At 45.3% G+C, this 144,179-nt stretch overlaps 1 protein-coding gene across 1 annotated transcript; it reads right to left on the bottom strand.

The window, feature by feature from the left end:
• Positions 1-56,451: 56,451 nt before the first annotated feature.
• CD28 (CD28 molecule) lies at positions 56,452-138,525 on the bottom strand. Its single transcript, XM_073541868.1, has 5 exons — positions 138,308-138,525; positions 79,460-79,561; positions 72,358-72,690; positions 64,265-64,383; positions 56,452-57,284 (listed from the first exon to the last, which is right to left on the bottom strand). Exons 1-5 carry the CDS (start codon positions 138,360-138,362, stop codon positions 57,162-57,164), a joined length of 732 nt encoding a protein of 243 aa, XP_073397969.1. The 5' UTR covers positions 138,363-138,525; the 3' UTR covers positions 56,452-57,161.
• Between the last annotated feature and the right edge of the window lie 5,654 nt (positions 138,526-144,179).

The following is a 144,179-nucleotide window of genomic DNA, read 5'->3' as shown; positions in this document are numbered from 1 at the left end:
TATTATTTTTGTTCTCTTCAATCTTTTTTTCCCCCTTTTTTGGTCACGCCGTTTTGAATAGTTAGGTGTAATGAGGCATGCTATATGCTGGTATAGCGGTATTCCGATGTTTGGCCCCTTATTGTTTTTATAATATTGTGCACGTTTGCCTTGGGCTTTGCCCTGTATAAAAATGGCCGCCGTATGATCACCTGGTTGCGCAGGCGCGCTCGCTGCTTCTGTGTGGGTTGGTGCTCCGCCCATGTCGGGTGCCGGATCACGTGGGCCCGCGTAGATCCGGACGCGTCATGGATAGGAGGCGCCACTCATCGCGGGATGTGCGAGAGACGCGCCCACACCACTTCTGGTAGGCGCATATAAATACGGGCAATTAGTGCTGTACACTCATGCCCCCTGAGGAAGGAGCAATCGGCTCCGAAACGCGCGTTGGGGTGACACCTGGACCACCTGGTCATTTGAGGACTGTGTTGAGGTAATGTTGGGGTTGGTTTTTTTGACCCCTTTAGGCCTGTTTCACACTTGCTTTTTTTTGCAGCGCGTTTTTCCCGCAAAAAAACGCATTGAAAAACGCATACAAAAGCATACAACTGCTGCGTTTTTTTCAAGCATTTTTATGAGCATGCATGAAAAAAAGCAGCGTTTTTAAGCGTTTCTATGCGTTTTTAGTGCGTTTTTACCGCGTTTGCGTTTTTTTCCAACATTAGGTGGCCACTCACACTAACCCAAACCATGACTTTACTAACCCTAACCCTGACCCTAACCCTAACCCTAACCCTGACCCTAACCCTAACCCTAACCCTAACCCTTAACCAAACCATACTTAACCCTAACCCTGACCCTAACCCTAACCCTAACCCTAACCCTGACCCTAACCCTAACCCTAACCCTGACCCTAAACCTAACCCTGACCCTAACCCTAACCCTAACCCTGACCCTAACCCTAACCCTAACCCTTAACCAAACCATACTTAACCCTAACCCTGACCCTAACCCTAACCCTAACCCTGACCCTAACCCTAACCCTGACCCTAACCCTAACCCTGACCTTAACCCTAACCCTAACCCTTAACCAAACCATACTTAACCCTAACCCTGACCCTAACCCTAACCCTAACCCTAACCCTGACCCTAACCCTAACCCTAACCCTAACCCTTAACCAAACCATACTTAACCTTAACCCTAACCCTAACCCTGACCCTAACCCTAACCCTAACCCTAACCCTAACCCTGACCCTAACCCTAACCCTTAACCAAACCATACTTAACCCTAACCCTGACCCTAACCCTTAACCAAACCATACTTAACCCTAACCCTGACCCTAACCCTTAACCAAACCATACTTAACCTTAACCCTAACCCTAACCCTGACCCTAACCCTAACCCTAACCCTAACCCTGACCCTAACCCTTAACCAAACCATACTTAACCCTAACCCTGACCCTAACCCTGACCCTAACCCTAACCCTGACCCTAACCCTTAACCAAACCATACTTAACCCTAACCCTGACCCTAACCCTAACCCTAACCCTGACCCTAACCCTAACCCTAAACCCCCTTAACTAACCCTAACTTTACCCAAACCCCTAAATTCCATTGTCTAAACTAATGGTAAAAAAAACGCATGTGCAAAAAAACGCATACATAAGCATGCCAATGCGCACATATGCTCACCATAGACTTATAATGGGTGTCTTGCTGTAAAAAAACGCATTGCGCGCGCATGCGTTTTTTGAAGGCAAATCGGACGCACAAAAAATGCAACAAGTTGCATTTTGTGCGCCCGAGCGCATACCGCAAAAAAACGCATGCGCGGTAAAACGCGTACAAACGCATGTGTATGTGCACATAAGCGCATCCCATGCAAAGTATAGGAAAAAAAACGCATGCGCTATTTAGCGCTAAATTACCGCGAAAAAAAACGCAAATGTGAAACCAGCCTTAGATGGGTAATAGTCAAGCCCTCCGTGGGAAGGATTTCTTTCCCCTTTTAGGTAGCATGTGGGCTTATGGCAATAGTTGGTAGGAGGTTTAATTGAGCACACCATATGTTATAGGCAGTGGCTCTTTCTATATATATAATCATGGACATTTATTCATATCCGGCACCTCTGTTTGAGGTGATATAGGTTTTTCTGGTGTAGCTCTGCTATATACTTTTAAATCTTGGCCTCTGTTTCCCTCCAATATACCATATGCCTCTTGAATAATAGATTTGTATATCTTTCTACCTTTCCTCTGTGACTGGTGGTGGTCCAGGGTGTCTTTAGGCACTATCTGCACTTTAGTCTGCATTTTACACATGTCCGCCTTCTTGTCCTTTTATGTCCTTTCTAATAAAGAAACATTTATATGATGATAAAGGATCTTTTGGTCGTATTTTTGTGGTTTCCACATCCATGTTCACCATGTAAGGTGGTAGAGTATGTGGGAAGGAGCACCTGAGTTTCATCAGTGTCACATTCTGGCTCTGTAGAGTGCATGGGGAATGTATTGCTGTGGGTCAATGTACCAGCAGAATCATCTAGCAGTGGCTGTGCATCAGGGCACTCCATCTAAAATTCATGTTGGACAGGGGAATTCAGAATTTCACTTGATAACACAGGCATAGCCTGTGAAAAGACCTCCATGGAGTAATCTGAAGTGTGGGCTGCCGCATCCTTCTCTTTTAGTGGGGGTGAAGGAGACAAGGAAAGGGTTGGTTCCTGACCTGAAGCCTGCACTGACGACTCAGTGCTTGCATTTTTTTTAAAACTTCAGAAGAGGAGGCGATAGAGCTGGAGGCTTTTTCGGCAATGTAAGGCAAAACCAGTTCCTGATGCTCCGTCTTAAAAAAGCAGTTACCTACTCCCAGAAAAAGGAGCCTTAAAGGCCTTCTTGTGCCAGCTGATGGCGCAGGCTCAACACCTCCTGCCTTAGCTGCTATTGTGCTTTTGGCAATACCAGCAGATGCCCCACCACCACCATCAGTACCAGCTGGCCCCCCCACACCCAAGTTTGCGGCCTCTTCCACCATGCATAATAATTTTTGTGAAAATTGACTAAAAATACCAGCAGATACATGGTACTGTTTCAGAAGCGGACAGCTCTACAGTCTAGGGATAATTGTAAATCTCTGTATATATTTCATGAGTCAGACACAGATGGTCACAGGCTCAGTATGGATTAGACAATAATATAAAAATTTGCAAAAGGGTACAGTATCACTAGTTACAAGGTATATACAGTTGTGGCCAAAAGTATTGACACCCCTGCAATTTTGTCAGATAATGCTCAGTTTCTTCCTGAAAATGATTGCAAACACAAATGCTTTGGTATCATTATCTTCATTTAATTTGTCTTAAATGAAAAAAACACAAAAGAGAATGAAGCAAAAAGCAAAACATTGATCATTTCACACAAAACTCCAAAAATGGGCCAGACAAAAGTATTGGCACCCTCAGCCTAATACTTGGTTGCACAACCTTTAGCCAAAATAACTGCGACCAACCGCTTCCGGTAACCATCAAGGAGTTTCTTACAATGCTCTGCTGGAATTTTAGACCATTCTTCTTTGGCAAACTGCTCCAGGTCCCTGATATTTGATGGGTGCCTTCTCCAAACAGCCATTTTTAGATCTCTCCACAGGTGTTCTATGGGATTCAGGTCTGGACTCATTGCTGGCCACCTTAGAAGTCTCCACTGCTTTCTCTCAAACCATTTTCTAGTGCTTTTTGTAATGTGTTTTGGGTCATTGTCCTGCTGGAAGACCCATGACCTCTGAGGGAGACCCAGCTTTCTTACACTGGGCCCTACATTATGCTGCATAATTTGTTGGTAGTCTTCAGACTTCATAATGCCATGCACACGTTCAAGCAGTCCAGTGCCAGAGGCAGCAAAGCAACCCCAAAACATAAGGGAACTCTCCGCAATGTTTGACTGTAGGGACCGTGTTCTTTTCTTTGAATGCCTCTTTTTTTCTCCTGTAAACTCTATGTTGATGCCTTTGCCCAAAAATCTCTACTTTTGTCTCATCTGAAAAACCAACAAAGCATTATTCGAATTTGAGGTCAATAAAGAAGTACCAAACTATAAAAATACGGATAATAATAAAAGAGGCAATCTCTATCTTATAAAAATACCTTTATTTAAATAGGGTAACAATAGTAACACAACACTTGTCCTCTGTGTAAAAAATAATAATAAAAATAATTACATATATAGTAAAATATATAGCAGGCTGGCAATTGATCAATCCAAGATATATATATAGGAATAAATTGGTATGCAAATATAAAAAACTCCTCATAAAAATGTGAATGAATGGGGGAAAAAAGGGGGATAAACAGTGTAGTCACACAGTGTACATAATCAAATCATCAACTGTGACTTTAATAAAAAAAAGTGCAAAGTGCATAAATAATGTGACCATTATATACTGCAAATAAGAATAATTAATAAATAAGTTTAAAAAATGCAGTTAAAGTACTATCTTATTGTAGAATATAGCTTTTAAACAAAAGGTGCCAAGTGCAGAATGTAAACAAACAACTAGTGTGGCCTTTAAATGGTGCCAATGTGCATATAAATGGAAACAATATAATGGGAGGAGAGTTGAGAAGGGTATATACCTGAAGCACAGCCTGCCGGTCACAGAGAAACATAGCCCCAACGCGCGTTTCGGAGTTAATCCTGATCTATTTTAAATTGTACAATGGCTCAAAAACAGGACAGTATATTACTCCATACAGTGTTATGGCCACCACATTGTGCACCTTATAGAATAATGAGCCCCATATATTTCTCCATACCAAATAATTAGTCACATATAATGTTCCATACAGTATATGATGAGCTCCACATAATGCTCCATATATAATGGGCCCCTTTTTAATGCTCCAGTGTATAATGGGCCCCTTAGATGCTGCTCCAGTGTCTGATCTGCCCCATTTACAATTCTCCAGTACATGATGGGCCTCATGGATGATGCTCCAGTGTATCATGGGCCCTAATAATGCTTCATATATAATGGGCCTCATTTGTAATGCTGCAGTGTGTAATGTGCCCTTTAGATGCTGCTCCAGTGTCTGATCTTCCCCATTTACATTGCTCCAGTACATGATGGGCCTCATGGATGATGCTCCAGTGTATCATTGGCCCTAATAATGCTCCATATATAATGGGCCCCATTTGTAATGCTCCAGTGTATAATGGGCCCCTTAGATGCTGTTCCAGTGTCTGATCTGCCCCATTTACATTGCTCCAGTACATGATGGGCCTCGTGGATGATGCTCCAGTGTATCATGGGCCCTAATAATGCTCCATATATAATGGGCCCCATTTGTAATCCTTCAGTGTATAATGGGCCCCTTAGATGCTGCTCCAGTGTCTGATCTTCCCCATTTGCATTGCTCCAGTACATGATGGGCCCTATTTTTAGTTAACTCAGGCATGGTATGTGAAAAGAGCTCTATGGAGTAATCTGAAGTGTATGCTTCCACATCCTTCACTTTTGGTGTGGGTGAAGGGCACAAGGAAAGGGGTTGCTCCTGACCAGAAGCCTGCAGTTATGACTCAGTGCTTGCATTTTTTACAACTTCAGAAGAGGAGGCGATAGAGCTGGAGGCTGTTTCAGCAATGTAAGCCACAAACAGTTCCTGATACTCCAGCTTTAATAGCAGTCTACCTACTCCCAGAAAAGGGAGCCTTACAGGCCTTCCAGAGCTACACCATGACGCTGGCTCAACACCTCCTGCCTTAGCTGCTATTGTGTTTTTGGCACTACCAGCAGATGCACCACCACCACCATCAGTACCAGGTGGCCCTCCACACCCACATCCACGTCCTCTTCCACCATACTTCCTCATGTTTTTGAAAATGGACCCAAAATACCAGCAGATATATGGTACTGTATCAGAAGTGTACAGCTCTATACAGTATATGGATAACAGTAAATCTCCGTATATATTTCATGAGGCATACACAGACGCTCACAGGCTCAGTATGGATTACCCAATAAAATAACAAGTTGAAAAAGGGTACAGTATCACCAGATACAAGGTATATATAGTATAGTGTAAACATTATGATTCTCCATATACATTTCAGGAGGCAGACAAAAATGCTCTCAGGCCCAGTATGGATTACACAAGAATATGAAAAGCTGTAAATGGGTTATGTAACACAAGCGTACAGCTGTATACAGTGTTGGGGTAATCTTATAGTTCAAAATATATTGCCGGAGTAACAGACAGACGTTTACAGGCTCATTATGGATTACACCAGAATCTAAATAGCTAAAAGGCTACTGTATCAGATGCATTCTGCTGTATACAGTGTTGGCCAAATTGAAAATATCGGTATATATTTATCAGGATCCTGTCAGCGCTGGCAGGCTGCTGCGGCTGAACAGGGTAACTCACCCAGACTACGGGAGGACCCGGGGTCCGATACTACAGGGATAGTTCAGACAACAGGACCTGTGACACTGAAAGTTGTTTAGCAGTACAAGGACCTACGATCATGTGACCACAGGGGGCATGGCTTAGCGTCCTGCTGCAGGATAGGGTTCTATTACAGGAATCCTGGAGCAAAGGCTAGGGAAACTCAGGTCAGACAAACGGGGGTCATATACGGGGAGGACGGCGCGGTACCAGAGGGACAAGCAGAGAAGTCAAAACGTAAGCATTGAATCATACACAGAGATAGCAACGCAGTACAAGGGAGGCAGTCAGAGAGTAGTCAGGTCCAAGGCAAAAGAGTCATACATGGGAATAGCAGAGCAGTACAAAAGGAACAGGCAGAGCTCATAACAGGGACAGAACCGGATCAAAACCAAGCAAGCATAAAGTATCACAGTCACAAAGCACACTAGGGTCACACACTCGGCCAAGGGTCTGAGTATAAGCGACAAGGAGTGAGCCCACAATGAGGCTATAAAAAGTCTCCCAGAATCTCAGAGTGAGGCTGTCAGATTAACCTCTAAACTACCTGATCCCACGAACTCACCAGATCATGACAGTACCCCCTCTCAACGGGGGGCCTCCGGACCCCCAGGCTTCTCAGGATGCCGGGCATGGAATGCACGAATCAGACGGTCAGCATGTACTGATCTGGCTGGTACCCATGACCGATCCTCCGGACCATACACCCTCCAATGCACCAAATACTGCAAAGACCCCCGAACCCACCTGGAATCCACAACATGTTGTACCTCAAACTCCATATGTCCCTCAACCAAGACTGGAGGAGGTGCAGTTTCAGTATCCTCCTTCACTGCCCCAAAGGGTTTAAGTAACAACCTATGAAAAACAAAAAACATCGTGGAGTTTAAAGGAGGGAGGAAGACAGAGGCGGTAGGTTACCGGGTTTACTACTTCGATGACCTCATAGGGGCCAATAAATTTAGGCCCCAGTTTGGCGAAGATTTATATTTCATGTGGACAGCCACACCTTATCCCCACAAAGCAGTGCATGAGCAGAATCCCTTTTCCTATCCGCAAAATTTTTATATCTCTCCTGAGCCTTGGCAATATTCAAACAAACCTTTGTCCAAAGATCCTTGAGACGATTGACCCCGTCCTCTGCCCCCGGACAACCAGAATCTATCCGAAAAAATTTGCCAAAATGAGGGTTGATCCCATAATTAATAAAAAATGGTGACCTACCGGTAGATTGGTTTACCGGTTGTTGAAGGCGAATTCTGCTAATGGTAAGGCATCAGACCAGTTGCTCTGCAGGGAAGAAGTCAAGCACCGAAGAATTTGTTCAAGTGACTGGTTGGTGCGTTCAGTTTGTCCGTTGGTTTATGGGTGATATGCTGAGGAAAAAGACAGAGATATCCCCAATTTTTTGCACAAGGCCCGCCAGAATTTAGATACAAACTGAGTCCCCATGTCTGACACAATATTAGTGGGAACCCCGTGTAAGCGTACCACCTGGGATAGAAAATGTCTAGAGAGCGTCTCTGCTGACGGTAAACTTGTCATGGGTACGAAATGTGCCAACTTAGAAAACCTGTACACCACTACCCAAATTACAGTATTACCACGGGAAGGTGGAAGATTGGTGATGAAGTCCATGGACAAGTGTGTCCATGGCCTTCCTGGGACTGGCAAAGGCACCAATTCCCCGGCCAGCCAGCAACTATAGCTCTTAGAACGGGCACAAATCCCACATGCGGCGACTTATTTCTTTATATCTAAAGCCATTAAAGGCCACCAAAAGACTCTTGCCACTGCTTCTCTTGTGGCGGTTATACCAGGATGTGCACCCAACTTTGAATCATGGAACTCCACCAGGAGTCTGTTGCGCAAATGCTGCGGGACAAACAACTTGTCTATGGGTTTGGAGCTTGGAGCCACACGTACCCTGTCAGGTTCATCATATATGCGGCCCAGGGCATCAAAGAAGGCATCCACTGTCATTCTCTCGGGGGCAATGGGAGACAGAGAGAAAGCCCATGCTTGGGGGGCACCCCGCAGAAGAGAAATAACAACCCCCACCCTCTGAAATTCGTCCCCAGAGGGAAGGGGCCTTAAAGAAAAAAAACTTACATCCTTCCCTGAAGGACCTAAATTCCTTTTTATCCCCTGAAAAGGAGTCGGGCAATTTGACCGGAGATTCAGGGAATACCACAGATATGTCCCTTTTCCCGGGAGCAGGAGACCCTGCTGCCACAGCCCCTTGCACGGTGCCCACCAACTGCTGCTGTGTATGGGCCATCGTGCGCTGTTCCATATTGAGCCTTTGGAACATCTGGGTTAGACTCTTGACCTAATCGGCCAAGCCTGCAGGGGATCCATAGTGCTAATTTACACAGAGAATAAACACAACTTTTCCAAACCCTAAAAAATGTGCGGTCGCTTATAATATCAGGATCCTGTCAGCGCCGGCGGGCTGCCGCGGCTGAACAGGGTAGCTCACCCTGACTACAGGAGGACCCGGGGACCGATACTGCAGGGATAGTTAATACAACAGGACCTGCGACACTGAAAGTAGTTTAGCAGTACAAGGACCTACGATCATGTGACCACAGGGGGCATGGCTTAGCGTCCTGCTGCAGGATAGGGTTCTATTACAGGAATCCTGGAGCAAAGGCTAGGGAAACTCAGGTCAGACAAGCGGGGGTCATATACGGGGAGGACGGCGCGGTACCAGAGGGACAAGCAGAGAATAGTCAAAACGTAAGCAATGACTCATACACAGAGATAGCAACGCAGTACAAGGGAGGCAGTCAGAGAGCAGTCAGGTCCAAGGCAAAAGAGTCATACACGGGAATAGCAGAGCAGTACAAAAGGAACAGGCAGAACTCGTAACAGGGACAGAACCGGATCAAAATCAAGCAAGCATAAAGTATCACAGTCACAAAGCACACCAGGGTCACACACTCGGCCAAGGGTCTGAGTATAAGCGACAAGGAGTGAGCCCACAATGAGGCTATAAAAAGCCACCCGGGATCTCAGAGTGAGGCTGTCAGATTAACCTCTAAACTACCTGATCCCACGAACTCAGCAGATCATGACAATATTTCCGTAATCACCCCCAGACGCTCACTCAGTTTGGTTTTGACCATAATAAAAAATGTTGTAAAAAAGGTCCTGATAACAAGATAGCAAGTATATATTTTTTGGGGTACAATTGAAATCTCCGTATTAATCGTCCCGTAGTCACTCTCAGACGCTTACACAGTATGGATTTGACCGTAATGCTAAATGTCGAACAAAGGTACTGTATAACAAGATACAAGCTGTATTGAGCATAGTGTAAAAATTTGTTTCTCCGATTCACCGTATATATAGAAGGCGTAACCCACACACGCTCACTCACTATGGATGATGTAGGGAAGGTGGACTGACAGACAAACCAGCCTGTAGTGAGAAGCAGAGGTGTAGCGCAGTGTAGGTGTGAAACTGCTAAGATAAAGAGAAAGGGTGCAGTGTTTTAGCTTGCCCATTGGAGGGCAGTGGAGAGTGTAGGAGTGGGACTGAATAACTGCCATTGGTCAGAGAAATTGTTAGGTGATGGTGGGCGGAGTTACCAGAACTGGAAGTATAAAAGGCTGAGGGAAGGTTCTGGAAGAGTCAGTCAGCGAAGGGAGCACAGTATAGAGGAAGTTCTGCTGAGGAAATAGACACAGTGGAAAGGCTCCAGAGAGGACTAACAGTTGAGGCGGTCACAGGGGGGTCGCCCAGAGGACGGTAGCCGCAGACGAAGACGGCCTGGGGCTATCATACGGACGGTATGCTCAGACTGGTGCAGCGCTGTGGTGGTTGGGCCTAGGCCAGCCACAGTGGAAGAGCCACAGAGGACGCCACGATTATAGTGACAAAGGAAGTGAAGGTACCAGGGCCTGTGTACAGAGAAATGTGAAACGGCTGTGGTAAATTGCTGTTGTCGACCGAAGGATGGGCACTAAAAGCGGGCCTGTTCAATACAAACTGTGTCTCAGTCTCGTGTTTGTCTGTGGCAAGAAGAGGCACCCCCCCACAGTTGGTTATCCTACAGATGATACAGTAACTTGTTTAAAATATTTGTATTAAGGTATCAGCACATACCAGGTGTGTCCAGTCTAGGGTTAAATTTCTATATATACTACCGGAGTCAGACACAGACACTCACAGGCTCACTATGTATTACACCAGAATTAAAAAAGTAGAAAAAGGGAAAGGTATTCATAGCGTACACCAGTATACTTTACAGTGTTGTGGTACTTTTAAATCTTCGTATATATTTCAATCTCAGTAAGCCAGTCCAGAATCTCCGCTACTGGAAACTACATGGATAAAAGTATAGACGCAAAGTAGAGTGTTAGCAGAAATTTTGGAATTACTCATCACGAGAAAACCTCTCGGTAGATGTTGCAGAGGCGATGCAGACCCTCAATTACTGTGTCTGTGGAGAAAGTGAAAAAGGTTCTTTGTGAAGAAAGGATTGCTTTATCGCAGTAGCATGGATCACATCACCGTTACTCGTCTCCATCAAATTGTGATCACAGGGAGAGATGTACCCATGGTCCTCACTGCCTATCATGATCTGTCTGGTCATTTTGGAGTGCAAAAAACAGGAGCCACAGGCCGTAGGTGATTCTATTGGATTGGCATGAGAGGAGACATTGAAAAATGGTGGCAGGAATGTCACACGTCTGTGACGATCACAACTGTGAAAGGTGATCATAAACCACCACTGCATCCGCTTGTAAGTTGACGTCCATTTCAAATGGTAGCCATTGATCATCTGAAGGTAGAGGCCAGCAGGACAGGCCATAGCTATATCTTAACTATCATTGATCAATACACCAAATTTCTAGTGGCCGTCCCTGTGAAGGATTTTACTGCCCAGACTACATAGCTGTGGAGCAGGGACAGGTAAGTATTGCAACTTGCAAGTGCTGTGGCCATGACCAAGCAGGGGGGGCAGAATCGTGGTCGACGGTACTGGCACAGGTCCCCTCATAGTATGCTGGTGTGTCTGACGGCGAGTGGGCCCTCCCACCGCCTGAGACACTGTATTGTACTATGTGGTGCCCTGTGCCATTGCCGTCGATCATCAGTGGGCCCATCCACCTGTTCAGAGCAACGGCACTTGCCCGAGTGCGCCAGGTCTTGACCCCAGCCCTTGCGGGAGGGGTGGGCAGCCCAGTTAGGGAGGTTTAAAAATTGGCATATGTTGATGTGTTGGCTGGACATTCAGCTTCTGCAAAGGGCGTAATTGGGCAAGTCCGAGGAAGAGGAGGAAAAAACCGAGGCACTTTTCTGGTAACCTATGTGTCATCAGGGGGAGGTGGGAAAAATCATTTGAAACCCATGCATGGTTCATTTTAATGTAGGTAAGATCGTCAACATTTTGGGTCCTTTTTTCTTTCAGGATTGATCCAGCAACACTGAAGACTCTTTCAGATAACACACTAGCAGCAGGGTAAGCGAGCTCCTGTAAGGCATATTGTGCCAATTCAGGCCAGGCATCCAGTTTAGAGGCCCAATAGTCAAAGGGGAATGACCTGTGAGGGAGAACATCGATATGGGAGGAAAAGTAGTTTGTAATCATAGATGACAACTGCTGCCTCCTGTCACTTTTAATTGATGCAGTATTAGCAGTCGTGTGCTGGGAAAAGCCTCAAACGGTTTACCAGAGTTGCTTGTTTGTTTGCCAATATTATCTCTATCTCTCCTGTGGCATGATGTTGTGTAATTTGTTTTTGTAGCATGGATCGAGGAAGCTGGCCAACCAGTAGTCGTCATCCCTCATCATTTTGGCAATGCGGGGGTGCCTTTTTAGGATCCGCAAGGCATAATCACACATGTGAGCCAGTGTTCCAGGTGTCAATGATGCACTGCTCGTGTTGGGTGGAGGAGCAGTTTCTGGCAAATCCACATCCCTACAGTCACGCACAAACACTGTACCTGACCTTGAAACGCCAACATTTTCTCTTGCACCCTGAGAAACATCCTCCTGCCCAAAATAATCATCATCCTCCTCTTCCTCTTCTTCCTCCATCTCATCCAGGACAGTTCTCTGACCAGACAATGCTGACTGTTATGAACTCATTTTCGGCTCCACCAGTTGAGAGTTCCCCTCCCGTTCTCCCTCTGGTGGTGACAGGAGGTAGTGAGGTTGGTTTAAGTGGTAGTGATCTGCCACCTGATGAGGAAGATAACGATTGGATCTCTGGAGTATCAGACTGGATATAAGACAGCCGATGCCCTATCCTAGTGCTGGTGATTCAGTCTGCTTCTCAGGTCCTGGACTTCAGCTCTCTTCCAGTCTTCTCAAGTTAAGTTTGTTTTTTGCTATTGCGCTTGTTGGTCAGTTCAGTTTCTTGTGTGGTCAGCCTGCCCCTGCTGGGGCTATGCTGAATTTCCACTCCTATGTATCAGTATTTGCCAAGCTGCTTTTTGTCCCTTATTGGATTGGCCTCTTTTTGCTCTGTCTCAGAATATTTCAGGGTGCTGATATAGGTGTAGAAGTCTAGTGACTTCAGGGTTAATTTTGTTACCAGAAGTGTTGGACAATATTTTTGTAGTTTTTTTTTGGCAGATTGCAGACAGTGTCTTTCCTTTCCTGTCCTGTTTAGTTAGCCGGGCCCCATCGTTTGCTCAGCCTATTTTCCTGCCTTTGTTTGTAATTTTATCTTGTTTCACCGTCAATACATGTGGGTTGCTGTCTTTCCTTTGGGGTCTTCTCTGGGGCAGTTAGTTTTCCTCTTTTCCTGCTTTAGGCTTATGTAGCTCTCCGGTTGTGACGAGGCATCTAGGACCAACGTAGGAACGCTCCACGACTGCTGCCAGTTGTGCGGTTAAGTTCAGGGATCTGCAATCTGCATAGCTACCAACTTCTCTGGTTTTCTGAGACTTACCTTGTTGTTTATTTTTTCCTCCTCGGTGACCCATTCATAACAGAATCACCAGCCATACCGCAGATTCTAGGGTACTCAAAAGCAGGAAGGAATTGTTAAAGAAAAAAGAAAAAAAAAGTGTCAGAATTTTTTTTTTTTTTTAATGTATCTTTTCCTCCTTTTCTCTGGGGCTGTAGGAGGATTTTTTTTTTCCTCATGGAGATTAAGCAACTGTCTGATCGTGTGGAGCAACTTGCTGCTGAAGTACAGGGAATTTCCACCTACCTTATTCAGTCACATGCTGCTGAACCCAAGATTCCTACTCCTGATGTGTTTTCTGGGGATCGGTCTAAATTTGTGAATTTTAAGAATAATTGTAAATTATTTCTTGCTTTGAAGCCTAACTCATCGGGGAGCTCTGCGCAGCAGGTTAAAATTGTCATCTCCTTGCTGCGCGGCGATCCCCAAGATTGGGCTTTTTCTCTGACACAAAATCCTATTCTGACTAATGTGGATGCATTTTTTCAGGCCTTGGGGTTGTTGTATGATGAACCTAATGCCGTTGATCAAGCTGAGAGAACCCTGTTGGCATTAAACCAGGGTCAGGATCCTGCAGAGTTGTACTGTCAAAAATTCCGAAAATGGGTGGTCCTTACTACATGGAATGATAGTGCATTGGCAGCTCTCTTTCGGAAAGGTTTGTCAGAGACCGTAAAAGATATGATGGTGGGATTTCCTGTTCCCTCTTGTCTGGATGGCTCTATATCATTAGCCATTCAAGTTGATCGGCGTTTACGTGAACGTAAAACTACACGGGAGGCGCTGCCACCTTTTGAACAAATGTCTGAACCTATGCAATGTGATGAGGTTTTGTCTGGGGCGCAACATCGGGAGTTTAGAAGGCGTAATAAGCTGTGTTTTTTCTGTGGAGACGCCTCTCATACTATTTCTGTCTGCCCTAAACGAGAGAAACGTTTTGCACACACATTTGCTGTGGGCAAGTTCCTTTTGGCAATTACTCTGATCTGCTCCTTGTCCACATTTTCATTGTCCACATTTTCCACTAAGGATTTTGTGGATTCAGGAGCAGCTCTGAATCTGATGGATTTGGACTTTGCTAAACGTTGTGGTTTTTCCATGACGCCTCTGCAGACGCCTCTTCTGCTACTCCTTTGGCGGAGAATAAACCTCAGTTTTGGACCCAGGTGATAATGCGAGTTGCCCCAGACCACCAAGAAAAGTGTAAATTTTTGGTGCTGCATAATTTGCATGATACTATTGTTCTGGGGTTCCCCTGGTTGCAAACTCATAACCCAGTTTTGGATTGGAAATCTGTGTCTGTGGTGAGTTGGGGTTGTCAGTGTATTCTTAGGGACGCTCCTGTTTTCTCCACCTCTCCTCAGTCTCATGATATTCCTGATTATCTGGCTGATTTCTCTGATGTTTTTAGTGAGAGTAAGTCTGCGTCTTTTCCTCCTCATAGGAGTTATGACTGTGCAATTGAGTTGATGCCTGGGTGTAAATTTCCCAAGGGTCGGCTTTTCAACTTATCAGTACCCGAACATGATGCTATGCGATCCTATATTAAGGAGTCGTTGGAGAAGGGTCATAGTAAACCATCCTCGTCACCTTTAGGTGCTGGGCTTTTTTTGTGGCCAAGAAAGATGGTTCATTAAGACCATGTATTGATTATCGTTCCCTTAACAATATGACGGTTAAATATCAGTACCCGTTACCTCTGATGGCTGATTTATTCTCCAGAGTTAAGAGTGCCTGCTGGTTTACTAAGCTTGACCTCAGGGGGGCGTATAATCTTATTTGTATCAAGCACGGGGATAAATGGAAGTCGGCGTTTAATACTCCGGAGGGACATTTTGAGTACCTGGTGATGCCTTTTGGGCTCACTAATGCCCCTTCTGTCTTCCAGTCCTTTATGAATGATATTTTCTGTGACTTTGTGGATAAGTTTTTGATCATCTATCTGGATGATATTTTGATCTTTTCTAATGATTGGGATTCTCATGTGGAACACGTCCGGAATGTGTTCCGGATTTTGAGGGAGAATTCCCTGTTTGTTAAGGGATCGAAATGCCTTTTTGGTGTACAAAGGATTTCATTTTTGGGATTTATCTTATCTCCATCGACTATTGAAATTGACCCGACCAAGGTACAGGCCATTTATGATTGGGTTCAGCCTACTTCTTTGAAGGCCCTCCAGAAGTTTTTGGGTTTTGCTAATTTCTATCGTAAATTTATAGGTAATTTTTCTGGTATTGTCAAACCACTGACTGATTTGACCAAGAAGGGAGCTGATGTGCTGAATTGGTCTCCTGAGGCTATCTTAGTATTTCAGGAGCTTAACCGGAGATTTACTTCAGCTCCAGTTTTACGGCAACCTGATGTCTCACTTCCTTTTCAGGTGGAGGTAGATGCTTTTGAGATTGGTGAAGGAGCTGTTTTGTCCCAAAAAGACCCTGTGACTTCTAAGATGAATCCCTGTGCCTTCTTTTCTCGAAAGTTCTCCCCATCTGAACGCAACTATGACGTGGGGAATTGGGAATTGTTGGCCATGAAGTGGGCATTTGAGGAGTGGAGACATTGGTTGGAGGGAGCGAGACATCAATTTGTGGTCCTCACCGATCACAAGAATTTGATTTACCTTGAGTCAGCCAAACGCTTGAATCCTAGACAGGCTAGATGGGCCTTATTTTTCACGCTTTTTAATTTTATGGTCTCTTTTCTTCCGGGCACTAAGAATGTTAAGGCAGACGCCCTTTCTAGGAGTTTCTTTGCTGATTCTCTTAGTGTGACCGAGCCTACTACCATCCTAGGTGAAGGGGTAGTTCTTTCTGCCATTTCGCCCGATTTGAGACGCGCCCTGGAGGAATTTCAGGAGGATAAAGCTGAGCGTTGTCCTATGGGAAAATTGTATGTTCCTGACCAGTGGAGAAAGAGAGTGATGTCTGAAATTCATTGCTCCGCATTGGCTGGTCGTCCAGGTATTTTTGGTACCAGAGATTTGGTGAGTCGGTCCTTTTGGTGGCCTGCCTTATCTCATGACGTCAGGAATTTTGTACAGTCCTGCGTGACCTGTTCTCGGTCTAAACCCTGTTCTCGTTCTAGTGGGTTGCTGATGCCCTTGCCAGTGCCTAAGAGGCCATGGACCCATATCTCAATGGATTTTATTTCTGATCTTCCTGTCTCTCAGAGAATGACTGTTATCTGGGTGATTTGTGATAGATTTTCGAAGATGTTGCACCTTGTACCACTCCCAAAGTTGCCATCTTCCGCTGAGTTGGTGCCCTTGTTTTTACAACAGGTGGTTCGGTTGCATGGGATTCCTGAGAACATTGTGTCCGACAGAGGAGTCTGTTATGAATGAGTCACCGAGGAGGAAAAAACAAAAAGCAAGCTAAGCCCAGAAAACCGGAGAGGTTGGTCACTAGCAGATTGCAGACCCCTGATCCTGTACACACAACTAACAGTAGCCGTGGAGCGTGCCTACGGTGGTCCTAGACGCTTCATCATGGTCGGAAAACTAAATAAGCCTAAAGAAAGAAAGGGAAAATCTAAACTGCCCCAGAGCAGACCCCAAAGCAATAGACAGCCCCCAACATGTATTGTCGGTGAAACAAGATGAAAACACAAACACAGATAGAAAGGCTGACCAAACGATGGGGCCCTCACTAACTAGAAAGGACAGGAAAGAAAAGCTGCTGTCTGCAATCATGCAAAAAACCCTGCCAAAAAATGTCCAACACGTCTGATAGAAAAAGGCCCTGAAGTCGCTAGACTTCAATTCCGTATATCAGCACTCAGGTATAGTCTGAAGACAGAGCAAGCAGATCAACTGATCAGAGACAAAATGGGGATTCAGCCCAGACCCAGCCAGGGCTGTCTGAACACAAAAACCAGACGAAAACTCATATGAACAATAGCAGAGAAAACTTAGCTATAAGAAGGCAGGAACCAAACTGGAAACCAGAAGCCACAGTCAGGAGAAATCACCAGCAAGAAACTAGGGAGTCGGCTGCCTTAAATCCAATCAGAAATTCCTGATATCCAATCACAGTCCTCTTCCTCAGGTGGCCGGTCTCTGCCATTTAGATCGGCTTCATTACCTCCCTTCACCAACAGAGGGAGTCCAGATAGAGAACTCACTACTCCTCTGTCAGTACAGCCAGCTCCATAGCCCTCACCAGAAAAAGAGCTCACAACAGGAGTCCATTTTGTTTCCAGATTCTGGAAAGCCTTTTTTTCCAATCTGGGAATTCAGTTATCCTTCTCCTCCGCGTTTCATCCCCAGACCAATGGACAGACTGAGAGAACAAACCAGACCTTGGAGTCTTATTTGAGATGTTTTATATCTGCTGATCAGGATGATTGGGTCTCATTTTTGCCCTTGGCCGAATTCGCAATGAACAATAGAGCTAGTTCTGCCACTTTGTTGTCACTCTTTTTCTGTAATTTTGGGTTTCATCCTCGATTCTGTTCCGGGCAAGTGGAACCTTCGTCCTGCCCAGGTGTGGACACTGTGATTAAGAGAATGCAGCAGATATGGTACCAAGTGGTGGATAAGTTGTCACTCTCTCAGGAAAAGGACCAGCGATTTTCCAACCGGAGTAGGACCATTGGTCCCCGATTTAAAGTGGGTGATATGGCTTGGTTGTCGTCTAAGAATATTCCTATGAAGGTTGCATCTCCTAAATTTAAGCCAAGATTTATTGGTCCTTATAAGATTTTTGAAATTCTTAATCTTGTTTCGTTTCGATTGGCTCTTCCAGTAACGTTCAAGATCCATAACGTATTTCACAAATCTCAGTTGAAGAGGTTTGTTGAGCCAGTGGTGCCTATGGCAGCACCTCCTGACCCTGTGTTGGTTGAAGGCAATGTGGAATATGAGGTAGAGAAAATATTGGATTCTCGTTTGGTTAGACGGAGACTCCAGTATTTTGTCAAATGGAAGGGTTATGGTCAGGAGGTTAATTCTTGGGTCTCTGCCTCTGATATTCATGCCAATAGATTGGTTCGTGCTTTCACCGGGCCCATCCTGGGCGGCCTGGTGGCGTGGATGAGGGTTCGGTGACCCCTCCTCAAGGGGGGTACTGTTGTGAGTTCATTCTCTGGTTCACCAGTTGTGAGTTCTCCTTCCGGACTCCCTCTGGTGGTAACAGGAAGTAGTGAGGCTGATTTGATCGGTGGAGATCTGCCACCTGAGAATGAGGATGACGATTGGACCTCAGGAATCTCAGATTGGATTTAAGACAGCCGACACCCTATTCAGTTGCTGGTGACTCCTTCTGGCTTGTCAGCTCTTGGTTTTCAGCTCTGTTCCAGTCATCTAAAGCTAAGTTTTTCTGCTAATGTTCACACTTGATTTTGCTGGTCTATTCCGTTTTTGTGTGGTCAGCCAGCCCCGGCTGGGGGCTGTGCTGAATTTCCACTCTTATTTTGCCAGTTTGCTTTTTTGTCCCTTACTAGTTTGGCCTCTTTTTGCTCTGTCTCAGAATATTTCAGAGTGCTGATATAGTGGGAGAAGTCTAGTGACTTCAGGGTTAATTTTGCTATCAGAAGTGTTGGACATTATTTTTGTAGGGTTTTTTGCAGGTTGCAGACAGTGAATTTCCCTATCCTTTCCATTCTAGTTGGTTTGAGCCCCATCATTTGCTCAGCCTATTTTCCTGCCTGTGTTTGTGCTTTCATCTTGTTTCACCGTCAATACATGTGTGGGGGCTGTCTTTCCTTTGGGGTCTGCTCTGGGGCAGTTAGTTTTCCCCTTTTCTTGCTTTAGGCTTATTTAGTCCTCCGGCCGTGCTGAGGCGTCTAGGATCATCGTAGGTACGCTCCACGGCTGCTGCTAGTTGTGCGGTAGGATCAGGGATCTGCAATCTGCATAGATGCCAACCTCTCTGGTTTTCTGTGACTTACCTTGTTTTGCTTTTTTCTCCTCAGTGACCCTTTCATAACACCCAACCCTTTGAAAAACCTAATTTGCTCTTTACAACATAAGGACGATGATGGTATTGATGATGACTTTCCACATCCACACCAAGAAGATGAAGATCAAGGCTGCAAAAAATGTTCAAAAAAGGCAGTGAATGTCTGGAAAATAATTTTCTCAAGGGCAAAGTTTACCTCTTGCTAAAGTGGCACCGAATGAGTTATACACAGCTCTCAGGTATACTCAGCGTGAGATGCTTGAAAGATGATGCATTCTGATTTGTCCATGTCCACTTTTTGAAAGCAAGCAGAAAAGAAGGATGATTAGGCGGGAAGACATGTGATTTTGGTCATTAAGGAGGTGATGTCAGGTACAGATAGGTAGATCTGCCTGTCATCGGCGTAGTGATGATATTGCAAACCGTGCCTTTACATCATCTGGCCCAGGCTGAAGGTGTAGATGGAGAAGAGTAGGGGTCCTAGAACAGAGCCTTGGGGAACAACGAAAGACAGGTGTTGAGGTAAGGAGGTGGTGCGGTAGAGGGAGACAATGAATGTCCCCCTACCAGTCTTCTTGTTTTTTAAAGACTCTGCTGATAACCCCAAAAAGGACATTTGCATTACCGTCCATGGCCGCATCAGCAGGGGTAGTAAAACTACAATCCTTACCACCACAGCATGATCAGGCACATGGCAGCAAAGCAACAGACTGTGTTGGTTGAACACCAGGCTCCATGAACAGTGTCGGTGGGTGATACCACTGCCTCTTCCGCTGTTGGGCATGCAAGCCAATCCCCTGTCCACAGTGCATGCGAAGATGCCTCCTTCCCTGAACCTGCCGTTGACTGCAGTCAAATAGCACCATCATTAAGCACATCCACGTCCTTGTCCCAGCGCAGCCTTCATTTGTCCATACCCCAGTCATTGGACCGTAAGCGGAAAGATGCAACAAACGCCCCACAGGCCACAGTACTAAATTAACAAATTTCTCATCTGCATACGCTCGCAATGTTGCATTTTAGGCTCATGGGAAACGGACGCTTTCCGCAACCTAATGACGGTGACCATAACAAGGTATTCGATCCCCACCTGACACTATTTCTCCCGGTCTGCCGTCATGACATTAGACAAGCAAGCACGTGTCCCACAACATTACCCGGGCCATCAACAATACTGGTACAGGGAAAGTGCACCTAACCACGGACCCATGGACAAGTGCTTGTGTGCACGGATGGTACATCTCGCTGATGGCACACTGGGTTTGCGTACAAGAAGTCATGAGCCAATCGGACATTGGGAGACCATGTCACAGATGTATGGAGGAGACAGGTGGTGGAAGGCTTTGTATGTCATATTTAGGGTTTTGAACTGTAGCATACGGGCAATAGGAAGGCAGTGAAGGGCATGGCAGAGAGGACAGGCTGGGGAATAACGGAGGGACAGTTGGATTACTCTGGCAGCAGAGTTTTGGATAGATTTGAGTGGAGCAAGAGTGCTCGAGGGGAGGCTGGAGAGTATATGGTTGCAATAGTCGAGGAGGGAGATCATGAGGGTGTGCACAAACATTTTTTAATTTTCTTGGCATGTATAGATCCAGGAAATGTTTTTGAGTTGTAATGGGCAGGAGGAGGCAAGGGCTTGGATCTTAGCTTGAAAAGAGGGCAGAGTCGAGTATCATCCCGAGGGCACGAACATGTGGGAATATTTGTCCCGGTGTGCTGTCCCGCATTACACAGGCAAGTGTCCCACAACATTACCTGTGCCCTCCACAATGTTGTTACTTGGAAAGTCCACCTAACCACAAACACGTGGACAAGTGCTTGTGATCAGGGATGGTAAATCTCACTGAGGGCACAATGGGTTAACATAGTGGAAGTTGGGACCCGCTCCAACCTTGGTGTCCACCAAAACCCTGTGTATTGCGGGCCCTACGTCAATCTGGGTTGCCCCCACAGTCTACAGCTCCTGCAACTCCTCCTCCTCTTCAGCCTCCAGCTAGAAAAGGTATCACATCAGTCACAAGCTGGAAGCACTGCAGCACTGCCAAATGAAAGCGGGAACAGGCTGTGCTGAAGCCAATATGCTTCTGTGACCAACCCCAATATGCTGAAGAGTTTTGGACAGCTCTGAAAGAGCAAGCAGATCTGTGGCTGAGACGGCTGAACCCACAGCTAGGCATGATTGTGTGTGACAATAACTGGAACCTGGTGGCTGCTCTGTGGCAAGGCAAGTTCACACACGTGCCATGTCTGGCTCATGCGCTTAACCAAATTGGTCAACGGTTTGGGAAAAGCAACATGGAGCCGGCAGATCTGCTTGGAAAAGTGCAACGCTCAAAATACATGTAGCAAATTGGTATAATATTTAAAATATAAAATATAACCTTTAATTGATTCCTTTAAAAACATATATTAAACACAGAGATACATAACGAATATAACCAAGTGCCAAAGTGCAATTGTGCAGTGCTCTATTAAAAACAAACCGTGTTGTACTTTCCAGGTATCATATGGCCCAGGACAATGCCGTATTATTATATGTCCAGGTGTCCCCTCATACCTAGAGTCTAAGACCATATGACCCTTAAGTATTTGTAGTTATGTATAGACCTGGCCTTTATGTCGTAAATAATATTGTTACTCTTATAGACATATACATCCGGCCCATATACAATAGCTCAACATATATACAGCGTCGGTTAAATGCATCAGGATATATAACACCTCATATAAGCATAGTCTAACCATTTCATAATACCACTATAGATACTGAGACCGCTGTACTTATCTTTAACGCTTCTGTAAAAAACAGATGACCGGGTAGGGTCCGTCTAGAAAGCCCAAAATCATGACCCGATCTCCGCGCTTGTCACCCAACGCGTTTCGTCATTGCCTGACTCATCAGGGGTATCTTATTCTGGCGCATAGCACGCCCGCTGTAAGACAGCTGCCTTTTATAAATCGCGGCATACCGCGGCTTACTGCCATTTCCGATTGCCTCGTATAGTACTTCCGGTTTGCGCATTACGCCGGCATCTGTTCAGGTAGCTTGCCCCACTTCCTGGGTTTACCAAACAGCCGCCGCGCGTCATGTTTAGACAGGAACTGGCCATACCTATGCCCCACTTCCTGGGCGTTACCAGGCATGTCAGTCTGTATATGTCTATAAGAGTAACAATATTATTTACGACATAAAGGCCTGGTCTATACATAACTACAAATACTTAAGGGTCATATGGTCTTAGATTCTAGGTATGAGGGGACACCTGGACATATAATAATACGGCATTGTCCTGGGCCATATGATACCTAGAAAGTACAACACGGTTTGTTTTTAATAGAGCACTGCACAATTGCACTTTGGCACTTGGTTATATTCGTTCTTTATCTCTGTGTTTAATATATGTTTTTAAAGGAATCAAAGGTTATATTTTATATTTTAAATATTATACCAATTTGCTACATCTATTGATCTGATATTGGTTTGAGATACCCCCGCTATATAGTCAACGCTCAAAATACCCATTTTAGAAAGTCAGCTACCGCTTCATCCGCCCTTGCCATGATTCAGCAGCACTTGCAGCTTATGGCTCAACGACTGGTGTGTGATTCCTCCATCCCTTGGAACTCTACATGACAGATATTGGAAAGGATTTGTGAGCAGAAGAGGGAAGTTGGTGAATAGTCTACCATCATCAACAAGTTTGTCGGTATTCAGTTCTGTCTTCATACATAACATGTGAGGAGTGGACAAGGATGTCTGACATATGTAACATCCTCCAAAACTCTGACGAATCCACAAAGAGGGTGAGCATCAATGACACCATAATTATCATCTCCATCCTGCTCATCTGTGTTCTAATTTGAAGATTGAGAGTTATTATAGAGTGAAAACATATCTACAGTTTAACAGATTCAAACACAACAGTCCTAAGTAACAACGATAGCAATAATCCAATAATTAAACAAAATCAAAACTACCCTGCTCGTGACAGCTTGCAATCTACACTAAGTAACAACGATAACAATAATTAAACCAAAACAAAACAATCCTGCTCGTGACAACTTACAATCTAAAATGAGGTGGGGGAGCTTAAAAATACAGGGGTGTATTTACTAGAAGGTATTTACAATGATGTTTGTACTATGATCTTACTGAGGTTCGTTGTAAGTGTTGTAGGCCTGAGGACAAGGAGGAGGACAGCATGGTCAGTCGTCCCCAAGGTGACGACACGGAAGTGTTGCCTGTTAGCAGTCTGGGATGCATTAGGCTGACTTTATGTTGCGCTGCATTTCCTGTGACCCTTGCATTGTCAAAATTTGTTGCTGTACCACAGGGCCCTTGTAGCAGAATTACTTAAAAAATTCCCATGTAAGAACGCTGGCAGCAGACGTCAGAGTTTGTTGTACAACCAAGGAGTCCAAGCGAGAGAGACAGAAGTACAATCCAGCTCAGGCAGGGAACAATGGCAAAGTTCTGGGACAGTTTTCTCAGACCCAAACCATCATGACGGCACAGAGGCAAGGGATGCTAGCACAAGGAGTGCAATGTTTGGGAAGATGCTGATCACACAAATGTTCTCTGGGATTCCTCTGTGCCTTTTAATTATTGGGTATCCAAGCTGGACATGTGGCATGAACTGGCTTTCTACGCCTTGGAGGTCCTGGCCTGCCCTGCTGCTAGCGTTCTGTCAGAGCGGGTTTTTAGTGCCACTGGTGGAATTAGAACAGATAAGCGCATCCGCCTGTCAACTGACAATGCTGACAGGCTGACTCTTATAAAAATGAACAAGGGCTGGGTTGGGCAAGACTTCTGTACACCACTGAATGAAAACACAAAACATAACTTCAAATACATTGTCTTTTTTGTGAAGGTGTCTTCTCATGCACCTCCTTCACAACCACACATGGGTATCCACTTTCTGATTTGGTCTGTTTGGTGTTATCCTCCTCCTTATCCTCATCCTCATCATCCACAACCAGTAGAACACCAGGGAGAAAGTATTCCGTGATGCAAAAGTCAATTTTTTGCAAGGGTGTTTCTATGATGCCCGTTACTAATTTGAAACCAAAACAAAAGTATGCATGAGGCGTGTTACAGATATACCACACTGTATAATATGTTTCTTTGTTTTTTGGTGGATGCAAAAGACTGCTGGATATAACGAGAGTGACAGACTGCCCAAAAAAGGGAATTTTGACCTAAAATGCCTCAATTTTTGGCACACGTATGTATGAGGCGTGTCAGAGATAGACCCCACTGTAAAATGTGGCCTGTGTTTTTAAAAAATGCAACACAGTGCTCTATATAAGTACAGTTTCACTCCTGACAAGAAAAGAAAACCACTGTAAACTGGCAAAACTTTGAGGACACACAGCTATGAGCTGGCACGGAGATACACACACCTAAAAATGTGTGCCCTGTTTTTTTTATTTTTGGGCTAACTAGTGCTGGATTTAACCAAAAGTGACAGCCAGGCAAAAAAAGAAAAAAAAAAAAGAAGAAAACAGCCATAAACTGGTCATACTTTGAGCACGCACAAATATGAGCTGACACGGAGATACCACACCAAAAAATGTGTGGCCTGTATTTTTTTTTGGCTAAATACTGCTGTATTTAAACAAAAGTGACAGCAAGGCAAAAAACAACCAACCGTAAACTGGCCAAACTTTGAGCATGCACAGATATGAGCTGGCACGGAGATACCACACCGAAAAATGTGTAACCTGTATTCCAATTACACCTGGGGCTAGCTGTATACGGTTAATATAACCCACTGGTAGCAGCAGCAGCAACAGAACACAGGAAGGGAATGGACTCTCTTGATGTATGCAATGATCTATATACACACATACAGTGTCTGCAGGCCTTGCACTGATGTGTATAGAGCGACGTACACTACCCTGCCTGCCTAACACTGGAACCTATATACTCCAGAATTAGACCTTAGAAGGACTGTTGGTTTAGCTGGATGAGAGTATTTAGCATGGTAGACCCCACACTAACTAATAAATCCCCAATTCTGACCCTATCAAGGCAGCCGCTCTCCCTATATTTGTTGGGAATCACTATCAGGCAAAAGTAATGGGTCCAAAAATTTTTTATCTTCTCTTGCTGGCAATGTTATCTTTCAAAAGGTAGAGTAGAGAAAAAGGGGATCTGCAAAATTGGACCTAATTCTTACCAACAGGGAGGAAATGGTTAGGAAGTAAAGGTGGATTACATTTTTGGATTAGAAGAGGAGCAAGACCAGTGAGGACTCAGACTTTAAGCTTGGACTAATATCCCTTTAGCCCAATGGTAAAAAGAGAATACACGCCTCTTTTTACCATTGGGCTAAAGGGATATTTAAACCTATCACTCTCCCAATGACGTCAACCCCTGATGAAGGCCACTTTCTAAAACGCGTGTTAGAGATGACGCTATCCGGGAGCAGACGCGCCATTCTACCCAGTGAGTTGATTATCATATCTACAATATTTTTCCTACTTATAAGGGTTTTCTGTTGCACATAGTGGCACAGTGTGTTCTATTATATCTTTTATGCTGCATATTTGAGTATTGGGTATCTTTTCAATACACATGTGTAACAATTTTCTTCACTCTGCACATTATAGTGCTTTTTGTCCACTTGCACATGTCACTTTTCAGTAATATTAGGTAGTGATATACTAATTGTAGTGGCAATAAACCTTTATTTGCACATGTCTCTTTATTTTTATTTTTGGTAAATATATGATATCATTAGCAACATTGGCCAGATACTTTGTAGAACTGACTATTTCAGTTCCATTGCACTTGCACATGTCACTTTATTAGAATAAAAGATAATATATGATACCAGTAATTTTGCTTTGCAGCATTGAAAATTTTATAGTAGAAAAAAAAAGTTTTGGTACCTATTGCCCCCGAGGCTGCGTCCCTTTGTGTGTGTCTTTTATCTTTGTTATTTACACATTGTAATTTTCCATTGCTTCTTACCTGGATAACAATAAAAATCATTTTGTGGACTTATTCCTTTTTTTTTCTTTGTTTTTGTATTTAACGTTTGCTCTGACTGTCCATATGGTGTCATTATAGTCACTATAGTCCTGTTTTATGGTGGTGGGTTTGACTAATAATATTGGTATATAGACTAATTATATGATAGATACTTTGTACACCTCCACTATTACTGCTGCTATTCCTTTGTTCTTTGGTCTAATTTAAAAAGGAAAAACATGGAGCCAGGAAATTACAGGCCAGTGAGCCTTAGCCTTACTTCTATACCAGGAAAGAACTTTGAACAAATTATTAAAAAGCTTGTACATAAGTACTTGGATAAAAATACAGTAATTAACAAGAGCTGGCATGAGTTTGTTTCATAAAAGTCATGCCAGACTAATCTAACTTCCTTATATGATGGCATCACTGACTGGGTGGATTAGGGAAAGACGGTGTATATATGGTAGTCTTCAGCAAAGCATTTGAGAAAATGTTTCATACTATCCTTAATGAAAAAATGAAAAAGTATCGGATTGACAAGGCTACAATTAGGTGGATTCTTAACTAGCTCAGTGTTTCAAGTGGGATACCACAAGGCTCTGTCCTGGCCCCAGTGTTGTTCAACATTTTTATAACTGATCTATATAAAGTAACTGAAGGTGAACTAATCAAATTTGCAGATGATGCAAAGCTAGGAGGGATAACTAACTCTAGAAAAGACAGATAAAGGATTCAGAAGAATCTAGATAAGCTTAAACAATGGGCAGCAACTTATAGAATGGTATTTAACGGGGAGAAATACATGATTCTACATCTGGGCAAGAAAAACTAAAATTCCATCTCCAGAATTGGAGGAATAGCCCTAAAAAGCACATGTGCAAAAGACTTGGGTGTATTATTAGATCACAGACTGCACATGAGTCAACAGTGTGATGAAGCAGCAAAAAAGGCAAACACAGTTCTAGGATATACTAAGAGGAGTATAGTGCCTAGATCACGTGTAGTAATTACCCCCCTTTAATCCTCCTTGGCAGGCCTCATCTGAAATACTGTCCAGTTCTGAGCACCACATTTTAAAAAGGGCATTGAAAAACTGGAGCAAGTATAGCTGACTGTGCTTTTTTAATATAAAAAAAGGCATACCATCATACAGTGACATAACTAGGGTCTGTTGGGTAAAGACAGATACTTCCTCATTAGAGTTGAGCGAAACAGGTTGGCCAGATTCATAAGTCGCCGACTTATGGCAAAGTCGTGTTTGGCCGACCGAAACCTGACCACAGCGTGAAGTCTTTCATGCGGTCGGCAAAACGAGCGCCAAAGTCGGATTTCCCAGGATGCTTGCACGTGACTTTTTTCAGCCACTGAGCAAGGAGGTACACTACGGACAGCGAGATGACATGTGCAGCATCCGGGGGGAGAGAGAGAGTTTTCGCGCACTGTAAAAAAGTGGTCTGGTATGTAGGTATGTTTACTGTCCTCCACTCCCTGCCGACTTTGCTTCCCCATTGACTTGCATTGGGTTTCGTGTTTCAGTCGGACCTTCGACTTTTCACAATAGTTGGCCGATTTTGTTCGACTCGACTTTTGAGAAAGTCGGGTTTCATGAATCCCGACTCGACCCTAAAAAAGGCAAAATCACTCATCTCTACTCCTCATATATATGTCCCTCATCCTGGTATTTGTCTCTCATCCTGACACCAACCTGTTATATATGTGGTTTATCCTGGACCCATCCTGGTATATATATCTCCATCTTGGAATATGTGCCTTACCCTTTGCCCCATCCTGGCATATATAGTGGGGAAAATAATATTTGATACACTGCCGTTTTTGCAAGTTTGCCCATCTACAAAGAATGAAGAGGTCTGTAATGTTTTTTGCAGGTATACTTCAGCTGTGAGACAGTCTTAAAAAATCCAGAACATCACATTGTACAATTTTTGCATAATAAATTTGCTTTTTATTGTATTAAATAAGCATTTGATACAAAAGAAAAACAGATCTTAATATTTGGTACAGAAACGTTTGCTTGCAATTACAGAGGTCAGACAATTCCATTAGTTCTTTATCAAACTTGCACATATTGCAGAATGGATTTTGGCCCAATCCTCCATATACTCGTAGGTCTCCTCCAGATCTTTCAGGTTTCAGGGCATTTGTGGGCAACACTGAGTTTCATCTCCCTCCCAAGATTTTCTATTGGGTTCAGGTCTGGAGACTGGCTAGGCCACTCCAGGACTCTGAAATGCTTCTAATGGAGCCACTCCTTAGATGCCCTGGCTGTTTGTTTCGGGCCATTGTCATGCTCGAAGACCCAGCCATGACCCATCCTCAATGCTCTTTCTGAGGGAAGGAGGTTGTTGGTCAAAATCTCGCAATACAAGACCCCATCCCTCCTCCTTTCAATATGGTGCAGTTGATATCAAAAAGTTCCATTTTGGTATCATCTGACCACATGACCTTCTCCTATGCCTCCTCTTGATCATCTGTAACTGTAATGTGCTGCTGCAGTGCAATTCAGCGCAACCTACACCAAGGGGTTCTGGTGAGGGAAGAGAGGTTGCACCCACACTGCATAGTAACACAGAGCTACAGCATAAGTGTCACAGGTGATGAAAGAGTGGTCAGACAAGCCGAATCAGAAATTGTAAGTAGCAGAAGTACCAAAGGTCATAGCAATGCACGTAGTCAGAGAGAAGCCAGAAGTCAGAGCCTACTGGAAACGTGGCATCCAAAACATGAGACGTAAAACGTAGTCGGTGTACAAGCCAGAGTCAAAGTCAGTCAGGGAGCGTGGTATCAGAGACAGAAAACAAGAGACAGAGTCCAGAGATCATGTCGAGTCATACACAAGTACAGGAAGTCAGAGGCAGAAGGATCACTAGGGTATACAGGTCAGCAGCTCTAGCCTGGAAGCATGAACTATAGCTGACACTGGCCCGCAGGCTGCAGAGGACTGAAATAGCCCAGCCAGCTCCAAAACTAGTCAGAGAGGATTAACCCCCGCATGACCAGTCCAGAGAGACGACAGCTGAAAACTAACTCTGGACTGGATCGTGACAGTAACAAGATGGCATAGGGTGGTAGTCGTGGGCAAGTTCACTAAGTCACAGTTAGTGAGCACCCTGGCATCCTGTACATGAAAGGATAAAGTCCTGGTACTGCTATACAGTTGGTTTCCTCTGTTACTCCAACTTCTGGCCTCCAGGTTCCAGGAAACACCACAGAGTCACAGTTCTTTTCCAACAATTGAACTTTACTAAACAGTAAACATCAGCAGCACAGTTCATACAGAGCAACATTTCCTGTACGTTCCCTTTCTCTCTCATACGGGCAGTCCTTTTGAACAGTTCCTGTCCCATCTGTACCTTCAGCATCACCAGCTCTCTGTCAGCCCCTTGTCCGGTTCCAATAGGGAAAGATGCCGGGAACACTATCTCAGCTGCTCCCGCCCCTGTCTTAGACCCCGAATCCTTCCAGGGGATGATTCCTTTAAGCTTGTAGCCATTTGCACTATTCTTCAACTGGGGGCCCCTTACTGCCATCCGTATGATACTGTCCATTGCATATGTCCTGTCTTTGGGAAGACTGCTTGGGCGCTTGATTCTAAACAGGAAGTGCCTTTCCTATAACTCCCTGCTCTGTGCTGCTCTGCTCTGTGCCTCTCCCATCTACTTAAATCCTTGCTGCCTGTGTTTAAGCTAATACTATTCTCTAGCCTATTCTCCATCTCTAATGTGCCCCCTTTATTCTAACCCCACTATTACTCTATGCTAACTTCTATCCCTAATCCTAAACATGTACACAGTACATGGCAGATACAAGACAGTACATAAACATTGCACTACACATTAATAACAATAAGGTGCCACAGGTAATTGTGTTAACAGTGTCCAGGGGAAAGGAGGCACTTGAGGTTCCCCGCCACCTCCTTAGACATCCAGATGGTCATTGGTGAATTTCAAACTGGCCTGGACATGTGCTGGTGTGAGCAAGGGGAAGTAGTGTATTACTAACTGTAATGTTTGAGACTGTGGTCCCAGTTTTCTTCAGGTAATCTACCAGGTCCTCGCATGTAGTTCTGAGCTGATTCCTGACCTTTCTCAGAGTCATCTTTACCCCACAAGGCGAGATCTTGAATGGAGCCACATACCGAGGATGATCGACAGTTATCTTGTATTTCTTCCATTTTCTAATAATTGTGCCAACAGTTGATGCATTCTTACCAAGCCTACTATCCTGTAGATTATCTCAGCCTTGTGCAGGCATACAATTTTGTCTCTGGTGTCCTTAAACAGCTTTTTGGTTTTGGCCGTGGTGGATAGGTTGGAGTGTGATCAATTGAATGTGAGGACAGGTGTCTTTCATACAGGCAACAAGTTCAAACAGGTGCAAATAAAACAGATAATGAGCACAGAGTAAGAGGGCTTCTTAAAGAAACAGGTCTGTGAGAGCTAGCATTCTTACTGGTTGGTAAGAGATTAAATACTTATTTCCTGCAATGAAATCCTATTATTTAAAAATCATACAATGTGCTTTTCTGTTTTTTATTTTTAGATTTTTTCCCTCACAGTTGAAGTGTACCTATAATAAAAATGACAGATCTCTCCATTCTTTGTAGGTGGGAAAACTTGCAAAATCAGCAATGTATCAAATACTTATTTTCCCCACTGTTAATCCCTGATCTTGGTATATGTCCCCATTCTGCCACTTTTCTTTAATATACTGTATATATATATAAATATATATATATATATATATATATATATAACGAATAAACCATTATACTCTCCTGAGGCATACACAGAAGTCATGGGGCTTCATAGCAGATGTATATTGCACCTCCCCTCTAGTCCTCCATCTAGTTTAATGCATCCCATAGTCGTCCACATAACATACTGAAAAGCTCAGTCATCCATGTAGTATAATGCACAGCCCATAGTAATCCATATTAGTATAATACACAGCCCATATCCTTCATGTAAAACAAAACACCATGAACACAACTAGAGGGTGGTCCTGAAGTTAGGTTCCCAAACCATATAGATAATAGGTATAAACTTAGCACTCAACTTAAGTGTAATCAAAGGAGATTAATTGTAGTATGAAGGTAAAACGTTTCGGTCACTTAATGACCTTCTTCAGTTACGTGTTTATAATAGATTTCTTGCAATAGGATGTGAACCTATAAAGTAGCTCAGTGTGGTGTGCTCAGTATAGGGACAGACTGTCCTCAGACTGGGCTGGTAAGCTTAGTATGATGTGGAACAGGGGTAAACATGCCTCCAGACACAGGATCCACCGCAAGTCTGGACTTGCAGTGTATCCTGCGGAGACACCATCTTCCAGGACTTTGTCATTGATATCTTTTGGGATATGCTCTCCACTTCAGTGGTTATCTATCTGGATGACATCCTTATCTTCTCTCCAGATATGGACTCCCACCGGATAGAGGTTGGCAAAGTCTTCGCCCGCTTGCGAGCTAACTCCCTCTAGGCCAAGTTGGAGAAGTGCCTGTTTGAGCAGGAGTCCTTGCCTTTCCTTGGCTATACTATCTCTGCCCAAGGTTTGGCTATGGATCCTACCAAACTGCAGGCGGTAATGGACTGGCAGGAACCCCACTCCCTCAAAGCGGTGCAGCGCTTTTTGGGGTTCGTGAACTACTACCTCCAGTTCATTCCCCACTTCTCCACATTGGTAGCTCCCTTGGTTACCCTCACCAAGAAGGGAGCAAACTCCAAGTTATGGTCAGAACAGGTCTCCAATGCCTTTTCCTCCATCAAGTCCTACTTTGCTAGCACTCCCATTCTACATCTCCCTGATGTAGATAGACCATTCATCTTGGAGGTGGATGCCTCTTCTGTCGGTGCTGGAATGGTCCTCTTTCAGAAGGATGCTCAGGGTCGGAAGCAGCCTTGCTTCTTCTATTCCAAGACCTTTTCACCGGCGGAGAGGAACTATTCCATCTGGGACAGGGAGTTGCTAGCAATGAAAATGGCCATCTCTGAGTGGAGACTAGTGTTGAGCATTCCGATACTGCAAATATCGGGTATCGGCCGATATTCACTGTATCGGAATTCCGATACCGAGTACCGATATTTTTACAATATTGGATACTGGAATCGGAAGTTCCCATAATGCAATGAGCCACTGTTGTGGCTGTGATTGGCTGCTGAAATGATGTCATCATGATGCGCGGTATGTGCGCATCATGATGCGCCGTCTGTGCGGGCCTGCCGGGGGTCTGTGCCGGCTGCCGGGGGTCTGTGCGGACTGCCGGGGGTCTGTACGGGCCTGCCGGGGGTCTGTGCCGACTGCCGGGGGTCTGTGCGGACTGCCAGGGGTTTGTGCGGGCCTGCCAGGGGTCTGTACGGGCCTGCCGGGGGTCTGTGCCGGCTGCCGGGGGTCTGTGCGGACTGCCGGGGGTCTGTATGGGCCTGCCGGGGGTCTGTGCCGGCTGCCGGGGGTCTGTGCGGACAGCCGGGGGTCTATGCAGGCCTGCAGGGGGTTGTGTGTGTGCAGGCCAGCATAGACCCCCGGCTGTCCGCACAGACCCCCGGCAGCCGGCACAGACCCCCGGCAGGCCCGTACTATGCTATGCCTGCTACAATGACAGTGATTGACACATTAGCCAATGATGGGACAGTAGTAGTCCCATCATCCGGCTAATGTGTTGAAAGTAGAAAAAAAAAAAAATACATACTACATACATGCTACATATATGCAACATTCATACAACATACATACATACTTCATACTACATACATACTTCATATATACTACATTCATACAACATACATAGATACTACATACATACTACATGTATACTACATTCATACAGCATACATACATACTACATATATACAACATTCATACAACCCACATACATACTATATACATACTACATATGTACTACATTCATACAACATACATACATAGTACATACTACATATATACTACATTCATACAACATGCATACATACTACATACTACATACATACTTCATATATACTACATTCATACAACATACATACATGCATACTACATACATACTACATATATACTACATTCATACAACATACATACATGCATACTACATGCTACATACATGCTAGATATATACTACATTCATACAACATACATACATAGTACATACTACATATATACTACATTCATACAACATACATACATACTACATGCTACATACATACTTCATGTATACTACATTCATACAACATACATACATGCTGTGGTGTAGTGACCACTATATCCGCTAGGGGGCGCTGTGTGGGTGTCCCAGGACGGGTGTACAGGCACATTCAGTGTGGTAACAGGAGCAGGTTCCTAAATGACCATTATGTGTCTCAAGGTGGGTGGCCTTGGGATGCAGGCTCCAGGGTGTATTGATCAGCAGAGGTACTGCTGATATTTCTATTACACTGTGTCAGGGAAGCCTGTGTGTGTCTATGTGCAATACAACCTTTAGTGATGTCATAGCCATGTGATCACCTGTGGGTGTGGTTACAGGGCTATGTAATTGAGGTGTTTGGCACATGTGAGAGTGAGAGGGAGTCTGTCAGAGTGTGGACAGACTTCCCTGTGTCCAGGTGGGACACTACAGAGAGTGGCCTGCGTGCTAAGGAAGGAGAAGCCTTCCTGGGTCTGCGGCTGCAGATGGAGCGCTGCTCTAGACATTGCCCTGGCCTGGGTATATTAGTTGTATATGGGGAGGACTACACCTCCCAGCATGAGCTGAGACTCTCGGTCCGAGTCTAAAGCCACGGACGTTTATGTTCTTTTTTGCCTAAGCTAGAGGCTATTTTGGTGATATGCAGATATATGGTTTACGGAGCAAATAAACCTCATGAACTTTGGGAAGAACCTGTCTCATGATTGTCTCCCGCTGCACTTGAGCGAGTCACATCCCTACAATTGGTGACAGACTGCGGGGAGCGATTCCCAGGAGCACAGACGGTCTGGAAAATCGGTGACAAGCGGCTTCCGGTGGATCGGCGCGTCCACGAAGACGGCGCAGCAGGAGCTGCAGAGACACCAGCAGCTGCTTGTGAGCGACGGCAGGAGCTGAGGCAGTGCCAGAAGGAAGTGGTGTGGTGTCGTGCTTAAAGGGCCAGTACCAGAAAAAGGCATAAACTGTACTGTGTGAACTGTGGCCTAAGAAGTTCTGCAGGACAGACATGGGGAGATCCCGAAAAGGGGTGGAGTCCCAAAAGGGTGCGGTGACCCAAATCGGGGTAGTAGCACAAAAGGGGGTGGAGTCCCAAATTGGCATGGTAACCCAAAAAGGGGTGGAGTCCCGGGAGGGGGCGGCAACCCAAAGTGGGGTAGTGGTCCAGAAAAGGGCCAAGTTTGAAGAAATGACAGCACTAGATGACTCAGTGGGTATGTCTGGAGTACCGCAGTGTGTGTGTATGACTTGGTCAGAATGTGGGATATCCTTTCCGGATAGTGACGATGAGCCGCAGGTGTGTACAGTGATGCTGCATCGGGAAGGAGTCCCTGGTCGGCTGGACTCAAAGAGTCAGGTGACTCTGACAGGAACTCCACTCGCTTTAGCTCTGACCGAGAAAAACGTCAGAGTTCGCTGCGTCCACGGGGTCGTTGTGAATTATAAAGTGGACAGAGTCCTGATTGAGATGACAAAGGGGGAGTGCCAAGGTGGTAGTATGCCACCAAACTTAGTGCATACCTTTGAGAGGCGCCGGGACTTTGTTTTGTTTGATGACGTTTGGTCAGACGATGGAGATTCTTCAACTGTGAGGCAAGCAGACACTGAGACAGTGACGGCTCCTGACATGGACAGGTCAGAGGTAGAACTGACCAGAGGAAGAAGTACATCTGCCCAACTGACGGACCTGATGTCTCATGATAAGACAGATGGTGGGCTGGGAGATGAGACGACTGGACTAGACACATGGGTGCTGGACGGTAACTGGAGGGTTCACTCGACTGGGGTGACTGACCCAGTGGTACCCTTTAACGATATAATTAAAGAGGTAGTGGTGAGACACGTGATGGACAAAAGAGAGCAGGATCGTGAGATACAGCTGATAAAGGAGACTGTAACAGAACATGTCGAACGGGAAAGAGTCCTAAGGCAAGCAGCTGAGCACAGAGTGGATGAGCTGGAGAAGGAAGTCTCTGAGCTCAGAGGGCACCTGTCAGCGTGTCAAACTATGAACAAAGCTATAGTGAAGGATATGGAGGTGCTCAGAGAGGCCCAAGAGAAGCATCAACAGGAGATTCTCCGGAGAGAGGATGAGCGTCGCTACCTGGCAGAGGAGCGAGATAAAGTTCTGCAAGAACTCAGTGGAGTAGTAAAAGGTCTTCTACGGGAGAAGAAGTGGATGGGTGAAGACGTACAGTGGCCGTGCCCGACTGATAGCAAGGCAGAACTGCCAAAGCCCATCTCGGAAAAGGGTCCTGAGGACTATAAATCTCAGGAAGATGGTGAGCCAAGAGCTGCACAAGACAGTCACCCGGTCTTTGCAGATACCTTGAGGGAAGTGTCTGTGGGGAACCCAGAGCCATCTGTCCAGGATGAGAGCAAGTCCATGGCCTTCAAGTGCGTGATGGAGGTACCCAAAGACGTGCGAGAAGCGTGTGCCAGCGAAGGTGTGCATGACACCTTTAAAAAGGAAGTAAAGGCCTATAGTGTGAGCTGGGCACCAGAAACAGACCAGTTGGTGATACTGGCAGAAACGGAAGACACAGAGAGAAGGGTGGCTGTCCTGAAGGAGATGCACCTACAATGTCTCCGCACGAAACAGATGCTCGTGGAGCGTAATAGGAAAGCCGCTCGACGTCTGGAGCTTGCAAGGGAAGCTCAAAGTCGGCTGGGCTTTGTGGAAGACATAATTCCGGTACCCAGAAATCTGGTGGGGAAAGTCGTTGGCAGACTTGGAAAGGTGATGCAGAAGATGGTGAATCGATCCAGTGTGAAGAGAGTGAGGATCCCACCTGCTGGTGAAATCCAAGTCGTTGTTGAAGATGACATGGTTCCTGTCATTGTGGTTGGTTCGGTGGAAAGCATTGGGAAGCTTCGCATGCTCCTGGAATATCGGGTAGCGTACCTGAAGGAGATTGAGCAGCTAAGACAGGATCGACTGCAGATGAATGAGCAGATAGAGAACGTCAGGTGGCGTCCACCTCCAACCCAAGGTGTAAGGACCCGAAGGGATCCTTCAAGGAATGAAAGGACAGGTAGTCGAAGGCAAGAACGACGAGAGTCTGCAAGTGGCCGTTCTAATCTTAGTAACATAGGCACGAGACCCGGTGGTGGACATAGCGACATAGTGTCAGACCAGCCAGTTAGCCCAACTGGACGTGGGACTCATGACCGTACAAACTGGGAGAGCCGGCCAGTGAGAGAAAGGTCAGGTGACGGAGCGCACTGCAGACAGGTGGAGACTAAAGAGTGTCTGGTCACACTGACTGACGTTGATGGGAAGGCCAAAGCCCAGGGCCGAGATACTGACCGCTGGGGGCGGGGGAGGCCTAACGTAAATATGATGCAGTGTGACTACCGAAACCGACGGAGATGGTCCTCTCGACTTGTAGGGCAAGGTGACATGGGTGGCCGGTCTCAAGATCCCTGGGTGATGTCATGTGTTCAACCCCACAAGTTTGAACAGAGGGGGGAGGTATGTGGTGTAGTGACCACTATATCCGCTAGGGGGCGCTGTGTGGGTGTCCCAGGACGGGTGTACAGGCACATTCAGTGTGGTAACAGGAGCAGGGTCCTAAATGACCATTATGGGTCTCAAGGTGGGTGGCCTTGGGATGCAGGCTCCAGGGTGTATTGATCAGCAGAGGTACTGCTGATATTTCTGTTACACTGTGTCAGGGAAGCCTGTGTGTGTCTATGTGCAATACAACCTTTAGTGATGTCATAGCCATGTGATCACCTGTGGGTGTGGTTACAGGGCTATGTAATTGAGGTGTTTGGCACATGTGAGAGTGAGAGGGAGTCTGTCAGAGTGTGGACAGACTTCCCTGTGTCCAGGTGGGACACTACAGAGAGTGGCCTGCGTGCTAAGGAAGGAGAAGCCTTCCTGGGTCTGCGGCTGCAGATAGAGCGCTGCTCTAGACATTGCCCTGGCCTGGGTATATTAGTTGTATATGGGGAGGACTACACCTCCCAGCATGAGCTGAGACTATCGGTCCAAGTCTGAAGCCACGGACGTTTATGTTCTTTTTTGCCTAAGCTAGAGGCTATTTTGGTGATATGCAGATATATGGTTTACGGAGCAAATAAACCTCATGAAATTTGGGAAGAACCTGTCTCATGATTGTCTCCCGCTGCACTTGAGCGAGTCACATCCCTACAATGCATACTACATACTACATACATGCTACATATATACTACATTCATACAACATACATACATGCTACATACATACTCCATATATACTACATTCATACAACATACATACATACTACATACATACTACATATATACTACATTCATACAGCATACATACATACATACTACATATATACAACATTCATACAACATACATACATACTACATACATACTACATACATACTACATATATACAACATTCATACAACATACATACATACTACATACATACTACATATATACTGCATTCATACAGCATACATACATACTAAATATATACTACATTCATACAACATACATACATACATAGTACATACTACATATATACTACATTCATACAACAACATACATACATACTACATACTACATACATACTTCATATATACTACATTCATACAACATACATACATGCATACTACATACATACTACATATATACTACATTCATGCAACATACATACATACATAGTACATACTACATGCATACAACATACATACAACATGCTACAGACATACAAAATACATATTGCATACATACTACATACATACTACATACATACTACATACAATACATTCATACAATACATACATATAGACATACAGTACATATAATATAGAGTACATACTCACCATCACTTGTCACTTTGTTCCCCGAAGCCAGAGTCATCTATAAAAAATATGAAAAAAACAAACAAGCAATATACTCCCTGATCTGCAGAAATCCACGAGTGTCCCACGACGATCTCCTGCACTGCATCACTGAGAGGTTACTATAGTTCACTGGTCTCACTTTATGGCAAAAGCTGCGTTGGAACTTTCTCACACAGCAATGCCAAAAGTGAGACTAGGGACTATTTTTTTACAGTGGCGGAGGAATACAGTGCGGAAGGATACCTACCTCCCGTCATTGTATTCCTGGGGCCCCTAGAGAGCGGTCGCATCAGCTGATGCTGCTGTTCTCCACGGGAGATCGTCGTGGGACACTCGTGGATTTCTGCGGATCAGGGAGTATATCGCTTGTTTGTTATTTACATATTTTTTATAGATGACACTGGCTTCGGGGATCAAAGTGACAAGCGATGGTGAGTATGTACTGTTATATGTACTATATGTCTATACGTATGTATGTATTGTATGAATGTATTGTATGTAGTATGTATGTAGTATGTATGTTGTATGTCTGTAGCATGTTTTATGTATGTTGTATGTATGTAGTATGTACTATGTATGTATGTATGGTGCATGAATGTAGTATATATGTAGTATGTATGTAGTATGCATGTATGTATGTTGTATGAATGTAGTATATATGAAGTATGTATGTAGTATGTAGTATGTATGTATGTTGTATGAATGTAGTATATATGTAGTATGTATGTAGTATGAATGTAGTATATATGTATTATGTATGTAGTGTGTAGTATGCATGTATGTATGTTGTATGTATGTAGTATATATGTAGTATGTATGTAGTATGTTGTATGCATGTATGTATGTTGCATGAATGTAGTATATATGAGGTATCTATGTAGTATGTAGTATGTATGTATGTTGTTTGAATGTAGTATATATGTAGTATGTACTATGTATGTATGTTGTATGAATGTAGTATGTATGTAGTATGTATGTATGTAATATGAATGTTGTATATATGTAGTATGTATGTAGTATGTATGTATGTTGTATGAATGTTGTATATGTTGCAGATGACTTGCTGCTTCTGTCCAACCGAGAAAGGCCTCCAAGACAACCTGAAAATCTTAGAGAAATTCAGCTCCACCTGGGCTCTACCGGTCAACCTAAAGAAAACCAACATCATGGTGTTCCAGAAGAGAAAGAGAAAATCAGACCAGCACCCTTCATTTATCCTCAACAACTGCGCCCTTACAGGAACGGACAAATATACCTATCTGGGCCTAGAGATTCACCGATCAGGGAGCTTCAAACAAGCCATAGAGACCCTGAAAGACAAGGCATGCAAAACCTTCTATGCCATCCGAAGGAAACTCTACCATCTAAAGCCACCAGTGAGGGTCTGGTTAAAAATCTTCGATTTTATCATCGCCCCAATCCTCCTGTATGGCAGCGAAGTCTGGGGTCCTCACACCTACCCAGACTGGTCAAGGTGGGATTCAAGCCCAACAGAAATATTCCACCTGGAATTCTGCAAGCACCTTCTCCAAGTCCATCGGAGCACCTCCAACAGTGCTTGCCGGGCCGAGCTGGGCAGATTCCCTCTACACCTAACGGTTCTAAAGAGGGCACTGTCATTCCGGGCTCACCTACGTAGTAGCAATCCAAGCTCCCATCACCATAAAGCCCTGACACATGTAGGGGAAACAGAAAAACCAGGACCCTCGGAACAGCTCACCCAAACCCAACCTGACCAGAACACCAATCACAACAACCTGACAAAAGCCGGAATCAGGAAGATGGTAGACGAAGGCCAGGAGAGGTACGTAAGTGACTGGAAGAACGACATCATCAGCTCACAGAAACTGACCATGTACCGGAGTCTACAGAGAGACTACAGACTGGCCCCATACCTGGAGAAACTCCCGGACCCCAAAGACCGCAAGATCCTGAGCCGGTATAGACTCAGTGCCCACAGTCTGGCCATCGAATCCAACAGACACAGGCAGAGCTACAAGCCCAGGGAGGAAAGACTGTGCCAACACTGTGACCAGGAGGCCCTGGAGCATGAGACCCACTTCCTGCTACACTGCTCCAAGTACTCAGCAGTGAGGGACACTCACTTCAGGAGACTCTCACATCTCTTCCTGGATTTCACCACCATGAAGGAGGAAGAGAAAACATACATCCTGCTGGGGGAAGAAGAGAGAGCAGTGGAGATAGCAGCGCAATATGTGAGCGAATGCCATAGACTGCGAGAAAGAGAACTATGATATGCCATGGACTTCTATGGCACCCACCCTGGATATGCCCCAATCCCCCATCCACCTTCCCTATGCCATGGACTTCTATAGCCTCATCCTGGATCTGCCCCCATGCCCCCATCCACCTACCCTATGCCATGGACTTCTATAGCCCCATCCTGGATCTGCCCCATCCACCTTTCCTACAGCCCCTTCCCAACATCCCTACAGTCCCTATCCCCTTCTGTACACCTGCTTTGGCAAAACTAATGTATATTTAGTCCTGCCAATAAAGCTTCTTTGAATCTTGAATCTTGAATCTATATGTAGTATGCATGTATGCTGTATGAATGTAGTATATACGTAGTATGTATGTAGTATGTATGCATGTTGTATGAATGTAGTATATATGAAGCATGTATGTAGTATGTAGTATGTATGTATGTTGTATGAATGTTGTATATATGCAGTATGTATGTAGTATGCATATTTTTTTTTACATTCAACATATTAGCCGTATGATGGGACTACTACTGTCCCATCATTGGCTAATGTCAATCACTGTCATTATAGCAGGCATATCCCGATGGGACTTGTAGTCCCATCGGACGATGCCTGCACACACACACAACCCCCGGCAGGCCCACACAGACCCTCGGCAGTCCGCACAGACCCCCGGCAGCTGGCACAGACCCCCGGCAGGCCCACACAGACCCCCGGCAGGCCCGTACAGACCCCCGGCAGGCCCGTACAGACCCCCGGCAGTCCGCACAGACCCCCGGCAGCCGGCACAGACCCCCGGCAGTCTGTACAGACCCCCGGCAGGCCCGCACAGACCCCGGCAGGCCCGTACAGACCCCCGGCAGGCCCGCACAGACCCCGCCCGCACACACAGACACGTACAGTGTCCGCCCACGCACCGCCCACACTCTTCCCCCCTCCCGAACAGGATGTGCAAGTAAAGAAAGGGTTTTTTTTAATTCCGATATTTCTGTCACATTGACTTGAATGGGACTTCCAGTATCGGAATCGGAGATACCCGATACTTTTTGGGTATCGGTCCGATCCAATCCGATCCGATACTTCACGGTATCTGATGGTATCGCTCAACACTAGTGGAGACACCTCCTGGAAGGGGATTGGTTCCCTTTCCAGGTGTACACCGACGATAAGAACTTGGCATACCTACAGACAGCCCAGCGGGTGAATTCTCGCCAGGCCAGATGGTCTCTTTTCTTCTCTCGGTTCCACTTTACCCTTCATTTCCTTTACGGTGAGAAGAACGTCCGGGACGATGCCTTCTCTCGCTCCGTGGTGTCAGCGGAAGAGGAGGATGAAGAGCCTCGGCTAATTTTCCCTTCTGAGAGTCTGAGGACTGTGGCTCCGGTCGCCCTTGAGTCGGTGCCTCCGGGCAATGACATTTGTCCCTGCCCGTTTTTTTTGACCGGAGGTCCTCTCTTGGGCTCTTGCATCCAGGGTGGGTGGACACTTTGGGATGAAGCAGACCTCTGAACTACTGCCGAGGACATATTGGTGGCTGTATATGGCCTGGGACGTTGGACACTACATTCAGGCATGCGTCTCCTGCGACCAGAACAGGTCTTCTTGGCAAAGGCCCGCTGGGTTACTTTACCCCCTGTCGGTGGCAGACAGGCCCTGGGAAATGGTTTGCATGGTGGGTCTGCCCAAGTCCAATGGCAGCACGGTTATCTGGGTTGTTACCGACCATTTCTCCAAGATGGTGCACCTGGTGCCACTCTCGCAGCTACCTTCTGTATGGAGCCTGGCGGCATTGATCCTTAAGCATGTCTTTCACTTGCATGGCATGCCAGACAAGATAGTCAGTGACTGGGGTCCCCAGTTTTGTCTCAGTTCTGGAGAGAGCTTTGTAATCTGATCAGTATTGAGCTAAATCTCTTCATGGCCTATCATCCCAAGATGAACGGGTTGGTAGGGAGAGCCAACCAGACCCTGGTCACATACCTATGACATTTTGTCTCAGCCAGGCAGGATGACTGGGCATCCTTGCTACCATGGGCAGAGTTTGCTTTGAACAACGTTGTGGCTGAATCTACCGGTCAGACCCCATTCCTCCATAATTACGGCCAGCATCCACGTGTCCCTGTCCCAATGCCCGTGTTGTTCACCGATTCCAGGGTGGGAGACTGGGCAGTGGAGGCACGTGACATTTGGGATCTCACTCAGGATGCTATCCAGGCCTCCAAGGAGAGAATGAGGGCTTCCCTGACATGCACCGGCGCCCCGCTCAAAACTTTGCTCCTGGCAACTTAGTGTAGCTCTCTGCCCGTAACATTAAGCTGCGGGTCGAGTCCACTAAATTCGCACCTTGCTACATTGGCCCCTTCAAGGTCCTTGAGCAGATCAACCCTGTGGTCTACCATCTGGCCCTTCCACCACACTTGGCTATCACTGACACCTTCCACGTGTCGCTCCTTAAGCCTGTCCACGTGTCCCGATTCTCCGAGTCAACTGTCGGGACAACAGACGAGTTTGAGGTTAATGCTATCGTGGGATGCAGGGAGGGTACGTGGAAAAAAGTTTAATTTGGTGGACTGGAAGGGTCATGATCCAGAGGCTCGGACCTGGGAGCGAGTGGAGAACATCCGCGCTCCGCTTCTCATTGCGGAATTTGAGTGTAGCGAGGCTCAGTGAGGAGTGGGCCCTAGGAGTGGGGTAATGTTAGGTGTCGGGTTCCTGTCGCTGCACAGCAGGAATCCCGAGCCTTGCCTTCGGCAGTCTCCAATTCCTCTCTGGCCGCAGAGGAGGCTACCCAGCAGACTCGTCAATCCCGGCGCTCTGCTCAGACCAGCACTGTGGGTTTGGTTGCTGCTGCCACCTCTGGTCATAGAATCATAGAATCGTAGAGTTGGAAGGGACCTCCTGGGCCATCTGGTCCAACCCCCTGCTCAAAGCAGGATTCGCTAAATCATCCCAGTCAGATGTCTGTCCAGCCTCTGTTTGAAGACTTCCATTGAAGTGGTCCAGCTATAGCAACGCATGCTGGTCAGCAACAAGTCACTCCAGAGACTAAGTCCTCCTTTCGGTCCACTGAGCATGCCCGTGGGATGATCTCTCATTGGAGATCGGAGGTCACATGCTCAGGTCCTTCTCCAGCTCGGATTGGACCATCAGTAAGGTCCCAGAAAGACGCTGCTATTAAAGGTTCGCATGTCCACTCAGCCATGCGCTAGTATAGACAGTTGTTATAACTTGTGTGTAATGATGGATGCATGGATCTGGTGAATGACTTATTTTGAAACCCCTTCCCTTTGATACACATGTTGTAGGGTTTTCTTAGTTTAAGTCATCACCTTGTAGTGGCTAAGCCTAGTGCTCAGTGCTTCCTAGTCACAGCACTTCTCTCAGTGCCATATTGTGCCATCCAGCACAAGGCATCTACACTGTGCAGAATTATTAGGCAAATGAGTATTTTGGTCACATCATCCTTTTTACACATGTTGTCCTACTGCAAGCTGTATAAGCTTGAATGCCAACTGCCAATTATGTAAATCAGGTCATTTGCATCTCTGTAATGAGGAGGGGTGTGGTCTAATGACATCAACACCCTATATAAGGTGTGCTTAATTATTAGGCAACTTCCTTTTCTTTGGCAAAATGGGTCAGAAGAAAGATATGACGGACTCTGAAAAGTCAGATATCGTGCAGAGGGATGCAGCAGTCTTGAAATTGCTAAACTTTTGAAGCGTGATGACCGAACAATCAAGCGTTTCATGGCAAATAGCCAACAGGGTCGCAAGAAGCATGTTGATAAAAAAGCGCAAAATAACTGCCCATGAATTGAGGAAAATCAAGCGTTAAGCTGCCAAAATGCCATTTGCCACCAGTTTTGCCATATTTCAGAGCGGCAACGTTACTGGAGTATCAAAAAGCACAAGGTGTGCCACACTCAGGGGCATGGCCAAGGTAAGGAAGGCTGAAAAATGACCACCTTTGAACAAGAAACATAAGGTAAAATGTCAAGACTGGGCCAAGAAATATCTTAAGACTGATTTTTCTAAGATTTTATGGACTGATGAAATGAGAGTGACTCTTGATGGGCCAGATGGATGGGCCCGAGGCTGGATCAGTAAAGGGCAGAGAGCTCCACTCCGACTCAGACGCCAGCAAGGTGGAGGTGGGGTACTGGTATGGGCTGGTATCATCAAAGATGAACTTGTGGGACCTTTTTGGGTTGAGGATGGAGTGAAGTTCAACTCCCAGAACCTACTGCTAGTTTCTGAAAGACACCTTCTTCAAGCAGTGGTACAGAAAGAAGTTGGTATTGTTCAAGAAAAACATGATTTTCATGCAGGACAATGCTCCATCACATGCATCCAAATACTCCACAGTGTGGCTGGCCAGTAAAGGTCTAAAAGAAGAAAAAGTAATGACATGGTCCCCTTGTTCACCTGATCTGAACCCCATAGAGAACCTGTGGTCCCTCATAAAATGTGAGATCTACAGGGAGGGAAAACAGTACACCTCTCGGAACAATGTCTGGGAGGTGTGGTGGCTGCTGCATGCAATGTTGATCGTAAACAGATCAAGCAACTGACAGAATCTATGGATGGAAGGCTTTTGAGTGTCATCGTAAAGAAAGGTGGCTATATTGGTCACTGATTTTTTTTTTTTTTGTATGTCAGAAATGTTTATTTCTAAATTTTGTGTTATATTGGTTTACCTGGTGAAAATAAACAAGTGAGATGGGTATATATTTAGTTTTTATTAAGTTGCCTAATCTGCACAGTAATAGTTACCTGAAAAAACAGATATCCTCCTAAGAGAACCAAGTCTAAAAAAACCTACTCCAACTTCCAAAAATAATAAGCTTTGATATTTATGAGTCTTTTGGGTTGATTGAGAACATAGTTGTTGTTCAATAATAAAAAGAATCCTCTCAAATACAACTTGCCTAATAATTCTGCACGCAGTGTAGTGGCTGCATCCGCCAGCGCGGCGCCATGCGCAGGTCTAGCGCTTTCCTCCTTTGTCTGGGTGGTTAGTGGCTTCCGCCAGAGCGGTGCAGTGCACACTAGTGGGCTACTTCTTTGTTTCTCTCTTGCTGGCTCCGCTGCAGCGGCGCCAAGCGCTAGTGGACTAGAGGGATTCTAACCCCGTGTCCTTGGGGTGGAGTCCTGTGTCTGTATATTAGCGCTCATCCAGGCAAGCCCTGTGAGTTTAATAGGCTTCGGCATTTACATTGTGTGGCACCACGGTTCTGTGTATCAACAGAACCCACTCCTGTACACACCGGGTGATGCTAACCCGCGTGTGTTCATTTATTATTTGCCGTATAGTCTCCGCCATTACTGAGCAGCAGGTTTCCATCTCTGCACGGTGGACCCCGGGCTGCGAACGCACCTTTTACCACCTTTATTATTTGATGCATTCTGCCAGCCTGTAACAGTGCCTTACCCCTTTAAGCTTCCATTTTATGATACATATATGTATATATGTGCATGTATATATATATATATTTGATTCCGTTGTATTATTTATATTTCTTATGCTGCTATGTTTCTGCACAGTGTACATAATAGGGACAGTGCAGTGTACAGTATGTCCACTAGATGGGGGCACAGAGCTCAGTTGGTTAGGTCACACTGTAAATAGTTAACTATAGGAGGGGTTAGCTGGGGAGTAAGACAGGAAGGTCTTCCTGGATAGAGTCAGTCAGGGGCCTGACCCCTTAGAGCTCTTATGGGCAATATGCCCGAGCTGCCTAACTACCCCGTAACGTTTAAGGGTATTCCCTGCCATCCATGGGGGGAACTTAGAGACGAACAAGGAATAGCAGAACCAGGAGTAGAGAGGAAAAGATAGAAGTAGAGGAGGATGGAAGTTCACCGTAAAAGTGTACGGGCAGGTCTCTCCAGTATGTGTTGGATAGCCTTGTGGGCTGGATCTCTGTCTGAGGCAAAGCAGATGGGAGAACGCTCTACCGTGGTGACGCTCCACCAGGAGGACACTGAGGGGTCATCTCAGTTACCACGTCCCGAGGAAACACTTAGTGACGCAAGGAACAGTGAAGGGATAGATAATGTAATGTGCCGTCTTTACTGTGATGGAAATACTGGTTACTACGTGGATGTGTTATGTCCTGAAGCAAATAAATATGTTCAGTTAAGAGTTGCCCTGGACTGTGTATCTATTCTTTGGGATCAAGGATCAGCTTCAAGTCAGCTCAGCCAAGAAGATGGTGACAGCACCATGAGTACCAATTGTAATATGCAAGAACAGAGGTACCGTTTTCCTGTAGAGGGAGGCTAGGGTGTACAATGCTCGACTACCTCATCCACGACTACCGCCCTAGCCGATCTTTACACATCCTTAAAGTATAATGCACCCCCATAGTCATCCATAAAGTATAATGCACCCCATATCTCTTACTCTGTTGTTGTACTCTGTTGATGGGGTGTGACTGCCGATGTCATGCTGATTGATAGCTTGCTCCCCACTGCCTAACTGTGGGAAGCTTGCTGTCAATCGGCATGAGGTTGGCGGTCACGTCTCATCAAAAGAACAGCCCAGGAAAGAAAGAACTTCTTTGTTGACATGGAGCAGCTAAAATGCCTGCAGGAGTGGCCAGTGACCGCTTTAAGCCCGGGACAGATAAAATAGGCCGGTAATTACCCACTACTTGCCTGTTAGTTTTATGGCTCATAGGAAAAAAAATAATTTAGCCCTGGACAACCCCATTAAAGAATAAAGCAAAGTTTTTTTTTTATATTGTCACAACACATCTTACTATCGGTAGACACAGCAATACCTACACACAAAATCAGAGATACACATTAGATGACAAATATACAAATACGATATTCACATATTGCAGACACATACATTATATCCACACATTATACAATCATTATACAGACATGCATACCCAATACAAATGTGAAATAAACAATCGCTATGTACATGCGGTTGACAGTGCTCCTTTAGTCAGAGTCTCAAGATCTCGCAATGACTAAATTTTACATCATGCAATTTTTTAATTGCTCATGAATTATTATATGCAGTTGCAAATGACAACTAACAATTTCATTATTTTTAAGATCATGATGAGAGTGGACCATGTCTATAGGAACAGATAAATGGGAATTTTTGAGACAAATATTTTTTTTCCTTTCAATTAGTTCAGCCCTATTGAACAATGATCTTGATTTAATGCATTGTAAACAAAGTAAAGCTAAAGTAAAATAAAAATAATAGTATAAAATTTACCGTATGTCACATTTACTCATCAATAAATGATAAATAATGGCTATTCGGCCTTGCTGACAATAACTCCATGGCTTCTGATAATGGCAGAAGAATGAGTAATATATACTGTATTGGTAGAACCCCTTTGACTTCAAGTTGGGTCTGTGTCCGTAAGAGGTTCTCAGTAGAGTTGAGCGAAACGGGTCGAAAAATTTCAAAAGTCGCCGACTTTTGGCAAAGTCGGGTTTCATGAAACGAAACCCGACCCTAGGATGAGGTCGGCCACGAGGTCGGCGACTTACGCGCCAAAGTCGCGTTTCAAAAGTTTGTTTTGCGCTCTTTTTCAGCCAATCAGGATCCACGGACACTGTGGGCAACGTGATGACATAGGCAGGGGTCACCACCATCTTTCAGAAGGGCATGCAAGTGATTGGCTTGCTTTGGTGGGTGTCACAGGGGTTATAAAAGGGCGTGCACGCCGACCGCCATCTTACTTCTGCCGATCTTAGCATAGGGAGAGGTTGCTGATTCTGTAGGGAGAGCGTTAGGCAGGGAAGAAGAAAAAAAAACTGCTTCTGCTGCTAGCGATTTTGCCTGTACAACACACCAGTCACTGTGTGTGCAGTGCAAGGGGAGGCTATATTGTGGTGGATCAGCGGTGTTGGTTGTTAGGCTGCCTTCTAAGGCTTCCTGACAGCTGCATTGCTGTTTACCCACTGCTCTGCAAACTGCTTTTTTAAAAGCAATCCCAATTTTTTTTTGTCCTGCTGAAGTACTGAGCGTGCATTTTTTCACACCATACAGCGGTGTACGCTCCTCACACAGTACTGTGTAACGGCTGTTATCACAGCCACAGTGAAGCTAACTGTGTGTCACTGTGGAAGGATAAGTGGAGGACTTGTTCCGTTCTTACAGACCTACACTCTAGGGAGATTCCTATTCTGCCCAATTCTACATACACCTTGTAGTTTGTGATACACTAGCCAATTTCTGCCTGTGACATAGCGCTCTGATATTCAGTGGGCCTCACACAATCCAAAAGTGTCCAGTGTCCACTAGTGTGTGCAGAAATTCAAAATCTCCCTTATCCTGTAGTCACTTTTTTCACACTTGTGCCATCGAGCCTGTGACATAGCGCTCTGATATTCAGTGGACCTCACACAATCCAAAAGTGTCCAGTGTCCACTAGTGTGTGCAGAAATTCAAAATCTCCCTTATCCTGTAGTCACTTTTTTCACACCTGTGCCATCGAGCCTGTGACATAGCGCTCTGATATTCAGTGGGCCTCACACAATCCAAAAGTGTCCAGTGTCCACTAGTGTGTGCAGAAATTCAAAATCTCCCTTATCCTGTAGTCACTTTTTTCACACCTGTGCCATCGAGCCTGTGACATAGCGCTCTGATATTCAGTGGGCCTCACACAATCCAAAAGTGTCCAGTGTCCACTAGTGTGTGCAGAAATTCAAAATCTCTGTGATCCTGTAGTCACTTTTTTCACACCTGTGCCATCGAGCCTGTGACATAGCGCTCTGATATTCAGTGGGCCTCACACAATCCAAAAGTGTCCAGTGTCCACTAGTGTGTGCAGAAATTCAAAATCTCTGTGATCCTGTAGTCACTTTTTTCACACCTGTCCCATCGAGCCTGTGACATAGCGCTCTGATATTCAGTGGGCCTCACACAATCCAAAAGTGTCCAGTGTCCACAAGTGTCTGCAGAAATTCAAAATCTCCCCTGTCCTATAGACACCTTCTACCTTGTTTTACATTACTATATAGTTTGTTGGATTTTGTCTACATTTCTACCAAAAATGAGGAAGGCTGGTGGAAGAGGCCGTGGAATTGGGCGGGGGTTGGCAGCTGGTAATGATGGTGTTGGTGGTGGATCTAATGGTAGTGGCAAAAGCAAAATAGGACCGAATGCAGGAGGTGTTGAGCCTGCATCATCGTCTGGCTCCACAAGGCCTCGAAGGCTTAGTTTTCTAGGAGTTGGCAAACCGCTTTTAAAGCCAGAGCTTCAGGAAAAAGTTTTGTCTTACATTGCTGACTCAGCCTCCAGCTCTATCGCCTCCTCTTCTGAAGTTGTAAAAAATAAAAGCACTGAGTCGTCATTGGAGGCTCATGTTCATGAACCACACCTTTCCTTGTATCCTTCACCCCAACCAAGATTGAAGGATGACGCAGGCCATACTACTGATTACTCCATGGAGCTGTTTTCACATACCATGCCTGGATTATCAAGTGAAATGGTGAATTACCCAGTCCAAGATGAATCTGACATGGAGTGCACTGATGCACAGCCGCTGATAGATGATTCTGCTGGTACATTCACTCAGAGCACTACATTGTCCTCGCAGTGTACAGAGCCAGATTCTGACCCTGATGAGACTCAGGTGCCCCTTCCCGCACACTATACCACCATACACGGTGACACAGAGGAAGGTGCACATGACTTTGAAGAGGAGTTGATGGATGGCCCAGTTGTTGACCCAGATTGGCATCCATTGGGGGAAGAGGGTGCTGCTTCCAATAGCTCAGATGAGGAGGAGCATCCACAGCAGACATCGACATCGCAACAGCTGTTATCTGGCAGGCCCGGAGCACTCCAAAGACAGGTTCCAAAAATCAAAAGAGTTGCTGGACAGCTTGTCCAGAGGGTCAAAAGATCACAGCGTGCTAGGCCTCAAAATGTCTGCCAAAGTAGGAAGAGTGCAGTGTGGCACTTTTTTGAACAAAATCCTCATGATCAGGCCAAGGTTATCTGTAAGAAGTGCGCAAAGACCTTTAGCCGAGGGAAAAATCTGAAAAATTTGAATACCAGTTGCATGCTTAGACATTTAACCAGCATGCACTTGCAAGCGTGGACACAACACCAAACCTCAAGTGCCACATGTGCAACTGATCACAAAGAAGGTAGTCAACAACACTACATTGTTTCCCCCACTGTAAGCCCACCGGTAAGCACAGCAGCAAATGTTGAGGTGTCGTTGCAAGGCCACAGCAGTCAGGGAATCCCACTGTTATATCAACGAAATACTGAATCTAGGCCATCAGAAAGAACGTGAGAAAAAACTTTGTCCAGCTTTTAAACCTCATTTCTATTGAGTGAATAAAGAATATTTTTCACTACATCGTGGAGCTGGACAAAGTTTTTTCTCATTGCCTTGGATTGTGCGCTTTGACACAGCGGTCTCGTGCTCCGATGTTGGAATGCCGTATCTGGTGAGCTGGATTTGTATCCTGATTTATTGCATCAGAAAGAACACCAACTCCATCACCATCATCAACCCTCTCTCAGTCCGCCCTGTCCACCGCTACTTCCACCATATGCAGCTCTCAAGTCCAGCTCACCCTCCCAGACACTATGAGTAGGTCAAGAAAGTACTCAGTCTCTCATACGCGTACACTGGGTTTGAAAGCCCACATTGCCAAACTAATCTCGTTTGAGATGATGCCCTATCGGTTGGTGGAAAGCGCAGTTTTCCGCGAACTCATGGCCTATGCAGTACCACGCTATGACCTACCCAGTAGCCACTTCTTCTCTCGCAAAGCCATCCCAGCCCTCCACCATCATGTAAAAGACCGCATTGTCCATGCACTCAAGCAGTCAGTGAGTGGAAAGGTGCACCTCACAACTGATGCATGGTCCAGTCGGCATGGCCAGGGCCGTTACGTGTCCATCACTGCGCACTGGGTTAATGTGGTGGATGCAGGGTCCACAGGGGACAGCGGTGGTGGGACAGTGTTGCCTAGCCCACGGTATAGGAAACAGTTGGCTGTAGGCGTTCGACCCTCCTCCTCCAGAAGCGAAAGCTCGTCCACAGAGCGCAGTCGTACGAGCACTCCATCTGCAGCTGCCACTGTTGCACACGAGGTGTCCCCCTATCGAGCAGCTAGTGGAAAGCGTCAGCAGGCTGTGTTGCAGATGATGTGTTTGGGCGACAGACACACCGCCGAGGTGCTGGCCGAGTACTTGAAGCGACAAACTGAGTCATGGCTGGGCAGTGTACATCTTGAGGCAGGCAAGGTAGTTAGTGATAACGGCTGTAATTTTGTGGCAGCCATAGCCCTTTCAAAACTCAGCCACATACCTTGCTTGGCTCACACCTTGAACCTGGTGGTGCAGTGCTTCCTCAAAAATTATCCGGAGTTAACAGCCCTGCTCCAGAAGGTGCGGAGACTGTGCGCGCACATCCGCCGGTCACCTGTACACTCCGTTCGTATGCAGAAGCTGCAGCGATTGCTCCACCTTCCCAACCACCGCCTCATTATCGACATTGCAACAAGGTGGAACTCCACCCTGCACATAGTGGAGCGGCTGTGCGAGCAGAGGCAGGCCATAATGCATTTGTGGGAGGATACACAGCCAGGCACTTTGAGAGCAGACATGGAGTTGACAGGTGTGCAGTGGTCGAAGCTGTAAAGTCCTTCAGTGTTTTGAGGAATGCACACGGCTGGTAAGCGCAGACGACGCCATCCTAAGCATGAGCATCCCACTTATGCGTCTGCTCAAGCAAACTTTGACGCACCTTAAGGAGCAGGCGTCTGCAGCCAATGTTGATGAGGAGGAAGAGGAGGAGGGAATCCTTGATGACATTCAGCCATTGTCTACTCAGGGACCTCTCCTGGACGAGGTGGAGGAAGAAGAGGAGGAGGAGGATGATGATGGGGATGATTACTTAGGGGAGGAGGATGCATCTCGTGGGGCAAGTGAAAATGTTGGCGTGGCAAGGTCTGGTACAGGGTTTGTGCGTGACTGGAGGGATGTGGATTTGCCAGAAAGTGCTCCTCCACCCAGCACTCGCAGTGCATCATTGACACCGGGAACATTGGCCCACATGTCAGATTATGCCTTGCAGATCCTAAAAAGGGACCCCCGCATTGCCAAAATGATGAACGATGACGACTACTGGTTGGCCAGCATCCTGGATCCACGCTATAAAGGCAAATTACAAAACATCATGCCACAGGAGAACCTTGACCTAATATTGGCTAATAAACAAGCAACTCTGGTAAATCGGTTGCTTGAGGCATTTCCAGCACACAGCAGCGGTGATGGTTCTCACACAAGCCGTACGGGCCGGGGGCAGCTTGGCAGAGGTGTTCATGGTGCACACAGCAGAAGTGGCGTTGGAGACAGGGGTTTCATGACAATGATGTGGACTGATTTTTCAAGTACCGCTCACACAACTGGTAATACTGCATCGATGGAAAGTGACAGGAGACAGCAGTTGTCAACTATGGTTACAAACTACTTTTCCTCCCATATCGATGTTCTCCCACACAGGTCATTCCCTTTTGACTATTGGGCCGCTAAACTGGACACCTGGCCTGAATTGGCACAATATGCCTTACAGGAGCTCGCTTGCCCAGCTGCAAGTGTGCTATCGGAAAGAGTCTTCAGTGCAGCTGGATCAATCCTGACAGAAAAAAGGACCCGTCTGTCAACCCAAAATGTGGATGATCTAACCTTCATTAAAATGAACCATGCATGGGTTTCCAAGGATTTTGTCCCACCTTCCCCTGATGACACATAGGGTGACAGAAAAATGGCTTGCTTTGGTCCACCTCTTCCTGGGACTTGACCTATTTCGCCTTTTGCATCAGCTGAATGTCCAACATCAACATATGCCACTTTCTAAAACTCCCTAACTGTGCTGCCTCCCCCCCCGTGGCCGGGGTCACCACCTAGCGCACGACACCGTGCGAGTGCCGTTGCCCTGGACAGGTGGGTAGGCCGACTCTTGTGCGCGGGCACTGGCACAGGGTCCCTCATAGTGCAATCAAGTGTCTCTGACGGTGGTGGTGCACACCCGCCGTCAGACACACCGCAGTACTATGAGGGGCCCAGTGCCAGTACCGACGCCCACGAGTGGGCCCCCCTTGCTTGGGCAGGGCCCCAGCATTTGCAATCTTTACCTCTCCCTGCTCCTCCGCTGTGTAGTCTGGGCCGTCAAATCCATACTGTGCCTGACACCGTCTGAGCCTGCCTCCTGATGTATAGACATATATTTTGAATGTGTACGCTATCCATACATGTTATCCGGGGATACGGTACCCTTTCTCACCTTTGTGCAATCACGTGCAATCCATACTGGGCCTAACACTGTCTGAGCCTGCCTCCTGATGTATAGACATATATTTTGAATGTGTACGCTATCCATACATGTTATCCTGGGATACGGTACCCTTTCTCACCTTTGTGCAATCACGTGTAATCCATACTGGGCCTAACACCGTCTGAGCCTGCCTCCTGATGTATAGACATATATTTTGAATGTGTACGCTATCCATACATGTTATCCGGGGATACGGTACCCTTTCTCACCTTTGTGCAATCACGTGCAAGCCATACTGGGCCTAACACCGTCTGAGCCTGCCTCCTGATGTATAGACATAAATTTTGAATGTGTACGCTATCCATACATGTTATCCGGGGATACGGTACCCTTTCTCACCTTTGTGCAATCACGTGTAATCCATACTGGGCGTGAGAACGGCTGGCGAGCTGTTAAGCAAGCTACAGCACCTGTGGTTTGCACACGTAAGTTTTTCATTTTTTCAGGAATGACGGTTAGGCCTAATTCCGGAACTGCGGTTGACCTGCACTTACTGGGAAATCATCGTTCGCGGGTAATAATTGTAATCAGTGATCCCCATCACTAACGTTGTTCAGCGGGTTATCTGCACCTGTAAGCGACAAACGCTGGCCTTTTCAGTGTAGCGCACATGCAGCCACGGACATGTAAGGGCATGACACACCAGTTATTGGCCAATCTCATGTGCCAGAGCCTCACGTGTCCCTCTAGTAAGCCGGACTCGGACCGTGGGGCATGACGGAGTCTCGTTCGTTAACGGAATTAAGCTTGCAATGTGTGCATCTGTTCTGTAGCTGGCATGGTTGAGGTTTCCCAGGTGGAGTCGAATTTAACCGTAGGCTCCACTCCTGGTGGTGCCCTTCTGGACATTCCTTTAAGGTTCAGCTTTGCAACCATACTGCCCACGTAAAACAAACACTTTGCCTTCATGAACGCTGTTTGGAGGGTCATGACTCGTGGGAACAACGCCGCCCAATCAGTTAACCTGCTAGAGAGATCCTTCGTTGCTCCCAAGCATGACATCACACTCCCTAGGAGGAAGGTAATGCCACTGTGGCGACCGTACTCCTGGGGGCGACACAAGTGCACTGATGCCCAGCCACTGCTCGATGAATCTGCTGGTACATTGACCCAGACCACTACATTCCCCTCGCACGCTACACAGCCTGAATCTGACCCTGATGAAACTCAGGTTACCCTTCCCATATACAGCTCCATCTTACACGGTGACAAAGAGGAAGCTGCAGATGAAAGTGCAGGTTCGGCCCACCCGCCATCAGACACACCACCGTACTATCAGGGGCCCTGTGCCAGTGCCGTCGCCAGCAAGTGGGCCCCCCCTGCTTGCTCAGGATCACAGCACTTGCAAGGTTGAAATACTGTGCAGTGAAATGGAAGATGGGGACGACGAGGAGTCCAGACTAGTACAGGGATTCCCTAGCGAGGAGACTTATTTGATTGTTTTCAATGTTGGGACAGCAATTTTTGGGGAGCACTATACTCTGGAGAATGATAGATGGGGCCCACCATACACTGGAACATTCCAAAGGTGGACATCAGACACTGGAGCAGCATTTACAGGGCCCATTATACACTAGAGCATTAGAACTGGGGCCCATTATGTTTGGAGCATTATTTGGGCCCATAAGACAGTGGAGCTTCATCCATGGGGACCAACATATACTCTAGCATTATGTGGAGCTCATCATATACTGTTTCAAACATTATATGGGACCAATGATTCTGTATGGAGAAATAGATGGGCCTCATCATGAGATGTAAAAAGTGAAGTATTTTTCATTGTACTATACCGCTATTTCTCTGCCGTATCGGAGCATGATGAGTTGTGGTATGTGTTAAAGGGGCGCTCTTTCTCCCAGGGCACATGAAAACCTGGAGCCAGCCCTACCCCCCCACAACTTTAGCCAAATAACCCCCATTTTTCAGTGCGTAGCTTGTATTATGAAGTTAATTAAGGTTGACAAGCTTAAGTAAGAAGAATTGATGCTTTTGGCATTCAAATGGGCACTGTAGGTGTGTTTCCTGTCCTCCTCTCACTGCCGACTTTTATTCCCCATTGACTTACATTGGGTTTCGTGTTTCGGGACGACCCCGACTTTTCCCTATAATCGGCCGATCTTGCTCGACCCGACTTTTGGAAAAGTCGGGTTTCACGAAACGAAACTCGACCCTAAAAAACCAAAAGTCGCTCAACTCTAGTTCTCAGCATATTGATAGCAACAATAGTGCTGCGCTATTCTTTACAGAACTCGAGACGGCCACTGTCACATTTGCACATTTTAATTTAACCCCTTTAAGGGGAATTTGTCCCAGGTTTTTGCCACCTAGTTTGAAAGCAGCATAATGTAGAGACCGAGACACTGATCCCAGTTATGCATCACTTACCGAACTGCTTGCTGCAGTTTTGATAAAATCAGTGATTTATTGGAAGGGAATTATCGATAAAGGACTAGTAAACCTGTTGCCATGTAGTCCTCCATATTCATGAATAGCCCTTATTCCACCACTAATTGGAAGGTTTCTGTCTATGCACAGCCTACAGAAAAAGCTGTCAATCAGTGATGCTAGCAGGGATACACAGATCTCAGCATTCAGACAATTGGTAGATCTGCAGCAGATAAAACTGTGACTTTATTAAAAAACAACAACAACAAGCATCCTAGTAAGAGATACATCAATAGAATCAGGGTCTTTACCCATAAGTGAGGTGTAATGGTGAAAAATCTCAATTCCACCATTGTTCTTTGAGTTTTATTCTTACTGTGTTTATTATGCATTAAAAATGACCCGATAACATTATTCTTTAGGTACAGTACGTATGATTACAGAGATATGAAGCATGAATAGTTTTTTCCCTATTTTATTGGTTGATTGACATAAATTCTGAACTGAACAAAAATAATTTGGCTTGTGACACCATTTTTCAAGGCTCATAACTTTTTTATTTTTCCATGAATGGAACTGTGTGACGGCTTATTCTTTCCATGGTGTGCTTGTGTTTCTATTGCTCCTTATTGCATTTTTTATCGCGCTGCTGCAGAGACCTAAAAGCTGCAATACTGTCATTTTATTTTTTTTTCCTCTTTACACCGTTTACCGATTTTATGTTTTGATAAATAGGGCTTTTACGGATGTTACGATACCAAATATATCATTTGTAATGTTAATGCACATGAGACAGTCTTTTTTAAACAAATATTGAAATTAATAAGAACAAACACTATTATGATTATTCAGGATAGAGACTGCTGTTTTGCTGTTGCGACAGTCCTGGTAAAAGACAGACAGATGGAATATCTGTCTAGCATATGCAGTTGTCAGCGAGTACAAGGATGAACAGGATTGGCTGCATAAGGCACATAAGGTTTATTGTTTTTTGGTCGTCGCGGGACAACATTAATATATTCACTCTGTTGAATTCGAGTTCTTCTTCTTTTTCTCTGCAAAAAAAATCTCAAAGTTGTTATTTTTTCTATTTACAAGTGAACACAATGTGCAGTTTTTAAAGAGAAGCTTAGCTATAAATGTCTCCACCTCCCTTAAAGGTAATCTGTCAGTAGGATCAACCCTGCTAAGCCATCTACATGGTATGTAGGGCATAGGAAGCTCGATAAAATGATGCCTTGATATCTGCAACTATAGCTTTTAAGATCTATGGGCCGAACAATGATCTACATGAAAATCTTCCTCCAGAGCTTATTTGAAATGAAAGGGGGTGTTACCAGTGAGACATGTAATGACTGACAATCTGCTCTCCTGATATACTTGTCTCACATTGGTAACCCTCCTTTTCATTTAACCCCTTAACGACAGCAGATATGCCTTTCAATGGTGGCAGTTAAGGGTATTTATGCCACAGAGCCGCTTTTGAACGACACTGAGGAATAAGGGTATAGTGCCCCCTAGAGTCGGAATTTCTCTGGGGTCTTGACTACCGGCGGTAGCTGAGACCCCAGAGAACATGATTTTGGTTGTTTTTACCAACCCTGGTGTTACAATCGCCGTTATATGACGGCGACCACAAAATAAAGTCAGATTTTCCATTTAATTTCTCAGACAAATAAATAGGGTCCCCCTATCCCCACTGGTACCTCCGTTGTCCCTGTAACTCCCCGCGAAGTCCCATGGGCTCCGGTGTCTTCTTCCAGGAGAAAATGGTGGGTGCATGCGCAGTGCGCCCCCGAGATCTGCCGGCTGGTACCCAACAACAATAGGAAATTTTTCCTATTGGAAAAATTTCCTATTGGAAAAATACTAGTAATAGTAAATCAAACCCCCCTTTAATGCTACCTTAGTTAGCTAGAAAAAAAATAAAAAAAAGTGTTTATTTCCATTTTTCCATTAGGGTTACACTTGGGCTAAAGTGAGTTGGGCTAATGTGAGTTGGGCTAAAGTTAGGGTTAGGGTTGTGCTAAAGATAGGGTTAGGGTTGGGATAAAGTTAGGGTTAGGATTGGGCTAAAGTTAATGTTAGGGTTGGGGCTAGGGTTAGGGCTGGGGCTAAAGTTAGGGTTGGGCTTGGGTTAGGGTAGTGGTTATGGTTTCGATTACGGTTAGGGTTGGGATTAGGGTTAGGTGTGTGTTAGAGTTAGGGTTATGGTTAGGGTTGGGATTAGGGATGTGTTGAGGATAGGGTTGGAGTTAGAATTGGGGAGTTTCTACTGTTTAGGTACATCAGGGAGTCTCCAAATGTGAGATGGCGCTATCATTGATTCCAGCCAATTTTGCGTTCAAAAAGTCAAATAATGCTCCCTCCCTTCTTAGCCCTGCCATGCGCCCAAACAGTAGCTTTTCCCCACATATGGGGTATCGGTGTACAAAAGAGAAATTGCACAACAAATTTTCTGATCCATTTCTCCTGATACCCTTGTGAAAATAAAAATAATTGGTTTCAAAGTAAATTTTTTGTGAAAAAAGTAAAATGTTCATTTTTTCCTTCCACATTGCTTTAGTTCTCGTGAAACAACTGAAGGGTTAATAAACTTCTTCAATGTGGTTTTAAGCACCTTGAGGGGTGCAGTTTTTATAATGGTGTCACTTTTGGGTATTTTCTGTTATATTGACCCCCCAAACTCGCTTCAAATGGTTTTGTAAATTTTGCTGGAAAAATAAGAAATCGCTGGTCAACTTTTAACCCTTTTAACGTTCTACCAAAAAATTATATTTCCAAAATTGATGCTGATGTAAAGTAGACATGTGGGAAATGTTATTTATTAACTATTTTGTGTGACACCACTTTGATTAACCCCTTACCTACAATTGACGTAATATTCCGTCCATGTGTCCATGGACCTAATTACCATGGACGGAATATTACGTCATCGCGATCAGCGGCGCCCACGTGGTGAGCGCCGCTGATCGCGGCCGAGTGTCAGCTAATTATCATAGCTGACACCCGGCACAATGTGTCAGGGGCGGTCACGGACCGCCCCCGACACGTTAACCCCTTGCACACCGCGATCAAACGCGATCGCGGTGTACCGGGGGTTAAAGGAAAGCATCGGCAGGGAGGGGGCTCCCTCCGTGCTTCCCTGAGCCCCCCACGGCAGCGCAATGTGCAGCGCTGCTGCGGGGGTCTCTTTCCCTACAGGCCCCCGGATCCAAGATGGCGACGGGGGCCTGCAGGGAGCTGACTTCCTCACTGCCTGCAAAGCGCAGGCATGAGGAAGTCTGCAGCAGTGCCTGTGACAGATCGCTGATCTGTCACAGTGATCTGTGATGTGACAGATCAGCGATCTGTCACAGGACAGTGATGTCCCACCTGGGACAAGGTAATAAAGTAAAAAAAAAAAAAAAAAAAGTGTTAAAAATAATTTAAAAAAAATCGCTAAATAAATCAGTAAAAAAAAAAAAAAAATATTCCCCAATAAATCCATTTTTTCAAAATAAAAAAAAACAAAAACAATAAAAGTACACATATTTGGTATCGCCGCGTCCATAATGACCTGCCCTATAAAACTGTCCCATTAGTTAACCCCTTTAGCGAACCCCTTAAAAAATAAAAATAAAAAACGAAGCAAAAAATAATGATTTATTATCATACCACCGAACAAAAAGTGCAATAACGCGCGATCAAAAAGACGCATATAAATATGCATGGTACCGCTGAAAACGTCATCTTGTCCCGCAAAAAACGATCCACCATACAGCATCATCCGCAAAAAAATAAAAAAGTTATAGCTCGCAGAATAAAGCGATACAAAAATAATTATTTTTTATATAAAATAGTTTTCATTGCAAAAAACCGACAAAACATAAAAAAAGACCTAAATGAGGTATCGCTGTAACCGTACTGACCCGAAGAATAAAACCGCTTTATCAATTTTACCGCACGCGGAACGGTGTAAACGCACCCCCCCAAAAGAAATTCATGAAACGCTGGTTTTTGTTCATTCTGCGTCCCAAAAATCGGAATAAAAAGCGATCAAAAAATGTCACGTGCCCGAAAATGGTACCAATAAAAACGTCAACTCGTCCCGCAAAAAATAAGACCTCACATGACTCGGTGGGTCAAAATACGGAAAAATTATAGCTCACAATATGTGGTGATGCAAAAACTATTTTTACAATAAAAAGCGTCTTTTAGCGTGCGACAGCCGCCAAACATAAAAACCGCCATAAATCGTAAATCTGACCCCCCGTTATCACCCCCTTAGTTAGGGAAAAATAATAAAACTAAAAGAAAATGTATTTATTTCCATTTTCCCGGTAGGGTTAGGGCTAGGGTTAGGGTTAGGGCTAGGGTTAGGGCTAGGGTTAGGGCTAGGGCTCAGATTAGGGTTAGGGGTGTGTTGAGGTTCGGGTTGGAGTTATAATTGGGGGTTTCCACTGTTTGGGCACATCAGGTGCTCTCCAAAGGCAACATGGCGTCTGATCTCAATTCCAGCCAATTCTGCGTTGAAAAAGTCAAATGGTGCTCCTTCCCTTCCAAGCTCTGCCATGTGCCCAAACAGTGTTTTACCCCCACATGTAGGGTATCAGCCTACTCAGGACAAATTACAAAACAACTTTTGGGGTCCAATTTCTCCTGTTACCCTTAGGAAAATAAAAAATTGGGGGCAAAAATATAATTTTGCGGAAAAAAATGTTTTTTTTATTTTCACGCCCAGGCGTTATAAACTTCTGTGAAGCACTTGGGGGTTCAAAGTGCTCTCCACACATCTAGATAAGCTCGGTGGGGGGTCTAGTTTCCAAAATGGGGTCACTTGTGGGGAGTTTCAATAGTTTAGGTACATTAGGGGCTCTCCAAACGCATATGACACCCGCATACCAATCCATCAAAGTCTGCATTCCAAAACGTCACTACTTCCCTTCCGAGCCCCGACGTGTGCCCATACAGTAGTTTTCTCCCACATATGAGGTATCAGCGTACTCAGGACAAATTGGACAACAACTTTTGGGGTCCAATTTCTCCTGTTACCCTTGGGAAAATAAAAAAAATGGGGACTAAAAGATGATGTTTGTTGAAAAAATACGATATTTTTATTTTCACGCCCGGTCGTTATAAACTTCTGTGAAGCACTGGGGGGTTCAAAGTGCTCACCACACATCTAGATAAGTTCATTAGGAGGTCTAGTTTCCAAAATGGGGTCACTTGTTGGGGGTTTCCACTGTTTAGGTACATCAGGGGCTCTCCAAACGCAACATGACACCCGCAGACCATTCCATCAAAGTCTGCATTCCAAAACGTCACTACTTCCCTTCCGAGCCCCGACGTGTGCCCATACAGTAGTTTTCTCCCACATATGAGGTATCAGCGTACTCAGGACAAATTGGACAACAACTTTTGGGGTCCAATTTCTCCTGTTACCCTTGGGAAAATAAAAAATGGGGACTAAAAGATGATGTTTGTTGAAAAAATACGATATTTTTATTTTCACGCCCGGTCGTTATAAACTTCTGTGAAGCACTGGGGGGTTCAAAGTGCTCACCACACATCTAGATAAGTTCATTAGGGGGTCTAGTTTCCAAAATGGGGTCACTTGTGGGGGGTTTCTACTGTTTTGGTACATCAGGGGCTTTCCTAACGCGACATGGTGTCCGATCTCAATTCCAGCCAAAAACGTCAAATGGCGCTGCTTCCCTTCCGAGCTCTGCCATACGCCCAAATAGTGGTTTACCCCCACATGTGGGGTATCAGCGTACTCAGGATAAATTGCACAATATCTTTTAGGGTCCTGTTACTTTTGGAAAAATAAGAATTGAGGGTGAAAAGATCATTTTTGTGGAAAAAATATGATTTTTTAATTGTACTGCTGTACGTTATAAACTTCTGTGAAGCCCTTGGGGGTTCAAAGTTCTCACCACACATCTAGATAAGTTCCTTGGGGGGTCTAGATTCCAAAATGGTGTCATTTGTGGGGGGTTTCCACTGTTTTGGTACATCAGGGGTTTTCCAATCGCGACATGGTGTCCGATCTCAATTCTAGCCAAAAACGTCAAATGGCGCTGCTTCCCTTCCGAGCTCTGCTATGCGCCCAAATAGTCATTTACACCCACATATGGGGTATCAGCGTACTCAGGACAAATTGCACAATAACTTTTAGGGTCCTGTTACCCTTGGAAAAATAAAAATTGGGGGTGAAAAGATCATTTTTGTGGAAAAAATATGATTTTTTAATTGTACCGCTGTACGTTATAAACTTCTGTGAAGCCCTTGTGGGTTCAAAGTTCTCACCACATATCTAGATAAGTTCCTTGGGGGGTCTAGTTTCCAAAATGGGGTCACTTGGGGGTTTTTCCACTGTTTAGGTACATCAGGGGCTCGCCAAACATGACATGGCGTCTGATCTGAATTCCAGCCAATTTTGCATTGAAAAAGTCAAACGGCGCTCCTTCCATTCTGAGCTCTGCCATGCGCCGAAACAGTGGTTCCCCCCACATATCAGGTATCAGCGTACTCAGGACAAATTGCACAATAAGTCTTGCAGTCCAATTTCTCCTGTTACCCTTGGTAAAATAAAGAAAATTGAACCTGAAGTATTTTTTTTGTGAAAAAAAGTTAAATGTTCATTTTTTTTTTAATATTCAAAAAATTCCTGTGACGCACCTAAAGGGTTAATAAACTTCTTGAATGTGGTTTTAAGCACCTTAAGGGGTGCAGTTTTTAGAATGGTGTCACTTTTGGGTATTTTCTATCATATAGACCCCTCAAAGTGGCTTCAAATGTGAAGTGCTCCCTAAAAATAAAATGGTGTTGCAAAAATGAGAAATCGCTGGTCAATTTTTAACCCTTATAACTTCCTAACAAAAAAAAATTTTGGTTCCAAAACTGTGCTGATGTAAAGTAAACATGTGGGAAATGTTATGTATTAAGTTTTTTGTGTGCCGTATCGCTGTGATTTAAGGGCATAAAAATTCAAAGTTGGAAAATTGTGAAATTTTCAAAATTTTCGCCAAATTTCCATTTTTTCACAAATAAACGCAAGTTATTTGAATGCAATTTTACCACTAACATGAAGTACAATATGTCACGAGAAAACAATGTCAGAATCACCGGGATCCATAGAAGCGTTCCAGAGTTATGACCTCATAAAGGTACAGTGGTCAGAATTGTAAAAATTGGCCCGGTAGTTAACGTGCAAACCACCCTTGGTAGTGAAGGGGTTAAAGTGTAAAAAATTAAAAGTTTGAAAATTGCAAATATTTTTCATAAATAAACGCAAACTATATTGAGGAAATTTTACCACTAACATGAAGTATAATATGCCATGAAAAAAACATTCTCAGAATCAGTTGAAGCGTCCAGAGCTATAACCTCATAAACTGACGGTGGTCAGAATTGTAAAAATTGGCTTAATCATTAAGTACCAAATAGCTCTGTCACTAAGGGGTTAAAATAAGCTTTGAAGGCAGATTCACAGAAAGATCTATGTCCGACCCATAGATCATAACAGCTCATTTACATATGAAGAAAAATGTGAGTATCTGTGGAACAAGTCATTGGGTCTCAGATATCAGCATATCATTTTTTTCAGATGCTTATGACTAACATACTGCTGCTGTTTGACTTCCTCCATATGTCAGTTATGTATGAATAAAGTGAGAGTGAAGCGGCCCATTAACGGCCGCTGATTGGCTGCAGACCTCCTAAGACATAATGTCAAGCAAGACCTGAGAGAGGCGGCACCACCTTCACTGGAACTGCACCGACATCAGATGTGAGCTTAGGCAGTCTTTATTTTATACTGGCAAATATAGCAATTGAGATGTTGTTAGAATACTGGACAATCCCTTTAAGAATTGTATAATGTGGTTATCAGTATCCTGTATAAATAGAAGGATTTGGCATCATTAGATTATCTATCAACGCTGTCCCTGTTGAAGTGGCAACACAGTGCTACAATACCTTTTTTAATTTGCACATAATTTGCAAAGTGATGAAATAAATACAATTCTACAATTCTACATAATTACCTTACCAAAATATATATAAATGATGTAGTGATTATGAGACTGTATGCGGCAATACATCCCAGTATGATTAAAACACTTAGGTGCGGTTTCTGAATTTCTATTCCAACCTTGTGCAGTTTAAGTTCTGAAAAAGTAAAAAGCAGAATAAACTGATAAGTGTTAGCCTAGAATCATACATGTAGGATTAGACCCAAACAGAAAGAAATGTATGATGATTTGATTGACTTGTGTCCATTCATTTAACAAGCGTAAATATATATAGGCCTGCCTTCATCAAGATTATTCACCAGAGTTCTGCCATGAATCAATTTAAAAAGTCATAGATTTTTGTACAGCACAGAGTTGAGCAAACACTTTGTGATTTTTTACGTTTTTACACCAGTTTCATTCACCTCCATCAAAAAGGAGATGGGGTGGGACTATGGCACGACGGGGGCATGACGTAGAAGCTTATAAAATTCACTAGATCGTGGCCCGATTCTAATGCATTGGGTATTCTAGAATATGTATACAGTTTATTTTTGAAGATTTAATAATAATGCAAAAATGCACCCCCCAATCCTGATATGTATGGTTCTCTCACCCCCAATCCTGATATGTATGGTTCTCTCACCTCCAATCCTGATATGCATGCTACCCCTCAACCCCCTATCCTAGTATGCATGGTCCCCTGACCCCCCAATCCGGGAATGCATGGTCCTCTCCCCCCCCATTCCTGGTATGCCTGGTCCTCTCACCTCTCTTTCCTGTTATGCATGGTCCTCTTACCCTCCTTTTGGGGTATGCATGGTCCCCTCACCCCCCAATCCTGGTATGCATGGTCCTCTCACCCCCAATCCTGGTATGCATGGTCGTCTCACCCCTCTTTCCTGGTATGCATGGTCCTCTTACCCCCCTTTCGGGGTATGCATGGTCCCCTCACCCCCCAATCCTGGTATGCATGGTCCTCTCACCCCCCAATCCTAGTATGCATGGTCCCCTCACCCCCCTATCCTGGTATGCATGGTCCCCTCACCCCCCTTTCTTGGTATGCATGGTCCCCTCACACCCTTTGCTGGTATGCATGGTCCTCTCACACCCCAATCCTGGTATGTATGCTCACTGTCACCCACCTTTCCTGGTATGCATGGTCCCCTCACCCCCCAATCCTGGTATGCATGGTATCCTCACCCCCTTTCCTGGTATGCATGGTCTCATCACCCCCCTATCCTGGTATGCATGGTCCCCTCACCCCCCTTTCCTGATATGCATGGTCCCCTCACCCCCCAATCCTGGTATGCATGGTCCTCTTACCCCCTTTTGGGGTATGCATGGGCCCCTCACCCCCCAGTCCTGGTATGCATGGTCCTCTCACCCCTCAATCCTGGTATGCATGGTCCCCTCACCCCCCCCATCCTGGTATACATGGTCCCCTCACCCCCCTTTCTTGGTATGCATGGTCCCCTCACCCCCCTTTGCTGGTATGCATGGTCCTCTCACACCCCAATCCTGGTATGTATGCTCACCATCACCCTCTTTCCTGGTATGCCCAGTCCTCTCACCCCCCAATCCTGGTATGGATGGTCCCCTCACCCCCCTATCCTGGTATGCATGGTCCCCTCACCCCCCTTTCCTGATATGCATGGTCCCCTCACCCCCCAGTCCTGGTATGCATGGTCCTCTTACCCCCTTTTGGGGTATGCATGGTCCCCTCACCCCCCAGTCCTGGTATGCATGGTCCTCTCACCCCTCAATCCTGGTATGCATGGTCCCCTCACCCCCCCATCCTGGTATGCATGGTCCCCTCACCCCCCTTTCTTGGTATGCATGGTCCCCACACCCCCCTTTGCTGGTATGCATGGTCCTCTCACACCCCAATCCTGGTATGTATGCTCACCATCACCCCCTTTCCTGGTATGCCCGGTCCTCTCACCCCCCAATCCTGGTATGGATGGTCCCCTCACCCCCCTATCCTGGTATGCATGGTCCCCTCACCCCCCAATCCTGGTATGCATGGTCCCCTCACCCCCCAATCCTGGTATGCATGGTTCCCTCACCCCTTATCCTGGTATACATGGCCCCTTCACTCCCCTTTTGTGGTATGCATGGTCCCCTCATTCCCCTTTCCTGGTATGCATGGTCCCCTCACCCCCCCAATCCTGGTATGCATGGTCCCCTCACCCCCCAATCCTGGTATGCATGGTCCCCTCACCCCCTTTCCATGTAGCCGTGACCAATCAGCGTCACGGCCCTCTGTCTATGACCAATCAGCAACGCGGCCCTGTAGCCGCGACCAATCACTGCCGCGGCCCTCTAGCATGTAAAAAAATAATATTGAAAAATAAGAAAAAGTTATTCTCACCTTCCGACGGCCTCCTGTCTTCTTTCCACGCACCCGGCCTTGCGTTCCCAGTAATGCTTTGCGGCTTAGACCGCTGATGACGTCGGTCTTCTTTCTCGCTCTCGCGAGAGTGACGTCGGTCTTCTTTCTCGCTCTCGTGACAGTGACATCATCAGTGGTCTAAGCCGCAAAGCATTACTGGGAACGCGAGGCCGGGCGCGTTGAAAGAAGACAGGAGGCTGTCGGAAGGTGAGAATAACCTTTTTTTTATTTTAATTCTCTTTTTTACAGATTAAGGCCTTCGCCCGATTGAGCGCGGCCGCGACCAATCAGCGGCAGACGCAGCTTACCGTTACAAACCGCTGCGCCTGTCGCTGATTGGTTGCGGCCTGGCGGGGGCCTGGCGTTCGCGACCAATCAGCGGCCCGCGATTTCAAATACAGACAGACATGATAAGGCGTTTATATATAGATGATAAGCTAGTTGTACCTTAGGCAAGAATCCTTACTCAAGTCCCTTACTGGAGTACAATTTTTGATGAGGTGCAGACCACTTGACAGACACCTCCTATTAAATCAGGAGCGTATTACTCCAACACATCCTCCTCATCAAAAGCAGCTGAATATTGCCCATCTTCAAAATGTCAGGGCCATAATGTGTATTAAACGGATTGTCTCATTTGCTTTTCTCACCATTAGATCAGTGGGAAGTGAGCGCCAGCTGTTGCTGAAGGTATGATATGTGTTTTCATCATTCAGAGGCTGGTTGTCAGATTCAGATATACCGTTACCTTGGAACTAGCGCTTGACATCTTGAGCTAAGATCTGTGTCGTGTATATACTACAGTGTGTCCATAAAGTCATGGTGCACTTTTGACCAGTCACTGGAAAGCAACAGAAGAAGAAAGAAATGTGAAATCTGCTTCAAATGAAAGAAAACCCTCCCAGTTTCATACCTGTTCAGTGCAGTTTGATGTGGGCTCCATTTGTTGCCCTACACACATCCAAACGATAGTGAAGTTCACCAGTAAGGACGACTGGTGTAACAGAGTGAATAACATCTGGGATTCTCTGTTTTAAGTGATTAATGTCGTTGATATGTTCAATGTACATAAGTTGCTTCACATAGCTCCAAAAGTAAAAGTCTAAGGGCGTCAGATCCGGGGATCGTGGTGGCCATGGCTTGACTGTATATTTTCCTGTGACTGGTCAATAGTGCACTATGACTTTACGGACACACTGTATATGGCCATAAATAGCTGACTCCACTATAAAAAAAACGCTTGCCGAGGCTTCCTGATTTCTCTTCTAGAGAGCCACTGTCAGACTCTGCGGGCAAGGCCTTATCTTGCAACGAATAAAATGATTGGCAGTCTGAAATCGTACATGTCGAATCTTTATTTTCTCTGCCATCATCTGTCAGGGGATAGATTAGAGGCCCCTATTTCTGTCCAAACTACTTTGTGTACAGGTGTATAATCCTCCTCTGAAGAATTCTGAATGTGTTTTAGATGTATCTGGCTATCTGTGTTCTACTAGTTCTTTGTCACCTATAGGAACCAATCACAGCTTTCATTTCACCAGTGATGTATAATATCCCCTTAGTGACCGGGCCAATTTTTTAAAATCTGACCACTGTCACTTTATGTAGTAATAACTGTGGAATGCTTCAACATATTCCAATGATTTTGAGATTTTTTTGTTATGTATCGTACTTTATGATAATGGTAAGTTTAAGTTGATATGTTTTGTATTTATTTATAAAAATATCTGAAATTTGACCATTTGTTTTTTAAATTAGCAATTTTCTAACTTTGAATGATTATAATCAGGCAGTTATATAATCCAGGTAGTTATATCACAGAAAAACATTAATAAATAACATTTCCCTCATGTCTGCTTTACATCAGCACCATTTGTAAAATGTTGTTTTATCTTGTTAACAGTTTAGAAGGGTTAAACACGTAGCAGTAATTTTTTCGTTTTTTCAAGGAAATTTACAAAACATATTTTTTTTTATGGACCTGTTCAGTTTTGAAGTGACTTTGTGGGTCCTATGTACTGGAAACCTCCTAAAGTGATACCATTTTAAAAAAGGCACCTCTCAAAATTGCTTTTGGATAGTTCATTAACCCTTCTGGTGATTTTCAGGAATTAATGCAAAGTGGCATGACAAGATTGAAAAAGTTTATTTTTACCACCTAAAAATTGATAACTTATGAACAGGCTGCTATAGCTGGAAGATCTTAATGTCGTTATTTGGCCATGAACTGCCATGGCAAGCAGCATGACCACACGATCAAGATCTCAGGGTGCCAATGGGGTTAAGGAGGAAGCCATCACTCTATGTTAACCAACTAGATGCCGAAGTCACTATTTACAGCAGCATTTAAGGGGTTAAACCACCATAGTCGGTGCCAACACGGATCATGGCTGATGCAGCAAGTTATCAGTTATAGTGTACATCAGACAGCTGGTGGATTGTCACTCGTCGGGGGGGGGATGCTTGTCTCTAATATCACAGGTCAGTTAATAGACGTATTGGTGGTCACTAAGGTGTTAATAAATAAAAGTAAATAAAATAAATGAAAGTTAATCACTGATTGGTTGCTGTAGGCAAAAAAAGCTTCTTTGTCATACAATATAAATAAAGCCCAAGTTGCATTTATATTTTAATTCACAGTTAAATATTGAGACTTCTAGAAAAATTTCATGCATCTTCTGAGCATGTGTGAAGTCTAATAAAAAGAAAAACAGGATGTATCAATGAACAACCAAATAAACAAAAGCCTCTTGCCATATCCGGAGCAGTGAGCACTTTTGGGTAAATGACTAAGTTTGACAAGTTTATTTTTGTTATTTTTTTCAGCCTCTCAGCTGTGATTGATAGTGAAGGAATAAGGCCGGGTGTTCACACTTGCGTTTGGCTGGTCTGTGTATGTGTAACAACTGTGCCTGCACGGTATCCCTGCCGGGGTCCCTGTACACTCGCTGTGGTGCCCGTACCTCCATGGGTCACCTGTCAGGGTCCCCGCTCTCAGTGTGCTCCCTGCCACCCTGCCTCGGCTCTCTCCCCTGATCCTGCTTCCTGGCACGCGGTCAGCACATCCCTGGGTATGAGGTTTAGGTCGCGAGCGCGCTTCCGGTCTCTCAAAGAGACAGCGTACATTTTTCAAAAATGTTATCCAATGGTACTCTTGTGTGTGTTATTTCTGGCCCCTCTGCCATAGAGAAGGCGCCAGAGCAACAAGTGTCTCCTGTTGCTAGTTCCGCTTTAGTGTTCTGATGTGCCTGTGTCCAATTGTGTCTTTCCAGTGTCCAGCCAGTATCCTGCTAATACCGTTTGTCTTCCTAGACTATCAGCAGCTTGCTATTCCATACCCAGGACAATACCAGTGCTGCTTGTGCAAGTACCATCCTGCTCAGCCGTCCGTCACTCCGTTACCCATGACGATGTCAGCACTGCCTGACCCAGCTCCGTCCCATCACACTGCTTCTCGTCTGTCAAGTTCTCCGCTACTTTTATCCCTGTCTGTGCACCAATTCCGCTGGGCCGGCTTCCATGTGTCCGGGGTCTAACTGGAGGTAGCACCTGTGTCCCTCGGTCATTCCATTCTGATCGTGTTTGAGGGGTCTTACTACGGGTGACTGGGGCTCGCATAGTCATGCCCCCTTCAGAGCCCCCAGGACTGTGGTCCCGTGGTTCCACAAAAAATAGCAGTAAACAAATGTGCACTTCACCATCTGTGCCTCCGCTTCCATTCGTTACAGTATGGCTGCGTACTTCTTCCCATAAGCTCCGCCTATGCTCCGCCTACTTCTACATGCATTCTGCATTGTCCCCCATACCTATCTTTAACATTGGGTTTACAGAGACATGTGTTGTATGCGGATGTGTCCGCATGCGACATTTTGATGTACCCGCCGACCACACAGAAATGCAACATGCTGCATTCGGCGGGCACCTCAAAACACTGCATGTGGACGCATCTGCTTAAAACGCATGTCCCTGCGTATGCAATGTTAAAGATAGATACGCAGGATGACAAAGCACACATTCGGAAGTAGGCAGAGAGTAGGCGAAGCTTAAGGGAAGAATTACGCAGCCATATGCAGACTAGCCAAGCACAAGTGTGAACCCGGCCTAACCTTTTAAAATTACGTTACTAACATATTAACATGCATTTTTCTCCCCTTTCTGCACTCCTTATGGGTCTTCTTCTGGCAATGTTATTCACGTAATTGAGGTAAACAGAGACTAGACTATGAAGCGTAATCCATTTTTCTCTTTCATGGAGAGATAAAAAAAAATAATTCTCCACCTTCTCCATTCTGACAGTCCTTGAAAATAAGACTGCAGTCAGCTGTCTTCCAAGCGTGGTCCGATTTTTTCACAGACCCATTTACTTCCATTGTCAATTTTGAACAGACCCTCTGATCAAAACCAGACATGTCTCCATGATATTCCAAATGTGATTAGCCCCATGGACTATCACAGGTACGATTGCTATCTGTGAAAACACGTATATCACTTGTATTTGAAAATCTGATGTTAGCCCATAGGTTTCATTTAGGCTACTTTCACACTAGCGTCGTGCACTGCACGTCGCTATGCGTCGTTTTGAAGAAAAAACGCATCCTGCAAAAGTGCTTGCAGGATGCGTTTTTTCTCCATAGACTTTTATTAATGACGTAGTGCGACGCATTGCCACACGTCGCAACCGTCGTGCTGTTTTTCAACGCATCCGCTGCCCCATTGTGAGGTGCGGGGAGGTGGGGCGGAGTTCCGGCCGCACGTGCGCGGTCGGAAATGCTGCAGACGACGCACCAAAAAACGTTACATGTAACGTTTTTTGGTGTGTCTTCTGCAGCATTTCCGACCCCGCCTCCCCGCACCTCACAATGGGGCAGCGGATGCGTTGAAAAACAGCATCCGCTGCCCCTGTTGTGCGGCACTTCCACACTATGCGTCGGTGCGCTGCAATGTCGCATAGCGACGTGCACTGCACGACGCTAGTGTGAAAGTAGCCTTAGACATCTGTGTTGTTTTACATAAGCAAAAAAAGATACAAATGGCATACAAAAAAAACAGACTGATGTGAAAAGCCCCATAGACTTTAATGGTTACATGTTTTTTCCATGATAATCAAGCATAGAACATGAACGTGAAAACTGCTGAGTCATCTTATAAAAAAGATAGCCAAGTATTGCTATAAAAGTTCATGTGGCTTTTTTCCCTCATTTTCTGTTGTCTGCAAGTTAGTAAGAAAATATGAAAATGCACTAAAAACTGTATTTTTGATAGATTTTTTTTCCCACTCTTTTTGCTGCCTACCATCTTCTACAAACTCAGCCATCTGCCATTTTTCATGCATTTTGCCATTGGCTTCATTACAGGCAAAAAAAACTTGTGAAATAAAAATAAATAAAAAAATTAATAACTAAACATGTAAAAAATGCATGAAAAAATTGTGTTATTCACAAGCTATAGAAAAACATCCAAAAGTGGCCAAACAAGAGATGAGTTTGTGCAGGATGTGGGCACCATCTGTCCAACAGATATACTAGAGAGCAAATATTTCTTGCTATAGAGCAATCGAAAATTTCAGATAATGCTGCATGGACTGTCAAAGATACATCAACTTTAGTATTGAGCACACACCTCTTAATAAATTTAGTATGTTACTCACTTGTATGTCAGTTGTTAGACTGAGGTTTAAAAGGCAAGTCTAAGTAAATCTTTCCTTCTGGCTTTAGTGGTACTGTCCTCTGGACTTACCTTTCACATGAATGATAGTGCCTTCGTCATTTTCACAGATGTAAGGAGGGGGATACATAACCTCCTTGTAAAAGAAATAAATGTCTGTATCAGCCTCAGTAACATTTTGTAGTAGAATGGTGACATAATTTGCTGATGGAATTATCCTGCATTTATTGCAATGGGAGGGTATCTGGGAGGCATTGAAAGATCCTTCACAAAATCTGTTCATTTTGTTAATTCCTCTGAACAATGACACCCGGAAATCTTTGTTTGTGTCATTTACATTAAGGTAAAAGGTTAAACTGTTGTTGTGAGCAAAGATAGTGCATCTGTTTTTTATCGATGATGACTCTGAAAAAGAAGATGATAACGTTAGCAATCATTTTATTATTTATCATTCAGCAGGTAGCTCAAATGACCTGGTGGGGCACATTTCCTGGTTTCTGAATGCAGTGAAGGAGGCTCAACTGTGAACTGTTCTGTTTTGACTGGGTTAATTGATGCTACTGTATTTAATGAAAAAATCCTTGGTCATGGTGCAGGAAAGCCTGCAATTCTGGATCTTTTGTCAATGAGCAATTTGTGTGCTTCATTTTCTTTTTTAAATTTTAATTTGTCCAGTATATGTAATGAAATATCCTATAACCTTGTTATTGTGACAAGCCATGAGGTAGGGTAATAAAGCATTCCAGGATCAGATATGAAGAGAGTAAGTAGAAAACTAAAGGGTAAAGACAAAGGTGAAGTCAAGTTATGGTTCAAGGTCAGAATACCAGGAAGACAGCAGATCGAAACAATGGGGCTAGGCAAATGGATGGTCAGAATGATGTCCAAGGTCAGGCAGCAATACATCAACAGAGTACAGAAATATAAGGCACATCACTGAGCAGATGCCATAGAAACAGATCTGACAGCTCAGTTAAGTAGCTGGGTAATCACCTGGAACAGAGAAAACCTGAAAGAAGCTCAGCACATGCCAGACTCAGATTAGGGGGCTGGGCTGTACATCAGAACACCAACAGCTCAGCAAGCCCCTGCAGCAGATTTGATAACTGAGCTATCAGTCACCACATTCAAGACACACTGAGCGCAGGAATCATGACAGTTATAACTTTATGTTTAATCCAGTTGTTCACCATTCAGGGACTTTTTTTTACTTAAATGAATGTATTTGGGCTAAAACTCATTTTTGTAATTGGGTTTTATTATGAAATTAGCACCATTTGGCTTTTATAGGCTCTTTGTTTTCCTAAGAATTCGACTTTGAGAGAAGCTTAGAAAAAGACAGATAAAAGAGTTACAAAGTCTCTCCCAGAAGATCATTGTGGGCTGATGGATGAAGTCTCACTCTACCACCAATGATAGACAGTGCACGAAGCGCAAAAGATTTGCATCAGACTGAAAATCAGTTCCATTTATTACTCATCATTGTTCTTTAATAAATCTACATACAATATGGTTGTCCTAATAATAGAGAGTATTTTTACACAAACTCTATAAATATAATGATAGAGAATGTTTCTACATAAAATCTGGTTCTAATATAATCATAAAGAGTGGGGTTTTCTTTTTTTGCAACATTCTATTGTGGTTTATCTGAGCAGCCACAGTTTCACTACATCACGTGGAAGACCCCTCTGCTTATGAGAATATTTTACTTTCTCTTTTTTGAGTATCCTCCCAAACAAAACACTCTGCTGTAGACCAGATTACTTCTTTAGCATAGAGTAGCCCAAGTTTAACACAGGAAGTTGTGTGCAGTAAACAAAACCACAATACAAAGGTTGAAAAAATTGTTTTGGCATACGATTCTACAGAGGAGTTCTAAAGATCAAGCTTCTTAACATGTAATATGTATACATCTGTTTTTCTTCAATGAGGATGATGCAGTTGGCTACTCATGTCTAAAAAGTTTACCAGTTTAAGAGCTGCTGCTTAGTCCATTAGGGGAAGCTTATTGCTGGCCCCCTTCCTCAATGATGTCTACTTGGCCTTCTTTTAGATTTGCTGTCAAACATGACCTATAATACTCCCCTGAGCTCATGAGAATGACCTTGTTTCTGCTACTAACAGAATTCTAATTTTACTTTTTTTGTTAAAACAGCAGCTAAAGTAAAATATCATTGAAAAGTGGTAAAATAAATAAGCAAAATATCAGCAATTTTATACAATGTTATACAATTCTTCAAAATGCTCATACATGTAAGTCAAGACTTAAGTCGTTTTCATACAGCCATAGTAAGGGTGCATTTTAGCAATACCCTGATCTCCCATAATTCCACTAGACCATAAGTTCCTTCAAGACAGCCACGCACATTAGACCAACAATGGCTGAACCTTCAAATTATGAAATGGTTGGCAATGTATAGTGTATAAAATGTTCAGTCCACATTTGTTCAATTAATGTCATGGGGACAAAATCCAAGTATGTTGAAAATCATTTTCTAAGATATAACGTTGACATTAGCAGTGTTTTCAATGGTATACTTCCTTCTGCCCATCAGAACACTTCAGTGTGGATGGCCACATATGTGTACAGTTATGGCCAAAAGTGTTGGCATCCTTACAATTGATCCAGAAAATGAAGTATTTCTCCCAGAAAATTATTGCAATTACATGTTTTCTTTTAGACATGTTTATTTCCTTTGTGTGGATTGGAACAACAAATTGTGTGTAAACAACTTTGTTTCAAGCATGTGATACTTAATCAAACTTGCCTATGGCAAGTAACATGAGTGGGCAATATGAAATCACACCTGAAACCAGATTAAAAAAGAAGCTGATGCAAATCTTTGCATTGTGTGTCTGTGTGTGCCATACAAAGTATAGAGAACAGAAAGAGGACAAGAAAACTGTCTGAGGACTTGAGAACAAAAATTGTTGAAAAATATTAACAATCTCAAGGTTACAAGTCCATCTCCAGAGATCTTGATGTTCCTTTGTTCACAGTGCGCAACGTAATTAAGAAGTTTACAACCCACTGAACTGTAGCTACTTTCTCTGGACATGGACAGCATGGAAAAATTGTTAAAATTTTGTAACGTAGGATAGTCTGGATGGTGGATAAGCAGTGCCAATCAAGTTACAAAGAAAGTCAAGCTGTCCTGAAGGCTCAGGGTGCATTTGTGTCATGCAAACTATCCATCAACATTTTAATTAAATGAAACTCTATGGCCAGGAGACCCAGGAGGAGCCACTGCTGACAGAGACAATAAAGCTAGACTGCACTTTGCCAAAATGTGCGTGAATAAGCCAAAATACTTCTGAGAAAGCGTCTTGCGGAAAGAGGAGACCAAGCTAGAGCTTTGGTGAAGCACATCATTCTACTGTTTACCAAAAATAGAATGAGGACTACAAAGAAAAGAATACAGTACCTACAGTAAAATATGGCAGAGGTTCAAAGATATTTTGGGGTTATTTTGCTGCCTTTGACACTGGGTGCCTTGACTTTGTGCAAGGTGTCATGAAATCTGAAGATTACCAAAGGATTTTGGGTTGCAATGTAGTGCCAAGTGTCAGAAAGATGGGTTTAAGTAGTAGGTCATGCGTTTTCTAGCAGGACAATGACCCAAAAATATTCAAGCATCACCCAGAAATGGATGGAAACAAAGTGATGTAGAGTTCTGAAGTGGCCAGCAATGAGTCTGGATCAAGATCCCATTGAACACTTGTGGAGAGATCTTGAAATTGCTTTTGGGAGATGGCACTCTTCAAATATGAGAGACCTGGAGCAGTTTTCAAAAGAAGAGTGATCCAAAATTCCATTTGAGAGGTGTAAGAAGCTTGATGATGGTTATAGGAAGTGATTGATTGCAGTCAATACAGTTGAGGCCAAAAGTATTGACACCCCTGCAATTTTGCCAGATAATACTCAGTTTCTTCCTGAAAATGCTTGCAAACGCAAATTCTTTGGTATTATTATCTTCATTTAATCTGTCTTAAATGAAAAACACAAAAGAGAATGAAGCAAAAAGCAAAACATTGATCATTTCACACAAAACTCCAAAAATGGGAAAGACAAAAGTATTTGCACCCTCAGCCTAATACTTGTTTGCACAACCTTTAGCCAAAATAACTGCGACCAACCACTTCCGGTAACCATCAATGAGTTTCTTACAATGCTCTGCTGGAATTTTAGACCATTCTTCTTTGGCAAACTGCTCCAGGTCCCTAATTTTAGAAGGGTGCCTTCTCCAAACTGCCATTTTTAGATCTCTCCACGGGTGTTCTATGGGATTCAGGTCTGGACTCAATGCTGGCCACCTTAGAAGTCTCCAGTGCTTTCTCTCAAACCATTTTCTAGTGCTTTTTGAAGTGTGTTTTGGGTCATTGTCCTGCTGGAAGACCCATGACCTCTGAGGGAGACCCAGCTTTCTCACACTGGGCCCTACATTATGCTGCAAAATTTGGTGGTAGTCTTCAGACTTCCTAATGCCATGCACACGGTCAAGCAGTCCAGTGCCAGAGGCAGCAAAGCAACCCCAAAACATCAGGGAACCTCCGCCATGTTTGACTGTTAGGACCGTGTTTTTTTCTTTGAATGCATCTTTTTTTCTCCTGTAAACTCTATGTTGATGCCTTTGCCCAAAAAGCTCTACTTTTGTCTCATCTGACCAGAGAACATTCTTCCAAAATGTTTTAGGCTTTTTCAGGTAAGTTTTGGCAAACTCCAGCCTGGCTTTTTTATGTCTCGGGGTAAGAAGTGGGGTCTTCCTGGGTCTCCTACCATACAGTCCCTTTTCATTCAGATGCTGACGGATAGTACGGGTTGACACTGTTGTACCCTCGGACTGCAGGGCAGCTTCAACTTGTTTGGATGTTAGTCGAGGTTCTTTATCCAACATCCGCACAATCTTGCGTTGAAATCTCTTGTCAATTTTTCTTTTCTGTCCACATCTAGGGAGGTTAGCCACAGTGCCATGGGCTTTAAACTTCTTGATGACACTGCGCACGGTAGAGACAGGAACATTCAGGTCTTTGGAGATGGACTTGTAGCCTTGAGATTGCTCATGCTTCCTCACAATTTGGTTTCTCAAGTCCTCAGACAGTTCTTTGGTCTTTTCTCCATGCTCAATGTGGTACACACAAGGACACAGGACAGAGGTTGAGTCAACTTTAATCCATGTCAACTGGCTGCAAGTGTGATTTAGTTATTGCCAACACCTGTTAGGTGCCACAGGTAGGTTACAAGTGCTGTTAATTACACAAATTAGAGAAGCATCACATGATTTTTCGAACAGTGCTAATACTTTTGTCCACCCTCTTTTTTATATTTGGTGTGGAATTATATCCAATTTGGCTTTAGGACAATTCTTTTTGTGTTTTTTCATTTAAGACAAATTAAATGAAGATAATAATACCAAAGAATTTGTGTTTGCAATCATTTTCAGGAAGAAACTGAGTATTATCTGACAAAATTGCAGGGGTGTCAATACTTTTGGCCACAACTGTAATTCCAAAGAGTGTGCAGCCAAATATTAAGTTGAGGGTGCCAACAATTTTGTTGAGCCCATTTTTTGAGGCTCTGTGAGAAATTATTTCCAATTTGCCTTTTTAGCTCTGTTTTTTTGTGTTGTTCCAATACACACAAATGAAATACATGTGTATAACACAACATCTGTAGTTTCAATAATTTTCTGGGAGAAATACTTCATTTTCTGGATCAATTTCAAGGGTGCTAAAACTTTCGGCCATGACTGTTTGGGGAATTCATTAGCAAAAGGCTAAAAATTACTTCTCTTATCAGAACTTGCTATTTACTATTTTGTGAGGGGCCGCTGTATATCATTGTGTTTTGCTGTTCCTCTGCCCTCCCTATGTGCTGTTTTAACTTGGTATCCACTGTCTTGTTGTAGTTAGCATTTGCTTGTTAAATTTTCTATCAACAAAGTAGTTTTCTATTTTGAACGAGTTATTAAAGTGCTGCGGAGTTATTATTTTTTTTATAGTTATTCTTGTATATCACCCCTGTTTCTTTTGGGTACTAGTCTAGTGTGGATTTTTCTATCCTACACCTATTGACCTTCATACACTATAGATATGTCCTTTTATCGTATAGGTTATATGATGTTACCGTTGCCAATCCTGCCTTGGACCCCACATAGCTGGGAGATTTTTGGGGGCCTTCATCCCTTATAGTTTTTCTATCAAATTCTGTGTCAGGTCATTATTACCATGGTGCACAGTTCTCGTAGGACGATGTTGGCATATCTATACTGGCATCCTGCTCCATGTCTATTCAGGAGCAACCCTTCTCAACTGAAGCCAAAGTCTCTATTTAGCATTGGCAACAGCCAAGAGACCCAGGACATCGTGACAGCCAACATGACATGGAGTTAGGTAGTAATTTGCATTTCTTGTTTCTTTCTAGTTCTAGGGACTTGAGTGTCCCCAGCAATACTTTTGTCTCATTTACTGATAGCTTTTATTAGATGACAGTGCCACTACACAACATTAGAATCAGCCTCTTAACTTCGCCATGAGAATGTGTTATTCCTTAGGGGCAATATTACTGATCGCATGACCATTATGGTTGGCACTGTATAGGCAGCACATGTTAGTTGGCATTTTATTACACACTTCAACAGCTGCAGATCCATTGTTTACAGAAGCAGTTATATTATTCAGTGAGTTGCTTGTTAAGTTTCTCCTAAAAAAAGGCTTTTGAAACAGCTTTTAATATACTTATGTACAATAAGGGAGACTCATGTTTTATTAAATATTAGAAGTTACCAAATTTCCTAAAAAACAGATTTTGTACAAAAATGAGAAATTTTACCAAAGACATGGATTAACCAAGTAAAATCCAATAAACTCCAAAACAAGCTTTTCTAAAATGTACAAAAGCCTACTTACTGTATATCTTTAATTAATTTCCTCTACCAATGTCTCTGCTACTCATTATAAACTGATCAGGCAGGAACCATAGAAGAAGGAGAAGAGGAAGTGCTTCCTTGAGCAGAAGTGAGACAGAGATTTCATAAATATGAGCCAAGCTTGCAAGTCTAAGGATTTGGATTCACTACCACCAACCTCACTCTGGACAATGTCTACAGAGTCTTGATATGATTTGACTTCCGGTCATTTAACAAACACAAACAGAATCACATAGAATTTTTACCAGAATCTAGATGTAGTTGTTTGTCGCATGGAGATACCAGTTTCTCCACCAACCGGCAAGTGGGAACACCTCTGCTAACATTTTCTTCCTCCATAGAAAATCCTGCAAAACAACGGTAGATATTTCAATACCCAATCTCATTAGACAAGAGGTCGGTGATCAATACAAAACTGTACCGATACCCAGTAAGCTTGTTCATTTGTTATATGCCCAAACTTCTGTTGAATCAGCATCTTAACCCCTTCATGACGGAGCCCTTTTTTTTTTTTTTTGCGTTTCTGTTTTTGACTTCCCTTCTTCCCAGAGCCATAACTTTTTTAATTTTCTGTCAATATGGCCATATGAGGGCATGTTTCTTGTGGGATGACTTGTACTTTTGAATGACACCATTGGTTTTACCTGACCTGCCATAATCATTCTTCAGGTGATTACGAGTTTATAAACAGCAAATATGTCTAGGTTCTTTTTTATTTACTGTAAGTGGTAAAAAAAAATCCAAAGTTTGATAAAAAAAAAAAATTGCGCCATTTTCCGATACCTGTGGCATCTCCATTTTTCGTGATCTCAGGTTGGGTGAGGGTTTATTTTTGTGTGCCGAGCTGACGTTTTTAATGATTCCATTTTGCTGTAGATACAATATTTTGATCGCCCGTTATTGCATTTTAATACAATGTCGCAGTGACCAAAAAAATTTAATCCTGGCTTTTTGACTTTTTTCTTGCTGCGCCATTTAGTGATCAGGATAATCCTTATTTTTACTGATAGATCGGGCAATTCTGAATGCAGAGATACCAAATATGTGTATGTTTGATTTTTATATTGTTTTATTTTGAATGGGGCAAAAAGGGGGTGATTTGAACTTTTATATTTTTTTTATATATTTTTAAAAACTTTTTTTTACTTTTGGCATGCTTCAATAGTCTCCATGGGAGACTAGAAGCTGCCATAACCCAGTCAGCTCTGCTACATATAGGCGATGATCAGATTGCCCATATGTAGTTGAACTACTCACTTGCTATGTGGGCTGACCACTGGGCGGCGCTCACAGCAAGCCGGCAGTGACAACCATAGAGGTCTCCAGGAGACCTCCGGTTGTCATGCCAAAGAACCGGTGACCTGCGGTCATGTGACGGGGTATCCGGTGGATGGATTTCCAGTCCGATGACTGGAAGCATGCGTTAAATGCCACTGTCATAATTTGACAGCAGCATTTAACAGGTTATTAGCCATGGGTGGATCGCGATTCCTCCCGCGGCTATTGCGGGCTCATATCAGCTGTTCAAAACAGCTGATATTTCCCAGGAAAGATGTGGGCTCACTGCTGGAGCCCATATCAAAGGGGGAGACATGAAATGTGTAGTACTAGTACAGCACATGTCGTGAAGGGGTTAAAATATGTCTAAAAAGAGATTGTCATTTTAATAAAACACTGTAATATGTCTTATCAGAGAAATTTGCTTCTATCTTTTCCTGGACTGCTCGTTTACACTCAATTCATGTACAATCTTTATTCAGTGTATACAGTGTATACAGATTTTCATATAACTGATACAGGACGTGATAATTGCTGGCCATAAAGTTTTATGGAAAAGAGGAGGGAGAAGGAGGTGGCAGACAAAGATGTTCTGCTGCAAGCTCTCCTGAAAAGACAGTTACACTTTGTAAAAAAAATGACTAGCAGTTAGATTTTTCCTCTTTACATAGTTTTAAACTTCTCTCTGCAATTAACAATTCTAGTTAATACTTGGATAATATAGTATGACACTAACAAGAAAATATATGACCAGCATGGCTTCTGTCACTGCTCACATCACTGAGAGCAGTTACTGTAAGCACCTAAGCATCCAGGGACTTTGAGTGACAGTCGGCTCAGGACAGTGCATAGCCTCCTGTAAGTGCTAAGGCAAAGGAACACTTTGGACCAAACAGATAAATTGTGTTATGTGTTCTAGTGCAGAAAATAGGGAGTGAACGACAAAGAGAAAGAATTAACATAGTACACAATGCTACAACAGGAAAATCTTCATTATACACCACAAAGAAACAATCACATGTATTTTACTGCTCCTCACAAAGTAATACAGTATAGACACCATTCGTCACGGCAATTTCACCAAAATTCTGGTGTAAATTGCTTTGAAAGTTGAAATACTCGAGTTCACAAAAATATTGCAACTTTTTGCCTGGAACCACTGTGCCTGGCCCCAAGGAAAGCATGGAGGGGCTTAACTAGGTGCCTCACCAAACCCAACCTTGGATACTCTGCGGCTGACAAAGGAGAGAAAAAGGAGGCAGGACCAGATGCTACTCCAGGACTGACCTCGGGTAGATGGCAGCTGACCCCCTAGAGATGGGTAGCAGGAATGGCCCAAAGGAATGAACAGTAGATGGTGGCAGACACTGTTTGAACCACAGATTCAGATGGACTGACTGATGTACAGGGGAGCACTGGCTGGTGCGGACTGGACTGGGTGATGTACAGATGAGTGCTGGCAGGTGAGGACTGAACCTGCTAAAGTACAGGTACGGCTCATAGACAGTCAGGCGGGCATGGCTGATAGACAGGCAGGTGGACAGGGCTGATAGACAAGCAGGTGGGAATGGATGATAGACAGGCAGGTTAATACAAGCACTGGGACCTGAGAACTAACAAGAGTGTTTAGGAACAAACTCACAATGTTGCATAGGCACCTCCCTTCAGGTGGAGGTGCCTTAAATAATGAGTGTCTACCAGCCATTGGCTGGGGACACTTCAGGATGGTGTGCACTGCCCTTTTAAGAGGACTAGACCGCGCACACCATAAGCTCAGTGCCCGGGGATCTGGGCACAGTGCGTGCACCCATGTGGGAAGGGCGCCACGGCGTTTAGTAAGTCGGCATCTGTGTAGGGGAAGAAAGGCAGAAGACAGAGACATTGGTGCTACAGTACTCCCCCTTCTTTTTTAAGCCCACAAGAAATGGCTCCAGGAGAAGAGGGACATGGATGTTCTCCCTATGCTCCCATGACCTCTCCTCATGACGAAACCCCTTCAATTCATAGTAACATAGTTATTAAGGTTGAAGGAAGACTTCATGTCCATCTAGTTCAACCCATATCCTATCCTAACATGCCCAATCATGTTGATCCAGAGGAAGGCAAAAAAAACCATGTGTCAAACAGTAAGCTTCATATTGGGGAAAAAAATTCCTTCCCGACTCCACATACGGCAATCAGACTAGCTCCCTGGATCAATGCAATATTACGGAAACTAGTGTATATACCCTGTAATATTATACTTTTCAAGAAAGGAATCCAGACCTTCCTGAAATGTTAGTAGTGAATCACTCATTACAACATCATATGGCAGAGAGTTCCATAGTCTCACTGCTCTTACAGTAAAGAATTTGCATCTGTGATTATGCTTAAACCTTCTTTCCTCCAGACGTAGAGGATGCCCCCTTGTCCCCGTCACAGGTCTAAGAGTAAAAAGATCATTAGAAAGGTCTTTGTACTGTCCCCTCATATATTTATACATTGTAATAAGATCACCCCTAAGCCTTCAATTTACCAAACTAAATAACCCCAAGTGTAATAACCTATCTTGGTAATGCAGACCCCCCAGTTCCCTAATAACCCTGGTCGCTATTCTCTGCACCCACTCCAGTTCAGCTATGTCTTTCTTATACACGGGAGACCAGAACTATACACAGTATTCTAAGTGTGATCGCACTAGTGACTTATATAGAGGTACAATTATGTTCTCCTCATGAGCATCCATGCCTCTTTTAATGCATCCCATTATTTTATTTGCCTTTGCAGCAGCTGCCTGACACTGGCCACTAAATGTGAGTTTGTCGTCCACCCATACACCCAGGTCTTTTTCAGTGACAGTTTTGCCCAGTGTTTTACAATTAAGCACATAATTATACATCTTGTTTGTTCTTATTTATTTATCCCCATTAAAGCTCATTTGCCATTTATCAGCCCAAGCTTCTAGTTTACATAAATCCTCCTGTAATATAAAATTGTCCTCCTCTGTATTGCTTACCCTGCATAGTTTAGTGTCATCTGCAAATATTGAAATTCTACTCTCTATGCCCCCTACAAGGTCATTAATAAATATGTTAAAAAGAAGCGGGCCCAAAACTGACCCCTGTGGTACCCCACTGCAAACCGTGACCCTGTCCGAGTGTGCTCCATTAATAACCCTTTGTTTCCTATCCCTGAGCCAGCTCTTAACCCACTTACACATATTTTCCCCTATCCCCATTGTTCTCATTTTATGTATCAACCTTTTGTGTGGCACCGTATCAAAAGCTTTTGAAAAGTCCATGTACACCACGTCCACTGCATTCCCTTGGTCCAGTCCGTAACTTACCTCTTCATAAAAGCTTATCAGATTAGTCTGACAGGAACGGTCCCTTGTAAACCCATGTTGATATTGGGTCATGAGATTATCCACTCGAAAAAAAGGATTTTCCTCTTACCCTCTTGGTGGCCAGAATGTTCTCTTTGAAAACATCTTCAGTGCTGACTGGAGCAGGAGTGGCACTAGGATCTTTGAAAAGAGGACTGAGAATGACAGATTTGAAGAGAGGCACATGAAAAGAATAGAGGATCCATATGAGGATCCATAGAGAGTCTGGACATTTGCGCTTGTAGGCTACTGGATTAATCCACTTCAGAAGCCTCAATGAACCAATGAAGTGAGTATCCAGTGTATAGGAGGGCACTTTGAGAAATATATACTTAGAAGACAGCCAGACCATGTCCCCAGAATGAAAACAGAGGAAATCCAGACATCTCTTGTCTGCGTGTTTCTTCATACGCTCAAAGGACTTCAATGATAAGGACTCTGTTTCCTCCCAGATCCCAGAAAAACACTTGATGAGGGATTCAGCTGCAGGAATTTGAGATGTAATAGAAGAACAAAGAACGGAATATTGGGATGTTGATCGTAGACCACAAAAAATGGAGATTCACAGAGGATTCACTGACATGGTTGTTGTAAGAAAATTTGGCCCAAGGCCGGAGTTCAGTCCAGTCACTGTGGTGGGCATTGACAAAGTGCTTTGAGAAGTTGGTCAGGGTTTGATTGACCCACTCCACATGACCGTTAGAATGGGAATGAAAGGCCAAGGAGAAATCCAGAGTAATGTCTAGTAGAGATGAGCAACTTTGCCCTTTTTCGGGTCGAGTCGGGTTTCATGAAACCCGACTTTCTCAAAAGTCGGCTCGAACGAAATCGGCCGATTATCGTGAAAAGTCGAAGGCCGACTGAAACATGAAACCCAATGCAAGTCAATGGGGAAGCAAAGTCGGCAGGGAGTGGAGGACATTAAACACACCTACAGTGCCCATTTGAATGGCAAAAACATAAATTTACTGAAGCTTGTCAACCTTAATTTACTTCATAATAATAGTTACGCACTGAAAACTGGGGGTTATTTGGCTTAAGTTGTGGGGGGGTAGGGCTGGCTCCAGGTTTTCATGTGCCCTGGGCCAAAGAGCTCCCATTTAACACATACCACAACTCATGATGCTCCGATACAGCAGAGAAATAGCGGTATAGTGCAATGAAAAATACTTCACTTTTTACATCTCATGACTGATATCCATTTTAAATTCTCCAATAGCTCCAAAAACGGACAGTATATAACTTCATACAGTATTATGGGCACCGCATAGTGCGCTATACAGAGTAATGAGACGCATATATTTCTCCATACAGAATCATTGGTCCCATATAATGTTTGAAACAGTATATGATGAGCTACACATAATGCTACAGTATATGTTGGCCCCCATGGATGAAGCTCCACTGTCTTATGGGCCCAAATAATGCTCCATATATAATGGGCCCCATTTCTAAAGCTCTAGTGTATAATGGGCCCTGTAAATGCTGCTCCAGTGTCTGATGTCCAACTTTGGAATGCTCCAGTGTATGGGGGGTCCCGTATATCATTCTCCAGAGTATAGTGCTCCCCAAAAATTGCTGTCCCAACATTGAAAACAATTAAATAAGTCTCCTCGCTAGGGAATCCCTGTACTAGTCTGGACTCCTCGTCGTCCCCATCTTCCATCTCACTGCACTTGGCTGTTTAGGCAGAGGGCATACAAACGTGATGTCATTGCGCTCTCTGATCAGAATATTACTGTCAGGACACGCAGAAGACGTCATGGCGGTGGAGCAGGGAGAGGTAAGTTTTTCAACTTTGCAAGTTCTGTGATCCGGAGCAAGCAGGGGGAGCCCACTCGTTGGCGATGGCACTGGCACAGGGCCCCTCATAGTACGGCAGTGTGTGGCGGTGTGTCTGATGGCGGGTGGGCCTTCCCACCGGCAGAGACACTTTTGCGTACTATGAGGGGCCCTGTGCCAGTGCTGTTGCCCAGGAGTATGCTCCCCCCACCTGCTCAAGGAACCTGCACTTTCATCTGCACCTTCCTCTTTGTCACCGTGTAAGGTGGTATAATATGCGGGAAGGGGAACCTGAGTTTCCTCAGGGTCAGATTCTGGCTGTGTAGAGTGTGAGGGGAATGTAGTGGTCTGCGTCAATGTACCAGCAGAATCATCTAGCAGTGGCTGGGCATCAGTGCACTTGTGGCATCCCCAGGAGTACGGTCGCCACAGTGGCATTACCTTCCTCCTAGGGAGTGTGATGTCATGCTTGGGAGCAATGAAGGATCTCTCTAGCAGTTAAACCAACACACAACACATTTCCCACTCCAGGCCAGCAGGGAGTCCTCTGAACCTGACTGCTGAGGAGCTGCTTTCTGTGGTCGGGAGGAGGTAAGTTAGGGCACTCTGTGCAGGGAAGGGGAAGTGTGTGGACGTGAGAAGGGGAGCTGGAGGATGAGCAGAGTTAAGGCTCACTCCTAGCTGGAGCGCATGGTCCGGATTCCGGTCTCATAGTTTGTAGGGACACTGACGTTCCTGCAGCAGAAACCGGAGGAAGAAGCAGCTGTAAATGCTCTGTACACAACTAAGGCTCGGAGGCCCCAGCATCGACGTGTGGGATCCAGAAGGAAAAGGCTATGGCTGCCTGCCATACGATAAAGTTCCAAAAGAGAGTCAACAGGGGAAACTTCATTGAACTCAGCACTGCGAGTACCTCAGATAAGCGCTAGAACTGAGGCCACACTACCTATCTGCAGAGAGAGAATTCGAAATTGGCTTACAGGCTGACCAACTCCTTCTCCATCTGTACTCTGGGTCCTGGACGGCACTTACCAAGTACAGGTAAAGGAACTGCACGACTGTGTCTGTCATCTTTCTCCTGCGCCTGGCGCACGGCTCTGCTACATCCTGCACTGCACACCATCTACCAACTCTTTCATCTGCCCTGCGACTACGGCCCTACCTGGGCAGGGCTTCTACATCTTAGCTGCACCACAACATCTGTCCCAGAGAAGCGACACTGCAGCGCTGGTCAATCTAATCAGAAACCACTGGTGGCGTCACGTATCATTCGCCTATAAATGTAATTCACCCCTTTGCATGGACGCGCAGGGCCACGGAATGGGTCACCACCACCGTGACACATCCCTGTGAGACACCGGCCCGGTACCGATTAACCCCACTGCCCTGGCTGGCCACCCACACTCCATGTCAGATTCATCTTGGACTTGGGAATTCACGATTTGACTTGATAACCCAGGCATGGTATGATAGAAAGAGCTACATGGACTAATGTGAAGTGTGGCCTGCTGCATCATTCACTTTTGGTGGGGGTGAAGGACACAAGGAAAGGGGTTCTTCCTGACCAGGAGCCAGCACTTGATGACTCAGTGCTTGCATTTTTTTAAACTTCAGAAGAGGAGGGCATATTTGCTGGAGTCTGTTTCGGCAATGTAAGCCAAAACCAATTCCTCAAGCGGTTAACCTACTCCCAGAAAAGGTAGCCTTCCAGGCGTTCCGGAGCCAGACCATGACGCAGGCTCAACACCTCCTGCCTTAGCTGCTATTGTGCTTTTGCCACTACCAGCAGATGCACCACCACCATCAGCACCAGCTGGCCCCCCCCACACCCACGTCAGCGGCCTCTTACACCAAACTTCAAAATTTTACAGAAAATAGACCCAAAATAACATCAGATATATGGAACTGTATCAGCAGCGTACAGCTCTATTCAGTCAATCTCCCTATATATTCCATCAGTCACACAGAGACACTCACAGGCTCAGTATGGATTAGACAAGAATATAAAAATTAGACAAAGTGTACAGTATCAGAAGATAGCCGATATACAGTATATAGTATAGTTTAAACATTCTAAATCTCCGTAGATCTTTGAGGAGGCACACACAGACACTCTCAGGCTCAGTACTGGATTACAACACAATCTAAAAAGCCGTAAAACGGTAATGGATCTCAAGAGTGCAGCTATACACAGTGTAGGTGTCATTGTTGTCAATCTCAGTATTTATTTCCACAGTCAGAAAATAACTCTCACTTGGTCAGTTTGGATTAGACCAGAATATAACAAGCAGTAAATGGGTAATGTATCACAAGCGTAGAGCTGTATACAGTGTTTGGGTAATTTTTAAATGTACATCTAAATTGCAGGAGTAACCCATAGACACTCACACGCTCAGGATGGATCACACCACAATATAACAAGAAGATCCGCAAGAAATAATCACACATGTGGGACAATGTTACAGGTGTCAATGATACACTTAGAGTGTTGGTTGGAGGAGGACTTCCTGGCAGAAAGGGTACAGTATCACCAGATACCAGGTATATATAGCATACTTTAAACATTAACAATATACGTCTATATATCAGGAGTAGTGTTGAGCCACCCCGCTAGTGTTTTGGTTCGTCACACAGGAGGCAAGTTCGTCGAATGTTCGTCGAACGTTCGAAGAACACCATCGAACCCCATTGAAAACAATGGCAGGCAAACACAAACACATACAAACACATAGAAAACAATTACAAAACACATTTAAAGGTGTCCCAAAGCAGACAAAATGCTCAGAAGACAAAAATAACATATGGAAAAGGGCAACTACATTTAGAAAAGAGGTGGAGGAGTAAAAGGAGGAGGTGGAGTAGACACAGATATAGGCTTGTCATGCCCTTATGAACTCCAGAAAGGCTGGAATAAAAATATAAAATACAAACCAAAAAAAAAAAAATTTCTGAAATCGAACGCGATCATATACCGTCGGACTTCCCACCAATAAATTATGCCAACTGCCGATGGGGAGGCGTTATTCCCACGAACCTCCAAACAGCGTCCATGAAGGCAAAGTGTTTGGTTTCCGGGGGCTGTATGATTGCAAAGCTGAACCTTAAAGGAACGTCCAAAAGGGCACCACCAGGAGTTGCGCCCGTGGTTTAATTGGATTCCACCCGGGAAACCACAACCATACAAGCTACAGAAAAGATGGACAGATTGCAAGCTTTGTCGATTCTGTGTGTGGTGTGGTATGTCCGTTTGTAGTTGTGCTAGCGATTTCTCAGCTTTATTCCGTTAACGACCAAGACTCCGGCATGCCCCCGCGGTACGCGCCAAGCTTACTAGAGGGATACGCGAGGCTCTGGCACGTGAGATCGAGCAATAACAGGTCTATCATGCCCTTACATGTTCGGGGCTGAATGCGCGCTACACTGAAAGGACCATCTTTTGTCGCTTACAGGTGCTGATAACCCGCTGAACACCGTTAGTGATGGGGATCTGGGATTCCAATTATTCCCCGCGAACGATGATTTCACAGTAAATGCAACCGCAATTATGGAATTAGGCCTAACCGGCATTCCTGAAAAAATGAAAAAATTACGTGTCCAAACCACAGGTGCTGTAGCTTGCTTAACAGCTCGGCAGGTGTTCTCAGGCCCAGTATGGATTCGAAAACATTGTAGAAAGTTGATAAAGGGTGACGTATCACCGGATTACAGGTATGTATAGCATAGTTTGCACATTAAAAACCTATGTCTATAGATCAGGAGGCAGGCTCAGACGGTCTCAGGCCCAGTATGGATTTGACCAGATTGTACAAAGTTGAGAAAGGGTACATTATCACAGGATAGCAGGTATATATAGCATAGTTTAAACATTAAAAACCTATGTCTATAGATCAGGAGGCAGGCTCAGAGTGTCTCAGGCCCAGTATGGATTAGACGTGATTGGACAAAGGTGAGAAAGGGTAACGTATCACCGGATTACAGGTATGTATAGCATAGATTACACATTAAAAACCTATGTTTATAGATCAGGAGGCAGGCTCAGATGGTCTCAGGCCCAGTATGGATTTGACCAGATTGTACAAAGTTGAGAAAGGGTACATTCTCACTGGATAGCAGGTATATATAGCATAGTTTAAACATTAAAAACCTATGTCTATAGCTCAGGAGGCAGGCTCAGACGGTCTCAGGCCCAGTATGGATTAGACGTGATTGGACAAAGGTGAGAAAGGGTAATGTATCACCGGATTACAGGTATGTATAGCATAGTTTACACAGTAAAAACCTATGTCTATAGATCAGGAGGCAGGCTCAGGCGGTCTCAGGCCCAGTATGGATTTGACCAGATGGTACAAAGTTGAGAAAGGGTACATTATCACAGGATAGCAGGTATATATATCATAGTTTAAACATTTAAAATATCTGTGTTCTCAGTATGGATTAGACAGCAATCTAAAAAGTAGGAAAAAGGAAATGTATTTGAAGTGTACACCAGTATACACTTTTGGTGGTATTTTTAAATATTCATATATATTTCTGTCTCAGTAAGACAGTCCAGCCTCTTCGCAATAGGAAATGAGATGCATACAATTACTGACATAAAGTCTAGTGATTGCAGAAATCTGGGAATTAAGAATCACGGGAAAAACTTCCGTCACAATTCTCAGAGGCGATGCTAACCCTCAATTAATTTGTGTGTGGAGACAGCGAAAACATTTCTTTGAGAAGAAAGTGTTGCTGTATCGCAGTACCATTGATCCAATCAGTGTTACTCATCTCCATCAAATTTTTATCACAGGGAGAGATGTAAACATGGTGCTCACTGCCTATCATGAACTGTCACGTAACTTTGGAGTGCAAAAGACAGAAGCCACAGGCCGTAGGAGATTCTATGGGATTGGCATGAGAGGGCACATTTAAAAATGTGCCCCGGAATGTCACACGTCTGTGAGTAGGAAAACTGTGAAAGTTGATGATAAACCACCACTGCATGTCACTGTGAGTCTATGTCCATAAGAAATGGAAGCCATTGATCGTCTGAAGCTAGAGACCGGCCAGCGGGACAGGACATAGCTACGTCTTAACCATCATCTATCAGATCAACCAATTTGTAGTGGCAGTCCCAGTGAAGGATTTGACAGCCCAGACTACACAGCGGAGGAGCAGGGAGAGGTAAAGATTGCAAATGCTGTGGCCCTGCCCAAGCAAGGGGGGCACACTCGTGGGCGTCGGTACTGGCACTGGGCCCCTCATAGTATGGCGGTGTGTCTGACGGTGGGTGTGCACCCCCACCATCAGAGACACTTGATTGCACTATGAGGGACCCTGTGCCAGTGCCTGTGCCCAAGAGTCGGCCTACCCACCGGTCCAGGGCAACGACACTCGCACGGTTGTGTGCTCTAGGTGGTGACCCCGGCCATGTGGGGGGAGGCAGCCCAGTTAGGGAGGTTTACATAATGGCATATGTTGATGTAGGACATTCAGCTGCTGCAAAAGGCGAAATTGGTCAAGTCCGAGTAAGAGGAGGACAAAAACATGCCATTTTTCTGGCAACCTATGTGTCATCAGGGTAAGGTGGGACAAAATCCTTGGAAACCCATGCATGGTTCATTTTAATGAAGGTTAGATCATCCACATTTTCGGTCAACAGACGGGTCCTTTTTTCTGTCAGGATTGATCCAGCTGCACTGAAGACTCTTTCCGATAGCACACTTGCAGCTGGGCAAGCGAGCTCCTGTAAGGCATATTGTGCCAATTCTGGCCAGGTGTCCAGTTTAGCGGCCCAATAGTCAAATGGGAATGACCTGTGAGGGAGAACTCGTTATGGGAAGAGAAGTAGTTTGTAACCATAGTTGACAACTGATGTCTCCTGTCACTTTCAATCGATGCAATATTACCAGTCGTGTGAGCGGGACTTGAAAAATCAGTCCACAACATGGTCATGAAACCCCTGTCTCCAACGCCACTTCTGCTGTGTGCACCACGAACACCTCTTCCAAGCTGCCCCCGGCCCCTATGGCTCGTGTGAGAACCATCACCGCTGCTGTGTGCTGGGAATGCCTCAACCAACCGGTTTACCAGAGTTACTTGTTTGTTAGCCTATATTAGGTCAAGGTTCTCCTGTGGCATTATGTTTTGGAATTTGCCTTTATAGCGTGAATCCAGGATGCTGGCCAACCAGTAGTCGTCATCATTCCTCATTTTGGCAATGCGGGGGTCCCTTTTTAGGACCTGCAAGGCATAATCTGACATGTGGGCCAATGTTCCCGGTGTCAATGATGCACTGCGAGTGCTGGGTGGAGGAGCACTTTCTGGCAAATCCACATCCCTCCAGTCACGCACAAACCCTGTACCAGACCTTGCCATGCCAACATTTTCTCTAGCCCCACGAGAAGCATCCTCCTCCCCTAAATAATCATCCTCCTCCTTTTCTTCCTCCACGAGACATCCCTGACCAGCCAATGGCTGACTGTTATCAAGGCTTCCCTCCTCCTCTTCCTCCTCGGCTGCAGAAGCCTGCTCCTTAATGTGCGTCAAAGTTTGCATGAGCAGACGCATAAGTGGGATGCTCATGCTTTTGATAGCATCGTCTGCGCTTACCAGCCGTGTGCATTCCTCAAAACACTGAAGTACTTTACAGAGGTCTTTCAGCTTCGACCACTGCACACCTGTCAACTCCATGTCTGCCCTCAAAGTGCCTGCCAGTGTATCCTCCCACAAATGCATTACGGCCTGTCTCTGTTCGCTCAGCCGCTCATCCATGTGCAGGGTGGAGTTCCACCTTGTTGCAATGTCGATAATTAGGCGGTGCTTGGGAAGGTGGAGCAATCGCTGCAACTTCTACATACGACTGGAGTGTACCGGCGACCTGCGGATGTGCACGCACAGTCCTCAAACCTTATGGAGCAGGCCTGTTAACTCCGGATAATTATTGAGGAAGCACTGCACCACCAGGTTCAAGGTGTGAGCCAGGCAAGGTATGTGTCTGAGTTTTGAAAGGGCTATGGCTGCCACAAAATTCCGGCCGTTATCACTAACTACCTTGTCTCCCTCAAGATGTAGACTGCCCAGCCATGACTCAGTTAGTCGCTGAAAGTAGTCGGCCAGTACCTCCGCGGTGTGTCTGCCGCCCAAACACATCATCTTCAACACAGCCTGCTGACGCTTTCCACTAGCTGATCGATAGGGGGACACCTCGTGTGCAACACTGGCAGCTGCGGATGGAGTGCTTGTGCGACTGCGCTCTGTGGACGAGCTTTCGCTTCTGGAGGAGGAGGAGAAGGAGGAGGGTCGAACGCCTACAGCCAACTGTTTCCTATACCGTGGGCTAGGCAGCACTGTCCCACCACCACTGTCCCCTGTGGACACTGCATCCACCACATTAACCCAGTGCGCAGTGATGGACATGTAACGACCCTGGCCATGCCTACATCAGTTGTGAGGTGCACCTTTCCACTCACTGATTGCTTGAGTGTATGGACAATGCGGTCTTTCACATGAAGGTGGAGGGCTGGGATGCCTTTGCGAGAAAAGAGGTGGCGACTGGGTAGGTCATAGCGTGGTACTGCGTAGGCCATGAGTTCGCGGAAAGCTGCGCTTTCAACCAAGCGATAGGGCATCATCTCTAACGAGATTAGTTTGGCAATGTGGGCATTCAAACCCAGTGTACGCGGATGAGAGTATGAGTACTTTCTTGTCCTACTCATAGTCTCTGGTAGGGTGAGCTGGACTTGAGAGCTGCATATGGTGGAACTAGCGGTGGACATGGCGGACTGAGAGAGGGTTGATGATGGTGATGGAGTTGGTGTTCTTTCTGATGGCCTAGATTCAGTCTTTCCTTGATATAACATTGTGATTCCCTGACTGCTTTGGCCTTGCGACGACACCTCGACATTTGCTGCTGGTGGTGTGCTAACCGGTGGGCTTACAGTGGGGGAAACAATGTAGCGTTGCTGACTACCTTCTTTGGGAGCAGGTGCACATGTAGTACGTGAGGTTTGGTAGTCCGTCCACGCTTGCAAGTGCATGGTGGTTAAATGTCTAAGCATGCAACTGGTATTCAAATTTCTCAGATTTTTCCCTCGGCTAAAGGTCTTTGCGCACTTCTTACAGATAACCTTTGCCTGATCATTAAGATTTTGTTAAAAAAAGTGCCACATTGCACTCTTCCTACTATGGAAGACATTTTGAGGCCTTGCACGCTGTGCTATTTTGACCGTCTGGCCAAGTTGTCCTGCAACTCTTTTGGTTTTTGTAACCCGTTTTTGGACTGCTCCGGGCCTGCCAGATAACAGCTGTTGCGATGTCGATGCCTGCTGCGGATGCTCCTCCTCATCTTCTGAGCTATTGGCAGCAGCACCCTCTACCCCCAATGGATGCCAATCTGGGTCAACAATTGGGTCATCCATCACCTCCTCTTCACTGTCATGTGCACCTTCCTCTGTGTCACTGTGTATGGTGGTATAGTATGCAGGAGGGGGCACCTGAGTTTCATCAGGGTCAGATTCTGGCTCAGTACACTGCGAGGACAATGTAGTGCTCTGAGTGAATATACCAGCAGATAAATCTAGCAGTGGCTGTGCATCAGTGCACTCCATGTCAGATTCATCTTGGCCTGGATAATTTACAATTTGACTTGATAACCCAGGCATGGTATGTGAAATCAGCTCCATGGAGTAATCTGTAGTGTGGCCTGCCGCATCCTTCAATTTTGGTTGGGGTGAAGGACACAATGAAAGGTGTGGTTCATGACCATGAGCCTCCAATGACGTCTCAGTGCTTTTATTTTTTAAAACTTCAGAAGAGGAGGCGATAGAGCTGGAGTCAGCAATGTAAGCCAAAACTTGTTCCTGAAGCTCCGTCTTTAAAAGCGGTTTACCTACTCCCAGAAAAGGGAGCCTTCGAGGCCTTGTGGAGACAGATGATGATGCAGGCTCAACACCTCCTGCATTTGGTGTTATTTTGCTTTTGCCACTACCAGCAGATCCACCATCATTACCAGCTGCCAACCCCCGCCCACTTACCACGGACTCTTCCACCACACTTCCTCATTTTTGGGGAAAATGTACCCAAAATACCACCAAGTATATGGTACTGTAAAACAGGGTACACAGTTCAGGACACAATTGTATTCTGTCAGGCCCTGTGTATTTTACACCTCAAAGTAACAGGCTGATTCTGGATGGTGTAAAAGAGTTGTATAGAGGACTGGGGAGAAATGGAATCTCTCTACAGACTTCAGGACACAGTTGTATTCTGTCAGGCCCTGTGTATATTACAACTCAAAGTAACAGGATGATTCTGGATGGTGTAAAAAAGGTGTATAGAGGACTGGAGAGAAATGGAATCTCTCTACAGACCTCAGGACACAGTTGTATTCTGTCAGGCCCTGTGTATATTACACCTCAAAGTAACAGGATGATTCTGGATGGTGTAAAAAAGGTGTATAGCGGACTGGAGAGAAATGGAATCTCTCTACAGACTTTAGGACACAGTTGTATTCTGTCAGGCCCTGTGTATTTTACACCTCAAAGTAACAAGCTGATTCTGGATGGTGTAAAAAAGGTGTATAGAGGACTGGGTAGAAATGGAATCTCTCTACAGACTTCAGGACACAGTTGTTTTCTGTCAGACCCTGTGTATTTTACACCTCAAAGTAACAGGCTGATTCTGGACGGTGTAAAAGAGATGTATAGAGGACTGGGGAGAAATGGAATCTCTCTACACACTTCAGGACACAGTTGTATTCTATCAGGCCCTGTGTATTTTACACCTCAAAGTAACAGGCTGATTCTGGATTGTGTAAAAGAGGTGTATAGAGGACTGGGGAGAAATGGAATCTCTCTACAGACTTCAGGACACAGTTGGACTCTGTCAGGCCCTGTGTATTTTACACCTCAAAGTAACAGGCTTATTCTGGACGGTGTAAAAGAAGTGTATAGAGGACTGGGGAGAAATGGAATCTCTCTACAGACTTCAGGACACAGTTGGATTCTATCAGGCCCTGTGTATTTTACACCTCAAAGTAATAGGCTGATTCTGGATGGTGTAAAAAAGGTGTATAAAGGACTGGGGAGAAATGGAATCTCTCTACAGACTTCAGGACACAGTTAGATTCTGTCAAGCCCTGTGTATTTTACACCTCACAGTAACAGGCTTATTCTGGATGGTGTAAAAAAGGTTTATAGAGGACTGGAGAGAAATGGAATCTCTCTACAGACTTCAGGACACAGGTATATTCTGTCAGGCCCTGTGCATATTACACCTCAAAGTAACAGGCTGATTCTGGATGGTGTAAAAGAGGTGTATAGAGGACTGGAGAGAAATGGAATCTCTCTACAGACTTCAGGACACAGTTGTATTCTGTCAGGCCCTGTGTATATTACACCTCAAAGTAACAGGATGATTCTGGATGGTGTAAAAAAGGTGTATAGAGGACTGGGGAGAAATGGAATCTCTCTACAGACTTCAGTACAAAGTTGTATTCTGTCAGGCCCTGTGTATTTTACACCTCAAAGTAACAGGCTGATTCTGGATGGTGTAAAAGAGGTGTATAGAGGACTGGGGAGAAATGGAATCTCTCTACAGACTTCAGGACACAGTTGTATTTTGTCAAGCCCTGTGTATATTACAGCTCAAAGTAACAGGCTGATTCTGGATGGTGTAAAAAAGGTGTATAGAGGACTGGGGAGAACTGGAATCTCTCTACAGACTTCAGGACACAGTTGTATTCTGTCAGGCCCTGTGTATTTTACACCTCAAAGTAACAGGCTGATTCTGAATGGTGTAAAAGAGGTGTATAGATGACTGGGGAGAAATGGAATCTCTCTACAGACTTCAGGACACAGTTGTATTCTGTCAGGCCCTGTGTATTTTACACCTCAAAGTAACAGGCTGATTCTGGATGGTGTAAAAGAAGTGTATAGAGGACTGGGGAGAAATGGAATCTCTCTACAGACTTCAGGACACAGTTGGATTCTGTCAGGCCCTGTGTATTTTACACCTCAAAGTAACAAGCTGATTCTGGATGGTGTAAAAAAGGTGTATAGAGGATTGGGTAGAAATGGAATCTCTCTACCAACTTCAGGACACAGTTGTATTCTGTCAGACCCTGTGTATTTTACACCTCAAAGTACCAGGCTGATTCTGGATGGTGTAAAAGAGGTGTATAGAGGACTGGGGAGAAATGGAATCTCTCTACACACTTCAGGACACAGTTGGATTCTGTCAGGCCCTGTGTATATTACAACTCAAAGTAACAGGCTGATTCTGGATGGTGTAAAAAAGGTGTATAGAGGACTGGAGAGAAATGGAATCTCTCTACAGACTTCAGGACACAGTTGTATTCTGTCATGCCCTGTGTATATTACACCTCAAAGTAACAGGATGATTCTGGATGGTGTAAAAAAGGTGTATAGAGGACTGGGGAGAAGTGGAATCTCTCTACAGACTTCAGGACACAGTTGTATTCTGTCAGGCCCTGTGTATTTTACACCTCAAAGTAACAGGCTGATTCTGGACAGTGTAAAAGAAGCGTATAGAGGACTGGGGAGAAATGGAATCTCTCTACAGACTTCAGGACACAGTTGGATTCTATCAGTCCCTGTGTATTTTACACCTCAAAGTAACAGGCTGATTCTGGATGGTGTAAAAAAAGGTGTATAAAGGACTGGGGAGAAATGGAATCTCTCTACAGACTTCAGGACACAGTTGTATTCTGTCAGGCCCTGTGTATATTACACCTCAAAGTAACAGGATGATTCTGGATGGTGTAAAAAAGGTGTTTAGAGGACTGGGGAGAAATGGAATCTCTCTACAGACTTCAGGACACAGTTGTATTCTGTCAGGCTGTGTATTTTACACCTCAAAGAAACAGACTGATTCTGGATGGTGTAAAAGAGGTGTATAGAGGACTGGGGAGAAATGGAATCTCTCTACAGACTTCAGGAGTTTTCTCACCCCCTATCCTGCATTGTCCCCTCACCCCACTATCCTGATATGCATGGTCCTCTCTCCCCCCAATCCTGATATGCATCGTCCCCTCACCCCCTATCCTGGTATGCATGGTCCCCTCACCCCCCATCCTGGTAAGAATGTCCCTTCAACCCCCTATCCTGGTATGCATGCTACTCCTCACCCCCTATCCTGATATGCATTTTCCTCTCACCCCCCAAACCTGGTATGCATAGTCCCCTCACCCCCCAATCCTATTATGCATGGCCCCCCTCATCCCCAATCCTGGTATACATGGCACCCCTTACCTCCCAATTCCGGTATGCGTGGTCCCCTCATCCCCAATCCTGGTTCACATGGCCCCCTCACCCCCTATCTTGACATACATGGTCCTCTCACCCCCTATTCTGGTATGCATGGTCCTCTCACGACCCCTATCCTGGAATGCATGGTCCTTTCACTCCCCCTATCCTGGTATGCATGCTAACCCTCACACCCTATCCTGATATGCATGGTCCTCTCACCCCCAATCCTGATATGCATGGTCCCCTCACCCCTCTATGCTCATATGCATGCTACCCCTCACCACCCTATCCTGGTATGCATGCTACCCCTCACCTCTCTCTCCTGATATGCATGGTCCCTTCACCCCCTATCTTGATATGCATGGTCCCCTCACCCCCTGTCCGGGTATGCATAGTCCCTTCACCCCCCATCCTGGTAAGAATGTCCCCTCACCCCCCAATCCTGAAATGCATGGTCCCCTCACCCCCAATCCTGATATGCATAATCCCCTCACCCCCCTATCATGGTATGCATGCTACCCCTCACCCCCTTTCCTGGTATGCATGTTCCTTTCAAACCCCTATCCTGGTATGCATTGTCCTCTCACCCCCAAACCTGGTATGTATAGTACCCTCAAACCCCAATCCTATTATGCATGGTCCCCCCTCATCCCTATTGTAGGATGTATGGTACCCCCTCACCCCCAAATCCTGGTATGCATGGTCCCCTCATCCCCAATCCTAGTATACATGGCATCCCTTACCTCCCAATTCCAGTATGCATGGTCCCCTCATCCCCAATCCTGGTATACATGGCCCCCTCACCCTCCTATCTTGATATGCATGGTCCTCTCACATACTATCCTGGTATGCATGATCTTCTCACCGCCCTATCCTGGAATGCATGGTCCTTTCGCTTCCCCTATCCTGGTATGCATGCTACCCCTCGTCCCTTCATCCCCTATCTTGATATGCATGGTCCCCTCACCCCCCCAATCCTGATATGTATGGTCCCCTCACCCCCTGTCCGGGTATGCATAGTCTCTTCACCCCCTATCCTGATATGCATGGTCCCCTCACCCCACTATCCCGGTATGCATAATACCCCTCACCCCCCTATCCTGATATGCATGGTCCTCTCAACCCCCTTTCCTGGTATGCATGGTCCTCTCACCCTCCCTATACTGGTAGCATGGTACCCCTCACCCCCCTATCCTGAAATGCTTTGTCCCCTCACCCCCTATCCTGGTATGCATGGTCCCCTCACCCCCCATCCTGGTATGCATGGTCCCCTCACCCCCTGTCCGGGTATGCATAGTCCCTTCACCCCCCATCCTGGTAAGAATGTCCCTTCAACCCCCTATCCTGGTATGCATGCTACCCCTCACCCCCTATCCTGAAATGCATTTTCCTCTCACCCCCCCAAACCTGGTATGCATGGTTTTCTCACTCCCTTATCCTGATATGCATGGTCCCCTCATCCCCAATCCTGGTATACATGGCACCCCTTACCTCCCAATTCTGGTATGCATGGTCCCCTCATTCCAAATCCTTTTATGCATGGTACCCCTCACCCTCCTATCCTGGTATGCATGGTACCCCTCATTCCCCAATCCTGGTATGCATGGCCCCTTCACCCCCCTATCTTGTAATGCATGGTCCTCTCACCCCCCTATCCTGGTATGCATGGTCCTCTCACCTTCCTATCCTGGTATGCATGGTCCTTTCACCCTCCCTATACTGGTATGCATGCTACCCCTAACCCCCCAATCCTGATATGCATGGTCCCCTCACCCCCAATCCTGATATGCATAGTCCCCTCACCCCCCTATCATGGTATGCATGCTACCCCTCACCCCCTTTCCTGGTATGCATGTTCCTTTCAAACCCCTATCCTGGTATGCATTGTCCTCTCACCCCCCAAACCTGGTATGTATAGTACCCTCACACCCCAATCCTATTATGCATGGTCCCCCCTCATCCCTATTGTAGGATGTATGGTACCCCCTCACCCCCCAATCCTGGTATGCATGGTCCCCTCATCCCCAATCCTAGTATACATGGCACCCCTTACCTCCCAATTCCAGTATGCATGGTCCCCTCATCCCCAATCCTGGTATACATGGCCCCCTCACCCTCCTATCTTGATATGCATGGTCCTCTCACATACTATCCTGGTATGCATGATCTTCTCACCGCCCTATCCTGGAATGCATGGTCCTTTCGCTTCCCCTATCCTGGTATGCATGCTACCCCTCGTCCCTTCACCCCCTATCTTGATATGCATGGTCCCCTCACCCCCCAATCCTGATATGTATGGTCCCCTCACCCCCTGTCCGGGTATGCATAGTCTCTTCACCCCCTATCCTGATATGCATGGTCCCCTCACCCCACTATCCTGGTATGCATAATACCCCTCACCCCCCTATCCTGATATGCATGGTCCTCTCAACCCCCTTTCCTGGTATGCATGGTCCTCTCACCCTCCCTATACTGGTAGCATGGTACCCCTCACCCCCCTATCCTGAAATGCTTTGTCCCCTCACCCCCTATCCTGGTATGCATGGTCCCCTCACCCCCCATCCTGGTATGCATGGTCCCTTTAACCCCCTATCCTGGCATGCATGCTACCCCTCACCCCCCTATCCTGATATGCATTGTACCCTCGCCCCCCAATCCTGGTATGCATAGTCCCCTCACCCCCCAGTCCTGGAATATATGGTCACCTCATCCCGAATCCTGGTATACATGGCACTTCTTGCCTCCCAATTCTGATATGCTTTCGCTTCCCCTATCCTGGTATGCATGCTACCCCTCGTCCCTTCACCCCCTATCTTGATATGCATGGTCCCCTCACCCCCCAATCCTGGTATACATGGCACTTCTTGCCTCCCAATTCTGATATGCATGGTCCCCTCATCCCCAATCCTGGTATGCATGGTATCCCTGATCCCCCAATCCTGGTATGCATGGCCCCCTCACCCCCTTTCTTGATATGCATGGTCCTCTCACCCCCCCTATCCTGGTCTACTTGGTCCTCTCACCCCCTATTATGGAGTGCATGGTCCTTTCACCCCCTATCCTGCTTTGCATGCTACCCCTCACTCCCCTACCCTGATATGCATCGTCCCCTCACCCGCAATCCTGATATGCATGGTCCCCTCACCCCCTATCCTGGTATGCATGGTCCTTTCACCGCCTATCCTGGTTTGCATGCTACCCCTCAGACCTCTATCCTGATATTCATGGTCCCCTCACCCCCCTATTCTGATATGCATGGTCCCCTCACCCCTCAATCTGGATATGCATGGTCCCCTCACCCCATATCCTGGTGTGCATGGTCCCCTCACCCCCTATTCTGGTATGCATGCTGCCCCTCACCCCCTATCCTGATATGCATGGTCCCCTCACTCCCCTACCCTGATATGTAAGGTCCTCTCACCCCCCTATCCTGGTATACATGGTCCCCTCTGCCCTCTTTCCTGGTATGCATAGTTTTCTCACTCCCTTATCCTGATATGCATGGTCCCCTCACCCCCCAATCTTGGTATGCATGGTCCCCCCTCATCTCTATCGTAGTATGCATGGTCCCTTCAACCCCTATTGTGGTATGTATGCTTCCCCTCACCCCCCAATCCTGGTATGCATAGTCCCCTCACCCCCCAATCCTGGTATGCATGGTCACCTCATCCCCAAACCCTGGTATACATGGCACCCCTTGCCTCCCAATTCTGATATGCATGGTCCCCTCATCCCCAATCCTGGTAAGCATGGCCCCCTCACCCCCTATCTTGATATGCATGGTGCTCTCACCTCCCCCCCATCCTGGTATGCATGGTCCTCTCATCCCCCTATTATGGAGTGCATGGTCCTTTCACCCCCCTATCCTGCTTTGCATGCTACCCCTCACCCCCCTACCCTGATATGCATGGTCCCCTCACCCCCAATCCTGATATGCATGGTCCCCTCATCCCCTATCCTGGTATGCACGGTCCTTTCCCCCCCTATCCTGGTTTGCATGCTACCCCTCAGACCTCTATCCTGATATGCATGGTCCCCTCACCCGCCTATCCTGATATGCATGGTCCCCTCAGCCCCTCAATCCTGGTATGCATAGTCCCCTCACCCCCCAATCCTGGAATGCATGGTCACCTCATCCCCAATCCTGGTATACATGGCACCCCTTGCCTCCCAATTCTGATATGCATGGTCCCCTCATCCCCAATCCTGGTATGCATGGTATACCTGATCCCCCAATCCTGGTATGCATGGCCCCCCCACCCCCTATCTTGATATGCATGGTCCTCTCACCCCCCCTATCCTGGTCTACATGGTCCTCTCACCCCCCTATTATGGAGTGCATGGTCCTTTCACCCCCTATCCTGCTTTGCATGCTACCCCTCACTCCCCTACCCTGATATGCATGGTCCCTTCACCCCCAATCCTGATATGCATGGTCCCCTCACCCCCTATCCTGGTATGCATGGTCCTTTCACCCCCCAATCCTGATATTCATTGTCCCCTCACCCCCCTATCCTGGTATACATGGTACCCTCACCCCCCAATCCTGATATGCATGGTCCCCTCACCCCCAATCATGATATGCATGGTCCCCTCACCCCCTATCCTGGTATGCATGGTCTCTTTAACCCCCTATCCTGGCATGCATGCTACCCCTCACCCCCTATCCTGATATGCATTTTCCTCTTATCCCCCCTTTCCTCTTATGCATGGTCCTCTCACGCCCCTATCCTGGTATGCATGGTCCCCTCAGCCCCCCAATCCTGGTATGCATAGTCCCCTCACCCCCCAATCCTGGAATGCATGGTCACCTCATCCCCAATCCTGGTATACATGGCACCCCAAGCCTCCCAATTCTGATATGCATGGTCCCCTCATCCCCAATCCTGGTATGCATGGTATACCTGATCCCCCAATCCTGGTATGAATGGCCCCCCCACCCCCTATCTTGATATGCATGGTCCTCTCACCCCCCCTATCCTGGCCTACATGGTCCTCTCACCCCCCTATTATGGAGTGCATGGTCCTTTCACCCCCTATCCTGCTTTGCATGCTACCCCTCACTCCCCTACCCTGATATGCATGGTCCCTTCACCCCCAATCCTGATATGCATGGTCCCCTCACCCCCTATCCTGGTATGCATGGTCCTTTCACCCCCCAATCCTGATATTCATTGTCCCCTCACCCCCCTATCCTGGTATGCATGGTACCCTCACCCCCCAATCCTGATATGCATGGTCCCCTCACCCCCAATCCTGATATGCATGGTCCCCTCACCCCCTATCCTGGTATGCATGGTCTCTTTAACCCCCTATCCTGGCATGCATGCTACCCCTCACCCCCTATCCTGATATGCATTTTCCTCTTACCCCCCCTTTCCTCTTATGCATGGTCCTCTCACCCCCCAATCCTGGTATGCATAGTCCCCTCACCCCCCAATCCTGGAATGCATGGTCACCTCATCCCCAATCCTGGTATACATGGCACCCCTTGCCTCCCAATTCTGATATGCATGGTCCCCTCATCCCCAATCCTGGAATGCATGGTATCCCTGATCCCCAATCCTGCTATGCATGGCCCCCCACCCCCTATCTTGATATGCATGGTCCTCTCACCCCCCTTATCCTGGTCTACATGGTCCTCTCACCCCTCTATTATGGAGTGCATGGTCCTTTTACCCCCTATCCTGCTTTGCATGCTACCCCTCACTCCCCTACCCTGATATGCATGGTCCCCTCACCCCCTATCCTGGTATGCATGGTCCTTTCACCCCCCAATCCTGATATTCATTGTCCCCTCACCCCCCTATCCTGGTATGCATGGTACCCTCACCCCCCAATCCTGATATGCATGGTCCCCTCACCACCTATCCTGAAATGCATTTTACCCCTCACCCCCCTTTTCCTGGTATGCATGGTCCTCTCACCACCCTATCCTGGTATGCATGCTACCCCTCACCCCCCTATCCTGATATACATGGTCCCCTCATCCCCCTATCCCAATATGCATGGTCCCCTCACCCCCCAAACCTGATATGCATGGTCCCCTCACCCCCTATCCTGGTATACTTGGTCCCCTTTACCCCCATATTCAGGTATGCATGGTCCCCTCACCCCCCTATCCTGCAAGCATGGTCCCCTAATCCCTCTATCTATCCTGGTATGCATGGTCCTCTCACCCCCCTATCCAGATATACATGGTCCCCTCACTCCCCAATCCTGATATGCATGGTCCCCTCACCTCCCTATCCTGATATGCATGGTCCTCTTACACCCCTATCCTGAGATGCATGGTCCCCTCACCCCCCAATCTGGATATGCATGCTATTCCTTACCCCCCTTTCCTTGTATGCATGGTCCTCTCATACCCCTATCCTGGTATGCATGCTACCCCTCACCCCCGTATCCTGATGTGCATGGTCCCCTCACCCCCCTATCATGATATGCACGGTCCCCTCACCTCCTATCCTGGTATGCATGGTCCCCTCACCCCCTCCAACCTGATATGCATGGTCCCCTCAACCCCTATCCTGGTATGTATGCTTCCCCTCACCCCCCAATCCTGGTATGCATGCAACCTCTCACCCCCCTATCCTTATATACATGGTCCCCTCACTCCCCAATCCTAATATATATGGTCCCCGCACCCCCTATCCTGGTATGCATGGTCCCCATACCCCCCTATCCTGGTATGCATGGTCCCCTCACCCCCCTATCCTGATATACATGGCCCCCTCACCCCCCTATCCTGGTATGCATGGTCTCCTCATCCCCCAATCCTGATATGCATGGTCCCCTCAACCCCTATCCTGGCATGCATGCTACCCTTCACCCCCCAATCCTGGTATGCATGCTACCTCTCACCCCCCTATCCTGATATGCATGGTCCCCTCACCCCCCTATCCTGATATGCATGGTCCCCTCACCCCCTATCCTGGTATTCATGCTACCTCTCACCCCCCTATCCTGATATGTATGGTCCCCCTCACCCCTATTAACCTGCAAACATAGAAAAAAACATTTATACTCATCTTTCTTTCCTGTGCTCCAGCGCTGTCCCATTCTGCCGGAGGCCGGGGGAGGACTGTGGGGGAGGAGTGTGGCACCAGAGTATGTGCATGCCCATACCGCGCTGTCTGGCGCCATATTGCTGAAGACACCCTGCAAATGTGTTTTCAGGAAAATGGCGCCGGATAGCGCTATGCGCGATTCTGACGCGCACTCCTGCCCCGGTCTTCAGCGAGAAGAGAAGCCCCGCGGCAACGCTCCTCCCGGTCACGTAAGTATGGCGCCAGAGATCCCGGTATGCATTCAGTGTCTACTGCGATCTACGGCACCATACACACTCCCAGTACCGTTGGATGCCTTCTTCTGTTTGGAGCTAGCCGGGGCAGGCGCGTCGTGATTGCGCAGTCTATAAAGGCTTCGGACAGATGCTTCCAGCGTTATATTATAGATATGTATACAATATATGTATATTATAAATACATACATACATACATATACAGTCATGGCCGAAAGTGTTAGCACCCTTAAAATTGTTCCAGAAAGTGAAGTATTTCTCCCAGAAAATGATTGCATTTGTACGTGTTTTACTAAAGTATATGTATGTTTAATTCCTTTGTGTGTACTAAAATAACAGAAAAAATAGAAAAAAAGGCAAATTGGGCATCATTTCACACAGAACCCCTAAATTGTTGGCACCTTTTCAAAATTGTGGGTAAACAACTTTGTTTCAAGCATCTGATGCTTGTTCAAAATTACATGTTGCAAGTAACAGGTCTGGGCACTATGAAAATCACAACTGAAACCAAATTAAAAGAGAAGTCGACTTAAGCTCTGCATTATGTGTCTGTGTGTGCCACACTAAGCATGGAGAACAAAAGAGAAGAAAATTGTCTAAGAACTTGAGAACCAAAAATATAAAAAAAAATATAAACAATCTCAAGGTTACATGTCCATCTCCAGAGATCTTGATGTTCCTTTGTCCATGGTGCACAACATAATAAAAAGTTTACAACCCATGTCGTTGTAGCTAATTCTTCTGGATGTGGATGGCAGAGAAAAAATGATGAAAGGTTGCACTGCAGGATAGTTCGGATGGTGGATAAGCATCCCCATTTGAGTTCCAAAGAAATTCAACCTTTCCTGCAGACTCAGGTTGCATCAGTGTCAGCGCAAACTATCCATCGACATTTGAATTAACTGAAACACTATGGTAGGAGAATCCCACTGCCGATAAAGAGAAAAAGCTGTACTGCAGTTTGCCAAAATGTATGTGAGTAAGCCAAAATCCTTCTGGGAAAGCATCTTGTGGAAAGATGAGAGCAAGATAGTTTCTTGGTAAAGCTCATTATTTAACAGAATGAGGCCTACGAAAAAAAAGAACACAGTCAATTATGGTGGAAATTCAAAAATGTTTTGGGGTTGTTTTGTTGCCTCTGGCACTGGATGCCTTGACTGAGTGTGCAAGGTATTGTAAGGGGTGTACCGGAACCATGCGAAAACGCGAAAAATAAGCATCCCATGTATTCCTATGGGATTCCGCAATGCTGTGCTAATGCTGCGGTTTTTACCGCAGCGGAATCGCTTCTCGGTAAAAAACGCAGCATGCTCATTAATTTAGCGGAATCGCGGCGATCCTGCACCAATAGGAATGCATTGTTCTGCTTACTTTCCGCATGTGGCTGTGCACACCATGCGAAAAGTAAGCAGAACATTTGCGGATGGTACCCACGGCCCGGAGGATAGGAGACTGTCCTCCAGGCTTTGGGTACCATATCCCTGTAAAAAATAGAATTTAAAATAAAAAATATTGTTATTATCACCTTCCGATGTCCCGCGCAGCCTTCCCGCCTCTCTCCATGCTCCCGATCCCAGTAATCCTTTGCGAGCGATGACATCTGTTCTCGCAGGATCGCGATGTCTCCAGCGAGCCGTCACGATACCGCGAGAATGAACGTCATCGTGGTAATTCTCGCAAAGGATTACTGGGACCGGGAGCGTGGAGAGAGGCGGGAAGGCTGCGCGGGACACCGTAAGGTAAGAATAACAATATATATATTTTTTTATTATTTTTTACATCCTATCTTTTACTATTGATGCCGCATAGGCAGCCTCAATAGTAAAAAGTTGGTCACACTCGTCAAACACTATGTCGAGCAAGATCGTCCGATTATAGGGAAAAGTCGGGGTCGTCCCGAAACACGAAACCCAATGTAAGTCAATGGGGAATAAAAGTCGGCAGTGAGAGGACAGGAAACACACCTACAGTGCCCATTTGAATGCCAAAAGCATCAATTCTTCTTACTTAAGCTTGTCAACCTTAATTAACTTCATAATACAAGTTACGCACTGAAAAATGGGGGTTATTTGGCTACAGACTGTGGGGGGGGAGGGCTGGCTCCAGGTTTTCATGTGCCCTGGGCGAAAGAGCGCCCCTTTAACACATACCACAACTCATCATGCTCCGATACGGCAGAGAAATAGCGGTATAGTACAATGAAAAATACTTCACTTTTTACATCTCATGACGAGGCCCATCTATTTCTCCATACAGAATCATTGGTCCCATATAATGTTTGAAACAGTATATGATGAGCTCCACATAATGCTACAGTATATGTTGGTCCCCATGGATGAAGCTCCACTGTCATATGGGCCCAAATAATGCTCAAAACATAATGGGCCCCATTTCTAATGCTCTAGTGTATAATGGGCCTTGTAAATGCTGCTCCAGTGTCTGATGTCCACCTTTGGAATGTTCCAGTGTATGGTGGGCCCCATCTATCATTCTCCAGAGTATAGTGCTCCCCAAAAATTGCTGTCCCAACATTGAAAACAATCAAATAAGTCTCCTCGCTAGGGAATCCCTGTACTTGTCTGGACTCCTCGTCGTCCCCATCTTCCATCTCACTGCACAGTATTTCAACTTTGCAAGTGCTGTGATCCTGAGCAAGCAGGGGGGGCCACTCGTTGGCGATGGCACTGGCACAGGGCCCCTAATAGTACGGTGGTGTGTCTGATGGCGGGTGGGCCGAACCTGCACTTTCATCTGCAGCTTCCTCTTTGTCACCATGTAAGATGGAACTGTATATGGGAAGGGTAACCTGAGTTTCATCAGGGTCAGATTCAGGCCGTGTAGCGTGCGAGGGGAATGTAGTGGTCTGGGTCAATGTACCAGCAGATTCATCGAGCAGTGGCTGGGCATCAGTGCACTTGTGTCGCCCCCAGGAGTACGGTCGCCACAGTGGCATTACCTTCTTCCTAGGGAGTGTGATGTCATGCTTGGGAGCAACGAACAATCTCTCTAGCAGGTTAACTGATTGGGCGGCGTTATTCCCACGAGTCATGACCCTCCAAACAGCGTTCATGAAGGCAAAGTGTTTGTTTTACGTGGGCAGTATGGTTGCAAAGCTGAACCTTAAAGGAATGTCCAGAAGGGCACCACCAGGAGTGGAGCCTACGGTTAAATTCGACTCCACCTGGGAAACCTCAACCATGCCAGCTACAGAACAGATGCACACATTGCAAGCTTAATTCCGTTAACGAACGAGATTACGTCATGCCCCGCGGTCCGAGTCTGGCTTACTAGAGGGACACGTGAGGCTCTGGCACATGAGATTGGCCAATAACTGGTGTGTCATGCCCTTACATGTCCGTGGCTGCATGTGCGCTACATAGAAAAGGCCAGCGTTTGTCGCTTACAGGTGCAGATAACCCGCTGAACAACGTTAGTGATGGGGATCACTGATTACAATTATTACCCGCGAACAATGATTTCCCAGTAAGTGCAGGTCAACCGCAGTTCCGGAATAAGGCCTAACCGTCATTCCTGAAAAAATGAAAAACTTACGTGTGCAAACCACAGGTGCTGTAGCTTGCTTAACAGCTCGCCAGCCGTTCTCACGCCCAGTATGGATTGCACGTGATTGCACAAAGGTTAGAAAGGGTACCGTATCCCCAGATAACATGTATGGATAGCGTACACATTCAAAATATATGTCTATACATCAGGAGGCAGGCTCAGACGGTGTTAGGCCCAGTATGGATTGCACGTGATTGCACAAAGGTTAGAAAGGGAACCGTATCCCCAGATAACATGTATGGATAGCGTACACATTCAAAATATATGTCTATATACATCAGGAAGCAGGCTCAGACGGTGTTAGGCCCAGTATGGATTGCACGTGATTGCACAAAGGTTAGAAAGGGAACCGTATCCCCAGATAACATGTATGGATAGCGTACACATTCAAAATATATGTCTATATACATCAGGAGGCAGGCTCAGACGGTGTTAGGCCCAGTATGGATTGCACGTGATTGCACAAAGGTTAGAAAGGGTACCGTATCCCCAGATAACATGTATGGATAGCGTACACATTCAAAATATATGTCTATACATCAGGAGGCAGGCTCAGACGGTGTTAGGCCCAGTATGGATTGCACGTGATTGCACAAAGGTTAGAAAGGGTACCGTATCCCCAGATAACATGTATGGATAGCGTACACATTCAAAACATATGTATATACATCAGGAGGCAGGCTCAGACGGTGTTAGGCCCAGTATGGATTGCACGTGATTGCACAAAGGTTAGAAAGGGTACCGTATCCCCAGATAACATGTATGGATAGCGTACACATTCAAAATATATGTCTATATACATCAGGAGGCAGGCTCAGACGGTGTTAGGCCCAGTATGGATTGCACGTGATTGCACAAAGGTTAGAAAGGGTACCGTATCCCCAGATAACATGTATGGATAGCGTACACATTCAAAATATATGTCTATATACATCAGGAGGCAGGCTCAGACGGTGTTAGGCCCAGTATGGATTGCACGTGATTGCACAAAGGTTAGAAAGGGTTCCGTATCCCCAGATAACATGTATGGATAGCGTACACATTCAAAATATATGTCTATACATCAGGAGGCAGGCTCAGATGGTGTTAGGCCCAGTATGGATTGCACGTGATTGCACAAAGGTTAGAAAGGGAACCGTATCCCCAGATAACATGTATGGATAGCGTACACAATCAAAATATATGTCTATACATCAGGAGGCAGGCTCAGACGGTGTTAGGCCCAGTATGGATTGCACATGATTGCACAAAGGTTAGAAAGGGTACCGTATCCCCAGATAACATGTATGGATAGCGTACACATTCAAAATATATGTCTATACATCAGGAGGCAGGCTCAGACGGAGTTAGGCCCAGTATGGATTGCACGTGATTGCACAAAGGTTAGAAAGGGTACCGTATCCCCAGATAACATGTATGGATAGCGTACACATTCAAAATATATGTCTATATACATCAGGAGGCAGGCTCAGACGGTATTAGGCCCAGTATGGATTGCACGTGATTGCACAAAGGTTAGAAAGGGTACCGTATCCCCAGATAACATGTATGGATAGCGTACACATTCAAAATATATGTCTATACATCAGGAGGCAGGCTCAGACGGTGTTAGGCCCAGTATGGATTGCACGTGATTGCACAAAGGTTAGAAAGGGAACCGTATCCCCAGATAACATGTATGGATAGCGTACACATTCAAAATATATGTCTATATACATCAGGAAGCAGGCTCAGACAGTGTTAGGCCCAGTATGGATTGCACGTGATTGCACAAAGGTTAGAAAGGGTACCGTATCCCCAGATAACATGTATGGATAGCGTACACATTCAAAATATATGTCTATACATCAGGAGGCAGGCTCAGACGGTGTTAGGCCCAGTATGGATTGCACGTGATTGCACAAAGGTTAGAAAGGGAACCGTATCCCCAGATAACATGTATGGATAGCGTACACATTCAAAATATATGTCTATATACATCAGGAGGCAGGCTCAGACGGTGTTAGGCCCAGTATGGATTGCACGTGATTGCACAAAGGTTAGAAAGGGAACAGTATCCCCAGATAACATGTATGGATAGCGTACACATTCAAAATATATGTCTATATACATCAGGAGGCAGGCGCAGACGGTGTTAGGCCCAGAATGGATTTCACGTGATTGCACAAAGGTTAGAAAGGGTACCGTATCCCCAGATAACATGTATGGATAGCGTACACATTCAAAATATATGTCTATACATCAGGAGGCAGGCTCAAACGGTGTCAGGCACAGTATGGATTTGACGGCCCAGACTACACAGCGGAGGAGCAGGGAGTGGTAAAGATTGCAAATGCTGGGGCCCTTCCCAAACAAGGGGGGCCCACTCGTGGGCGTCGGTACTGGCACTGGGCCCCTCAGAGTACGGCGGTGTGTCTGACGGCGGGTGTGCACCACCACCGTCAGAGACACTTGATTGCACTATGAGGGACCCTGTGCCAGTGCCCGCGCCCAAGAGTCGGACTACCCACCTGTCCAGGGCAACGGCACTCGCACGGTGTCGTGCGCTAGGTGGTGACCCCGGCCATGGGGGGGAGGCAGCACAGTTAGGGAGTTTTAGAAAGTGGCATATGTTGATGTTGGACATTCAGCTGATGCAAAAGGTGAAATAGGTCAAGTCCCAGGAAGAGGTGGACCAAAGCAAGCCATTTTTCTGTCACCCTATGTGTCATCAGGGGAAGGTGGGACAAAATCCTTGGAAACCCATGCGTGGTTCATTTTAATGAAGGTTAGATCATCCACATTTTGGGTTGACAGACGGGTCCTTTTTTCTGTCAGGATTGATCCAGCTGCACTGAAGACTCTTTCCGATAGCACACTTGCAGCTGGGCAAGCGAGCTCCTGTAAGGCATATTGTGCCAATTCAGGCCAGGTGTCCAGTTTAGCGGCCCAATAGTCAAAGGGGAATGACCTGTGTGGGAGAACTCGTTATGGTAAGAGAAGTAGTTTGTAACCATAGTTGACAACTGATGTCTCCTGTCACTTTCAATCGATGCAATATTACCAGTCGTGTGAGCGGAACTTGAAAAATCAGTCCACAACATGGTCATGAAACCCCTGTCTCCAACGCCACTTCTGCTGTGTGCACCACGAACACCTCTTCCAAGCTGCCCCCGGCCCCTATGGCTCGTGTGAGAACCATCACCACTGCTGTGTGCTGGGAATGCCTCAAGCAACCGATTTACCAGAGTTGCTTGTTTATTAGCCAATATTAGGTCAAGGTTCTCCTGTGGCATGATGTTTTGTAATTTGCCTTTATAGCGTGGATCCAGGATGCTGGCCAACCAGTAGTCGTCATCGTTCATCATTTTGGCAATGCGGGGGTCCCTTATTAGGATCTGCAAGGCATAATCTGACATGTGGGCCAATGTTCCCGGTGTCAATGATGCACTGCGAGTGCTGGTTGGAGGAGCACTTTCTGGCAAATCCACATCCCTCCAGTCACGCACAAACCCTGTACCAGACCTTGCCACGCCAACATTTTCACTTGCCCCACGAGATGCATCCTCCTCCCCTAAGTAATCATCCCCATCATCCTCCTCCTCCTCCTCCTCTTCCTCCACCTCGTCCAGGTGAGGTCCCTGAGCAGACAATGGCTGAATGTCATCAAGGATTCCTCCTCATCAACATTGGCTGCAGAAGCCTGCTCCTTAAGGTGCATCAAAGTTTGCATGAGCAGACGCATAAGTGGGATGCTCATGCTTAGGATGGCGTCGTCTGCGCTTACCAGCCGTGTGCATTCCTCAAAACACTGAAGGACTTTACAGAGGTCTTTCAGCTTCGACCACTGCACACCTGTCAACTCCATGTCTGCTCTCAAAGTGCCTGGCCGTGTATCCTCCCACAAATGCATTATGGCCTGCCTCTGCTCGCACAGCCGCTCCACCATGTGCAGGGTGGAGTTCCACCTTGTTGCAATGTCGATAATGAGGCGGTGGTTGGGAAGGTGGAGCAATCGCTGCAGCTTCTGCATACGAACGGAGTGTACAGGCGACCGGCGGATGTGCGCGCACAGTCTTCGCACCTTCTGGAGCAGGGCTGTTAACTCCGGATAATTTTTGAGGAAGTACTGCACCACCAGGTTCAAGGTGTGAGCCAAGCAAGGTATGTGGCTGAGTTCTGAAAGGGCTATGGCTGCCACAAAATTACGGCCGTTATCACTAACTACCTTGCCTGCCTCAAGATGTACACTGCCCAGCCATGACTCAGTTTGTCGCTTCAAGTACTCGGCCAGCACCTCGGCGGTATGTCTGTCGCCCAAACACATCATCTGCAACACAGCCTGCTGACGCTTTACACTAGCTGCTCAATAGGGGGACACCTCGTGTGCAACAGTGGCAGCTGCAGATGGAGTGCTCGTACGACTGCGCTCTGTGGACGAGCTTTCGCTTCTGGAGGAGGAGGAGGAGGGTCGAACGCCTACAGCCAACTGTTTCCTATACCGTGGGCTAGGCAGCACTGTCCCACCACCGCTGTCCCCTGTGGACCCTGCATCCACCACATTAACCCAGTGCGCAGTGATGGACACGTAACGGCCCTGGCCATGCCGACTGGACCATGCATCAGTTGTGAGGTGCACCTTTCCGCTCACTGACTGCTTGAGTGCATGGACAATGCGGTCTTTCACATGATGGTGTAGGGCTGGGATGGCTTTGCGAGAGAAGAAGTGGCGACTGGGTAGGTCATAGCGTGGTACTGCATAGGCCATGAGTTCGCGGAAAGCTGCGCTTTCCACCAACCGAAAGGGCATCATCTCAAACGAGATTAGTTTGGCAATGTGGGCGTTCAAACCCAGTGTACGCGGATGAGAGACTGAGTACTTTCTTGACCTACTCATAGTGTCTGGGAGGGTGAGCTGGACTTGAGAGCTGCATATGTTGGAAGTAGCGGTGGACAGGGCGGACTGAGAGAGGGTTGATGATGGTGATGGAGTTGGTGTTCTTTCTGATGGCCTAGAATCAGTCTTTCGTTGATATAACAGTGGGATTCCCTGACTGCTGTGGCCTTGCAACGACACCTCAACATTTGCTGCTGTGCTAACCGGTGGGCTTACAGTGGGGGAAACAATGTAGCGTTGCTGACTACCTTCGTTGTGATCAGTTGCACATGTGGCACTTGAGGTTTGGTGTTGTGACCACGCTTGCAAGTGCATGCTGGTTAAATGTCTAAGCATGCAACTGGTAATCAAATTTTTCAGATTTTTCCCTCGGCTAAAGGTCTTTGCGCACTTCTTACAGATAACCTTGGCCTGATCATGAGGATTTTGTTCAAAAAAGTGCCACACTGCACTCTTCCTACTTTGGCAGACATTTTGCGGCCTAGCACGCTGTGATGTTTTGACCCTCTGGACAAGCTGTCCAGCAACTCTTTTGATTTTTGGAACCTGTCTTTGGAGTGCTCCGGGCCTGCCAGATAACAGCTGTTGCGATGTCGATGTCTGCTGTGGATGCTCCTCATCTGAGCTATTGGAAGCAGCACCCTCTTCCCCCAATGGATGCCAATCTGGGTCAACAACTGGGTCATCCATCACCTCCTCTTCAATGTCATGTGCACCTTCCTCTGTGTCACTATGTATGGTGGTATAGTGTGCAGGAAGGGGCACCTGAGTCTCATCAGGGTCAGAATCTGGCTGTGTACACTGTGAGGACAATGTAGTGCTCTGAGTGAATGTACCAGCAGAATCATCCATCAGCGGCTGTGCATCAGTGCACTCCATGTCAGATTCATCTTGGCCTGGGTAATTCACCATTTGACTTGATAATCCAGGCATGGTATGTGAAAACAGCTCCATGGAGTAATCAGTAGTATGGCCTGCATCACCCTTCAATCTTGGTTGGGGTGAAGGACACAAGGAAAGGTGTGGTTCATGAACATGAGCCTCCAATGACGACTCAGTGCTTTTACTTTTTACAACTGAAGAAGAGGAGGCGATAGAGCTGGAGGCTGAGTCAGCAATGTAAGACAAAACTTTTTCCTGATGCTCTGGCTTTAAAAGCGGTTTGCCAACTCCTAGAAAGCTAAGCCTTCGAAGCCTTATGGAGCCAGACGATGACGCAGGCTCAACACCTCCTGCATTCTGTCCTATTTTGCTCTTGCCACTACCATCAGATCCACCACCAACACCATCATTACCAGCTGCCAACCCCTGCCCAATTCCACGGCCTCTTCCACCAGCCTTCCTCATTTTTGGTAGAAATGTAGACAAAATCCAACAAACTATATAGTAATGTAAAACAAGGTACAAGGTGTCTATAGGACAGGGGAGATTTTGAATTTCTGCAGACACTTGTGTACACTGGACACTTTTGGATTGTGTGAGGCCCACTGAATATCTGAGCGCTATGTCACAGGCTCGATGGCACAGCTGTGACCAAAGGACTAGAGGATAAGGGAGATTTTGAATTTCTGCAGACACTTGTGGACACTGGACACTTTTGGATTGTGTGAGGCCCACTGAATATCTGAGCGCTATGTCACAGGCTCGATGGCACAGCTGTGACCAAAGTGACTAGAGGATAAGGGAGATTTTGAATTTCTGCAGACACTTGTGGACACTGGACACTTTTTGATTGTGTGAGGCCCACTGAATATCTGAGCGCTATGTCACAGGCTCGATGGCACAGCTGTGACCAAAGTGACTAGAGGATAAGGGAGATTTTGAATTTCTGCAGACACTTGTGGACACTGGACACTTTTGGATTGTGTGAGGCCCACTGAATATCTGAGCGCTATGTCACAGGCTCGATGGCACAGCTGTGACCAAAGTGACTAGAGGATAAGTGAGATTTTGAATTTCTGCTCACACTAGTGGACACTGGACACTTTTGGATTGTGTGAGGCCCACTGAATATCTGAGCGCTATGTCACAGGCTCGATGGCACAGCTGTGACCAAAGTGACTAGAGGATAAGTGAGATTTTGAATTTCTGCTCACACTAGTGGACACTGGACACTTTTGGATTGTGTGAGGCCCACTGAATATCTGAGCGCTATGTCACAGGCTCGATGGCACAGCTGTGACCAAAGTGACTAGAGGATAAGGGAGATTTTGAATTTCTGCAGACACTTGTGGACACTGGACACTTTTGGATTGTGTGAGGCCCACTGAATATCTGAGCACTATGTCACAGGCTCGATGGCACAGCTGTGACCAAAGTGACTAGAGGATAAGGGATATTTTGAATTTCTGCAGACACTTGTGGACACTGGACACTTTTGGATTGTGTGAGGCCCACTGAATATCTGAGCGCTATGTCACAGGCTCGATGGCACAGTTGTGACCAAAGTGACTAGAGGATAAGTGAGATTTTGAATTTCTGCTCACACTAGTGGACACTGGACACTTTTGGATTGTGTGAGGCCCACTGAATATCTGAGCGCTATGTCACAGGCTCGATGGCACAGCTGTGACCAAAGTGACTAGAGGATAATGGAGATTTTGAATTTCTCCAGACACTTGTGGACACTGGACACTTTTGGATTGTGTGAGGCCCACTGAATATCACAGCGCTATGTCACAGGCAGAAATTGGCTAGTGTATCACAAACTACAAGGTGTATGTAGAATTGGGCAGAGTAGGAATCTCCCTAGAGTGCAGGTCTGTAAGAACGGAACATGTCCTTGACTTATTCTCACAGAGTGACACAGATAGCTTCACTGTGGCTGTGATAACAGCCGTTACACGGTACTGTGTGAGGAGCGTACACCGCTGTATGGTGTGAAAAAATGCACGCTCAGTACCTCAGCAGGACAAAAAAAAAAATTGGGATGGCTTTTAAAAAAGCAGTTTGCGGAGCAGTGGGTAAACAGCAATGCAGGAATGTCAGGAAGCCTTAGAAGGCAGCCCAACAACCAACACCACTGATAAACCACTATATAGCCTCCCCTTGCACTGCACACACAGTGACTGGTGTGTTGCACAGGCAAAATCGCTAGCAGCAGAAGCAGTTTTTTTTTCTTCTCAGCAGGACAAAAAAAAAAAATTGGGATTGCTTTTAAAAAAGCAGTTTGCGGAGCAGTGGGTAAACAGCAATGCAGGAATGTCAGGAAGCCTTAGAAGGCAGCCCAACAACCAACACCACTGATACACCACTATATAGCCTCCCCTTGCACTGCACACACAGTGACTGGTGTGTTGTACAGGCAAAATCGCTAGCTGCAGAAGCAGTTTTTTTTTCTTCTCAGCAGGACAAAAAATAAAAATTGGGATTGCTTTTAAAAAAGCAGTTTGCGGAGCAGTGGGTAAACAGCAATGCAGGAATGTCAGGAAGCCTTAGAAGGCAGCCCAACAACCAACACCACTGATACACCACTATATAGCCTCCCCTTGCACTGCACACACAGTGACAGGTGTGTTGTACAGGCAAAATCACTAGCAGCAGAAGCAGTTTTTTTTTCTTCTCAGCAGGACAAAAAAAAAAAATTGTGATTGCTTTTAAAAAAGCAGTTTGCGGAGCAGTGGGTAAACAGCAATGCAGGAATGTCAGGAAGCCTTAGAAGGCAGCCCAACAACCAACACCACTGATACACCACTATATAGCCTCCCCTTGCACTGCACATACAGTGACTGGTGTGTTGTACAGGCAAAATCGCTAGCAGCAGAAGCAGTTTTTGGTGTCTTCTTCCCTGCCTAACGCTCTCCCTACAAAATCATCATCAGCAGCAGCTCTCTCTATTCTGAGATCAGCATGAGTAGCATGGCGGTCGGCGTGCACACCCTTTTATTCCCCCTGTGACCCCCCCAAAGCAAGCCAATCACTTGCATGCCCTTCTGAAAGATGGTGGTGACCCGTGCCTATGTCATCACGTTGCCCACAGTGTCCGTGGATCCTGATTGGCTGAAAAAGAGCTCAAAACAAACTTTTGAAACGCGACTTTGGCGCGTAAGTCGCCGACCTCGTGGCCGACCTCATCCTAGGGTCGGGTTTCGTTTCATGAAACCCGACTTTGCCAAAAGTCGGCGACTTTTGAAATTTTTCGACCCGTTTCGCTCAACTCTACATGCAACTACTTCTACAGAAACTCCTCCTGTATTCTCTTGCTATCCACATTCACCGCCCCATCCCCCCTCCATCACGTCTCATACACATCAGCCCCTCTATACTTCCCTCACCCATGTACAGCTCCCATGCACTTCTCACCTTCCTGAAAAACCTCAGCCCATCTTGCCCAAACACATCTCACACAAAAACTTCTGACAATTCCAAAAACTACTTGCTCTTTATCTTCCTACTCCTACTGATTTGGGGGGACATCTCCCCCAACCCTGGTCCACCATCCCCCAACCTCAACCCTTACCCTACCCCATATCAAAACCATAATAATATTATTAATATTACTTGCACTCCTTCATCTCCTTCTTTCAATTGTGCCCTCTGGAATCCACGGTCTGTATGTAACAAACTTCATTTCCTGCACAATTACTTTTTGAAAACAACTCTCTGAATCTGTTGGCCCTCACTGAAACCTGGATTCAGGATTCTGACACTGTCTCCCCTGCTGCAACCTCTCATGGTGGCTTACAATTCTCCCATTCCCCGAGACCCACAAACAGACTTGATGGTGTAGTCGGTCTACTCCTGTCCCCACAATGCACTTTCCAGGTCATCCCCCCAGTTCCATCACTCTCATTCCCTTCTTTTGAGGTCCACACCACCAGGCTCTTCCGTCCCCTCTCCCTCAGAGTAGCGGTCATATACCGGCCCCCAGGCTCACCCACCCACTTCCGTAACCATTTCTCAGCCTGGCTGCTGCACTTCATGTCCTCAGACCTACCAACCCTTATCTTGGGAGACTTCAACATCCTCATTCACAGCCCCACTTCCACATCTGCATCCCAGCTTCTATCACTAACCACTTCTCTAGGCTTCTCAAAGCTTTCAACCTCTGAAACACACAAAGACGGTAACACCCTTGACCTGGTCTTTGTCTGGCTCTGTTCAATCTCCTACCTAAATAACTCACCCCTTCCTCTCTCTGACCACAACATTCTCTCCTTCACGCTCACAATTCCTCACCCACCCTAGCACACTCCTACCTACCACACATTCAGAAATCTACAAGCCATTAACCCTTAGACACTTTCAGACTACCTACACTTATCCCTGTCCCTAATCTCCTCTTTATCCTGTCCTGATCTGGCTGTTCATCACTTCAACAACACTCCTAGAAGCATCCTTGACCAAGTAGCGCCCTTCACCCTCAGAACCTCCAAACACAGAGTAAAACAGCCCTGGCTCACATCGCAAACTCAACTTCTCCAGCGATGCTCTAGGAGTGCTGAACACCTATGGAGAAAAACCCGCACACCAGAAGACTTCATCCACTTCAAATTTATGTTAAGAACCTATAACACTGCCCTTCACCTCGCCAAACAGACATACTTCACCACCTTGATCTCCTCACTGTCCAACTACCCCAAGAAACTATTTTACACCATTTACTCCCTCCTAAGGCTTAAAGCACAAGCCCCTATCACAGACATTTGTGCTGACACCTGGCCTCCCACTTTATAGAGAAAATAGATAATATCCATCAGGAAATCCACTCATAACTACCAAGTGCTGTGACTCCCATCCCTCCCTGCATTTGCCCTGCCTCACTTTCCACATTTGATCCCATCACAGAAGAAGAAGTCTCCAGACTCCTCTCTTCTTATCGTCCGACTACATGCACTACTGAGCCCATTCTGTTATGAATGGGTCACCGAGGAGGATGGCAGGAACAGGCAAAGCCACCAGAAGACCAGAGAGGTTGGTATCTAAGCGGATTGCAGACCCCTGATCCTGTCCGCACAACTAGCAGTAGCCGTGGAGCATTCCTACGATGCCCTAGACGCTTCGTCACAGCCGGAGGACTAACTAAGCCTAAAGACAGAAAGAAGAAATCTAAACTGCCCTGGAGCAGATCCCCAAAAGAATAAACAGCCCCCAAACATTTATTGTTGGTGAGACAAGATGAGACACAAACACAGGCAGAGAACAGACTGAGCAAACGGTGGGGCCCAAACAGTCTAGACAGGAGAGGACAGAAAAAGATACTGTCTGCAATCACGCACAAAACCCAGAAAAAGTCCAACACTTCTGATACTCTGGTATAAACTGGCAGCAAGCAAAAAGATACTAACATAACAGGGGATTGAACAAGCTGCAACATATGAAGCAGGGCCCAGCGCTGACCCCAGCAGGGAGTACGCTGAACCCTAACAGCGAAACAGAAAGCAAAAAAAAGACACAACCAGATTAGATGCAAAGGATTAGCAAAATAATCACTTAGCACATCAGGCAGGGGACAAAAGAGCTCCAAATGCACACAGAGGAAAAAATCACCAGCAACCTTCAAGAGCATCTAGCTACATTATATGCTCCTAGCCAGCAATCCCAGATTCCCAAATATCATCGTCAGGTGGAGAACCTCCATCCACCTGGCCAGCTCCACTACTCTCAGTAACCACCAGAGGGAGTAGAGGGAGCTTCGGCTCAGAAATCCGAGCAGGGGAATTCACAACAGTACCCCCCTTGAAGTGGGATCACCGAACCCTCATCCACGCCACCAGGCCGATCATGATGGGCCCGGTGAAAGGCACGAATCAATCTCTTGGCATGGATGTCAGAAGCAGAGACCCAAGAATTATCCTCCTGGCCATAACCCTTCCACTTGACCAAGTACTGAAGCCTACGTCTAGCCAGACGAGAATCCAATATCTTCTCTACCTCATACTCCAAATTACCCTTAACCAGTACAGGGTCAGGGGGCGCTGACATGGGAATGACTGGCTCCACAAACCTTTTCAACAAAGATTTATGAAAGACGTTATGAATCTTAAACGTAACTGGAAGAGCCAAACGAAAAGAAACGGGGTTAAGGATTTCCAAAATGTTATAAGGTCCAATATACTTTGGCTTGAATTTTGGAGATGCAACCTTCATTGTAATATTTTTTGAGGACAACCAAACCATATCACCCACTTTAAACCGGGGACCAATGGTCCTATGCCAGTTAGAAAACCGTTGGGCCTTTTCCTGAGAGTGGGACAACTTATCTATTACTTGGTCCCAGATCTGCTGCAATCTCTCTACCACAGAATCCACACCAGGGCAGGCAGAAGCTTCCACCTGCCCCAAAGAAAATCGAGGATGAAACCCAAAGTCACAAAAGAAAGGAGACATCAAAGTGGCAGAGCTAGCCCTATTGTTTAGTGCGAATTCGGCCAAGGGCAAAAAAGAGACGCAATCATCCTGATCAGCAGATGTGAATCATCTCAAATAGGACTCCAACGTCTGGTTTGTTCTCTCAGTCTGCCCATTGGTCTGAAAATGAAATGCAGAGGAGAAAGACAACTGAATTCCCAGTTTGGAACAAAAAGCCCTCCAAAATCTGGAAACAAACTGGACCCCTCTGTCCAACGCAATGTTCTCAGGAATCCCATGCAAACGAACCACTTGTTGTAAAAAAAGGACACCAACTCAGAAGAAGATGGCAACTTTGGGAGTTGTACAAGATGGACCATCTTAGAAAATCTATCGAAGATCACCCAAATAACAGGCATTCTCTGAGAGACAGGGAGATCAAAGATAAAATCCATTGAGATATGGGTCCATGGCCTCCTGGGCACCGGCAGGGGCATCAACAAACCACTAGCACGAGAAAAGGGCTTCCATGAGAACAAGTCCCACAGGACTGCACAAAATTCCTGACATCACGAGATAAGGCAGGCCACCAAAAAGACCGACTCACCAAATCTCTGGTACGAAAAATACCTGGATGACCAGCCAACGCGGAGCAATGAATTTCAGACATTACTCTTTTCCTCCACTGGTCAGGGACATACAATTTTCCCATAGGGCATCGTTCAGGTTTATCCTCCTGAAATTCCTCCAGGGCACGTCTCAAATCAGGAGATATGGCGGAAAGAACTACACCCTCATTTAGAATGGTCATAGGCTTGGTCATGTCAAGAGAATCCGCAAAGAAACTCCTAGAAAGGGCGTCCACCTTAACATTCTTAGTGCTGGAAGAAAGGAGACACAAAATTAAAATGCGTGAAAAACAAGGCCCACCTCCCCTGTCTAGGATTCAAGCGCTTGGCTGATTCAAGATAAATCAAATTCTTGTGATCGGTGAGGACCACAACTTGATGTCTGGCTCCCTCCAATCAATGTCTCCACTCCTCAAATGACCACTTCATGGCCAATAATTCCCGATTCCCCACGTCATAGTTACGTTCAGATGGAGAAAATCTATGAGAAAAGAAGACACAGGGATTCATCTTAGTGGTTACCGTATCTCTTTGAGACAAAACGGCCCCTGCACCAATCTCAGAAGCATCTATCTCCACCTGAAAAGGGAGTGAAACATCAGGTTGCCATAGAACCGGAGGAGAAGTGAATCTCTGCTTAAGCTCCTGAAATGCCGAGACTGCCTCTGCAGACCAGTTTACCACATCAGCGCCCTTTTTGATCAAATCCGTCAAAGGTTTAACAATACCAGAAAAATTACTTATAAATTTAAGGTACAAATTAGCAAAACCCAAAAACTTCTGAAGAGCCTTCAGTGAAGTGGGCTGAACCCAATCATAAATGGCCTGTACCTTGGCTGGGTCCATTTCAATAGCAGACGGGGACAAAATGAATCCCAAAAACGAAATCCTCTGTACAACAAAAAGACATTTCGATCCCTTAACATATAGAGTATTTTCCCTCAAAATCCGGAACATAGTCCGGACATGTTCCACATGAGAATCCCAATCACTGGAAAAAATCAAAATATCATCCAGATAAATGATCAAAAACTTATCCACAAGGTCCCGGAAAGTATCGTTCATAAAAGATTGGAAGACGAAAGGGGCATTAGTGAGCCCAAAAGGCATCACCAGGTACTCAAAATGTCCCTCCGGAGTATTAAACGCTGTCTTCCATTCATCCCCATGCTTGATGCGAATAAGATTATACGCCCCCCTGAGGTCAAGTTTGGTAAACCAAAAAGCACTTTTAACTCTGGAAAATAAATCAGAAATCATGGGTAACGGGTACTGATATTTAACAGTGATCTTGTTAAGTGAACGACAGTCAATACATGGCCTGAATGAGCCATCTGTTTTGGTCACAAAGAAAAAACCAGCACCCAAAGGCTAAGAGGATTGTCTGATATAACCCTTCTCCAATGATTCCTTGATATAAGATCGCATAGCATCATGTTCAGGTACAGATAAGTTGAAAAGCCGACCCTTGGGATATTTACAACCGGACATTAACTCAATTGCGCAGTCATAACTCCAATGAGGAGGCAAAGACGCGGACTTACTCTCACTAAATACATCAGAAAAATCAGCCAAATAGTCAGGAACGTCTTGAGACTGGGGAGAGGTGGAGAAAACAGGAGTGTCACGAAGAACACATTGACAGCCCCAACTGACCACAGACAGAGATTTCCAATCTAAAACAGGATTATGAGTTTGCAACCAAGGAAAACCCAGTACAATAGTATCATGTAAATTGTGCAACACCAAAAATGTACAATTCTCTTGATGGTCCGGGGCGACCCGCATTACCACCTGTGTCCAAAACTGGGGTTTATTCTCCACCAAAGGGGTAGTATCAATCCCCCTCAAGGGAATAGGGGTTCTCAGGGGCACCATGGGGAAACCACAACGCTTGGCAAAGTCAAGTTCCATCAGATTCAAAGCTGCTCCTGAATCCACAAAGGCCTTAGCAGAAAAAGTAGGCAAGGAGCAAATCAAGGTAACCACCAAAAGGAACTTAGGCTGTACACTGCCCACCGCAAATGCATGAGCAAAATGTTTCTCTTGTTTAGGGCAGACAGAAATAACATGAGAGGCATCCCCACAAAAGAAACATAACTTATTACGCCTTCTAAACTCTTGACTGTGCATCCTAGACAGAACCCTATCACATTGCATGGGTTCAGAAGTATGTTCAAAAGGCAGCACCGCCTCTCGTGTACTTTTACTTTCACGTAAACGTCGAGCAATTTGAATTGCTAATGACATGGAGTCGTTAAGACCAGAGGGGACAGGAAATCCCACCATAACATCTTTTACAGTTTCTGCCAGACCTTTCCGAAAGAGAGCTGCTAGGGCATCATCATTCCATTTACTAAGGACCGCCCACTTTCAGAACTTCGGCAGTATAACTCAGCAGCATCCTGACCCTGGTTCAATGCCAATAAGGTCTTCTCAGCTTGATCAATAGTATTAGGTTCATCATACAACAACCCCAGGGCCTGAAAAAACGCATCCACATTAGCCAGAATAGGATTTCCAGGTGTCAGAGAAAAAGCTCAATCATGGGGATCGCCGCGCAGCAGTGAGATGACAATTTTAACCTGCTGCACCGAGCTCCCCGATGAATTAGGCTTCAAGGCACGAAATAGTTTACAGTTATTCTTGAAATTCAAAAATTTAGACTGATCCCCTGAAAACTCATCAGGAGTAGGGATCTTTGGTTCTACAGCAGATGATTGAGCAAGATAGGCAGAAATTCCCCGCACATCAGCAGTGAGCTGCTCAACACTATCGGATAATTGCTTCATCTCCTACGGCCCCAGAGAAAAAGAGGAAAAAATATATAAAAAAAAAATTCTGACACACTGAACCCTAACAGCAAAACAGAAAGCAAAAAAAAGACACAACCAGATTAGATGCAAAGGATTAGCAAAATAATCACTTAGCTGAACATACACATCAGGCAGGGGACAAAAGAGCTCCAAATGCACACAGAGGAAAAAATCACCAGCAACCTTCAAGAGCAGCCAGCTACATTATATGCTCCAAGCCAGCAATCCCAGATTCCCAATTATCATCGTCAGGTGGAGAACCTCCATCCACCTGGCCAGCTCCACTACTCTCAGTATCCACCAGAGGGAGCTTCGGCTCAGAAATCCGAGCAAGGGAGTTCACAACACCATTCCCTCACATCTCCTCCAGTATCTATCTCCTGTCGTCACAACTCACCTAACTACAATCTTTAATCTCTCCCTCTCCTCGGGCATTTTCCCATCCTCCTTCAAACACTCTATTGTTACTCCATTACTAAAGAAGCCCGCTCTTGACCCATCCTGCACAAACAACTACAGAATAGTCTCCAATCTCCCCTTCATCTCTGAATTTTTGGAGCGCCTAGTCTACACCCACCTTACCCGTTACCTCTCCACTCACTCTCTCCTAGACCATTCACAGTCCGGCTTCCGCCCCCTACATTCGACTGAAACTGCACTCATCAAAGTTACCAATGACCTTCTGACAGCAAAATGTAATGGTGACCACCCTCTGCTCATTCTTCGTGACCTTTCTGCAGCTTTTGACACTATTGACCACCATCTACTCTCTAAGCTTCAGTCACTAGGCAATAAGGACACTGCTCTCTACTGGTTCTCTTCCTATCTCTCTGACCGCTCCTTCAGTGTTTTGTTCGCTGGCTCCATGTCGTCTCCTCTTCCTCTCGCTTTCGGGGTACCCCAGGGCTCAGTCCTTGGCCCCCTTCTCTTCTCTCTCTACACGGCCCCAATTGCACAGACCATCAGCAGGTTTGGCTTTCAGTACCATCTTTATGCTGATGGCACACAACTATGCACGTCATCCCCGACCTTACCCCCCCTGTACTACAGAACATCAGTGACTGTCTGTCTGCAGTCTCCAAAATCATGTCCGCTCTCTATCTGAAACTCAACTTATCAAAAACTGAACTTCTTCTGCGCCTGCCATCTACTAACCTCCATAAATCTGACATTTCCCTCTCCTTGGGTGGCACCATAATAATACCCCGGCAACAGGCGCGCTGTCTGGGAGTTATGTTTGATACCAATCTCTCCTTCACATCCCATATACAATCTTTTACCCTCTCTTGATGCTTACACCTAAAGAACATCTCTAGAATCCGTCCTTTTCTCACCATGGAAACAACAAAAACCCTTACTGTTGCATTGATCTACTCCAGCCTGGACTACTGCAACACTCTATTAACTGACCTCCCCTTTACTTTCTCCTCTCCAGTCAATACTTAATGCAGCAGCCAGGGTAATCTATATGGTTAATCAGTACTCGGACGCGTCCGCTCTTCGCCAGTCCTCACATTGACTGCCCATTCATTTTAGGATCCAATTCAAAGTATTTGTTCTCACACACAAAGCTGTCCACAGTGCAGCACCCCACTACATCTCCTCCTTCATTTCTGTCTATCGGCCTAACCGACCGCTGTGCTCTGCAAACGACTTTCTACTAACCCAGCCACTAATCCATACCTCCCACTTCCGACACCAAGACTTCTTCTGTGCTGCGCCAATCATCTGGAATGCTCTATCCCAAGAAATTAGGACTATCCACAATTTGCATAACTTTAGGCACTTCCTCAAAATGCATTTGTTCAGAGCGAGCTATCACGTTCACTATTCTAAGTCATTTTATGTATAAATGTGCATGTGTAGCCCATTCACCAGCTCCATCTATCCCTCACTCCCTCAAGATGGCTGGACCATCCATCATTGTATATACTTCATTGTAAATATACATCTGTACTTTGTACCTACCCCTCCTCATTGTAGATTGTAAGCTCTCGTCTTATTTTGCTTTAATGATTGTATGGTTAGCAATGTTACTCATGACTTGTGTTTTGAAACTGTTAAACTGTAAAGCGCTGCGGAATATGTTGGCGCTATATAAATAAAGATTATTATTACTATATATATATTATTTTTAGGACCTCACTTCATGCATACTTCGTTTTTCTTTTTATTCCATGTTTTTTAAGTATATAGTGAGTTGACCCAGTTCAATTTGTGGGGCTTATATTTTCTTTTGCTTTACCCCCAGGAGAACCACATCGCTTTATTTGCCAGGCTCCATCCCTAGTATCACAGTTTCAACGCAATCAAGTAAATGGGAATGAGCTGTAATACTAGGTGTAGTCATAATTAAAATTACTCCACTGCTCTTTATAGAGTAGTATTAACAATTAAAATGATTGTGCACTACTGAACAAACTCTAGACTGCAGCTGTCACGGTCACGTGTGTCTGGACTCAGCGAGTACCGCAAGGCGAACCCATAAGACACCCGTGACCCTGGATACAGCGCCTCCAGTGGGGCAAATTTAAATAATAAAATGTGCAGCTGGATACGCCGCCTCCAACTGGCGAATTTAGATATTACACGTATATATAAAGTAGTCTGGAAACTCCGCCTCCAGTAAGGCGAATTTAAATAATAAAGGGGAACCTGGGTAACATTAACAATGGTGGGCCCTGCAATAGGGAAGTGGAGACCTCCTGTACTCCCCTGAGCCAGTGTCCCTGCACTCCTAACGTTCCCTATGCCGATTCCGCACCGGGCGACGCACGGGAACCTAAAAACCCTAGCTCGCCCTGAACCTAAACCCTCACTAGGGAATTGGTCGGTGTGGAAACTAATCCCACCACTGCACTAAACACACATGAGGGAAAATGACAATACAGGGGAAGCACCACTTAGCTTTACTCTGTTGCGTACGCTACTATCAACAGAGCCCACCACCTGTGTACATCTTCTCCTCCACCCGGATCCATCACCATAACTGGATCCTTCACCATAGTGCAGCCTTGGAGCAGAGTCCACCACCAATTGCAGAAGTCCAGTAACATAGTCCCAAAGATGAGTTCAGCTCCTGCCCAAAAAGTCAAGCATGCTTGAGTCCAGCTCTCAGCAACCAAGTCCCGCATGCTGAGTGCAACTCTCTCTATAGTCGTCACTCCACCAAGCCATGCAAGCACTTCCTGCCGACACCATAAACTGTGACTCCACCACGCCATGCCAGACCTTCTTGCAGACCACATAGCTGCCACTCGTCCCCTCTGGCTGGGCTGCGCAGGACTCATGTTCAGCTCCTTCCTCACCCAGGCTTGCTTCCCAAATGACGAACACACAATCACCAAACATGATCAAACACACCTGAACTCTTTTATAGAGCCTCACACCTGATTTGTAATTAAGTGAGCATTAAACCAAAGAAACTAAAGTGCACTACCGCTCACCACCACCGGGGCAACTAAGAATGAACGACACCACGTGTAATAATTCTAATGGCCACCGGGGGGCAATCACACCACTTTGGCACCACCAAAGGAAAAAAGTTCACTTATCCATTTAAACTGTCAGATCCACGCTGGATCATGACAGTACCCCCTCCTTAATGAGGGGCCTCTGGACCCTCAAGACCACTCCTCATTAGAGAAACACCTACAGCGGGGACGCCCAGATCCTGAGTTCACCCCACCACTACTTGACACTTCAGGTTAATGACAAACGCACCGCTGGTATTGGCAATACATGTTCGCTTTGGAGGCACCACTCATCTCCACAGTGCCGACCTGGGGAACGAGGATATGTATGTGAAAGTTTAGTATGCGCTGGTAACACTTCGCAACACACTTCCACTGATTTTTTGGTGGCCACCCATACACGCTCGTTCACACACAGGTCCGGACCTGAACGTTTATTGCACACATTCGTTAGTCATAAATTTGTTGAACTCATTCTGCACTCGACAACAGAGTCGTCCCTCCGCTGTAACTACACTCTCACCCCTGCTATTCACCAAGGGACACCACCCTCCAACCCTTTCACCATGAGGTCTGCGCCTCCCAGGGTTGGTTAATGGTGAGGGGTGAGATTTGTCCCTACTCCCCCGCAGCACACCTGCTGTTCACACCTGGAGGTGAAGGGACCACGAATAAGGAGGAAATATACACTTGCTGGTCGCCTTCCTCCAAACGACCAGGAGGGGGCGGCCTCTTCGGTGGTATAGAAGATTTGGCGTCAGCCCCGCGGACTATAACACCAGTCTGCTCACTACAGGGACGTACCCCTTCACCTCGGGGAACCCCAGACAGCACCATGGGGATCACCAACTCCACCCACCAGTCTGTTTTCGTCCATCTGTATGAACAAGTCCCGCTCCCCAGCAGCGACTCTAGGGGGCTTTTACCAGACCCGCAATTTGCCAAAGCCGCCATTCTGATTTCCTGGTTGCCTGAGCAGAGGCCCCAGACCCTGCTAACTGCTGCTGCAGAGGCTCTAACACACCTTGCCACTCCTCACTCACCTCAGAGAGGCCCGGCAGCAATTACTCAGCGGTCTCCACATGGCCAAGGCTCACCAGAAAAAAAAAGTGGGGTTGGTGATAATGTCACGGTCACGTGTGTCTGGACGCAGCGAGTACCGCAAGGCGAACCCATATGACACACGTGACCCTGGATACATCGCCTCCAGTTGGGCGAATTTAAATAATAGGACGTGCAGCTGGATACACCGCGTCCAGTACTGGCGAATTTAGATATTACACGTATATATAAAGTAGTCTGGAAACCCCGCCTCCAGTAAGGCAAATTTAAATAATAAAGGGGAACCTGGGTAACATTAACAATGGTGGGCCCTGCAATAGGGAATAGGGAAGTGAAGACCTCCTGTATTCCCTTGAGCCAGTGTCCCTGCACTCCTAACGTTCCCTATGCCGGTTCCGCACCAGGCGACGCACAGGAACCTAAAAACCCTAGCTCGCCCTGAACCTAAACCCTCACTAGGGAATTGGTCGGTGCGGAAACTAATCCCACCACTGCACTAAACACACATGAGGGAAAATGACAATACAGGGGAAACACCACTTAGCTTTGCTCTGTTGCGTACGCTACTAGCAACAGAGCCCACCACCTGTGTGCATCTTCTCCTCCACCCGGATCCATCACCATAACTGGATCCTTCACCATAGTGCAGCCTTGGAGCAGAGTCCACCACCAATTGCAGAAGTCCAGTAACAGAGTCCCAAAGATGAGTTCAGCTCCTGCCCAAAAAGTCAAGCATGCTTGAGTCCAGCTCTCGGCAACCAAGTCCCGTATGCTGAGTGCAACTCTCTCCATAGTCGTCACTCCACCAAGTCATGCAAGCACCTCCTGCTGACACCATAAACTGTGACTCCACCACGCCATGCCAGACCTTCTTGCAGACCACATAGCTGCCACTCGTCCCCTCTGGCTGTGCTGCGCAGGATTCATGTTCAGCTCCTTCCTCACCCAGGCTTGCTTCCCAAATGACGAACACACAATCACCAAACGTGATCAAACACACCTGAACTCTTTTATAGAGCCTCACACCTGATTTGTAATTAAGTGAGCATTAAACCAAAGAAACTAAAGTGCACTACCGCTCACCACCACCGGGGCAACTTAGAATGAACGACACCACGTGTAATAATTCTAATGGCCACAGGGGGAAATCACACCACTTTGGCACCACCAAAGGAAAAAAAGTTCACTTATCCATTTAAACTGTCAGATCCACGCTGGATCATGACAGCAGCCTTCTTTATTCAGTCCAAGCTGAATATTGTTAGGTAAGCTTGCATGTTTTTTTTTTTTTCATTTTAGGCTGCACAGTTGAGCTGTTCATAATTAGTTGTATGGTAATGGGCAATACTTTTAAGTGGACCTGCAATTGCATGAGAGCTATGACCCCTTCAGTCAGCTGATTGGTGAGGGAGTTCCGCCAAATATTGATGACTTGTTCTAAAGTTTAACCATGAAGTTTAAAGAACAGGAGCTACAAAACCACTTTATTGGTCATACATTGCAGCCTTCAATCCAGTCAATTAATACATATTCTTAAATTCCTAAATTGATTCTGTTATCACTTTACAGGAGGTAGCTGTAATGTTCCTTTCATAAAAAGTGACCTACTGGTTGCAGCAGCACCCATCGAATTTCCCCTTTGAAGGGAATTCAGGTGTTCCGTAGCCAATATTACACCGTCCCCTATAACCTCCCCTACACACACATACACACACACACATACACACACACAACGAAACACTGATGTTTAGGTTCAAGGTAAAGCCTTAAAATTTAAGCATTGAAGTCTAGAATCAGATATTTAATGAACACCTACCATCACATGCAAAATTAAATTACCCCAACGATACATGAAATGCTTTTGTTCAATTTAGAAAGCAGTACGATTTGTTTATGATTGTTTATCAAGTGCATAATTTTACAGCGGAAAAGTTGTGCAGTCGATTGAAATGGACATGGACAGTGTCTGTGTTCTCCTATTACTCATGTTATATAAATTTTTCCCTCACCAAATCCATTCTGAATCAATCACATCCACTTTATCTAAAGCAAACTTAAAGTATACATTCAGGTCATAATAACGCCACTCCATCATTCGCATGTAAAAGTAGTGGTATGCACATCAGTAGGAGAAGAGGTCGAGGAGCGGTGTGTTCATTCTGTAACACCACGTGGCAGGTCACCAGATACCTAAGGCTTCAGGTGTCTAAGGCTCTGCATGATTAATGTCCATTGATGTGTAGAGGAAGAGGAAGGGAAAACATGGGGTATAGGTTTAAAAAGATGTGCTGAATTGAGGTTAAAAAAGATGTCGCTGAAAGGAGATGGCAGAAAACGCAGTTAAAATAGAGAGGAAAATGTTGGGCGGAGAAACGAGCCATTAGCTTTTCTTTTCTCATTGTGCCTATTGTCTGTTTTTTGCCTAAACCAGCTGAAAACGTAATATAATGAAAATATTCACTTTTTCCCCTACTGATCCTGCAGTATTCCTATACTTTCCTTACTAGCAGCCATCATGTGACCACTGCAACACTGTTTTCCTTTCCTAGTAACCACCACCAAGGAAATAGTAGCAACTACACTGCTGATTTATGTTATAACCAATGTACAGCTAGCATCTGCACGGCAGTGACCAGAGGTTGAGGTTTCTATCCTGGTCCCTAAGAGACACATTTTAATGGTTTAGTGTCCTTTAGCTTGAATAAAAGAGGATGTACCTGAAAATTTGCCATTTAGGACATTATGGTAAATCGGCATATAATGAATAAAACTCCCTGTTTCTGCAAAGGGCAATGTAATAACCTAGAATAATGTTTCCCTGCACAGCTTAACATATGCCCAATTTTAATTAAACTGAATTGCTGCTATTCAGGGGTGGACATATCATATGGTGCAACCTGTAAAGCCACACAGGGAGGGGTACATATGTAAAAGTGCCTACATCCAGCTCCAAAGCTGTCAGCAACTTCTGTCACAAGCACAAAAAGGGGTACTCCCTGCACGCTTTCCCTAACCCACAAATCCTATACAAAGTCTCTTGTTCACTTGGATGAAATAAAAAGGACTTTGGAATACTTAATCCATCTGATGAGTGCCACATTATTTTTCTTTACACATAAGTAATAATAATAATAATAATATTAGTAAATACCTCTAATTAGAAATGTAGTAAAAGTCTTCTGATTCGCTATGTCGCTTACCCCATGTGCAGGGCATTGAAATAGCTTAAATATCCAATGTTACAACCACTGACAACTAACTGTCACAATATGAGTGGTTGTAACCATGGATACCTAATGTACTGCAATGCCCTGCATATGGGGTAAGCGACATAGCGAATCAGAAGAACTGGTATCTGCTAATAATACTATTATTACACCTACTTATTGGTATAGGATCTTAGGAATGGGAATACCCAAGCACCAATCTTCTCAATTTTTTTTTTTAATTCAGGTTGAGTTGGTGAGAGCTGCATAGATGCTCTCTTTTGTCAGCACACATGACTATCTAGAAGGCAAAGGTATTCGGGAAGTGTTGGTCGGTTACCAATAAATATTATTTTTCTTATATGACAAACACAATGTAATCTTTAAGTGTGACTATTAAGTCCCTGATAGCTATATACACTGCTCAAAAAAATAAAGGGAACACTAAGATACCACATTTTAGATATCACTGAATGAAATATCACACCTGCAAATCTTTATTCATTACATAGTGGCATGCGTTGAGAACAAGAAAACATAAAAATGATCAATGTAAATTAAAATTAATATCCCATGGAGGTCTGGATTTGGAAGGATACTCAAAATAAAGTGGAAAATCAAATTACAGGCTGACTCAACTTCAGTGGAAATGCCTCAAGAAAAGGAAAGGAAATGATGCTCAGTAGTGTGTGGCCTCCTCGTGCCTGTTTGACCTCCCTACGACACCTCGGTATGCTCCTGATGAGTCGGCGGATGTTGTCATGAGGGATCTCCTTCCAGACCTGGACTAAAGCATCCACCAACTCCTGGATAGTCTGTGGTGCAACATGATGTTGGTGGATGGAGCGAGACATGATGTCGCAGATGTGCTCTGCAGATTCAGGTCTGGGGAACGGGCGGGCCAGTTCATAGATTCAATGCCTTCATCTTGCAGGAACTGCTGACACACTCCAGCCACATGACGTCTGGCATTGTCCTGCATTAGGAGGAACCCAGGGCCAACCGCACCAGCATATGGTCTCACAAGGGATCTGAGGATCTCATCTAGGTACCTAACGGCAGTCGGGCTACCTCTGGCGAGCACATGGAGGGCTGTGCGGCCCTCCAAAGAAATGCCACCCCACACCATTACTGACCCACTGCCAAACTGGTCATACTGAAGAATGTTGCAGGCAGCAGATCATTCTCCATGGCATCTCCAGACTCTGTCACATCTGTCACATGTGCTAAATGTGAACCTGCTTTCATCTGTGAAGAGCACAGGGCGACAGTAACGAATTTGCCAAACCTTGTGTTCTGTGTCAAATGTCAAGCATCCTCGATGGTGTTGGGCTGTGTGCACAACCCCCATCTGAGGACGTTGGGCACTCAGACCATCCTCATGGAGTCAGTTTCTAACCATTTGTATGGACACATATGGCCTGCTGGAGGTAATTTTGGAGAGCTCTGGCAGTGCCCCTCTTGTTCCTCCTTGCCCATTTGCTGAGGTAGCGGTCCTGCTGCTGGGTTACACTCCTATGGCCCCCTCCATGTCTCCTGGTGTACTGGCCTGTCTCCTGGTAGCGCCTCCAACCTCTGGACAGTAGGCTGACAGACACAGCAAACCTTCTTGCCACAGCTCGCATTGATGTGCCACCCTAGATGAGCTGCACTACCTGAGCCACTTGTGTGGGTTGTAGAGTCTGTCTCATGCTACCACAAGTGTGAAAGCACAACCAACATTCAAAAGTAGCCAAAACATCAGCCAGAAAGCATTGGTACTGAGATGTGGCCTGTGGTCCCCACCTGCAGAACCACTCATTTATTGAGGGTGTCTTGATAATTGCCAATAATTTCCATCTGTTGTCTATTCCATTTGCACAGCAGCATGTGAAATTGATTGTCAATCAGAGTTGCTTCCTAAGTGGACAGTTTATGAAGGATGTGTGATGGGTATATGGGCACTCGACTATGGGATGGCGAATTTGTATGATGGGTATATGGGCATGGGACTATGGGATGGCGAATTTGTATGATGGGTATATGGGCATGGGACTATGGAATGGAGGATGTGTGATGGGTATATGGGCACTCGACTATCGGATGGAGGATATGTATGATGGGTATATGGGCACGGGCCTATGGGATCGTGGATATGTATGATGGGTATATGGGCATGGGACTATGGGATGGAGGATAATTATAATTTGCTATAACTAACCACAGTTAGTTACTATGCCCGGGCAGTGCCGGGCTCTTCAGCTAGTATATATATATGCACATATTTATATATACACATATAAACAAATTCACTGAAGTATGAATGTAGCCATCATTACATACACTTTGGGGGATCACTTACATCCTCAAAGAAGCTTTACTCCTAATCTAGTGTGTATTTTATGCATAAATCCTTAACCAATTGGTTCAACTTCCATTTTCAAATGAAGACTACTCAGATCCTAATAACTTCACATGCTGTTGTGGGTTGTAGAGTTGGTCTCATGGTACCACGGGTGTGAAAGCACAACCAACATTCAAAAGTGACCAAAATATCAGCCAGAAAGCATTGGTACTGAGATGTGGTCTGTGGTCCCCACCAGCAGAACCACTCCTTTATTGAGGGTGTCTTGATAATTGCCAATAATTTCCATCTGTTGTCTATTCCATTTGCACAGCAGCATGTGAAATTGATTGTCAATCAGAGTTGCTTCCTAAGTGGACAGTTTGATTTCACAGAAGTTTGAATTACTTCGAGTTATATTCTGTTGTTTAAGTGTTCACTTTATTTTTTTGAGCAATGTATATATATATATATATATATATATATATATATATAATATACATATTTACATATAGACATATACACACATACACTGAAGTGTGAATGTAGCCAACATTACATACACTTTGGGGGATCACTTACATCTTCAAAGAAGCTTTACTCCTAGTCTAGTGTGTATTTTATGCATAGATCCTTAACCAACTGGTTCAACTTCCATTTTCAAATGAAGGATACTCAGATCCTAGTAACTTCATATGCTGTTGTAGATAGAAGAGAATTTCTATAGTAAATACTTCACGGTCCAAACCTGGCCAACATGGACAACTAACAGAGTATTGTAAGGGTCAGAGAATTTGACACTTTATCCACTCTACATTTCAGTGAACACAAAATTCTTACTAATACCATCACCCATCTACAATTCTAAGACTTATTTTTACCCTTTTGGATGATAAAAATGTGATTACAAAAATGAATACATTTGTAGCATGACACAAATTTTTCTGACAAAATAGGATTTTAACTGCTGCAATGTATAGTTAACAGTTTGTGGAGTTCCTCTCACTATGAGTCTGCCTTGAAAACAACCTTGTTCTAGACAAAACCACTTGTATGTTTTTCTGTGTCCATGATGATAAAAATAAACGTTATGATTTTATTATCATAAAGGTTAAATGCCTTCCATCAATAGGGAGAAAAAAGAGCAACAAATCTAACGATAACCAAATATTGAAGAATTCCAAAATACCAAGAATCTTGGAAATAAATGTCATTATAAATACTACTTATATTTGGGAAAATGGTAGCATACATTTAAAGACATTAACTTTTGCTGTTTTAAGGGAGCCTGAAACAATGGCCTAACACCCCAAGGCTGAGTTCACACGTTGGATTTTTTTCGCGTTTCCACGGCGGTTTTAACCGCGCGATTTTGCAGCGAAAACGCGAAAAATAAGCATCCCATGCATTCCTATGGGATTCCGCAATGCTGTGCTAATGCTGCGGTTTTTACCGCGGCAGAATCACTTCACGGTAAAAAACGCAGCATGCTTATTAATTTTGCGGAATCGCGGCGATCCCTCACCCATAGGAATGCATTGTTCTGCTTACTTTCCGCATGTGGGTGTGCACACCATGCGAAAAGTAAGCAGAACAATTGCGGATGGTACCCACGGTCTGGAGGAGAGGAGACTGTCCTCCGGGCTTTGGGTACCATATCCCTGTAAAAAATAGAATTTAAAATAAAAAATATTGTTATTCTCACCTTCCGACGTCCCGCGCAGCCTTCCCGCCTCTGTCCTCGCTCCCGTTCCCAGTAATCCTTTGCAAAAATGCCCGCGATGGTGTCCGTTCTCGTTGGATCGCGAAGTCTCGCGGTCATTTGCGCTACGTCATCGCGATTTACTGCGAGATGTCGCGATCCCACGAGAACTTACGTCATCATGGGCATTTTCGCAAAGGATTACTGGGAACGGCTGCGTGGGACGTCAGAAGGTAAGAATAACACCATTTTTTATTTTTTTACTATTTTTTACATCCTATCTTTTACTACTGATGCTGCATAGGCGGCCTCAGTAGTAAAAAGTTGGTCACACTTGTCAAACACTATGTTTGACGAGTGTGACCAACCTTTCAATCAGTTCTCCAAGCGATGCTACAGATCGCTTGGAAAACGCTAGCATTTTGCAAGCTAATTATGCTTGCAAAATGCCAGTTTTTCCGCGGGAAAATCGCGGGAATTTAAAATGCGATTTTCCCGCGGAATGGAATTCTGGAACTTTCGCGGTAATTTCCGCGAGAGTTCTGCTACGTGTGAACCCAGCCTAAATGTTAATGGGGGATTTCCAGCATCTTAAAAAAACTGTCACCTCCAAATGAAATAACATTTACAAAGTTCCACATTTATTTTTTAAATGCCTCACTACTCCAGCTTTGCAAATCCAGTGGTTCCTCTTGAGTTACAATATGGCATACCAGAACATAAATGCTGCAGCCAATCACTGGATGCAGTGGTCATATCAATATGTAAGGCACGTGACCCCTGCAACAAATGTTGGGCTGTAGCAGTCATGTGGCAGTATAACATGACATCACTTCAAGAAGGTAATTGGAGTTCAATAGTGGACCACTAGAATAGAGGCTATGAGATTGAAGGTGGTTGGGTGTTTAAAAAAAGACAAAATGGCAATTTTTGTATGTTGTAGTATTTTAGCTGCTGCTGAGATTTATAAATGAAAACAAAAATCCAGGAAAACCCCTTTAAGCCAATACATATATTAGTAATATACTTCAAAGTTAAATATCTTACCCATTTACATTTTTAACCATGATTCTTGTTTAGCTTGTACTTTGCATGTTTAATTCCAGAACTTTATTTTATTACATTCCTAATGACACGTAAGGTTCAGCTACAAGAATTAAATGTATTCCTATGCTCTCATTTATATCTATGTTCATCCCTGATATCCAATTAAGTATCCTTTCATTGACAATTGACTTACCTTAATTATGTTTAAAAAAAATAGTTAAAACTTTGAAATTTATAAACTCATCACAGTCATTTTGAAAAATTATGCAAAAAAAAACAAAACAAAAGCATAAACAAAATATAAAGCACAGTCAATTCCTATTACTGGAAACATAGTTGAATGTTCTAGTGAATAAACTCATTTCATCTAAAGTTTATAAAGCTATTTCTAAGAATATGGATTTCCTTGAAGTAGTAATTACATTTTATATTGGTATCTTAGGAGTTAAGTAACTTTGTTTCTTAACCTCAGGCATAAAAAAATTGTTCTTTGTGTTTACTCATTTTTTGTTGTTATAAAACTACTGTACATTTTGTTTAGTGAAACCTGTCCTAGACAAGAAATATCTGAAAGGAGATGTGTAAAAAAGACAATGTAGAGTATTTTCAATCATTTTATCTAAGCAAATATTGCATAAAAAAGACTATTAATTGAAAATATTACTATGATTGCACAGTAAGCAAAAATAATCAGATATGTGAAATTAACAGAAATATTTTGTTGTAAATTATAAAATGCACCAACGAATGCAGAAACCAAACCACAGCACTGTTTAACTTAAAGCCATTATTTTCCACAAGAGCTTTAGAGATATCAAGCCTCGTGAAAGTATTGTATAGAGTGAAGACATAATACACTTTTAAGTGTGCTTGGAATATGAATAAATGCACAAATGTGAACCACATATAAGACAAACATTTCATTCTTTATAGTATCCAGGGATATAAAAAAAAATCACTAGCACTGGTAATGATATTCCTGCATAACATGGTAAAATATATAAAAATTTAAAAAAATGTTATCTTCAACACAGTTTTTAATTTATTTTTAAAAGATGACATTATATAGGAGCAATCATATATAAGGTATCAAAAGCAAATGAAGTCATATTGAACCATAGACTTACCTATACGTTGTGCCAGAATGATCAGAGCTACAGACCAGATCATCCCCAGAATCATGGTTGCATTAATATTTGGTATATGCCTACATGCACCTGTAAAAACTATGGAGAGTGACCAGAGCAAATTGATATGGCCACTGCTAAATTATGGTATCATTGATATATTGCTAGAGCTGTAGAAACAATAAACTAAGGTTGCTAGTGAAGGAAAACATGGTTCACTATTATCTTCAGAACCTACATTAGCTAAAATAGTAGAATACGTGTCTTTCATTTTTTCCTAAGCATATCTCCTCCTCTTTCTTGCCAAAATTTTGATTCAGCTCTACAATATGCAAAGCAGGAAACCACAATGATGATTTCAACATTTCTACACCTTGCTTAAGCGCAAACAGGATTTAGTCAATTAGTTCAAAAGAACAATAGTCATATCCTTTTTCTTTTCTGCAAAACAAAAAAACTTTTTGATTGAAAATAACACATGTAGATGAGATACTAATGCAATTGTTTTTTTCTCTGCTTCCCTTAGTGTTAGGCTGCGTTCACACGTTCAGGTTTTTCTGGCTGTTTTTACCGTGCAATTTTGCAGCGAAAATGCTAAAAAACCGTATCCCATGCAATCCTATGGGATTCCACAATGCTGTGCTAATGCTGCGGATTTTCCCGCGGTTGAATCGCATCACGGAAAAATCCACAGCATGCTCATTAATTTGCAGAATCGCGGCAATTCCACCCACATAGGAATGCATTGTTCTGCTTACTTTCCGTATGCGGCTGTGCCCACCATCCGAAAAGTAAGCAGAACATTTGCGGATGGTACCCACGGTCCGGAGGAGAGGAGACTGTCCTCCGGGCTGTGGATACCATATCCCTGTAAAATATAGAATTAAAATAAAAAAATCTCGTTATTTTCACCTTCCGACGTCCCGCGCAGCATCCCCAGGCTTCAGCGATAAACGCAGCAGCTTCCGTTCCCAGTAATGCATTGCGATGATCTTTGCTGACATCACGTTTCACAATGCTGTAGCAGTCTCGTGAGACCATGACGTCATCAAAGGTTATTGCCGCAAAGCATCACTGGGAGCGGGAGCTGCCGGAGCATCGCGGAGGCCTGGGGATGCTGCACAGGACGTCAGAAGGTGAATACAACCGGATTTTTTATATTTTTTATTATTTTTAACATTAGTTCTTTTTACTAATGATGGTGCATAGGCAGCCTCAATAGTAAAAAGTTGGTCACACTAGTCAAACACTATGTTTGACGAGTGTGACCAACCTGTCATTCAGTTCTCCAAGCTATGCTACAGATCGCTAGGAAAACGCTAGCATTCTGCAAGCTAATTAAGCTTGCAAATCTCTAGTTTTTCTGCTGGAAAATCGCGGGAATTTAAAATTCGATTTCCTGCGGAATGGAATTCCGGAATTCTCGCGGTAACTTCCACGGGAATTCCACTACATGTGAACCCAGCCTGAAGGATATGGCTAATGGATGCAGTATATTAGTTCCAAAGCTAGAGAAAAAGTCAAGTGTCCAACACTTGTCATTTAGGTAAAAAACTTGAATTCTTTATTGCATAATATTAAAATCAAGCGTAATATAAACACTGCAAACAGTCCAGGTTCAGACAACTATGGTCATAATAAAATACGTGTTTCAAACCTATAGTATTGAAATGATCTTAGTCATGCCATAACTAATAATCTTTCAGTATTATGGATTTGAAACGCGTAAGCCGATATAGCTATATTTGTCTGAATTTGAACTGCTTGCAACATTTGCCTTACGCATAGCAACACATCTCCTTCACATGGAGTTTATCAGGTTGTTGATTATGGCCTGTGGAATGTTAGTCCACTCCTCATCAATGGCTGTGCGAAGATGCTGGATATTGGCAGGAACTTGAAAATGCTGTTGTATATGCTGATCCAGAGCATCCCAAACATGCTCAGTGGGTGACATGTCTGGGGAGTATGCTGGCATTGCAAAAACTGGGATGTTTTCAGCTTGCAAGAATTGAGTACAGATCCTTACAACATGAGGCTGTGCATTATCATGCTGTAACATGAGGTCATGTTGTGGATGAATGGCACAAATATGGGCGTTAGGATCTAGTCACAGAATCTCTGTACATTCAAAATGACATTGTCAGGACTCTGAATATTTTTTGCGTACCTTTTCAGCATTCCTGCCCTCTTTCAAGATGGCATATTTTGTCTCATGTGCCCTTTGTCTTCCTGCTTTATAACTCCACCCAAACCTCAAGTCAGTGCTAGAGTATTCTGCCTGTGTCCTGTTCCTGGTGGCTTCCTGGCTTTCTAATCAATAAAGGAAAAAACAGCACCAGGTGATCTCCATAAAAATTCAAATTTTGTCTTTTATTTAATCCATTGTCTGTAAAAAGTTAAAAACGTACATGTTATAAAATATCAATGGGCAAAAATTGCCTCCATTTACAAGTGGTCTCCAGCCTCATTGAACCTGGTCCTGTGATACTCTGGTGAGCACTGTGAAAATCCTTTTCCCCTTTTCCCATGTTGATTCCTGGTTTTCTACCTGCTCCTGCAAACTTGTGTGGATCTCCTGCTTCCTGCTCTCAGAGTTTCTGCTGTACACACCTGTTACCAGTATTCCTTCTGCTTTTGGCTGCTCTTGCTGCTCCCTCTGTGCCTCCGAACCCATCTACTTTTGCTACACATGTAAGCTCATTGTTGCTTTGTCTCTTCTTTTGTTTAAATAGGTGCAGAGTGTAAGGGGGTGATTGGGTACATCACATGCCTCCCCCTTCTTGATGCTGTTCACATGTGTCTAATATGGCACCTTGATGGTTATTCTTGTACTGTAATGCAAATGTATTGTAAGTAGCTGTAATGTGCACTGTAATGTATTTGCCATGCCCTGTAATGTGTTGTGTATTGTCAGGACTGCCACTAGGAATTTCGGGGCCCCATACTGGCAAAATTTTCGGGGCCCCCTTGAGACTCTGCCCAGGCTCCACCCAGCCCCGCCTCCACCCGTTGAACTGTCCACAGTCCCACCGCTCTCTCTTGGAAAAACTCCACTTCTAACCTATCACACATTAACAGTTCCCATCACCAGATCACACATATAGCCGGCAGCTTTTGCCTTGGCCAAAAGATTTTTTTAAGCCGCCACCATAACAGGGTAGACACTTTTGGCCAGGCCCTACTCTACTGTAACCTATTAAATATTTGTTAAAATATGCAATACAATTTAGGTATATTTCTATTTATTTTTTAATTTTTAAAATGACCAATAATATCACATACAAGGAACAAATACTGCTACACCATGTCCAGACCACATATTACCACCACATAGTGAACTATAATACCACATACATGGAACAAATACCGCCACACCATGACCAGACCACATATTACTACCACAGTGACCGAATAATATCACCTAAAAGGAACAAATACCACCGCACCATGACCAGACCACATATTACCACCACAAAGTGACCAAATAATAGCACATACAAGGGACAAATACCACCGCACCATGCCCAGACCACATATTACCACCACATGGTGACTGAATACTACAATACTGATCATTAATAAAAAAACATAATACTATCACCATAAGTGCCATTATACACAGGAGATCTGTACTTAGTATGCAGAGTCTGTGTACAGGTAATATATTGATCAATGACATTATGCACAGGAGCTCTGTATACAATGTACAGGTAACACAGTTATCACTGGTGACAGTGTAGGGTCGGTGGGCCGGACTGGGGGGTGGTCCCTCGTGACGTACAGACACACGATGAGGCAAGTTTCGGGTAGAACAGGTCCAAGTTTATTCTCTTGCCGTCCACCTGACGGCCTCCAAAGTACACCGCACTTCAATTCACTTTGCTTCACTTCACTTATCGGCCCCCCGTTTCCAGGGCCGCTTCCCGCACACCGTACTTTACACTGGGGACGTACATTTACGCACCGTCCCCTCTTCACTCTTCGACGCTCCTGTCAGATCCGTTACTGTGGCCGCCTTAGGCCCGTAAACAAACAGCACTTTTACTGATCAGTCGTCTCTCTCTCAATACGGTATGCACCTCAGTGCACCTCAGTGCCTCGTCTATACTGCGGTACTCTGGTGTCAGGACCACCCCCCTGACTTTCTCTCTCCTCAGTCCCCCTGGTTCGGTTTTCCTCACAGTGCACAAACTGTCGTAGTCCTCCCGTCACTGGAGCTCCCTCTGGGGACTGGAACTTTCTGGAACCCTCCTGTCAAATTTATATCATTCCCGGTTCCCTGTAACTCCGTCCCACATGACCAACGGTTTCCTAAGTACTAAGCTGATGTCAAGTCCTATGCTCACACTCCTCCCTGCCCTCTAATGGTCAACCAAGGTACTGCACGTCCACTACACTTTCTCAGCTGTTTCCCCACTATAGTAACTGACACCTGTCTAAACTGTGCAAACCTTCCTTTCTCTATTCTGACAAGTCCGTCCGTCCATCAGGTCACCTTCCCTACACTCCCCCTTCCTTTGTCTATTGTCGTCCTCGACAATCGTAATCCCTGCCTACGTCGTTCTGAAGCTTCACCTACACTCTGTTGTCGGACTAGTTGTAGGGCCAAACCAACTACCCGCGGGGGGCCGAACCATACTGGGAGCACCATGCTCTGAGCAGCCTACTGCTACTCACCAGCACGCACGCCACATGACAACGTCTTTCAAATTGGGCTAGCTACACCCATATTCTCTCTATGGGGTGTACCTTCCCCTACTCTCCCCTTCTGTCACCTTCCACTGTCCGGAACGCCATGATCGAGGCCTCACACCTACCAGATCATTGCCGGCATCCATCTTTCTCCCTCAGGAGTGTCCGTGGTATCGGGGACCTGACCTAGGACGGCTGTCTTTCTCACGTCTTCCATCTCTTTTACCTTTCTTTCAGTTACATGTCATGGTCGGCGTCTCGGTCTCCCAGACCTTCTCCACACATAGACCCCTTTCGGATCTCACACTTCCCTTTGGTCACACAGACCTTCCCTTACCCGGACCTGTTGCATTTTTCTTGTGCATATTATACAGCAAATCAACTTTATAATATCACAAATACCCCATTTTCATATTTTTTTTTCTTTTCTATTGCTTCAAAAATCAACATACAACAATAAAACATCACATGTTCTCCTCCCCCCTTCCTTGGACATGGACACTCTCTCTTCTTGACATACCCGCTTTGACAGGCTTAATACCAAAAAGAAAAACCCAAACTTCTATATTAAACTCTCTTTTTTTTTTTTCACTCGGACGCAAACTGTCCTTACGATTTGCACAACGGTGCAACGAATTTTCGAAAGTTCAAACCACTTCCTAGTGGCCGGCAGCAAGGGGCCCCACAGCCGTGGAGCTCCTGGGATGTAGGGAGTATCCGCAACAGTCCTCTTTACGGGGGCTCGTGTTCTTCTGGCTCAGCAATCACAGCTACCGCGTAGTAGCCGCGGGGACAGTACTCCTTGTAGTATGACACAAAGTCCCCCTCTTGTAGAGCCCGGCCGTGATGAACAGAGACCACATTAATATAGACCTTCTGGTCGGTAGCTAGAACGCGTATAAACCCATACCCTTTGGCAATGTTCGTATACACCAGCCGTCCCTTAGACCTCTTAGCCGCCATTCCAGCCTCTCCCCCTGCGTGGAGCTGGTTCCATATCTCCTGCTCCCGGGCCTTCTTCTTCCTTATAACCTCTGCGACCCAAACAGAGGGCACACTACAGGCTCAGGAGTCCGGTGGGCGGGACTCCGAAGAAGTGAGTGGGGCAGAGGCGGCCAATGATGTTAGTGGCCCAGCAGCTGCTGGGGTCGGGTGGCAGATGGGAGCGGCCGTGTTC

Source organism: Dendrobates tinctorius, unplaced genomic scaffold, assembly GCF_039654945.1.
Source record: "Dendrobates tinctorius isolate UK_male_01 unplaced genomic scaffold, ASM3965494v1 ptg000125l, whole genome shotgun sequence".
Taxonomy (NCBI): Eukaryota; Metazoa; Chordata; class Amphibia; order Anura; family Dendrobatidae; genus Dendrobates; species Dendrobates tinctorius.
Note: the sequence above shows the minus strand (reverse complement) of the source record. Positions and strands in the feature narration are given on the sequence as shown.

Bases quoted from the DNA above. Each gene is read 5' to 3' on its own strand.
- CD28 (XM_073541868.1), bottom strand. From the start codon at position 138,362: ATGATTCTGGGGATGATCTGGTCTGTAGCTCTGATCATTCTGGCACAA. The intron at 72,691-79,459 runs GTAAAAATTCTA...CTTCTTTTTCAG, and splicing joins ACAACTACATCTAGATTCTG to AGTCATCATCGATAAAAAAC. The intron at 57,285-64,264 runs GTAAGGTAATTA...TTTTTTTTGCAG, and splicing joins CATCATTTATATATATTTTG to AGAAAAAGAAGAAGAACTCG.